The 144,179-nt window shown below is 39.6% G+C and overlaps 2 protein-coding genes across 2 annotated transcripts; one reads left to right on the top strand and one right to left on the bottom strand.

Moving 5' to 3' along the window:
• Positions 1-49,951: 49,951 nt before the first annotated feature.
• On the top strand, positions 49,952-120,555 carry ATP11B (ATPase phospholipid transporting 11B (putative)). The gene is made up of 30 exons (XM_086618634.1): positions 49,952-49,978; positions 65,727-65,843; positions 66,663-66,752; positions 69,902-69,982; positions 74,208-74,315; positions 74,487-74,615; positions 74,740-74,843; positions 76,147-76,194; positions 78,971-79,035; positions 79,601-79,682; positions 80,949-81,099; positions 83,828-84,025; positions 84,308-84,466; positions 84,742-84,914; positions 85,322-85,390; positions 86,376-86,449; positions 86,536-86,639; positions 86,785-86,966; positions 87,688-87,891; positions 88,163-88,316; positions 91,339-91,441; positions 93,090-93,235; positions 94,480-94,539; positions 94,849-94,976; positions 95,829-95,967; positions 98,575-98,640; positions 98,992-99,095; positions 99,759-99,924; positions 111,850-111,983; positions 115,748-120,555. Exons 1-30 carry the CDS (start codon positions 49,952-49,954, stop codon positions 115,827-115,829), a joined length of 3,447 nt encoding a protein of 1,148 aa, XP_086474760.1. The 3' UTR covers positions 115,830-120,555.
• A 3,238-nt stretch (positions 120,556-123,793) lies between these two features.
• Positions 123,794-143,759, bottom strand: DCUN1D1 (defective in cullin neddylation 1 domain containing 1). Its single transcript, XM_086618201.1, has 7 exons — positions 143,732-143,759; positions 134,008-134,224; positions 132,566-132,734; positions 131,833-131,963; positions 127,207-127,289; positions 126,867-126,963; positions 123,794-125,515 (listed from the first exon to the last, which is right to left on the bottom strand). Exons 1-7 carry the CDS (start codon positions 143,732-143,734, stop codon positions 125,436-125,438), a joined length of 780 nt encoding a protein of 259 aa, XP_086474327.1. The 5' UTR covers positions 143,735-143,759; the 3' UTR covers positions 123,794-125,435.
• Between the last annotated feature and the right edge of the window lie 420 nt (positions 143,760-144,179).

The following is a 144,179-nucleotide window of genomic DNA, read 5'->3' as shown; positions in this document are numbered from 1 at the left end:
TTCCAGGCTCAGTGATATTATGTGCTTGTCCAAGGCCCTTATTCCATGGAAATTATTCCTGTCCTGTAGTTCATTTACACGGCCTTTCCACAGTGTGCAGCATCGCGTTTGCGTATGCAGTGGCCACCCCAGCAGGTCTGGAGGAGCTGGGGGCAGAGGCATCCCAGCCAGCCATGGGTTCGCGTGGCTTGCGTTGCCCAGCGTAGCCAAGAAAGTGTCCTCTGCCCTTTCTGCAAAGGAAAGCCTGTGCTCTTAAGCCCAGCACCGTTCCCCAGTCCCGCACCCAGTCTCTTGAAGTGGCCGCCTTCTGCCCCGCCGGCACGTGGCCTCCTCGGGGCGTCGCGGCACGGGGAGCATTCCGGGGAAGCCCGTGCTGTGGCCATTAGTGCTGTGCCGACAGCAGCCTCTGCGGATAACAAGAAGCCCTTCTGCCTCGCTGCTATTAAATCGCTGCCTTTTCACGAGAGGAATCCTGAATTCTTCCTCAAACCTAAACAAAAAAGTGAGCCTTTTATTCGTTTCATCATTATCTAGGGCTGCCACATTCAAATGATTCTCCAGCAGTCCCTTCATTTCCGAGTGCACACGTCGAGAAGGGATTGGAAGCCTTTTGATTAAGAATAAGAGGTGATGACACTACAACCAGTGCAGGGTTGTCATCATTACCGTGTACCTGCACTTCCACAGAGCTCTCGCTCTGGGTTGCCTCTGATATAAAGCTGCTGTACTCTGTGCCCTAATTGAATGGAACTATTTTATAAACACGCATTCCCTGAATCCCAGAAAAGATCCTTTTAGAGGGGAAGATATGGGGAGGGTGGTGGGGAGGTGGGGAGCTAGATGGGCTCAGTTCCTGGCAGACCAATTTTGTCTGTGAGAGAGATTTCTTTGTTCCCTGCAAAACTGCTTGTCGTCTACGAGCAGATATCATGTGGTTTTTTTTTCCCTACAAGTCAAATGAATGATCTGACCACCCACTCTTAATCCTGTGATTTTCTCCTTTTGGCCTGGATTACAAGTCACCTATGGCCACCTTTAGCGTGCGTAGCAGGCTGCAAGTTTACACAAGGCACCTAAGGGAAAACCTCCGTTCCTCCCCGTCCCAGTTTGTTGACTGTTCACGTCCGATGATTTAACTGTCTGACTTGGTCACAGTAACAACCTTTTGGTAGCAACACAGGGAAGAAACCTGCTGTCTGCCCACCAGGATGCTCTCAGCTGCCTCATGAGATTGTATTCCTGTGCATATCCTAAATCCACACCTCTTATTGTGAGAGCGACACTCTGCAGATGGCTTGTTAAGCGGCGTCCCTCTTTTCAAGCGCTTTGTGCTCACACTTGGGAATCTCTACTGGTGATTTACTGTTTTCCAGGTTAACTTTTAAGTGTTGATTTTGACCTATATTCCTGTCCTGGCTATTTCTTGGTTCCCCTGTGATATAACTGTAGCTGTAGCAGAAAAATGTTGTGCCTGAGCCTCCAAGGGTGCAGGATCTGTGCTGGGCCAGTGCCTTCTTGGAAACTGGTCCCCCAGTTGCAGTTCAATAGTTAAACTAATCCTTTGCTATCTGTATGTTTAAAGGTGAAGGGCTTTTATTGTTAAACAAGCTTTCCCTGGTGCCTACATTTTAGTAAAAATGCTCTAAAACTGCTATATGAAATTGTATTAATAGACAACAAAATTACAGCCAATTCTTGGTACTATTTCAATAGCTATGTATGAAATTTACTGCATAAGGGCTGTTGAGTTAAAAGTGGTCAGAGGAGTTACTTTTATCTTGGCTTACATATAGCATTACATTTACACCTGAACACAGGGTGAATTATCATCCAGAGGAGTTGAGAAGGAATCTCTTTTCTCCAGGAATGGCAATTATATTTGATTAGGTACATGGGAGCTTTTTCCTCTCCTGGCCAAGGAGCTGAGGGCAGTGCTTTGAAGACACCCAGCCTCATGATCAAGGTGTAAAGCATAATGACAAATGTGAAGTTCCTGCAGGGTCAGAGTCAGCTACAATAGTTCAGGGGAGAGGGCATCGGACTGGGACTTAAGAGGCTTGACTTGACTGCCCTGTTCTTCCACTGGGCTGCAGGACAAATCACTTCCTTTCTGTGCCACAGTTTCCTTATCTCTGAAATGGTGGTAATGAGCCTTTCTTCTTCATTTCTCTTTGTAATCGCTCGAAGAGCTGCAGGTAAAACATGCTATACAAGCACTTGTTATTACTGTGTTTGATTTGTGGGATTTTTCTGTGTGATATCCTAACGCAAGGAGTTGTTTCAGATTTGCTCAAGGATCATGGTGTTTGTCATCCTGCTGTTAACAGCTCTTCCCTGAAATCATTTGGATGTATGGGCAGTACTCGGGTTTTGTTTTTGTTAAGATATCTGCAGCCTACAATCTTAGCGCAACAGGATTTGCTAGTCAAGCATAGCCCTCAAACAAAAGCACCCAGAGGATGTGCCTTTTTAGATGCTCTCCTTTGCACAAGGAACCCCCTGTCCTTTTGCTTCTAGTCTCTGCTGGTCCCCTGTTGAGAGGCCTCCATGCCTGTGATAGTCAACAGTTTGCCAACATGATGATGAGGGGGAGGAGGGAAAGAAAAAAAAACCTTGACATGTGTAGTAACTTAAGCCTCATTCCAAATGTGTTTGCTTAAGCATTGCTGAGAGTTCCCTCCTTCCCGTCTCTATCACTTCTCCCCTTGACCTGTCTTTGTTTCAAGATGGAAGGAGGCTGCCGGAGGGGCGAGGGAGTTTCTGTGGCCGTGCTTGCTGTGATCCGGGCACTCTTTGTTTGACAACGTGTACAGAGTCCTGGTCACCATCTCCTCTTGCCAATAAAATACATTGGGATGAAGAGTCCTAATTGTGAGGTGATACCCCACCCAGTGTCAGAGCAGGCGGGGTGTCCATGATGCTCTTTAGTCTGGGTCATTGGAAGTGATAAATTCAGGAGGATGGTAGATTAGTTCCTGCTGAAACCTAAGAAGCTGCCTGTGTTGGTGAGTGTCACCCAGTGCTCAGCAAATGCATTCAGATGAAGTCGCTGAAATCTTAGGTTTCAGGCCTAAGTGACCACTACAGGCACTAGTAGTTCCTGCCAGTGGAATAAACATTTGCTGAACACACTTCAACATAATAACACTGTGCAGCAAGCAATCTCTCACCACCGTCTCTGCCTCTTCTTGCTGTTACGACAATCCCAATGCTACTCAGACCACAACTATATCAGTCTCTCCTAGAAGTGCTTTACTAATAAATTGCTTAACTTCACTTCCCTTGCTCAGAAGTAAGGGTGCAATATTTGCTTCTTGAATGTATTTGAGTTTACTGTGCTGTTTTCCCCTATCTGTTCCCTGGAGCTGGAGAGCAGGGCGCTAGCGGGAGATGCAGGACATGCAGCCTTTCCACTAGCACCATATGCAGGTGGTGCTTGGTGGTATTGGTTATTTGAAATATAAAATGACTTGTCCAAGGCCATAAGTTTCCTCCCTTTCTTCACCTCTCCAGCTCATTTGCTGAACACCTTTAGCATTTTGGGGTAGGAGCTGTACAATGTTGATTGTTATCCAGTGCTATGGGATATGAAATCTCACTCTAATGCAATCAAGGTTTTTTAGTGGTAAATCGATTTTCAGGAGGTCCAATGGGTGTACCTTTTCTTGGCAGAAAACATTACTTGCAGAGGACTGGAGCTAAGTCTCTTGTTCTACAGCTGGAGCTCCATGATGCTACTATGCATTTACGCAAGGGTACTGTTCACAGTAAGAGATGAAGGGGTCTGCTTTGTAAAAACAAAACTGTACCTATAAAACCTTTATAACAAAGTGTGGACAATGGACAATATTATGACTTTGAGATTATGAAGATTATAAAAATAAAGAAGTGCTTCTCTTGCATTTCATCAGGCCTTTCTGCAGTATTTAACTCAGGAATCAAATTTCTCCTCCTGTTTTCAAAACTTATAGAGCCAACCATGAATTTAGGGATGTGTCAACTGGAAATAAGGAAGCATTTGACTTTGACACTAAAATTAATTAAACTGTTATTACATTGATCTCTGCAGCATCTGTTCCACTTGCATACAGAAATGCTAGTGTGCGCTGTGGGGCCATTTCATACTGGTGGAATTGGATGCTGTGATCAGCCATATGCTGATAAAATTATTCTTTTGTCGGCTTGTCTGCCTGGAATTGCTGTAGGAGCTGGAAACATTCAAAGCAACAATGCTCAGTGCTGAGTGCTTAAGATTGCTGATGTGAAAGGGCCTTTTGGTCTAGTTCCATACTCCACATACACTTCATACCTCACATACACAGAAACAGGCTTGCCAACCTGTAAGCACCTAAAAATGGACTTTTAGAGCGCTTGTGTTTTGAGACCAAACTTTGTTTACTGAATGGAGTATTACTTGTCCGTAAAGCTCCGTCCAACTCTAGTCCAGTTGAATGCAGTAGTTCTGTTGCAGCTTTGGGGGGATTGGGTCAGAACCCAGAAAAGTCAGGGTAGAAGAAAGCTGATGCAATAAACCCTGCTGACTGAGCAGGTCAGGTGCACATTCTTCTTTCGGGTCACTTGATAGAGAGGGCTTAAAATCTGGCTGTAATCTGGAATAGGCATTCTCTAGAAACCTGCAATGCTGAAGAAAGCTTGCGTTTCCTTTATGTTAGCTGCTGGAGGCATAGCCGTTATTTTATTAATCACATCCATTTGGATCTGACAACATCCGTCTTGCCATTTTATTTCTAAATAGGTTGGTTTGTTGGATGGTCCTTGGTAATGTGTCTGTATTATGCTTGTGCATCTTCTAGATACATCAGTCACAGGTACCAAATTCCATCAGAACATAAAAGGTTCACGTGGCCAACGACAGAGCTGCATTCACACTTTGCATTCCTTTATGGTTTGCATCCAGAATTTGCAATAAGTCCTTATTTTACTGTGTGTGAAGAATGCGAGATTTGTCAGGTGCTGGGAGAGAAACTGGAAAGAAGAAAAATGAACCATCCATTGCAGTACTTTGTAGAGTAGTGATAGAAGAACTGTCTCATTCTGGAGGTTATCTGCATTCCTCCCAGTGTGGTCAGCATTGCACATGGATCTAAAAAAGAAAAATGATGATGACATGGGCCAAATCCATCCATGGCTAAAGATGCGCTGATGATGAGCTGAGCCTCATCTGATTGTTTGGGTACTGTCCATATATGTAATTAGTCCCTAATATGCACCTGAAACACAGCTGTTACAAGCTTTTTTTAGGAAAAGTGGCCATTTAAAAGTGGATATTGTGTTGGAGAATTTTCTTTTCGTTGTTTCTGTTTACAGTGGAAAGCAATTCCCTTCAAGCCTTGAAAAGGATGTAATTATTTGCTTTTACAATTAAAGCCATAAAAGCGGCTAGCCATTGTTCCATACTCCTTGAAAACATGCTATCACTTTTGATGACTGTGGGTTATCCATCTGAACACTTCCGAGTTTGCGTGTGCGTTGTTGAGCGCTCGTTATGGCTGCGCGGTACCTCGACACGCAGCCGCCGCGCTCTCGCACGCAGGCACAGCCCGCGCCCCTGGCAGCGTGCAAGCCTCCGGAAGGCTGGTGCTTTGTAACAGCTCCATGAGATGTCACCACCAGGTACTTGTCTGTCAGCAGTGGCCAGCTAAGTGATTAGCTGACACAGCTACTTGCCGTACGGGTCACTGGCAAAACAGACAGGTTCAAAAATTTAAGACGCTTCTTCCAACTCCTCCCAAACGCCTTACGTGCTTCATTCAGCTCTCAGCTCAGTTGTCTTGTGCAGGTGAAATGACACATGCTGGCACTTAAAACAAGCTGTTTAAAAATAGCCAGTCAGCCCACAGTGGGCATAAATACTGAATTTTGTTTGTCTGGACGGGAATTTTTTTGGCCTTGCTAGGGCTGTGTTTTGCTGCCTCTGGTAGAGTGGAAAGGATAGGCAGCCCCATCTTCCGTGCCGAGCACTGTGTGTGCCCATGCTTGCACCAGTGCTGCCTGATAACTATTTTAAGTTTCTTAACCCTGGCATCAAATTTGTGTCCTGTTTTCACAGTTGTAGGAAAACTCAGATCAGCCCATGAAGCTGGTTTTAAGAGACAGATAAAGCTTTTCTGTCTCCAGAAGTGCAGCTATCTGAATCCACACTGAAATGGAAAATTTGTTTTCATCAAGCTGCGTTTCAGACTTGCCCCTACCATCTCCTTTACTCAAGCAGGATTTGTGTGAAATACAGCCAAGGGATAGTTTGGTGGTTTAAAAAAAAAAAAAAATTAGTGGTAGTGTTCTAGCCCTGTAGATAAAAAGTGTAAATGAGTGTTATGATTGTGAGCTATAACAACCCATAAAACCCAATGCCCAAAGTCAGTAATAAGCAAGTACCAAAGATCTATGGTGGAGCTGATAGCTTAAGAAATGGACAGCCCATTCTTTTTACAACACAGGGAAAAAGCTGATCTGCTTGTCTTAATTAAAACTGAATTTGGCACTGAGTTAGGAGGGTTAAAAGTTACTTTCCATTTAACATTTAATTTTTTTGAGAATTATCCTAATGATACGCTACATCAAAGTTTCATAAGGGCTTGGTTTCTTGAATTGCCTCCTCTGCATTCATGCATGTGATTCTCTCTTGAAGTGGTAATGGCTGGTGATGAAAGCTAAGGGATGGGTGCAGGGTGATCCTGCTGGCCAAAAAAGTTGCATAGATGGAGGAAGCTAAAAAGTAGTTTTCATGAAATATAAAAGAGGCAAGTGTGATTGAAAGTCAGGGGATATATTTAGACAGAACAGGATCATGTCCTGTGTCTAGTTTCCATGGTGTCAAAGTCTTAGCTAAATCCTCGTATCATAAAAATAAAAGTAGACAGAAACATACTCTTTAAAATTTCGATTATGTGTCAGAGGGGCAGTAGAATTTGAAGATCTTGTCAACAGACAAAGCAGAGAAGTATTATTCTTTTATAGGATTCAGCACATAAAATACACTACTCAGTTGACCACAAATACAAATGTTGAGAGATACAAGCCAAAGAACATTTTGTACCATGTGTGTAAAAGACTTTATGTAACTTACATTGGGCTTAAAGCACCCCGAAAAAGGCCCATGTTCTCCTAATATTAAGAGTTTGACTTCAGGCTGAGAGTGCAAAGCTATTCAGACTCTGAAAGCAAAATATTCTGCTGTGTCTGTTGTCTGAAAAAGACATGCAGCATCTCAATGAGAAGAATGGTGGAGGGAAACAAATCTACCACTCCTCCATCCATCCCTCCAGCTCTCAATTTAACCCTCCCCTTTTCACGAATCTTAGCGAAAATCAGTGGCTGTATTTCAACGTACCTATCTTTTTTTTCTTTTGATTAAAAAAAAAAAAGGGAAAACCAGGAAACCCATGAATACTTTCTCTCTTTTTTTTATAAACCTGAAGAGAGGAAAATTTATCAGAGGACACATCACTACTTACTTCCACGTGTTTGTGAGTACGGTTGAAAGCAAAGATGGCCTTATTTTGATAGAGCTCGTGTATGCTCCACTGCAGTATTTTAGCAGTCATGTCCTCGAGACTACTGAGACTCCTTGAAGTTACTCAAGTCTAGGGATGCCAGCAACTCTGCAATAACAAGCCGTGGCTCTGTGCTCAGGCTAATTACTGCTGAAGTCAAAAGGAGCCGGATTATTTCCTGCCAAAAAGTGCTTGAGCTGCAGCAGAATGAATTCTGCATGCAGAACTGCTTGCGTGAGTTTTACTGTTTTCCATCCTGAACGCTGAAATTGAGGCAGGGCAGAAATTAAGCCATTTGCCAGGGGCTGAACAGAGGCACAGACTACAAGGGGAAGGAGGTGGGGTTGGTGACTCTCACGATGCATTCATCAATTGGCAGGTTGCTCTGTCCTACCAGCATGCATTGCGAGGAAAATTAACTACCTAAATTAGATGATTTTGAAAGGACTTTTTTTTAGCATCTCCCCCAGCTGTTTTTTTGGTAGAGGAAAATACGGGATGTTAGCCAAAACTATGTATTCCTGTAATGGCCAAATGTTATTCAAGCACTGTCACTAAAAAGAGCAGGATTTGGTCCTGCATGTTTGTCCTGTGCTCTTCTTTCTGCTCTGTGCTACTCGATGCTGGATCAGGGGTTACTCTCCACTGTTCGGAAAACAGGAGAGGCATATTCACATGAGAAGCTCTAAAACTCATTGAATTCCTGGTTAATTAGGAAGAGGTAAAGGAGACAGCCCTGTGTCTAACTGTCTTGCTGAATTCTTGCAAGAAAAAGTCCAGCCTCAAGTATATTTAAATTTTTACTGCCAAGTTAAACCTTGCACAAAAAAAAAAAAAAAATCTTACAATGGAAATGCTGACAGGTCCTTAACTATAGTAGCAGTAGCAGTCTCTGCCATAATAAAGATATTGCATGTTATCGATAATCCTCTTTTTGCCTGAATCCCTGTCTTTCTAAAGAGAAAGGGCTTACTGACTGGGCAAATCTATTTATAAATTTTGTCTTGGCACAAGAGGAACATACTGACAATGCAGTGGAGATCTGGGAAGGCAGCTGGCCTGACGGCACGCAAGCAGCGAGCTGAGTGTCAAAGCAGGGCACTTAAATTTTCTCTCATTCCTCTAAAAGAGGGACTGGGGGGAATTAGGAAGGAAAAAAATACAAGCTTTCCTTTGAACAAGGCAGGGTCAGAGGAGTTACAAAAGATTGAGTAAACTGTCACACTTGGCTCGCTGAAGAGCTTTGAAGGGCTTTCACATACTGCTCACCATTGGGCAAAGTCACCTGAACTGGGAACGAGGGCGTGCATGTATTTATACCGTAGGGAGGCATGTATACCATGACAGCCCTCGCTGATAAGGATAACTTGTCCTGGGGCTTGGTGATACTTTGCTTTGAATAAAATGATGGAGGGGTAAAGCTGGAAGGAAAAGAGACAAGATCTCAAGGAGGACACTCACTTTTTTCCCTTCACGCCTTTTTTAAAAGATGTTTTTCTTTGAATGTGCTGTGGTGGGTTTCAGATCTGTTCACTTCTAAGGAAAGTCTTACAGAGAAGATGTTGGACTTCATCAACGGCATAAACTGGCAAAAAAGTTGAAGTTCTTTCATTTACCATCTTTTCACATTAGTAATATTCTAGCAGAAATTGGAATTTTTGCTTTCAAATGGATGGGAAATAGAGATGACAATGCTCTTAAATGTTCCTGTACACCTGCAGCTGAGCAGTACCAAATAATTGTCATATTTCCCCAAGTGCTTGGCTTGTTTCTAACCAGTGTGATAGAGAATAAAGCCACCTAGATATTTATCAAGTGACCATGTTCCTGTGAGCACCAGGGCTTTGTGAATTTTTGCATTCTCCTTTCTGTAGTTACTTTTCACAATTCATTGCGTGCTTAGCATCGATACTGCATACGTACAAACATTGAGCTGCTGCATGCGACAATTTGCCACCTTAACTCTGCCTGCAGACTTGCATTGCAATTCTTCACAACCCTTTCTGTACGTAGTCTCCTTCTGGAGACAGTGAGCAGTTGATAAGAGAAACATTTCCCTCTGATTGATGGAGTTGACAAAACGATGCAGTAATGGAGTGTGTGTAAAACAAAGAGTGCACTGACTCTGGTCAGAGTGTGCAGTCGGAGTGACACAGCTCTGGTGATGGTAAGATGGCTGTTTGGGTGGAGGTGACGAAGTGTGCTCTTAGCTTTGCTGCTTATTTTTTGGCACCTGTGTTGCTTTGCAAATCCTGTAAATGCTTCGCAACAAAGTACTTGATGTATTAGGATACCTTGGGCAGGATTTTTTTTTTTTAAAGAGCTCACTGTTGTCCTAGCAATGTTTGATTTCAGGCCAGGGATGAATGGTTTTGAAAATCCCACTCTGAACATATATGGCTGTCCTCTATTACATGGATGTCAAATTTTCCTCTTCTTATACCCAAAGGCTAAAGTTTACTCAAAGCAGAACAGCAAGGATCATGTTGCTCGCGTCGAAATTGCTTACAATGTGAAACCAATAAGTAGGTCACTTATCTGAATGGGATACTGTATAAGCAGCATGTTTGCCACAAGAGACTTACGAGAGAGTCCCCTATGGTGTATATATAATAGTCTGTCGGTCTGATTCAATTTCCACAGATGTTTAAACTAGGCCTTGGTTTAAATGGAGATGGATCAAGGGGTATGCATCATGTATGAACTATGGATGTGTCTTTTTCCACAAGGGCTTACTGAAGTAACTGGGGATGTCACAAAAGGCCAAAATTGATTGTATAAGTTCACTTTCAATCTTCACAAGCTATTTGAATGATCCAGACATATTCCTCCAGAAAATGCAGGGTATGCAGGGGAGGAGAATAATGCATGTGGCAGCGTTAGCCTGGGACATTGATGACCTGTTCAAATCTTGCAGGTGACCTGACTCTGACCCTTTTAGTGACTAAAGAGACACAAGTGTTTCTTTTACGTTTCCATCTTCTTTCTCAGCTGGCTTTGGCAGAGTGGCTCAAAGTTATGGGGAAGATGATAAAGACAAAATTCCCAACTAAAGCAAAGAAATACTGAAAATCTTGCTGGAGAGGCCATAATTTGTGCGATTGTCTGCTGCTTTTGCTAATGAAGCACATTACATCCGACAGCCCTAGCTTGGGAAAGGAATCACAATTCGAGATCCGGGAGCTGTCAAGTGTCTCTTCCAGTGCTGTGTGTTTCGGCAGCAGTAGAGAAAATCTCCCTCCCTTGGCAGTGAAATTCCATCTAGGGAAGAGCATGATTCATGTTTGAGTTTAAACTTTGGCATGGTTTATGTGAAAGATAACCTTTGACTGCAAGGATCCAGGAAAGCACTCACCACAGCAGTTGTCCAGCCGAAATCCCAGCGCCGAGTTCGCTTCCCTCTGAGTTTTGAAGACTGAGACTATAATTAGGAGGTGACTTTGATGGATTCCACCAACAGCTCTTCTCCCAGGGGACAGAAGTCAGGCTAGTGGCTAGTGGGAGATCAACTGTGAAAGCTGAGACTCCAACGGTATTGCACTGGAAAACCAAAAAGAAGGGGACAGCGCCGTCATTAATTTAAAACTATTTACGGTGCTGATAACATGACACAGAGGAAGGATTGACACTGAGAAAGGATTCTTCTGCAGGGACAAGTTAGTTCTTCTACAGTTCTCATTCCAGGAATTGCCTTGCTCTGGAGAACTGTTATTCAACAGTGAAGTACAATCTTTTCAAGTGATTTAAAAAAAAAAAAAACCCAAACACCAGAAAAACCAGCCCTCTTTGCCCTTTGTATAATTGCATATGTTCCAAGTCTGGTTGATCAAGCAAGAGTAGAAGAGTTGAGCACCGAACAGAACTGAACAAGACCAGACTGCCCTGCTGTACACTCTCTGTAACTTTCCTTTTATTTTAAGGGACAGGAGACACCTGCAGACTTATTCCTCTTTTAACCAGGCATACTGGGTGTCCAGAGTTAACTGATTTCAGCCAACACAAATAGGAAGAAAAATAATGTTCCTTTTTAAATGCTCTGTATATACCTTCCTGACTGGGTCCTCACTCCTCGCTTTGTTGTAGCTCTCCCTACTAGCAGCACAGGTTTTATACAGGTCTACCTTTTGCCCTTGGTCTTTGCACAAAATTTCAGTGCTGAAAAAATGTGCTTAAACCAGCTCTTCTGGTTAAGGTGTAAAATTAATTGTGATTTTCTTTCTCTTGCCTGGACTAAGATACTTCACTTCAAGGAGCACCCTTTAAATCTGTGTACAGGAACCCTGGGTGCCATCACCACAAATACTGTGTATGTGGTGTGTTACAGAGCAGGAACGGGTGAGCAGGACCTTCATTAGATGGCAGATTTCCACATTAAAATGAACATTAGCAATTTCAGCCTCAAAAATGCTTCTGAAAACAGTTAAAAGACACTGAGAGCAATAAAATATTAATCATTGGCAGTTTTAAGAAAGTAAAAGCATTTCCCAAGGGGCATCTTGTGGTGCTACAGCTTTGCCTTATGCACAGTTTCCTACCTCTCACTTCCTTCCTCATTAGGTTGGCATTGGGATAAAAGAGCAGAATGGGTCAGGAGGTCCCGTTCCAAGTAATTAGAGAGTTGCTTCTTTTATCTAAGTGTACCTTGTTAAAGTATATCAGTGTCAGCCAGGTTAATTGGAACTTTAATACATAATTGATGCTAATTTATGGCCCTTTTTGTTCCAGGATGCTCATGCAGACCCCAAAGTCAGGATACAGTTTTCTTATTATTAATTATATACTGAAAACCAATATCCCGTTGGGAGGAGACCTACAACTTATTACAGTTGCATAGCTTTTCTGCCCCTAAACCCCTTGGTTCACTAGTTTCATGTTTTTTTAAAAAGCTCCCACTTAGCCTCAGCATAAAATAAATGTAAATGTTTATTTCTGCTTTCACCAGTCAACTTGCTTAGCTCAATGGAAATGTTCCTCCATTGTGCTACTGTGAGAAGGGTAGGTCTCCAACTCTGTGGCTGACACCATTGTTCCCACAAAATGCTTTTCTTACCCAAACTGATGAAAAAAGCCATGGAGAGAACTAAACGCTGTCACTGTCTTTTAATGAATTTAAAGGGTGAAGTCAGGGCTGCACATTGCTTTTCCAGGTGGATACTGCTGAGAAGGAAACACCTAGAAAAGGCAAATGAGGGCTGAGTACTGTGCACTTTTGAGACAAGTTGTTTTCACTGTCTGAGGTTTGGACTGCCCTGGGGGGTAGGAGCTTTCCCTGAACAGCAATATTTAGCGTAGTCGGAGAATTGAGCTTCTCAGTGACATTTCATCTGCTGCGCCTGGGAGCCTGAAACCTTTTCCTTCATCCCACAGCAGCCAGGAAGGGCAGCAGAGGAAGTATGAGTCAGTCTGCGGTTCCCATATAAGATAAGGAGCTGCTTAAAACAATCATGGGAGGTATAGGATGGCCAGTTCATTCCTTTTCCTTATGGTCTGCACGTCTCTGAATCGGTATCTATGGGCTGTCAGAGCTTGTACAGGCGAAAATGTGAGGAATACTTTTCCCTCTTGTCAGTTTAGCTGAGATTTGAGTCAGATTTTCTCTTAAAAGGGTTCTTCTAGCAGCCAGGTACAGCAAGGTTTGCACAGATAATGTCTTATCAGATACCCCTGCTTAGACACATCAAAAATAATGCCATTTCTTGGCTTAATGATGGTCCCACAAGTACACTGAAAATTCACCTGCTCCTGTACATTGCCAGATATTTGAACTGGCTAGATCTGATACGTGTACAACTGGTTCCTCCTTTAATTTGCTCCTCAGTTCACTTTGTTCTCTGGAAACCAGATGTGGCATAACATGATAACATACCTGTAGTGGGTTGTGCTGGAACATGACACAACATGTGTCAAGTTTCTTTTGAACCTTTCTGAGATCAGGTAGCAGTCAAAAGGAGGTCATTTTAATTATCAATGATTAATTAATTAGATGATTGTTGGACAGATGAATCCAAAGATTATATAGCACTCGATCAGTGTCTGTAACGTAGAAGAAAAAATAAGATTTTTTTAAGTTGAATGGATGGAAAGAGTGGTGCTCAAAATTTCAGCTACTCGTGTGACATTTGTGTAGCATTTCAGAGGGCTGCAAGTGATGAGGTGAAGTCGCACCTCAGTGCAACCTCATGAACAGTGGCAAATAATTAGGGATCACGCTGCATTTTAGAAATTACTTCTTGATTTAAATATATTCCTACACCTTTTGCGTTTTGGCTTCTAGATGTCCAAACTGAACTATTTTTATTCATTCTGCTATTTAGGGATGTGAGTGCTGTGCAAAGCTGGTCTGTGCCAGCAGCGCTTGCCCAGTTATCCCATGTGGATTCTCCTGCTGATGCTGCTGGATGGTTTGGCTGAGGACCTGTAGGACAGAGTGATCCTGATCAAATCGAAGGCAGCACTGATCACAGGAGGCAAGGCACAGACATTGGGATGGCGATGTTTTGGCAGCAGAAAAATCCTTTTTTTTCAGATCTGTTGGTTTTAATGATGCCTCGTGCATTGTGCAGCTCCATACATGCCAAGGACCTGAAGGCACCAGTGGCTTTTGCTGGCCCTGAGCAGGCCAGTGGCCCCATTTCATGCCAATAGTGTGGACGCGACTCAAGTGTTCATGTGTCCAGTGTTGTACACAACCTAAAGCATGATCAAACTTTGATATAAGATCAGTACCTTTGATAGGACAGCCTTTTGGAGACCAGTTTACCTAGGGGGGAGCTAAAGGTTTGCTTTCTTTAGGATTTCAGCTGGTGCAGTGTTTGCTTTTGCATCATGTGGAATGTTACTGTTAGATGAAGGTCCACCACTGCCCCAAGTGTGGTGCAGGTCACGGTGAGAGGGTGCGTGGGGAACACCTGGAGGTCAGTCCATGGCTCCTGTGAGGAACAGAGAAATACAGAGGTACCGGTGAGCTCCAGCTGCTGCAAAGCAATGAGGAGTTCGGCCCTTTCAGTACCAAAACTGCATTTGTGAGTGCCCACTCAAGAGAAATTGTGTTGGCAAACAGGAAAGAGGGTTCGGTAAGTTGATTAGGCTCATTGTTGTCTGGATGACTCGATAGGTCAGTCTCCACGTGACTACAACCACTTGAACTAGCTTCCTGGCGCTAGATGCTTTTTTTTAGGTGCCAGGCTACACAAGGTAAATCTCTTCACAAAGTTTGGGGAGCTCTAGGTGAGACAGCATCTCAAGCACTTCTGATAACTGACATGATGTTGCACTGTACCTTGTTATATAGTGTTTCACATGTGGCACAGACTGGGTGCTCTTGGCAAATAAAGGTGCAGCTCAGTATTCAGTGTTTTTTTTATTGAAGGAATAATTAGGAATAGCTAGAAGCATACTTTCCAACGAGGGTGAGACAAATACCACTAAAAATTGAAGCAATCTTGAGGCTATAAGGATTGCATGAAAATCTCTCTTGGTTTTTTCTCTCCTTATTCTTTCCTGTATGAGGATTTCATGAGAGAGGACTGAGTGGAATCGATTAACCTCACAGAAACTCCAGCAAGACTTAATATTCTCAAAGGAAGGTCACCAGGTTTCAGTTTGTGCCAGCACTCGCTGTCCTGAGGTATTGAAGGCTGGGGAGCTGGAAGTGAACCTTGGTCTCCAGCAAAGGAACTAGAGAAATCTGCCAAGCAATTTGAATAGAAATTGATGTGGCAGTAATTTTTTCTTTTTTTTTGGAAGTCATTCCTGTTTTCAGGACCGTGCTCACCTCAGAAAGGAGGCTGGGGAATAACGCTTCACATGGCTGATTGTTACTGCTTTGGTGGCACAAAATAAACAGAATGGGGAAGGCAGCGAGTGCATTAGGGCAGGGAAAATAAAGAAGCGTCTCTAACCTCTCGCAGCAATAGGCAGCAGGGCACATAATGAGCTCTGCTGCACTAGTGTGAACTAAGGGAGTTTTCTTCTTTCCCCACCTCCCTCCTGATGCTGCATCTACCCATGCCCCATGGAGAGCAGTCAGCCAGGGTTAGCAGCAGATAACACAGTCTTATTAGGCACAAGGTCTGATTTTTGGGGGAGGTTTATTGGATTTGATTGGAGGAATTTATTCTCCCTAAAGGATGGCTGAGAAACCTGCAAGTCAGCAAATTGGGTGCAGCTGGCTGGGTTTTTTTCGAAGTTGGTCCAGAAACTGTCCCTTATCTCCATTGTAGCTGCAGCAACGCTCCTCAAGTGAGGAGCCAGTGGTGGAGTAAATAGCCCTTAAGAAAAACAAAGCCCCTGTTTTCCTGTAAATGTCTGCAGCAATTAAAAATAAGTGAATCATGAGTTGTCTGGCATACCCACAGCTTTGCTCCTATATGGGCATGGGCTTGGCATGACAGGCTGGTGGGGGAAATTTCCTTCCTCTCAGACATTTCTCAGCTCTTGCTGAGACTGTCTGCTTGTCCCTACTGCTTTCTGCATATGTACTGCTTTGCAGTAAATGAATAATGAGAATACTAGCGACTCATAAGTCTCTTTAAGACAAAGAACGTGCAAAAAATACCTCAAAGTCGCCTGTTTCTAACCAGCCCCAAAAAGAAACCCAAGGATTTTTTTATTATTTTTTTTTTTAGGAATAGAATGTGGAAATCAGGGGATTTCACTTTATTAATAAACAGTTGACTCCAGCAGTGACTGAACAAAACTGGCTAATCAGAACTCCCTCAGGAGGGCTGGCAAAATTGGGAAGGGCACCACTGCTCATACCAGGAGAGTTACTCCTTCTATAGCTTCATCACTTGCTAGAAACACTTAAACAAAACGAGAAATACTCTCCCGCTTGGTCCCCAGCCCCGGAAGCAGCCCTTCCCAACCATCACTCTGCCTATGGAGGTCCTTTCTGGCTGTTATATGTGTTTTGATTTTTTTTTTACCTCAGGGACACTTAAATTATGAGGCTGTACTTGCCACGCATAGGGGAAGCTGCTCCCTGGGGTTTTTAGCTGCTTGTTTTTTAAATCACACTGCTGTTGCAAACCAATTAGGTCTGGATTTTTTTGGTGGTGTTTTCCTGGTTACAAGAGTCTGGTGGATGGTCCTGCTTGAACTGTTCTGCTTACCTGTTGCAATGTATTTGCATTAATGGGCACTGATTGCACTGAGGATGCTACAGGCATCCAAAACTGCCCTGTGCTTTAGCACGAAAGAGTAATGGACTCGGCAGACACTGGCTTTGTAACTCTAAAATATTTAGGTGTTAAACATCACCCCTTCCAAGCCGTTCAGATTACATCAGTGGAGATGTACTTTATTTCAGACTCGCACGCCTCTGTTGTAAACATCGCTGTTATGTGTTGCATAGCAGTGCTTTTGAAATCTTAGCCTTCAAAATGAGATGAATGAGATTGGGGCTTTATTGAGTCTATGTTGACAAGCTTTGGCTGTAAGTATTTCCTAACAACCATAGCTGCGTTCGGCTCCAAAATAAAACGTATCTTGAAGTCATTCCCAGGAAATACATGGTGAAACGCTGTATAAGCCTCACGCTTCCTCAAGGCGTGCCAAGTTCCCCAAAGAGTTTGTAGGTGCTGTATTGCAAACCCAAAGCGAAGAAGCAGATTTACGTTTCACGAATGTCGCTGTAAACGCACCGTTTATCCTATGTACCGAGTTACGGCAAGAGGAAAGAAATCGGGTCCGGGGAGCCAGTGCCGAGCTCTGAGCCTGGAGCTCCCTTTAGCGGACCGAGGTGTGTAGTGCACTGCATCGTGTGGTTCGGCTCCTGGTGACTTCAAATCACAGCACCTTAGAGAATGGGAAATGCCGTTCTCCAGCCCATTCCCCTATCAGTGCAGAACTGTTAACATAAATGCTGTTTTTCAGCAGTGTTGACACAAATCTTAAAACGAAGTCTCTGCTAAAGAAGGGGACAGATGCCAGCTCTCCCGACTTCCTCCTGGGTACCCAAAAGACCAACCTTTCCTTCATTCGAAATAGTCTGCAGAACAAAAGGCTGGACTCCTTTGTTGGTTGCAAGTCTGGACTTGAAAGCCCCCAGCTGAGCTGGTTCTCCTGCTTCATTTGAAAAGCAAGTCCCTCTTTAATGCTAAGCTCATAGGGCTGGGACTGCTGGAACTTGAAACAGCTCTTTCCTTCCTTGGTCAAGTGGGTTACAAAACCAAATGTGCTCTGTTACTGTGTGCCTCCAGCCCAGGATAACAGAAGACCTCAAGACCCAAGTATTTATCTGAGGGGAGTAAAAGAGCCCACCCGAGGAGGTGCTGGAGCGTGTCCAAAGAAGGGCAACAAAGCTAGTGAAGGGTCTAGAGCCCAAGTCTTATGAGGAGCCGCTAAAGGACCTGGGGTTGTTTACCCTGGATAAAAGGAGGCTCAGGGGAGACCTTATTGCTCTCTACAACTATCTGAAAGGAGGTTGTAGCGAAGTGGATATTGATCTCTTCTCCCAAGTAGCAAGTGATAGGATAAGAGGAAACGGCCTCAAGTTGTGCCAGGGAAGGTTTAAATTGGAAATTAGGAAAAAATTTTTCACTGAAAGGGTTGTCAAGCATTGGAATAGGCTGCCCGGGACTGAATCACCATCCCTGGAGGTATTTGAAAGATGTGTAGGTGTGGTGCTTAGGGACATGGTTTAGTGGTGGACTTGGCAGTGCTAGGTTAACAGTTGGACTTGATGATCTTAGAGGTCTTTTCCAATCTAAACAATTCTATGAAGGGAAGGTATTGTCTCCTCTCTCCACTGGGTGTGAATTACCCTGTCACTACAAGGACATGCCATGAGCCTCTTACATCTCAAGTGCTAAGCATGTGACTTGCTTGTTTCACCTTCCCTCTCCACTTACTGCAGCGGCTGTCTCTCGGGCATTTGGAGCACTGTATCATATGGTCTCTCTCCTCCTTCTTGACCCCATGAGCAGACTGTGCTGACTTCTCTGGAAAAGCAGGACAGGATGTAGGACAGTAATGTCAATGACAAGTCCTTGGAAATAGATGGGATATCTCTGGCATATGACCTCTGCTTACCTGAGCCTGTGCTTTGGGAGTGGATGCTAACTCAAGTCTCTCCTGCATGCCATGGCTGTCTTATGCGGTGAGGTGAGGTGGGGCAAATAGCAAGTTTGTACTCCAGCCTAGTCCCAGCAACTTGTGTACATCGTCAGCGAGTCTTTGAGTTGATGATGTAGAATCCTTTTGCTTATACATCTGAATATTGGGGGGAAATTGCTACAAGTGTGATCTTGTAACTTATGTTGACTACTGAGGGCACTTAGAGGCTCCCAAGGAGTTACGTGTTGCTGCAAAGCCTTGACATACAACTTGCAAACCATTATACAATTATGGAATTAGAAGTGCTCTTTAAGAGCTATGTGAATGACCATAGAAACTGTGAATGGAAATATGACAATGAAAACCCGATTGAGTTATGCTTCTGCAGATAAAAAGCTTGAATTTCAAAATCTTTTATTGACTTTTTCAGGTAATGACAAAAAATGTCCTTCTAAGATTTATTTTCCCCCTTAGATCCCATGCAAATTTTAGATTTGCATTCATTATTTATGGGAACTGTTTTATTTTTGTTGGTTTTTATGCTCTTTGAGTGAAGTCATCTTTATATATATAAAAAGCTAGTATTTGACCTGAACTGACAAGTGATGAGTATTACTTACGTGTCTTTCTTGCATTTGTTTCTTTGACAAATAGTTTAGTTGTATTTTTACACAACCCTGAGTCTAGCATGCCAAAAGAGCTCGCCTTGCTGAAGTTCAGACTTCCCATTAACCACTAAAAGTCACACTGCAATGTACGGCATCACAGATTTTTAAGGAAGTACTCTATATCACTGATAATAAATATTCAAAGGGCACCGATAAGTGTCTCTTCCCTGAAAGTATGTCTTGATAAGTAGAATGTAAGTCTAGTTTCCGTATCTGTTCAGTATAGATAAATGAAAGCCAGGAGTCTGAGTCGCTGGCAGCCTATACTGAGTTTGGACTGATGGCCTGCATGCAAAATGTTCGATTTCAGTATCAACTGCTTTGGCTGTCTGGTTCCCCAAAGTTTTTCTTTGCCATCCTTCACTGTGATGTGATGAAGAAATACTGATAACATGCTGGCATATTAGACTAAATATGTGAATTTGAACACCTCATATTATAGAATTTGTTGTGTTTTAGAAGAAGATAAAGAGTGAATGGCTTCCCTGGGAGCAGGAGCCAGTGCCTGGCTTTGGAAGAGTATCTAAATTTCCTAAATCCAGGAGTGGTCAGGTCTCACGTCGGAGCTCTCAGCTTCCAGCATGCTTCAGGGAAGACTAGTTGTGTGTAGTAGCACGTTCAACAAACATGCAGAAAATCAGTAGCAAGTCTAATGGGTGAGTCTGAAGGATGGGGGAGCTGGCAGGAGAGAGCAGGGGATAAGATCTTGACAACATTGCAACTTTCCATAAACTTGTTTTGTTTAATTCCATGATTTTGAACATATGGTCTATCGACTCATCCCAAGCATTTAAATTACATTTCCTAGTGATACTGAGGGACATGTTATTAATGCAGGATGGTGGGAGGTGTGTTCACAAATCCATTTATCAGATAATGGGATTAACATGCATACCTTCCGAGTGCTGCTTTAAAAAACTTACTTCTAAATCTACATATTCAGCGACTACAGCAGCCACATTAGAGCATAAGAAATGAAAGTGCTGGACAAGCATTTTGAAGGCCTTCTCTCATGGTTTTGACAATACAGCAGCAGCCCGAAACGGGGGACAAGCTGTCATGTTACTGAGTCGGTTGGAGGATGTGAGCTCCTGAGCTCCTGATAAAGTGAAACAATAGCAGAGGAGATGGCAGCTGTGTTTGAAATGGAAAAGAGCAACACCAAAACACTGAAAGACACTGTCCTGGCTGTTTCAGCATCTCCTTTGTTTTCAGTTTCAACAGGAGACAGAATGGGCCCAGTCAGAGAAGGGGAAAGATGCAGATGATTTAAAGATAGGATCAAACCTAAACCTCACACTTAACTTCTGCAGTGTCCTATATAGGTTCAGCCATGCCACAGGCTATGTCTGTTTGCGTGCACCAGTGTATTATGACTTTTTGTGGTTTCATTTCTTATCCCACCCAAATTCTATGTTTTTTCTACTTTCTCCAGTGTTCTTTATCATAAACTGGTTTTTTACTATGTAAACCACTATGTGTAGTGGAGGATTTCCCTGCCCATGGCAGGGGGGTTGGAACTAAGTGATCTTTGAGGTCCCTTCCAACCCAAACCATTCTATGATTCTATAATCCTTTTCTGAAAAGTCTCGTCTCTAGAAGCAGTTCTTTGAGTCTAGATTATGACCAACCCTGCGTTTTTACTATTATGAGCATTTTACTTTTATTTTACAATAAAAGTACAAGAAAATGCATCAGGGACTGGTTCTCTATGAGAATTAGCAGAACAATATTCTATTTGTACAGGGACATGTACCTTACTTAGCATGAACTTCTGTCTTGTAGGTAGCCAACCACAACGTTTATTGAAAAATTATTTGCATAAGCAAATGCACTTTAATCCAAACTTTATCATTTTTCTCTCTCTTTAAAAAATCCTCGAAGGGGAAGAGAGCATGTTTTTGGTTTTTTTTTTCAAGAAAAGAATTGCAAGTTTCTCTTTGTCTTTGTTGGAAGAGACAGGAAAAAACTCAAGCTGACACCGCTGAACCTGTAAGTGTTGTAAACACAACCTGTGGCTTTGTAGCACCAGCCTTTATAGTTCTCTCTTTGCTTGTTTCATTCTTCCAAAGCAGAGATGAAGGAGCTGTTGCAATATGTGAAGAACTTCCCACTGTTTGCAGAATGAGCTGATTTCTGAGAGACGCTGGTTTCTCTATCTGTAACACCCTGGCTTTGGCAGGAAAGCACTGCTAAAAATTCCCCTCCCCTATACAACCTGCTGCTGCTTCTCACTCCCCTGCTGCAGCTTCTATCCCACCCTTGTGGTGCTGACAGTGCTGGTGGGCATGGGTAGGGGAGATATTTCTTACCCTGACTTTGCTGCTGAAGCCAACACATCCAGCATACTCAAAGTTTAATACTCTCACAGTTCATGTGTTAATGTCCACCTACTGAAGAACATGCAGAAATTTAAAGATTAGCAATAACACAGCAAAGTATATTGTCAGATAGGATATGGAGTTTTATGGAGAAAAAGGATTAGTAGATATTGCAAAAAGCCGCTGCAGTAAAAGAAGTGCTGAGATTTTAATGACCTAAGGTATTAAGTTTTTATCTCCATTTTTCTAAAGCTCTGTATCAAGGTTTTTTTGAGCCATAGGGAGGATTTACACACATGCATCATCTTTTAATGGAATCTGGAAGCTGTGCAGAACCTCCAGGTATCTTGGAGCCAGCCCCCAACTTAGTGGTTCTTCTCATCATACAAGTCCAGGGTGCAGCCTGGGCCATGGCTGTATTAGGAGTCGCTGTTCTGTCTTGGCTCCTAACCTTCAAATGTCAAGATAGACTGGATCTATGTGAGTCCTGCACAAACATTTCTCCCTTTGGACCAAGTAGAACATGGAAGAGTCCACACTGTTCACTCTTCTTTTGCTGCTGCAAGTCCAAAATTGGAAGGAATCAGCCTGGCATCAATATGGGATCCAGGAGAAAACATCTTTATCGCAAGCGCTCACCTTAGCTGTGGCATTTGCAGTGTGTGACTGTGTTTCCCTTCCATAATGCTTCAGGGATCTCTACCTTTAAAAGAATTTCTGACAATGGCACTAAAAAGATGTAACTACTAGAGTACAGCAAGCTGCTGCTGTCCATATTCTGGCAATGGCACTAAAAAGATGTAACTATGAGGGTACACCGAGCTGCTGCTGTCCATGTTTATGATGAGACTTACCTCACTGACTTGTCCTCAGGAAAAACCTGTATGCAAAGTGAGAAAAACGTCTTAAAAGACTCTACAGTTTCATGACCCAATGCTGGAGAGAACTGCTCTGACTTCAGGAGTAAAGGATACGTAGTATATTTGTGAAGTTAAAATACTAATCCTACAGTTTAATCTTGTATTAATCATTGGTTTATATCCTGGAACACATGTATTCTGTGTCCAAAGAAACCAATACGGAAAATTTCTGGGGAAAAATCCTTGTTTGGTTGGATTTTTTTGACTGAAGGTAGACTTTTTGAAGTATGATATGTAACTGAAGTTCTTAGCTGGGTGTCTGGGCCCAGTGAGATAAATAGCACAGCAGTAAGTAGAGGCGACAATAGATGAATAACAGGGACAGGAGTATTGGCTGTGACTCTGCTGAGTTGGCTCTCCGCATTCCCCCAGCACGGCATAGACGAGTGCTCCTAACGCCATCTGGCAGCAGCCTCAGAGATCTCCAAGACCTCTCTGTTGTGCCAACTGAGCAAGGTGCTAGCTGCCATCATGACTGTGTCTACTGGAAAAGGCAACCACTGCTTATAGACCTTTGTGCCACCCTTAGAGGAGAAGGACTGCTCAATTCATGTTGTCCTTACTAGGAGAGCCCTGGCTATAAAGGAATATGTTCAAAGAGCCAGCAGGAGCCCAGTGCTGTTGGACCTCGCGTGTGCTGGGAGAACAAGGCCTGGAGACACTGCGTCACTGCATGTGAAAGGGCGGGTTACCACCCTGTTCTGGTGTGGTAGCATGGAGCCAAATGAACAAAAGCTTTTCCTTAAACTCCCTTGGTCCTGCTTGCATGGTCTGCCCGTGCCAGCCGGCACATGGCCTCTGACTGGAGAGGACTGCAAACAACAGTGAGAGCACATGAGAAGCTCAAGGTGAATGTGTCAGGAGCAATGGAGAGTAAAATATACGTGCAGGGAGCCTAAATCCTTAAAACTCAGTAGGTAGTCACCTTTTTCTTTTTTTCCTAGCCCTTCAGTTATGATTATACCCTGACCCCCTCTCAAAGAGAAAAAAAAGAGCATTTCCTCCCGGGGAACCAAGCCCACACCCGGGTTTGTTTCTTTTTCCTTAGCGCATATCGCTCCCAAACAATCCGTGTGCCCGGGTAAGAACGACCTTACCCAGGTTTTTTCCCACTAGATGGTGCTTGAAGCTCTCCCACCGCCCGGCCCCGCGGCCGCGGCTCCTCGGCCCCGGCCCGCCGCGCCGCGCAGCTGCGGGCTCTGGCAGCAGCAGCATCCCGCGGCGCAGCTCTGGCTCCCGGCCTGCTCGTCGGCACCGAGTTTGCCGAGCCGTACCATTAATAATGACACGTTTCTTTTCCTCGGCTGAAGACAACAGCAGCAACAAAGTCTCGCTCAGCTGAAAGCCAGAGACCCCGCGAGCTAATTCCTTCTCAGAGGATTCCTGAGGTCACACACTTGTTTGCAGAGCACCGTCGTTTCATATCTATATAACGAGGCAATTTGCATGTCTTTGAGTATTTTTATTTTGCAAGTCTGCAGTGTAGCTGTATTCCAGCATCAGCTTTGGGCTGTGTGGTTTGGGAAAGTAACTTCCAAAATATGGCTGGACTGTTGTGGTACAAAGCCGTTAGACGGCAAATTGGCTGAATCCACAGACCTCTAGTGATAATTGCACTGGGAGAAGGAGCAAGGCCGGCTAGGCAGGCTGTGGTGCGTGGTAGCTCTGAAGCTGTTACAGTATGGGTCATGTCTGTACTAAAATTCCCTGCAAATGGTTTTAGCCGGGTACAGAAACTGCTCTGTGAGGGTCTTTGTGAAGACCAAACTGATAGTCATTGATATTTTGCTGGAGCCTGATGGGAATGAGAAGTTTAACTGCATTTCCTGAAAAAAAAAAATCTAATTTTACCGTTCATAAAGAAAAAAAAAATCCTTTCCTTGTATCTTCTGAAAATCAGCAATAAGGCTACTGGGTATTTTTCTGAATTTTTAAAACTGTGTCTGTGTCCTCAACTTTGGCTTATTATAATTTCAACTGGTTTTGTGCTGTGTATTTGTACTTCCATGAGTGAAATCTTAAAGCTCCCTGAAAGGGAAAGGAGTTTCTGTTAGAGAGGGAAGAGGGAATTCCCAGCTGCAGAAGGAAAGGGAAGTAAAGCTTAAAGTGGAACTACTGATTTTCCCACACTTGGGCCTCCCTCGCTGAGGGAATAATAAATCGATTTTTTTAAACAAGTTCATGCAAGTGAAAAAATGTGACTGTTTCCTTCCATACAGGTAAGAAACAAGCACTTGTTTATTTAACTGAAATGGTTCTCTTCTAAGAATTGTTTCCTCTATATGGTTAGAGAAAACTATGTTATTAATCTGTATTAATAATTAAATTAAAACTGTGTCTATGTTAGATCTGTGATATAAAACTATGAGGAAGTGATGCTTCTGTAATTTAAACAATTCTGACTATAGGATTGAACACCCTCAGTGCGACTGAGTCCCCCTAGCTGGTTCCTGTGAGTCTGTACAGCACCTAGCTCAGCCTGAACAGACTGAAACATCTTGTAAATCACAGTAATACCAATGTGAAGTGTGCAGAACTGGAGCGTGCACTGAGCAAATGCGATTCCTTAGGGAAACATCAGATAGTAAATATTATTTCCAGGCTATTTTTTTCTAAATCAAAGCTTTAGATGCTAGGTAATTTATCAGCCTTAAAATTCAAGATGCTCCTCAAGCTAAATTTTACTGATCATCATTAAACTTTGTACAAGAGTTTTCCCTTCTCCTGAGCAGGAGATTTGGAAACTCGCTGTTGACATAGCAGTCATTCTGCTGCAAATGAACATTTTTGCCCAAACTGCATCAGACATCCTTGAAAGCCCAGGCATGTCTGCGAGCTTGACACGGGACTCACTTCTGGCCTTCCGTAGGCACTGGCGTAGCTCAACGCGGTGTCAGTTTTCTGACTCCACTTGCAAAGTCCTTAATTGCGACTGAGCCCAAAATGATCAGCATGTTGCACGCTGTCCTCCCAGCGAAGGGTGTCCTCGTGAATGGCTCCTGTTACAGTAGCTCCCCCAATGTACTGACTGCAGGGATAACTAACATAGGCTGGGAACTCCCCAAAGTGATGGGTGAGCTTTTTAGAGCCTGCCTGTGCCTCAGGCTTCAGTCATAAAAGGCATTGCCTTTTTTTCTCCCCTTGTTCTCTGGTTATTTTGAAAGCCTGTTTGGTTTCCAAAGCTAATGGTGATATTGTGTGCTTGCCAGTCAGCTGATGGGCTATTGTTCTTTTAAATAGGAGGGATTTAAACTAATGCTTTTTAACTGTTCTGGAAAAAATATAACTTTACAACTGGGCTCAAATAGATAATGGCAGTGAGAAATGCCAGTCAGTGTTGCAGGAGGGCTGCTTTTAAAATGGCCTGCAGTTGCAGTGGAAAAAAAGGATGACAGGCAGCTGGTAATGTAATGATCCACCTGATGTTTTGATTATGCTGTTATAGCTGGTTTGTCAAGGGCACCTGGAGAGTCAGCTAGTGCACTGGAAAAGCAAGGGAAAAGTTATCCTGCGAATGTTCAGAAACAAACGTATCACTGTTTCATGTCCCCAGTGCTGCTTTGCATTTCCAAGACTCATTTCTGAAGGGAAAAGTACTTGGACAACACTGCTCAGCTTTGGTGTTTTCAAAGGTGTCTCCGTGGGCTGGATGCCAGATCAACAAGACTGGGGCTGGATGTATGGCCTGAGCATCTGAAAGCTGGGAAGGTAAGCATCTTTAGGACTGAAATCAGAAAAAGTCCAAGATTTGTTCAAAAGGAGGCAAGAAGTCTATCACATACCCAGAACACATCCTCCCCACGGAGCTGTCAGACATCTCCGATCTGAGTATTTAAAGCATTCTCATACTCTTGTTTTTTTCCTATTCGTATGCACAGAGTGGGACAGAGAAGGGTGCTTCAGTTTTCAAATGAGGCTGGAACAAGAGAGTAGAACAGCGTGCCTAGTGCTCCCAAACCCTTTTTATCTTGCATCTTTCCATCTGCCTGCCTGCAGTAATGATAATACACACAGGGATTTGCACTTCTCAGCTGGAGCAGGGGAAGTCCTCCAAGCACGGCAGGGATAGACACAGAGTTTCAGAGCGTACCATGAATTTAACTGCCAGGCTCAGGGGAGCACAGATCGACGATGTTGATTTGGAGAATTAGAAGGTGCGGAGCAATTCACCTTTGGGAATAAGGATCCAGCTACAGGGCAACAGCAATGCTAAGGATGAACATGAAAGTCAGAGAGAGTCAGTGCAAAACTCGTCGCCAAAGCCATGTAGCAAGTTCTTGGGTGCTGGACTGTGTTTCTTCAAAGACTGCCATCTCCTCCGGAGAGGAGCGCTTCACCTCGCCATCAGTCCATTAGTTTGTCACCCATCTTCACACCCTGCCCTCCCACACTCAGCGGTGACTTTCTGAACCCTCTAATGCTCCTATTTTCAAATGTATTTCCTTATTATTTTCCCTAGAGATGAATCTCTCTTGTCATTTCACTTCAGGCTATGCTGTAAGTTGGTTTGTTTTTTTTTTTTTGTTCTGTTATTCTCTGCAAGTGCTGGTATGTAACTGAGCTGTCACAAGAACAAATCAGCAAAATAATTGTCTCTGAAGGGGTATTCACATCATGTAACCTCCAGCGTCTGCCACAGATATTTAAACTAGCCAGAAATACTGCTCTGAATCACAGAAATGCTTTGATTTTTGAATGTGTCATAGGTCTGAGTGTTACCTCTCTGTCTTATCTCACCCTTAAGGGTGAGATACCCCTCCTACCCCTCCCCAGTTGGGAGGCAGCCTTTGCATCACCACTATGTCCAACCTGGAATATTAATTGAATCTGTGAAAGATGGAGAAGTCATGACAACTCTCAAAACAAGCCTCCCCCTGCTCACTACCCATGGCCCTGCTTAGTGGCTTCAATTCAGGCCCAGGGATGGGGCTAAAGATCTGATTTACAGGTGGGGCTGGCTTAGCCCAGGAGGGCTGGTGAGGCTACCTGCCTGTGCTGCTTGGAATCTGGGATGGGTTGTGGGCAAGCTCCAGCCCAGCTGTGGTCTCCAGCTCAGCACTGCAAAGCCAGGCAGGACTGGTAATACTGGGGAAGATGTGAGAAACTGTACTTCTCACCTGGACAACTTATTTAGGCACACAAAATTAGGCTCTGATTACATGCTTGTAATTTGTCCTGTTCTCCCCTCGCTTTGATCTTAGAAGGAATAAAGACTAAATTTTATGAAGTGTGTTCAAGTATTTAACTATGCAATTAGGAAATGCAATTTGAAAGTCCCACTAATTGCCTGTCTGCACCATTAGCCATTTAAATAGTTTAAAAATCTATCCCCTCAGTGCTTGACCATGTTTCACAGAGCAACTTCCTTCCACTTGGGCACCCAGCCAGTATGCTGGGTGTGAAGGCAAGTGAGTAACATGGCGCAGGGCTTTCTGCCTTTAAGAAAACAGAGCTTCTCCTGCAGCCATGGGGCTTCTTTCTCTTCCCATTTCATCTGCAGCCACTGCATTCTCACTGTTCCCGTGGCAGACAGACTGACTCTAGCCATGAGCAAGGGAAACTCGTGGCAGTAACACAAGGACTATACCTGTACTGGAAGAGATGGTTAAGAAATACAAACAAAGCCCTGAGGTTCCTTTTCCTCCCACCTAGCCAAGGTCAGTTTCAAAACTGATTCTGCCCTGCAGAATACCCAAGATTTACAATGACTACCATGTCCAAATATAGTAGGGGGTTGGAACTAGATGATCTTTGCGGTCCCTTCCAACCCTAACCATTCTATGATTCTGTAATTCTATATAGTTCCTAAAACTGCCGTCAGATTACATGGAGGGCTTCCTCAGTGTGTCCCTTGTTCTTAGTCTCCTTCCCTCATCTGCTGCTGACTATTTTGGAAGACTGATTCAGGCCAGCTGTTCAAATGTATGTATTTAAACACATAAGTATTTTCATATGTGATCGCTTTATGGCTATCCCTGATAGATTCAAGAAAGCCATCAACCTCAGATAAGGTTTATTAAAGGTTTTAAATTAGCAATTTTGTTTAGATAACATAATTGTTGTTCATAGTGTATACTGATGATAAGAGAATTGTACCCAAGATTTATGTATGAAGATAAGTAATTTCAGAGTAGGTCAAAACTTGTGGTTAATATCATGTATAGAAAGAAGTAAAGATTTGTGAAGTTCTTAAGTAGACTTTAGTACTAGAAAACTGCAAGCTACTAGCTAATTATCACTCTTATTAAATGTCTGTCTTCGTGCAGAATACAGCTTATGAGCTTTAAAGCTTACACTAATCAAGAAGCAAGATCAACCACTGATGTAGGTCACAGCTCAGCTGATATGCTGCTGCTCCTCATGGATGTTACCATTTAATCATTTATATTGATGAAATGAAAAGTTACAATTCTATGATCTGAAGTAGGGCGATAATTACATTTTGATTATTAGGAAGTCAGTCGCCAGTCCCATTTGCACAAACTCAAGCAGATAAAAGGACAGAAAATTAAATGGATTCATTGATACATCATCTGAATTGTATTGCTTATAAGAGTATTGGAGGGTCCAGGTGAAAGTCTTAATTGCAGTAATACTGTTTTAACCACAATTATTGATTTACATTGCAGAAGTACTTTGAAGCACGTAGTCACTGGGCTGTGGGCTATTGAGAGGGAATCTTTCTAAGTCTCTCCTTTGCTTATGCAATGCAGAGATGGTCCAAGACTTTTATGGAACAAGGACCTGGACATCTCAAGTGAGTGTCCTAACCACTATGTGAAGTAAACCAGCCTCTCTCTCTCTGTTCCAGTAATTTTTTTTCATTCACTGAAAAACTGTTTCAGCAAGCAGGCTGCATCTCACAGGACACTGCTGCTTGGTAGTCAAAAGTTCCTCCTGTAAGAGAAGTAATGCAGATTTGGGTCTGCATTTCGCTCCTGCCTTAGGTTGCTCTCTTCACTTGTTTCTAAGGATATCCCCTGTTAAATGCTTAACATGTTTAAAAGAGAAACCTTGGACTGAGGCACAGAAATAAGCAAGAAAGAAATTGGAGTATGTCAAGCAACTCTAAAGTAACTGTGCATCTTTCTGTCAGCTACTGAGCTGCTAATTCCTACTTATGTTGTTCTCAGGGAATGCAACTGCATTATTTTTATGTGTTCTTCATATTATGAAAACTGTTGCCTTAGAAGTTTACGAACTTTTGTGCGTGTTAGTCATCACTAGTAGCCGATATTTATATCTTGGTTCTCCTTTCACTTGTGCTGGTGTAACTGGGGAGCGATTTGGTGAGAGCAGATCCTGAGCGGATGTAGATCAGCATAGCACTACTGATTTTTAACAGTGCCCAGTAGAGTTAAATCAAAGTAAAGCATTACAATTCATTTTTTTTAATTCAATACCATAATTGACATCTAAAAACTTAAAAATGGAGGCAAGTACTCCATAGCTGTGAGGTCTAGGGCTATTTAGACCAAGTATAGAAAGAGAATATTGCAAGAAGAATATAAAAGGATTGAGAGTATATTAAAGCTAAGAAAGTAATTCACACTCTCTCCTTGGATTACTTGGACGTGTATTTTAATACTCTCTCCTTTCTAGTGTAAGTAACATTGAGGTCATGAACCAAAGTAGCAAAAGCAAGAAAGTTCACAGCTAATGGTGACATTGTCCTTAACTTGCCTTGAGCTGGACAGGTGCCTTCATGACACAGCAAAGTACTCTAAGGACACAGCAGCAAACTAAACTCATGTTTCACCTTTGGCAGTGTACAGCACAAGTGTAAAATAACTTAAATATCTTGGTTTCAGTTGAGAAGTAGGACCGGTGAACAAATGTCTGAAATGGGCTACTAGAGAGAGATCCAGTTTCTGATCCTCAGTTCTTTACTTACTGGTGCTATCCTGGATTTGCATTCATGTAATAATTTGGCCGGGGTTAAAGAATCTTGCGAAGGCTTGGTCTGCCATTCCTTGCGCTTACCAGTGGTGGTTTTCCATGGAGTGCAGTGAGTACTGGGTTAGACCCAAAATTAATTAATTTTCCAATAGCTTGTTCTAGAAGTTATTTTTAGTTTATCCTGACCTAGCTGCATTGTCATTTTGTTAAGAGCACTTTGATAAAGTAACTCAATGGGATGTACTACTACACAGCAGAATCCATAAAGCAACATCTTGTGTAACAAGAGTAATCAGGTAGGAGCTGGCATTTCCATCTGCAGTGTTCGTCTCATTACACAGATTCTGGGTAACATTAAACAATCATTTTTCATGAGCTGTAACTAAACAGTTGCCAAGAATGATAAACCTTAATTCTTGCTTTTAGCTATCTCTGGTGTAAGGGCCCATCTCTCTCTTGCAGAACCCCATCCCATTTTCCAAGCTCCTGCACCAGGAGGTTTGCAAAGCAGTGACTGTCTGAAGTTCTTACTATGTGGCAAATAACCTTTTCTTTTTCCCCACCTTCATTCTTGGAACTGGTTGCAGTTGTTTCAAGACAGCAGGTTTTTTTCAACAGAACTTGGCCTGTTGCTGATCCCGGTATGGAAAGTCATAGCACAAGTTTTAAGGTGGAAAATTTGGTCTTACTCCTTTTAACAATTTGTTTAGGACACAATTTTCAAATCAAACTGCCTAGACATAGCTCCCTAACATTTTCGAATCCACATGCAAGGATTTAAGAAGTAATTGCCATGTATTGATGTGGCCTTTCCAACAGGAGATACCACACGTCAAGGAGGGCACGAGCCCCTAATTCAGGGATTCCAGTTCATGCTGTGGTACCAACGTAGACAATCTAAATTGATGATTTCTGTTGGATCAGCACTGGGAATAAGAGAGCCTGAAGTTAAGCATCAGCTTGAAGGTAAGCATGGTACCAAATTGGCACCTTAAATCTGCACTGAGGCCTCTTAACAGAAAGCTGAGTGCCTTGGCAAGCTTGTGTCCACATTAATAATAAATCCTGGTGACACAACCCCTTTAAGAAGAGCAGTAAGAGCTGAAGCCTCCTTAGTGGATGCAATCTGCTTTGTTTTGTTTCAGTACAGCCAGAATACTTGGAAAATCTTTCTGTTTCATTCTGTGCTTTCTCTGATTATCAGAGTTTCTAAAAACAGTATGGTTCAGTCAATATTTTTTTAACTAGCTTGATACTTTATCTGGTTAGTCATTTTACGAGCTATCCACTTGCCTAGGGAAGTCTGTGTGTTTTGATTTTATTTTTATTCTGAACAACTGCAGTCATCTGGCTGTTTATGTGAATGATTAAAGTCTTTAAAAGCCCTGATGGATATTTTTACTCCCTCTCTCCCATTACATTCCAGATTTCTGCAAATGCAGACAAACATACATCACTTTGTTAAAACAAAGGCTATTATTAAAGAGTAAATAAACTAAACTCAACTGGACTTCTATTCTAATGACAGACTAATGAGCCAAGTAATTTGAGTGGCATAAATAAGGAATAGCCAGAAAGTGAGGAGGACTGTAACAAAGTCCGTTGTAATAAGAGACTGAGTTTACCAAAGCCTTTTAGCAGAGCGACTATTATAAAGAGCCTTATAAGCAAAGGTCCTGGGCTTGAGCCTGCTCGTACCTCTGTATTGCTCATAAGAGGAGAACCCTGTGTTAGTGGGATCTGGTTCTCCTGAGTGCCCGTAGAACCAGAGGGGAATCCAGTCTTATGGCTGATGCCACTCATTGGTGGTGCCTTTCGACCTGGAGCAAAAAACCAGGCTGGATTTCGTATGAAAGAACCATTTCCATAAGTTATGCAGCTCAGGCATGGCTCTGGCAGGGGAGGTAGCATGGGAAAGGGCCCCCCAGCTTGAGGCTGCACAGTATGGCAGAAGTACGCTCTCTTGCATGGGAGGGGATAATACCGGGATCAGGGGAGTGGCAAGAAGTGATTTAAAGTGGGAGGCTTGGTGGAAAGGATGGTATTAAACTACCTTGCCTCTGAGACTAGGCAGTATGATGCATTTATGAAATCTGTATATGCATCAGTTTTACAGAGCTTGTTAATAGATTTTAGAGCATCAGTGTATGGGAAATAAATGGATATAGGCACTGGAAATGACCCTGAGGGTTTAGCACCAGGTGAGCAGGGCACTTTAGGGATTATCATCTATTATTTGAAGAAATGAGTGGATCTCATTCCACAGCACCAAGCTCTTTACAAACATATTCCAGGACAGAGAAACACTTCTATTACTTCGGCTTTCATAACAGCTAGAATTGGTTTATGAATATCTTTAAGGCAGTGTCTTCCTTGCAGAATAGTATGACGTGGTATGAGACACAGGACCAGCCCAGGAAAAGGAAATTCTGCCATGGTGTGGATATATCCAGGATGTCTATTCATATTGGCTGAGTTGAAGTTATGCTGATAAAGAGTAGTCCCTGCCTTCCCCGCATGAGCTCTTCCTTATCCAACGTTAAACATTTTTCCTAGTGTATTGGCTGCCAACAAGTGGCACAGGGTACTGATAACTACTTTTCACTCCTGTCTCATACTTCCCTGATGATGATTTTTGACTGTGCTTACTTGTGTCTGTGTTGACAGAAGCTGGTGTAAATCAGGTAGTTTTAGCTGTTCTGTTGTTCAGTTCTGTATTCAGGTTTTAAATTATTATAAACTCACGCCTATAACAAGTGTCCTTGTTTCTGTCACCTGTGTTTGGCTTCCAAGCTGCATACCATCACTGAAATTTATAGATATTTTGCAGCTTATAGATGCTTTGCAGAGATTTTTGAGGAACTATGTTCTCCAAAGGCTTTGAAACTGAGGCTGTATTTGAGTGTAAATGGTGTTCAGGGCCCCCAAACAAAGAACAGGCAGAGTAAAAGCAGTTTCTTGTGAGCCTAATGGCTGGAAGTTTAAAGCCATTTAAAGATGGCTGGAAGAGTCTCATGAATTATTTCAGCCACTGCAGAGTAAACTCATGCCCCGTTTGTACAGCCTATGACATGATAAGAACAGAAATTTATCACCCCAGTCCTAAGGTGTCCTTGAGCAGGTTGATGCCATTAAGATTCATATTAGCTCTTCTGTGTGCCACTAAGTGCCACAAACCATGCAGTGTCAGTGAGAACGGTCCACAGAGAAGGACCAGTGAATGTCAAACAGAGTCAATGTCTCTCTGGGTTTTCCTTTCCCCCAAAGCTGAATATTGTGTCATCCTTTTCTGTTTAGATGCTGAATTGCCACCAAGCATCGGTCTCTGCTGCACACAGAAAGTCCTCTCATGACACTTCTGAGTTTTCAGAAATGACCAGAGAGCTCTTGGGGACCTTGCTGGGGCAAGCAAATAGACATCAATGCTTTTGCAAAAATACATATGACTGGTATTTTGTATTGCCTGATTCTGCACTGTGCTTTAAACAGAAAAAAAAAAAAAAATCTATTGTAGCAAGTATCTGACAATGTAGCTTGAGAAATGCTCATAATGCTGACTGGTCCAGCTTATTGTACAGGAGTATTTGTGCTTTACAAATACTGACCAGTCTTCTCTGGAATGGTTCAGCTTGCTTTTGATTATATTTTCCAGCCACACTGAATTTTTCCCTGTAGCAGGTGCAGAAAAGTTCTAGAACTGAAACAGGGAGCAGCCGTGTGCTTCTTGGGGAAATGGCAAGTGATTGTATAATTTACTCAGTAGTGCATTTCTACTTATCATTATTGCTAATTCAAAGAAATTCAGTGCAAATTGCATGACAGCACTGTGTAAGATGGGTGTCGAGATAAAGCATGAATACAACCCATATCTTGTAGGCTGACAAATGAAGTGTAAAACGCTATTGTTTGTTTATTGACTGCCTAAGCATGTGATGAACAATTATCTCTGCCTCAAGAGGTAGCCCAAGGCTTCCAGCGGTATCAATCTTCCTGTTTGTGATTCCTTTGTACAAACAGTGAAAAGCTGAGCACGTAACCATGAAGGCAATCACCCAATTACTTCTCTGCCCCTTAAAAACTGTTGCTTCTCCATGACTTTTCGAAACTCAGGGTTGCACAGAGTGAGCCCCCCTCCAGCCTGAACGCGACGGGGCAGGTCCGGAGCCGCAGCCGGTAAACCTCTCGGCTGCGAACCGCTGCTTCCCGGCAGCGATGCTTCCCTGAGGAGCTCACTGGGAGCGGGAGGAGAAGGCGGATTCGCCGAGGTGCGTCCAGGGCTGCCGAGGGGCAGGAGCAACTTGTCGTCCTCCCCGGCGGAGGCTGCATTTACGTCCGCGTCGTAAAAAAAAAAAAAAAAAAAAAAAAAAAAAGACTGTTGGACAGGGTTGTTTTTTGGGGTGCGACATCCTTTTTCTGCTGCCTGCGCGGAGGGGTGAGGAAGCCGCAGCGCTTGAGGCTTCGCCCCAGCTCGCACCACAGCTGCTGGTCTGGGCAGCAAAAAGTAAATAAATAAGAAAGATGTGAGCCTGATGGGTGTCTTGAGTTCTCTTCCACCCCCCTGTGCAAGGTGAGAGCGGAGCAGCAGCGGGTCGGGGAGGACCGAGTGCCCGGGGCAACTCCTGCCATCTTAACCCGGCTGCCAAACTGCCATGTTGCGCGCATCCCCAGGGGCTGAGCTCCCAGCACCTCGACCGGGCGCTCTGGGAAGAGCCCCTCTCTCCGTGTACCATGCAGCACGCTGAAGAGTATTTCACCTCTGAAGGGCCGTGGTGGGTGGTCTCTGCAAAGACCCCTCGGCAGCTGGGTCTCGGTGGTGTGAAATCCCGCTTTTGCCAGGACGTGCCAGGTAGCATCACCATCTTCCCACACCAAACAATTGCGCTCAAGCATTGTTTTGCCTTTGCAGGTGCTTCTTTCTTTCTGATTTTGATCCGTAATATGTTATTCATTCCGCTTCTGGCCATCCGATTCCCCACAAAGCACTGTCGGTCTGCAGACAAGCTGGAGGAGTAAACTGAGCTCTGGAAAATAAACAAAGCTCCCAGTGAAAATCTCTGAAAGCTTAATCCGTTTAGTGGATTAACATGAAGGTGGAGCGGTGATTAGAGAGTAGTTTGTAAATATTTACATAAATATGTGATAGTATTGGACTCTCTAGACTTTAAAGTACAAGGGACTCTTAAATCCAGCGGGTACCTTAAATCAGATTCAAGGTAAAGTCTTGCCTCCATTTTTAACAAAGAAGTGATCAGACACTGCAACAGTTTCACACGGGAGGGCTGGGCTCCTCCTTGTTTGAAGTCATTAAGTCATTAACTGGTGGTTCTTCTCTATTAAGGAATGAAAATACCTAGTTTCACCAAAAAGTAAGGTCTGCATATGGGAGGTACTGAGTGAAACTGCCTGGCCGGTGGCAGGAAGCAGGTTAGACTAAAAGGTCTGACTGGCCCGTGAATCTGAAGTACCATTAACTACTGAAATAAATGCTTTTAAATTAACTTAGCCATTCCCCAGCAGTTCTTGAAGAGAGCGTTACAATGCGAACTGTGGAAACGTAATGAAAACAACATTACGACAAGACAGGAAGCCCTAATCTCCCAACTCACCGGGCCCTTGAGGACCCTGATGAGAAGACTGGAACAGATAATTTTCCTACAATCTGCAAAATGACCTGTCACTTCTTGGTCTGTGAGAAGCACCTCAAAAGATCACTTCTGTGTGGCAGATCTGCCCACTGGGGTAAATGAAACACCAATAAGTTAAAATTGTGTTCTGGATGGCCTATGTCAAGTGTTAATTTTTGTCAGAACCAGAGAAGTTAAATCTCACCTGGTGTTTGATCAAAATGGAAAGCCGTGAGCAAACAGGATAACAATATTTTGAAGCCATGTTGTGATATTTATAAGAACATCTTGCCTTTCCTTTAATCGCAGCATTGGGTGGATGGAGACTGCTTTTCCCTCAGGAAACACACTGTTGGTGCAGCCACCTCACAGCCCTGTGGACTAAATATGAACAAAAAATGCAAACAAATGCAAATCATTATTTGACCATACTACCCTTCTTCTGGAACTCAGTTTGGGTGCTTAAATGATGTGCACCCCATTAAGTTTGGTCATAAATGCTCCTGGTTTGCCCCATCCTTGCTTGTGTAGCCAAATTGCTGCAGGAGCATCATGGGAGCCCAAGGATGATGGAAAAAGGTTTGTTTCCATGGACCTGTTAGAACTGATATCCCAGGAGATTGAGTCTTCCTATCCACACATTACTTCCTTCTTTTTCTCTCTCCAATTCGAACACACTTGTTCAGCCTCTGTTAAAACTGAAAAAAAAAGAAAGATGAATTATTTTCCAGGAAAGAGGGATCTCTTGCAGGACTTTTTTTTTTTTTTAAATATTACTCTTAAACTAGCAGCATCATTACATTGCTACCAGAGTGGAAATGTATACAGGACAGGCTGTGGCCTCAGCTATCTGATCTTATATAGTACAGTATATCCGTGTACCAATTTGTAACATGTCCAAAGCCTTGTGAAAGCATCTCCACGTGTAGAATTACATTTGTGTCATATTTATTTAATGAAAGATTTGCTAATACAGCACCCACTGTACAGAATTGCAGACTACATTGAAATCAATCACCGTATGCAAACTGCTTCGAGCAAATGGGATAGGATATCTGCCCAGCTTATTTCTAGTCAGACAGTCGAGAATAGTTTTAACTAGGCATATCTCTGTGTGTTTAGTAATCTTTTTTAACATAGCTGATAATCCTGACTGTAGGACTTTCTGGACACATATTAAATGTTTTTTCTGTTTCTACTGTGTTTAACTAAATGAAAGCGGGTGCCGTCTCCAGACTTGGAACCAAACTACTGGGAAGTCAGTGGGTGTCAGAAGTCAGGGCTGCTACGCAATTAGGGAGAAAAATCAGTTTCCAGCTAAAGCTAGAGTTTCTTCTAATTCTTTATGTGTATGTCCTTGGAGATGGATTTAGACAGGTTTGAGCTTGAAAAGGTTGTGTTGTGGTTACCACTTTCTGGCGATGCTTGTGGCTGCAATGAAGTACCATGGGCTCTGACGTGCCATCAGACCAGAGTGCGTTCTGCTCGCCCTCTGCATCAGAGACGCCTTTGGACACGTGCCTAAGAGAGGAAAATCCTTTTCCTCAGCAGTGTGTTGACCTAAAACAGCTCTCAAGGAGGGAAGCATGTCTGGGAACCCAAGGGCCTTATTCTCATCCCATTTACATCCCTGTTTCAATTCCACTGACTTAACTAGACTTCTTCCTGGATTACTACTATTCCTAAATTCCTTCAAAATACATAGATAAATATTTGTCTCTGTAAACTTCAACAGAGTTTCCTTGCTTTGGAAAATGGTTTTATTTAATTTGTAGTTTTAATACTTACTTGGAAACTAGAAATACTTGAGCGATAAAAGGAGTTTTGTGCGCTTGATGCAGCTGACTTGATTTCCATCATGAAAACTGTATTAATCATCAGTTGCAGGAGTATGTCTTGAATGTTTCTGATTAAAGTGTCCCCCAGAAAGATGTTCTGAACGTTGAGGTAACCAAAAGAATTCGGGTATTTTTAAAGGCTGGTATGAATTATAGCATAAATAATATGCTACATTAAATAAATACAATATTAATATTAATATTATAATGGTGGTAATTAATAATTAATTATTAGTTCAGTAAATAAATTAATTATTCTGTATACTATCAAAGACTAACATGAGGTTAACTCTGGCCATCACTGGAGGGAGAGCCAGAATCCATCCATGATTAATATTAATGTCTTTTCTTCATGGTTCTGGATGAAAAATAAAGTGAGTATAAAACCTGACAGTGTTTCTTTAGCTTTACAGGTAACTTTCATATTGGTGTTACAGGCCCCTGCTGTCATGAATCAAACAAGATGGTACATGGGTTCCTTTCTGTACACACTTCTTGCTTTTTGGTTAAAAGACTATTTTTTCAGATCTGCCAAGATAGAAAGCTTTAGCTACTGAAATACTGGAGAGCTTTTCCGTAACAAGGAGATACCAGCAGAAAAACTGTTGCTCAGCTGTATGCCATCATTGTCACTATAAAGGGCACTGGCAACTGAAAAATATCTGACAAATTGACAACTTGACAGGGACGCGAGATGGTGAATTAATCTACCTTGGCAGAAGGCTGTTGCTGAATATTTAAATAGGTTAATAGTCAACATTAGAACCCTGAAACCAAATACAGGCTGGCAGCAGAAGAGAACAGGTAAATCTGATACCTAAATTATACTGTTAATCATGTGCTTCAATCTCAGAATGCAAATCAGATTCTCAAATCTGAAATAAAGAGTTAATAATCTTTCCTTACAGATTCTTTTCTGAGCAACAGCCTTTTCTATCAAAAGAAGGATTTTTTTTCCTTTATGTGTGCTTTTACACAGGCAAAGCCCCAGTTCCTTATTCAGCTCAGATACATGTGTTCAAATAGAAAGACAGGTCTAAGTTCAAGAAAGAAAAATCCCTTAAGAATAAATAAAACCTACATAGACGGGTTTTGATAAGTTTTAAACATGTCCATGAATCCCTCAATTTCTCTAGTCTTTCTCCCAAAATGCCTGCTGATCTGACCACGTATGACGGACAGACAAGAACACATCTCTTTGAGGTGGCTTTCATGGTGGTTTTACAGCCAAGATTTGTATTCCTGAGGGTAGCAACACCAGAGCTGGAAACACAATAAAATGAGAAGACATGAAAAAGGAACATAAGGGAGCTTAGCAATTGTGTAGATGATGTAACCTCAGCTGTTAACTGCTGTACTTTTGGGTCGCCTGCAGTATCTTTTTGGCAACATGCAGAAGGGCTAACTCAGCTGGGACCACATACACTTACCTTGCAGAACACCATTAAAAATGTACAAGTTGGACAATGCACTTTGTCCATATCACTTTCAGTATTTTCAGGTGGCACTTCTCCAAAGGGCTAACACAGTTCAATAACAATTGTTTTAGCCATCTGTGTGCTCTGTAATGAATTATTTGACTAACCCTATTTATCTCAAGAAAGGGTCCAGGGTAGCCATGCATGTCGAGTGCACTGGAAACTGTCTGTTTTCTAAGGATAACTCAAATCCAGGTTAATAATAAGTGCTAGAGCTGGTGAAATCCATTTTCATTGTGAAAAAGGAAGGACAGTTCTTGTGGGAATCTGTTCTGGGTCCAACGCTAACCAGTATTTTCATTCAGCTTTCAGATTAGGGAATACCATGTTGTTATATTTGCAGATGATACCAAGCTGGGAGGCACTTTGAAGGAGAGGAGCCAAATTCAGAATAATCTTGGTAAACCAGATAAGTAGTCTGAGTGGTGTTAAAAAAAGATCATCAAAAAAATAGGAATTACTTAAGAATTGTAAGTTGCATGAATACTAGATATAAAGTGACTGATTTGGCCTGCAGGAAAAAAAAGTTTAAAATATAATAGCGGAGTATACATTGACCAGTAGTCAACAGTGTAAATAGCTATGGGCGAAAAAAACACCGTATCTCGTTATGGGTTATACAAAGATTAAATGATTTTTCCACTCTGAGCAGCACAGATAAGGCCTCATTCAAAGTACTAGCCCTGTTTGGTACTTGGCAATTTGGAAAGGAGGTGGCCAACTAGTGAAAGTCCAGATAAGAACAACAAAAATAACCACAGATTTTATGAGCAAAACTGGAGTAAATTGGATGTTCTTCAGGTTAAGGAAGAAGGACTATTTTCACATAGTACAAAGCTATCGCTCACTATTATTCCTCATATTTGGGCCAGGATAAGAGGAAAAAAATTACCTTCTAGTGAAGAAGATCTAGGTTAGAGGTTCAGAAAAACTTAATGCTTTGGCGGATGTTGAGCTTTTGTCATTGATTTTTAAGGAGCAGCTGGATGACCAGGATTGGCTGGTACAGCAAGTCCTGCTTTAGGCAGGAGGAGTGTGGGGCTGGCAGACCACTGCCCATGTTATTATCTAGAAAACAGTTGCTCGACTCATAGAATCATAGAATGGTTTGGGTTGGAAGGGACCTCAAAGATCGTCTAGTTCCAACCCCCTGCCATGGGCAGAGACACCCTCCACTACACCAGGTTGCCCAAAGCCTCATCCAACCTGATGTCAGTGCTATTGAAGTATCTGAATACATTTTTGTGGAATGAGCAAAACTGGGGATGAGCAAACCAAAAGGAAATACAGTTACTTAAAAAACATGAAAATGCTATCGTTTTGCTTGCTCTTTCTCGTCGTCTATAACATACGCTTGAGTACTATATGCTGAGCTGTTGCCTTCCATTTTAGCACGGGATTGTAGTACCTGCCGTGAAATCTGTAATTTATCAAGTGACTAGTAAATTCATTATTCAAGAAGTTCTACTGTTAACTATAATCTCATATTAGATTTGAAGTCTTCATATAATTAGTACAAGTAATTGTGTCACCATCATTATCATTGTGATGCTATGGTCCTAGTTGTGAAAGAATCACGATTTGCATGGAAGTGCAACAGCAGTGATTAAATCAATCGATAGAACTGGAAAAGAAGACAGACATCTGAGCTCTTATTTCAATTGCCAGGCACTAAGTTTTTGACTGCATGTGTTCTTTTAGCTTCTGACCAGATAATATTATATATCACGTCAGCAAAGGTTAAGTTATACAAGGCAAAACTTAGTTAATCTGTGTGGATTTCACAGAAAGAATTATTATAAGTCTCAATTTGTAAATTTACAGTGATTGTGTTGGGTTTCTTCCACATATATTTCAGCAAACAGATTCATGGGCAGGCATGATAGGGAAAAAAATATTGGATAATATTTGCAGGACTCACTCACCAATTTATAAATGTGTGTTTTCTCTGCTTAAGAATGATTTCTGTTTTAGCAAGCAAGAAATAGAAGGAATACAATGTCAAATGTGAAACAGCTCATTTTTTCAGTACTTCCAAAGAAAAACTTTGGTAACATTTACAGAGTAGAGATAAACCTCCAGTGGTCTAATACTGTTCCCACTCAAGTCAATGAAAAGCCTGCTATTTATTTCAGCTGGATGATCTCACAGCTATTTTGGCAATTGGGTTCATGTAATGAATTAATTACATAAAATTATAAGCAATTTGTAGACAAATACAAAAAAATTAAACTAACTGGATAAATTATATGCTGTGAACCACTCAGCTGTAATACTTCTCTTTTGCTATTGTGCACCCTTCAAAATATTCCAAATAAAAAATACAGTTCAATAAAAGGGACATTTTCAGAAAAATTAAGAATAATAGTTGTCACAAGAGGATTTAATTGATGCATGGATTATTTGATAAAGTTTTTGGCGAATTTTATGAAGCTGGTAAATTCTAAAACATCTCCTGGAAATACATCACAAAATACAATAACTATCTCTCTCTCCCCCCCTTATTTTTCTGAGTCCAGCATTTAAATCTGTACAGGATCCTGTCCCTCCTGGCCATTTTTCACTGAGCCAGTGAAAGAATTTCTTATTATACCAGTAGCACAAATCCTAGGGTAAAAGCAGAAACAGGGTCAGATTGCCCACAGACAATTTCGTGCCCCAAAGCTGGAACTGATTTATTACCAACTAGTTTGTTTATAGCTATCTTGGATATCTTCTGGCGACTTTGAGTTATGCGTTATTGACATACCCTCAGACAATGTCTACTTATATTAATAAAACATTGAAAACAATAGATATTCAACTAAGGACAGAGTAAAATGTGTTTAAAGATCTCTAGATTTGTTCCAGTAGGTGCTTCAACAGGGTGGAGCTTACTATCTTACAGGACTGGGCATCAGTATAGCAATAGTATCAGTAAAGTACCTTTGCTGTGATCAAACTTACGGTACCATAAGGAAGCTGGCAGAAGGCTAAAAACCAGACCTCTCATTCCATTAGAACCACTATCAACTGAAAAATTATGCTTTCAGAAAAAGACAGGAGATTGGGAAACAAAAATAAAATATGCAGGGAAATCATGAAATATGGGAGATTTATAGGTTTACAGCTGCAGCAGGCCTAGATGGAGAAAGTGAGACAGCAGAAAAGGGATTAGGATTAGGATTGCTTATGCACTTATATAACGTTTGTTCTAAATTTGATTACAGTACTCAGTAAAATGAGAACTCAGTATTCATCATGCACAGCAAAAAACTCTTCACGTGTCAGCACCATCATTTACACTCGCAAAAATAATTAGGAATCATTTGTAAAATGCTTTAATTATGTTAATCAGCCAATGTTTTGCTGCACTTTGAAGACATAAAGCATTGTAGGAACTTCAGACAGAGCAGCCATATGTTTCTTTGCCTCATATGCCTACAGAAACATCATCTATCACATTCACAGCTATTTTTTTTTGTTTGCTGAGACCACAGACATCCCCGCATGGTAGATTATTGCACCCTAATTCTAGAATAGTAGGTGACAAATTGATTTTTTAAAAAATAAATAAATAAATAAGTACATATGCGTGTATATATATGCATACACTCAAATTTTGAGTATCTCGTTTCAGATTTATAAAGCTTGAGTTTAAGAAGAGCTAAACACTTCCTGTTATTTTATTCATTACTGTAGTTAGTTCCGAAGTTTGACTTGGAAATTAAAGACAGTTTGAAACTCTGAGCCTATGTGACTTTTCTTGAAGCTTAGCCATAAGTGAAATGCAGAGGTGTTGTGGTATCAGTAGTACCATGATTTGTAGACTATACAAATACTCTTGTATGTACATACACTTTTGTTATATGAACTACAACTTGTGCTAAAAATCATCTTTTAATTATCATACTCCATCCTAGAGGCCAGTAAACTCTCATTCCCCAAGAGTAGTACATATAACTCCACTTCTACTATGTTTACTCCAAAACAAAGAGGGGAAAAAACCCAACCAAAACCCTTTCTGAGATCGCTATTCAAAACCGTCAGCGTACATCAGTGCTAAACTAAACTAAACTATAACGTGCCGTGTCTAGGGATGAGGAAAGCATGACTGATGCGCACAAAGCAGCACAGGGCACAGCAAGGGACACGGGCTCCCGGGGGCCAGATCCCCAGACTGACAGGCCAAGATCTATCCCACCACCCTAGCAAGGGAGCAGAGCTAGCCTGCAGATGGTGGTCACAATCAATCACAAGACCAGATCATCAATTTCTGGTGACAGAGCTGGAATGAGGTCAGGGTCTGGATCAACAGGTCCACAGCTGGGCAGGGCTGGAGATTGGCATCCCATGTTGTTGGGGCAGGATGGGCAGCCCCAGGCTGCTGATACGGAGCCCCCAGGCCCATGAGCAGGATAGGAGAAGGGTCTAGGGGACGCTGCTGAGGTCCACAAAGGTTCATTAGCACCCTCAGGGCCCTGATGGGTTTGGAGGGAGGTGAGCAGCTGTTTGGAGACAGCATGGCATTGCTGGTGGACACACCTATGCTTCTGGGGAGATCAGCCTGGAGATATGGAGCATGCTATTAGCATGCATTAGCACTTGGTTTAGGTAGGAAGGATGGTGGTGCTTAAGAGACTGCAGATACTCATTCTGAGATGCAGGTAGGTCTCATAGCAAATATCAGCTGGAGGTGTGATTAATTTACAATTTTTAAAGTGCCAAAAACTTTACTGTAAACACTATATTGGAAGGAAGAAGTGTTTTTACCAGCTTATTCTGTTTGGCAAATGCTTTTGCTAAACCCTTTTGCTGTATAAAATGCATCCCTGTTAGAAAAAATTTGCTTTTACAGCTGTACTAATGAACAACCTCAACAATATTGAGTAACTGCAAGCTAGTGATTTTGTCTTGATCTATGAGACCTCATACCCACTGATGTACCTGAAACCTGCGTTCATGGCCAACGTTGGCAAAGATCTTTTCTTTTGTCCTTTAGAGCCCAGGGTGGCTGTATCAGTTTTAGATGAGGCACTGAGATTTTCTTTACTGCTCCAAGGTGTCTGTCTTGCTGCTCCAGGCTGTCTCTGCCTTCTTTGCTGAGGTATTTGTGTAACCCAGACACACTGGAGCCCTGGGGTTTGTCATGGACATGCCTGAGCGAGGGAGTAACCTGAGCGAGGGAGTAATGAGTAATTACTCCTTAAGACACCTGTATAAAGCAGGTACAGAGTTAGAGTCACTCTTGTCCACCAGTTTCGTCTCTCACAGTCTTGAGAAAGGGACAAACTTATGGATACTGGGTAATATGCTGTCACTTACCACCGAAGGCACTCCTAAATAGTTTTGCCTTCATCCTTGGATGAGTTGAGAGAAGGGAAGAGCCTTGAAGGGGAGCCTGTGTAATCGCAGCTCATTGCTGCAGGAAGTGGTAAGATCTGTAGGCATCCAAGTTAGGTTTTCAGTGTTTGAGCTGGCTACAACCCAGCCAACAGCATAGAAAACACCTTGAAGAATATCTACTTTGTAATTTGACTGTAGCATAGGGACACCTAAGCTAGCTTTATATGAGCTAGCTCAAATACTAGAAAAGCTGAGCCCTGGAAACATAAAAAAATATATATAGTATAGATATACCCTTAGTTATGACAAGCTTATTTCATATCTAAATCCCACTAAGATTTAGTAACAAAGTTTTTCCTGCTTACATGACTTGTAGGGTCTGAACCAGAAGGTGCTCTCAGAAAACCTCTGTCAAATTCAGTAGTTTGAACAGTCCTCCAAGATTCAGGAAACAGAGATCCAACCTCTGCGTGAGGGTTTCTGAAATTCTACCTCCCACTAACTGGAGAACGTCCCATTTAGTACGTTACCTTATTTCGAAATAGCCTCTTAGGCCAAGAGAGAGTGTCTACAGTCATGACAGAATTCCTATGTTCCTTTCCCACAAAGATCTCAAACTGCTTTCCAAAGTAACGCACCTAGGTTACAGGTGTGTGTTTATTACAGTCGTCATGGTCATGTCCTAGGAGACTAGTGTCAAGAGACCTAGATACTAGTTCCCATGTTTATTCTCCAGAATTCAATCTCCCATTATCCACTCTGGTCTTAACTGAGATGCTACAAAGCAGAAGATATTATGAGATGGGTGTTTATTAAAAAATTCCCAACATTGAGATGCATCCTTTTCTGCCTGGCAATTTTTCACAAGGGCTAACCATGAGGTGATGTATGAATGTGTCCAATAATCACTTGAGCACATGAGTTACAAAAGTAAATTGTTATAACGGGGCGAGTATAAGAATAAGATAATTGGAAAAGTGTTTTTTTATAAATCATTAAATAAAGAGTCTGGAGAAAAATTCACATTTTATAAGGATATCCATGTTTATAATATAGAATAGCAAAATTATGTCACTGTCTAGGACATAATAGCAATTAATTGACTAATCTTAACACATTTCCTCATAAAACTCGGTTTTGCAAGATTATGAGTCCTCCGGTTTCCATCACGACAGGGCCACTGGAGATGTTCCAAACCTTACACGCCTTGGGTTTAAAATACAGCTCTTCCTATAAAAAAAAAAAAGAAAGAAAAAAAGGGGATGAATGATCAGAATTTTATTCTTCATCCTGGTTATATTCAGCTTCATGAAGATGAGGGATGGCTTTTAAACATTTCCTATTTCCTCTAATCTTGGACTGCTTCCCTAGGGAAAAAAAGGAGTTCTAGTGAAAGCTGCAAGTCAAACATTACGGTTTACAGGCAACACATAATTAAAAAGTTAACGGTGAGGCTGAAAGGAAGGATGAACTATAATGTTTTCCACAGCTTGCTGTTATCCTAGGGCCTTGCAAACTGCAGAGCACTGACCCTAAACTCTGACTTGCATTCTGCAGGCCACTCTGTATTCCACACAGCCAGGAGATCATGTAAGTGCGGAGCATCTTTTTGTGGAGCGCAGTACAGAGCAAAGCCCTCTGTGTGTGTGCAGGGGACCTGACAGGTTTGACCTTCTTCTGCATGCTGCTTGGATCCCCTAACCTGCCACTCTAGGATCTGGCTCTCTGGAGCTTAATGTGTTGGGTAGAAGTCAAAGCTCGACAATGTAAACAAAGCTTTCAAGTGAAAAGAAAAAAACAGTAGTAGGAAGGTAAGGTTTTACATCAGAATCCAGATTTTAACAGTTGAGAGAATGGGTAAGAAGAAATAACAAAATAACGCACTACCGTGTAGATCCAGTGCGTGCCTTGGAAATGTCACCCTGTGCATCCTGTAATTTAATCTGATCTTATTTCTTGCAGAGCACAAAAAAGGAATAACAAACTACACACAAGGTTTTCCTTTAAAAAGCTCAGTTCATTTTCTAACTCTCTCACTTTTTCTCTGAAGACTGGTTGCTCTAGGCAAGAATCCACATGTGTGTTTAGACGAAGGGCCTTGTGACTGAAAATCAGCCACTGATTATCTATATATAATTGGTGCTTCAGCCAGTAATTGAATGCCTGTGGAATAAAGATGCCTTGAAGAAACCCTGCGTCTCTCAGGCAGCTCTTCCTCTCTACGGATTAGAAACAAAACAGGCATTTTTATAGTTAGTGTACATTTTTAATTAGTACTGTAGTTACCTAAGTAAATAATGCATAGATTAAAATACTCATGTAAAGAAATGACAAAATACTTAATTAAAAATAAAATAATGAGTGAGAGGAATTATCCACCAGGAAAACCGTGTATTGTAAGGAGCTATTACTAGTCCTTTGCTACACAAACTTACACCCCTGCTCCACTTCTCTTAGGCTTTGATGTTTTTCTGTTTGGCCCCAAAGGACACTGGTGCTCACTAGCAGCAGCACAACACCTGGGCTGCCTCCCTGCCAGGAAGCTGAGTGCTCCAGGGTGCCGCGGCCCCCTGTGCTATCGCGTGCCTTGTTTGCACTGTAGCCGCAACCTGGGACGTGGCTGGTGCACCAGAGATGTGGGCAGGAGAAAGGGTTCGGCTACCAAGCATTTCAAAGGAGGCAGGAACGCTGCAGGCAGCTCACCCCCTGGCATCAGTGCCATACTTCCATCTCGTCTCATCTCATTATAGACTAGACGTGGCCATACAGCCATACAATATGCCAGTGCTTCACCAGTTCCTGCTGAGGAACGGCCCCAAAACACCATTCAAGAATAATAGAAAGGTATGAACATCTGGCTCGAGAGCAAGCCCAGGGAGCCATATCAGCAGCCCTGGTGTCAATTTTATGCTTGCATGTTCAGGCAGTGATTCTGTGGTTACCAATGTTTAATTTTATAAGCCTAAAAGTAGTACCATTGATTGCATAAGAATTACTCACGCACGTGTAATTAGAAGCTTGCTGGACCCAACATTTAAGTGTGTGCTTTTATGTTTGTGTACACATTTTTATATCAGACAACATTTGTGCCCTCATCTTACTAAACAAACATCTGAAATCATTGCTCTCATAGCTACTTTACTGGAAAGCTTGCCGTGTCATCAAGAAAGCCTAGGCGATGGGTTAAACTTAATCTTCGTATCAGAAGGTGACTTTTTTTCTTCAGCAGTTTCTTTTTTCTGTACAAGCCATCTGTGCAAATTCAGGTGAGGCTTCAGGGCCGTATTTTAAAGTGGGATCTCTGATGTGGGAATCGTAATTCTTAACACAGTTGACCTTTGATTTCAGAAGTTCTGGAGTGTTATTGGCTAATCAATATCTGGCTTGGCTGCTCTGCTTCTGTTTTTCTCTTCTGAAAACTATTTACCTCTCAAGGGTGAGATGAAACTTCATAAATGTCTAGTGTGGGCTTTTGAACAACTTAAGAGGTGCAAAGATTTACTAGCCAGAATGCTAGGCAAGGGTAATATTCTGGTGGAATTTTGCTGTATATTGGAAAAGGAATGCGGTCAGATCCTTCTGCCACACACAGCAAAAGAACTTCATCCTATCAACATACTTTGATCCATTAAAATACATACTTTTTAAAGTGAAAAACATAAACTGCAGGGTTCAAATCACTTCTAAATTGCTTCCAAGTGTTGTCTGGTGAAATAACATCATTACGGCAATGTGGAAGAGGAAGCTTAAAGTAGCTTTATGTAACATAACTGCAAGCCGTGGAAACAGAGGCTTGCAGAAAGTGCAACTCATACTTGAACTTGGCAGAGACACTGCAACAAATACGCTTGCACTTCAGAGAAATGGCATACGATTTTTAACATGTAGTGGTCAAGGCCCTGTTCTACATCTGATGATAAAGGAGGAGCACAAGAATATTGAGTGTATCAGTTAAGCTTCTGGCTTAAGGCCACTCTCCAGGCAGCGTGCCACAGCTATGAAATCACTCTGTTATTTTAGACTTCACATTAGATGAATAGGATAGTGCAAGCTGTTTGAAACTCAGCTTTGATGTATTTAAATGTTTTGAAATAATGCCTAGCATTTAATACAGAGTTTTGCTAACATTAGCTTTCCTAAGTGCCTGATAAAAATAGTCTTATTCCCCACTGTTTTAAGGTTATTTTTCTAATTAAATGTAGACGCTGAACCATCAGTATTCACCACAAGATTCAGTTGTTCAGACATTATATCATCTATCTTGAGTCCTGCATTATGTTCTAAATTTCTAACTGAACACTAAAAACTCCAGTAGCTCTATGGCAGATATGATTATGATTCGTTGCTATATATCATAATTACCTGGAAAGAAATGAGAACATCAGGAATAGTGCTTTGATCTTCACACGCAAAAAGACTCCTCTTTAAGTCAGTGTCAAAGTTGTCATCACCTTCACTAACAACGGCATTCGGTCACAAACACCCAGATATTTCCTACTGAAAATAATCTCTTTTAGTTCTTAGCCACACAGGCCCAGAAGCTGCAGACTTGTATTGGTGTGTGTGTTTGAAGCTGAATATTGCTTTGTTCTCGTGAGTAGCAGCTGTTTTCAGAGCAAAACGGTACATTTCGAAGAGATCATTGCCTGACACCGACACATTTCGACACCCCATTTTAACCGAAAAGCAGTTCAGCACGATGCTGCCAGCAGCAGGAAAAGGCGCCAGATCCGCCCAGCACGTGCACCTCGCTCGGAGACACCAACACCCTGCGCGCTTGCTTTTTAAGTTTAAATCAGTGGTTATCAGGCCTCTTTTCAAAGTCTTTATTCCGACGTGTTCATGTTTTGCATTTTTTCACATGAAAACTAAGATAAAAACAATGAACTTGTCAAGTAGCTTCGCTTCACTAGAAAAGGGGCGCCCCCGAGACGACCCACCCCTCCCAGACGCCGCCGGGCCGCCGCCGAGCGATGCTCACCCGCATCTCCGCACCCCCCTCCTTCATCCCCACCCCGCCCACCACCTTCCTCCCCCCTTCCCGTCCTCAGACGTCACTTCCTGGGGGCGGGCCGCAGCGCCGCGGGGTGTCAGCGGCGGCCCTGTGATGGCGGCGGCGGGGCGCCGGCAGCCGCGGCGGCTGGGGGCGCCGGGGGAGCTGTGCCGCTCCTAACTCGGCGTCGGACCCCCGCGCCATGGGGAGGAGCCGCGGCGGGCGCCTGGCCTGAGGCGGCGGCGGCGACAGCGGAGGGCGCGGCACTGCCGAGGGGGCCCCGCCGCGGGGGCCGCGACCCGCGCCGCCGGGGATGTTGCGGTGGGTCCGGCAGCAGCTGGTAGGTTCCTCCCGCCTGCGCGGGGTGGGGAGGGCGCGGCGCCGGCCGCGGCCGGGGGCTCCCCACGCACCCCCGGGCAGGGCGGCCCCTCGGCTCGGCCCAGCCTTCCAGGACGGCCCCCCGCGTCGGGACGATGCCTCTTCCCGGGCCGCCGCCGCCGCGGGGTGCCCGGAGGAGGCGGCGGTGCGGGCGGCCGGGCTGAGGGGGCAGCGGGGCGGGAGCGTGTGAGGGGGGAGAGTCCGTCCTCGCGCGCTGGAGCGGGAAGGCGCAGGGGCTGCGGAGACCTGCGGGCTTCACTTTGATCGGTGTTCTCATTTCTTTAAATTTTATTTTTAACACGCATCGGAGGGATCGAAGCGTTTCGATTTTTTTTTGTTGTCGTTGTGCTTTGTTGATTTATTTTTTTTCTCGAAACCGCGTTGACACAGAGGAAGGCGCGTGCCCGTAGCTGTGGCCCCCTTCGGGAAGGGCTCCCCAAACTTCTTTTCCCGGGTGAATGGCGGTGCCTTTTTCTGTGGGCTGACACTTCAGGGATCCTCCGGCCTCTCTTCCTCCTGCACGTTGCGAAACCTTCCCCGGCTTTTTGACCGGGTTGTGCGGCTGTCTCGTTGCTGCCCTGCGCCCGCCAGCCTCGCAGCCGTTGCCGCTGCGCGGGTGTTGAGGCTTTGAAAGTGACGAGGAACGGAAGAAGAACGTCCGTGAAACGCTTTTCGCGGGGGAAACCACTGGGAAAAGGCTGCAGTGACAGGGTGTCTCCCTCCAAACAGGCGCTGCTCGCTGTGCTTGTTTATGGCGCGCAAGGGAGATAAGGCGGCGGTGACTGTAGCGTCTGTGGTGCTGTAGCAGGGAAGTACATGGAGTTTGACTATTTCGATTTGAAGTGTTGGCCGGCTTCCTGTCCCCTCCAGCATTATTTCTCTTGTATTTTCTCAAAGGGATACATTCCTTCTAAATCGTGTATTTACAAACTTACTTTTTCCCTTCATTGAAGTTACCTTGCATCACAGATGTTGCCCAGGTTAGTATGAGAACATACATTAGTTAGATTTTTATATTTTGATGGTTAAAGCTTCTGTCGCAGTAATGATTTGTTTAGTTTGTTACATCACTTTTTACAAAGAAAGATAAGTTTTGTTGTTTTTTTTTTTCTTCCTTTTCTCCCGTACCTCCTTTCCCATGGCCCATAGATTTTCCCAGATCCGTGTCTGAAGCACAGAGCTTGTGGTGATGGTGTCAATGCCAGCTTGACAGTGCTCACTGGTTTGATCTGACACCAAGAGTTATTGACCTGGAAATTCGTTGCTATGTCTGAGCTCTGGCTGCACTCTTCTGTTCTGTTAGTCATACACATGTTTTTGGATAAAGCCTGTTTGGTGTAACACAGCTATGATATTTTCCTCTTGAAGGCGCCTTGAGGTTGCTGTATGTGGCTTTTAAAGCAGCATTATGTTGTCTTCTGTGGAGTTTAGATTAGGACTGTATCAGTGCTAGGAATTCATGTATCAAATATGATTGCTTTTCTCCCTGTGAGTACAGTGACCAGCTTTCCAGAGATATGTTTGCCCTTTATAGAATGTAAAAGCTTAGTGTAACAGGATGAATAATAAACCTAGGACTAAGAGGTTTTTGTTCTTCTGAGGGAAACTGTTTGATGGGAAAATAACTGTTTAACACTTGCACTAGTTTTGACAGGGAAGGATTAGTGTAGTAGAAGAATGAGATAATAAAAAGTCAAGATGCTTGAAGAGACGTTTAAATATGATATGAAGGAAAAAAATTATTGCAACAATACATGTTTTGTATTTTATTTTCTATAAGACTCACTGTTTGGTGTTAACGGCCTGGTTGTTCGACAGCTCATAAAGATTAAAAACGGCCTAAGATAAGTATCACACTGCATGTTTCTTCTGAGAGACATTCAGACAACTCATCCGTATGTGTGATCATTCGTTTAATGTAGATCTTGCTATACGTTTGCTTCTTAGTATGTCCGTGATGTTTAGGTTCTGAAAGAATGTCAAAGGGCTGAGAACCTGTGCAAAGATGCTGAGAAAACAATCAGAGGGAGTGGAAAGAGTGGAGTGACAGAAATGCTTGAATCCAAGGGTGGCAAAATCTGTCTCTGATTTATTTCTGTTAGGAGAAGAGAAGAATGTGTGGGTTTGGATGCCTTTAGAGCGTGTTTTTGTACCTGTGCTTGATGTGGCAACAGGTTTTGACAAAAGTATTCTCTTCCATACAGGAGGGTTGGAACCAGGCAAATACGTGGGAGTGATTTAAGTGGAATGTTGTAGTAGTACAAAAGAAAAATGTTGGTGTGCAGGAGTATTGGAAAGTAGTAAGGGACTGGGGAAAGGGGGTGGGACTGGTACTTTGCTGAAGGTGCTTTTAGGTAGTTATTAAGTACTCTCTGTACGAAACCAGCAAATGTTTTGCAACTTTTTGTTTGTTTAAGAGGACATTGTTTCATACACTAATTAATGATATTGTCTTGAGTGTATGAGGACTTGTAGAAAGGTCAGGGAAAATGAAGCAGGTGGTCTTAAAGTAAGTAAAGAGAGGACCTGGTATGGAATTCAAATTATTTCAGCCAAGCTTTTGAGGTGACGACTTTGCTGTGCATTAATCTGTGAAGATCTATGCATGCCTGTATTACGTAAAGGGATGACTAGTCCTCTGAGAACAGGAGACATACTGAGAATGTAAGACTTTCTTTGTCTTTATTATGGTTTTACAAGTCCAAAACAGTGTTCTAACTGATGTGTTGTTTGTCTTTTCAGTGATTTGTTGTGTAACAGAAATTGATCAGAGTAAGGCTTTTGCTCAGTCTTCAGTGCCTTTGTGGGACTCTGACAAATCCTCAGTTTGTTTTGGTATCTTGGCTTCAGTCTGCTTTATTTGCTCAGAAACAATTAGCATCACCCTACACAGACAGTTTATCAGTTTTTCTTTATCTAATGCTGTCCCATACTAAATAAACTGCACAGTAAGTCATTAACAGCATGCAACTTTCTCGTTAATATTATTACCTTATAATATCATTATCTTGTTGTTAGTTGGAAATACTTAAGTTTTAGTAATAAAAAAAGGTAAAGACAGATGGAGTTATGGTTCATTGCCTTGAGTAGGATGCCCAGATGTATTTCAAAGACAATCTTTGAGCAGGAAAGATGCCCGAGTTCCAGCTCTGTTACCTTGAGATCTCAGGAAGACAGTAGGCATGTGGATTTGCTGAGGGTTGCGTAACACCACAGGCACAGCCAACTCTGCTTGAAAAAAGCGACCGGGTAAACAACAATTGATAGGAAGCATCATTAATATTCAGCAGTAATACAGTACATTTTATTTGCGTTTCTAAATATGATGGGTTAGGCCACATAGCTGGTCCGTGGACAGCAGAGCGCTATTGTGGCTCTCCTGGTCAAGTTTGTGCAGTACCAACACAAATACAAAGTGGCATTTGTAATGCTCAGTGACTTTCTGTACCATTTCTGGTTTCATAGATTTATGAACAGTGTTTGGACTGTGCTAATGCCCTGATGGTGTACATGGAGCGTGGGAGCTGTTGCAGTGTTGATAACAGAAAGTAATGACAACTTCAGTTGTCTGGCAAGGAGGTCTCCAAAAATTGTTGTAGGATACTTGTGTATGGATGATCTTATCTGCATAATTTTGAACTATTAGTCCTATCAAGTGAAGAAGAGTGTCTGATTTCCCAGCTAGTTGCTGTTACATGAAGTTTGAGCCTTTTGGTCTGTTACCTAACAGGGCAATGATGTACAAAAGATACTGTGTGGACAAGACCTAAAAGCTACCTGCCTGGTCACTCTTTTATACATGACAGTTCAAGAGAAGCGGAATTATGTTGTATTTGGGCAGAGTATCTTCTTTCTACAGTTTAAGAACCTGAATGCTCTTGTGCACTGACAACAACTTTTTGCATTATGTGGAGCAAGGTGTTCAGGTGAATGCGGCTTTGATATTTAACAGGAAGGCAAAGACAAAACGCATAGATTAATTCCTTTGGATTGGTGTCTTTTAACTGGAAAACCTAGTTACCAGACTATTTTATTTCATGGTTAGAGGAAGGTTCAGATTGGGAGGGACATCAGGAGTTCATCCAGTCCAGAAGTTCTATATAACATGCATTGAGAAGTGATCACAGGGAATGTTTTTGCCTGGTTTTGTGAGTTGTCCCTGTCACACCCCATGGCCCCCTCCACACAATATCTGTTGAGGTGTTCTTGTGCATCTTTTGGATGAATTCTAATGAAAAGTTTCTTCTACTAATAAGGGAAATGCCCTTGAAAAGATTAGCACTAGAGAACTCTATATTTGGGATGTTTTTTCCTTTCCTTCCAGGTGTTGGTATCTGTTAAGATGTTCTGAGAGAACAGATGATGTTCTGTGATAACTTGCAGTTACTGATATTCTAAGCAAAGTGGACAGTATTTGATCTCATTGTTTGCACTGATATGTGTGTATTATTTTCACTTAATTATTTTATAGAATTGAACCGATGCAGTTACTTCTTCTTCTTTTCCACCCAAAGAATTCACTGTATTTTTTTTGAATGCTGAAAGTTCTTTGAACTAATCCATTCACTGAGAATCCTAGTTTCTGAAATCACATTTCTCTGGAGTACAGTTTCCTCCTTTCTTACTTGTCATTGGAGCCTGTTCCTGTGTTGTGGTTTAGGCCCAGCCAACAGCTAAGCATCATGCAGCCACTCGCTCACTCCTGCCCCTGAGCGGGAGGAGAAAATATAACGAAAGGCTCTTGGGCTGAGACAAGAGCAGGGAAGGATCATTCACCAGTTACTGTCATGGGCAAAACAGGCTCGACTTGAGGAAAAATCAATTTACTTTGTTGCCAGTCAAATCAGAGTAGGATAAGGAGAAATAAAACTAAATCTTAAAAACACCTTTCCCCACCCCTCTTTTCTTCCTGGGCTCAACTTTACTCCCAATTTTCTTTACCTCCCCCCTCCAGCGTCGCAGAGGGACGGGGAATGGGAGTTGCAGTCAGTTCGTCACGCCTTGTTTCCGCTGCTCCCTCCTCCTCAGGAGGAGGACTCCTCACAGTCTTTCCCTGCTCTAGTGTGGGGTCCCTCCCATGGGAGACAGCTGTCTATGAACTTTTCCAACATGAGTCCTTCCCACAGGCTGGAGTTCTTCATGAACTGCTACAGCATGGGTCTCTCCCGTGGGGTGCAGTCCTTCAGGAACAAACTGTTCCAGCCTGGGCTTCCCACAGAGTCATGACCTTCTTTGGGTGCAGACACCTGCTCCAGTGTGGGGTCCTCCACAGGCTGCAAGTGGATCTCTGCTCCACCGTAGACCTCCATGGGCTGCAGAGGGGCAGCCTGCTGTCTCACCATGTGCCGCAGGGGAATCTCTGCTCTGGCACACCTCCTCCCCTTCCTTCTTCACTGACCTTGGTGTCTGCAGAGTTGTTTCTCTCACCTCCTACTCCTCTCTTCCCCACTGCTGGGCCTGGCCCGACGAAGCCTGGCAGCCACAGCAGACAGCTGCCCATGCAGGAGTCTGAGGGTGAGGCCTGTGCCTCCTACCTCTCCGCTGCAGGTTCCCCCCAGCAGTTTGTTTTCTCCCTTCTTAAATATGTTATTCACAGCTGATTCACTCGGCCTTGGCCAGAGGTGGGACTGACTTGGAGCCAGGGAAGCCTCTAGCAGCTTCTCACAGGAACCACCCATCTTGCTCCTCCGTCACTACCAAAACCCTGCCACACAAACCCGATGCATCCCCTTTTTGACTAAAATTAAGTGGATGTTTGTTATAGTATACTAGAAAAATAAATGCATATTTGCTCAAAAGAGTTCCTCTGGTTCTGACTGCCCAGCTGATACCTTCTGTGTTGTCCCTGCAGGATCCACGAGATGTGTGTTGGAATAGCCCGAAGGTTGCATTGCTTTGGTTAGAGTGGTATGAGAACTGGGTGTCAATGACTCCCCTCATGTAACTTCACACAGGAGAAAACGTGGCCTTGTTTTTTTGCTAGTGATGTTCTGTGATCTGCTGGACTAGTCCTGCCATTACGTTTGGGTCTTTTAACCTTCTTTTCTTTTTCTGTTCTGTGACTGCTGAAGGCTGATAGGTTTGCAGCACAGTGTGTTCCAAAGCGTGCAGAACCTGGCCCTGTCTTCAGCCAGCTGTCTGCTCCAAACGGAGACATCCGTTGTGTCCTGCGTGTGATTTTTAAATCTTATCTCAGAAAAATTAAACTCTAGATTTGAAAATTGCCTACCAAAACCTAATCAAACCAGTCTTGATACTGTTTATTTCAAAGATTGTTTTAAAGATGGGAAGATGAGGGTTGCCTTGCTGTGAGACTTCGATGTTTGACCTGTATCTTGTCCCATCCCTTTTTTCTTTTTTTTTCCCCAAGCCCTGAGCCTTTTAAGCAGCAAATTTTTATTGTGCCAAACTTTTGCTTGTCACACAATAATATGACCATTTAATTGACTGTATGATATTCCTGCACTAACGAAGTCCTGCTGCCTTCATAGCTACTGTCTATTTATGTTTTATGTGGCTGAGGGAGAAAAATATTTGTTTGACAAAGAGCAAAAGTTTTTTGTGTTCTGGTCAGTAGGTGGTATCTGGTGGAATGGGAGGATGGTCAGGGTGGATGCCTTATTTATTGCTAAGAGGTTGCCTCTGAACTCACAGCAAAAGGCAAAATTCATAATGTTAGGCAAGTAAATACGTGCTGAATTTAATAACATTCAACATGTGTTTTGGATATCATTGGTATTCAGTTTTCTAGTTTTAGATGGGTTTGCTGAATTCATTGAAACTTTTGTTTGCTTTCTTCTGGGGCGGAGAGGTTATAAGAGAAAAATACAATAGTGTGTTTAAATTTCATTAAAAGCATCATGACTTGTGCCTTTTGCTAGTGATCTGACATCTTTTTCTTTATTGTATTATGGTGTCCTCAGTAGTTATGACTGTTTTTGTAACTGTTTCACCAGGAAAAGGTATCTACGGTATACCTCTTAAAAAAAACCCCTGTAATTTCTAGCACGAAATCTGTTTGTAAGCCAGCAGATAAGAACTGCAGCAAAACAGATCTGACAAAGTGCGTCTGTAAACGCAAGGTCGTATCTCCCAGCAAAACACAGGTGACATATTTGCAGCTAGAATTTTTTTTGAAGAAACCCCTTTTCAACTGCTGTTGAAAAAACCCACTTATCAGTAGTACAGACCGTGGCAGAAAAGACAGAAAATAGGACAAACAGCTACACCGTGATTTGAAAAACAAAACTCTGCAATTCCTTGGCCTCCCACATGCTGTGACTTAAGAGGATTTTTTTTTTGCTTGTTTACTTTGAATAAAAATAAGCATGGGAAAGGAGAACTTTCCTGTAAATGGGAAGGCAAGATAATGATGTAGACAAAAGGCAAGCTATTTGTTTTCATCCTGAAATATTTTACCAGGGAAAGCAGTTTTATATGGTTTATACCAAAAAGTATGTTTTGTTATATGTTGTTACTCCTTTACTATCCCCTTTGCACATTTTTATGCTAGTTTTATGGGTGGCTATGCTAGTTTTTGCAGATATTTATATATCTGTTTGGAAAAAGAATTGGAACAAAATAGAAAGGAAGCTTAAGATTTAGCAAACTTTATCCTTAAAGTAGTTTGTAGACATGTCTGAAAGCAAGACATCATACTGATACTTAGGTCATAAATCATGTTTGAAATGGAATTAAAACTGAAAGTGATATTCGATGAATGGAGTAGACTCAAAACTGTAATGTTAATTTTTACAGAGCAGGCTTTATCAAAGCGTGTTAAAAGGAAAATCTAGACAGTTCCAGCTAGGGACTAAATTCTCTTCCTGAGAAATTTGTTGAGCGACAACTGTCAGAGCAATTGTCAGTATAATTTTGGCGCATGTTTTGAAAAAGCCCTAAGATTTATTATCTAGGGATGGTTTTAGGGGAAGAATTTTTTTAAAACTTCTTTTTCCATGTTGAAGGAAAATGTGAATTAGACTTGCAGTGCAGGAGCTGATTGGAATAAGTAGCTATTGCCTACTATAACCAATACAAATATTGAAAATGGTGGTTTTCAATATTCATATGGGATAATGGTCATATGAGTAGCCCAGAACAGGAGCCCTCCATGCTTGTGTAAAACAGTTTTATAAATGACTCTTCAAAGCAGTGGGTAAACAGCATTTCATTTTAAGATGATAGTGCACGTAGTTTGCAAGCCTGTGAAGGAATGATTCTTCTGTATTTGTCCTGTCATGGACTTGACAAATGTTATTTTTGTATATGGTGAAATTGCTAGCTACAATTTTGGAACTGGTTTCTAATTTTAAGTGAAAGTTCATAACCTGTCACAGATTTGAATGTCTTATTAAATATTGAAAATCAAAGAAAAATATTTTTGCTATAGAATGACTTAAATCCAGGGACCATGCAGAAAGAATACAATTAGATTTGTTTATTTTTTCTTGAGATACTATGGTTGTTCCAGGTATATGAAGGATTTGTGTGTTGAATGTTTCATTTGCTGTACTGGTTCTATATTTCTTAGTGTGACTTTGTTTAGTAACTGCTATTTCTGTGTGATTGATAATTGCAGAATTGTAGTGCTTTCCGTGTTCAAAATACTTTATAGCAGTGTTCTTAAAAGTGACTATTGATTTTTGAGATCTCAGTTTCTTATTTTATAGAATATGATGCCCTATAGTTGCCTCCTGATAGGTGTCTAAAGTCACTCTTATTCTGTAAAAGTCTTGCCTACTTTCCATTTGTACTTGTCTGAGAGGAAGATGATACTGCAGATAAGGATGACTAATTGCTGGAGCCCCCAGAGGGGAAACTGTTAGTTCTGAAATTAAAACTGTGTAGTTGGAGCTTCAAAGGCATCTTCATTCCTACTTCCTTAGAGCAATGGACTGCTTTGGAAATCATGGCAAAAGACCAAACATCTTGGACCACAGGTCCTGTCAAGCTTCACCTTCTCTTAGACCTCTTGGACTTGATCATAATGCATTATTTTTTTTTAAGGAAAAAATTTAGAGAGCACTGAATGGCCTTGCCAAAGTAGTTTGGGAGCCACTAGCCACTTCTTTGAGATTGAGGTTTGCTTCTTAGAATCTGAATGTTAACTAAATTGCTTTCTTTATTCAAGTTGAAGACACATTTATTGTAAAGTCTGTTTTCTGTCAAAAAGTGTCTGAGCAAAAGTCTCACTGGATCTGTTCATTATTGATGATTTTCATATCTGTGTGCCTGGGTGTGAAAGAGAGCATCCTAAAATAAAGCAACAAATGGGGAGTATATTATAGACATTTGATTAATTAAGTACATTAAAGGCAAGAGGATAAGAATACTAGTATTCTTGTAGAAAAAATGGGAAGCTTGGAATTCTGTTGAATTCAGTCACAAAAGAGTAGCTGTTATAAAGCATCAGGTTTGTTATATCATATGAAGTCCAAAATGGATTATGCTTTGTAAATACTGTGATTTGATTGTAGGGAGGATAAGAAAGGTGATTCCTTAATTGATGCAAAGTTGGGCTGTTTTAAAATTAAGCAGTTTACCTAAATCTCTGTTAAAATTCTTTGGTACTAATGGAAACCCTGGACATGTCATAAAAGTCTTTGAGAGCACTATGTCAGAAAGCCTGACTTGCCTGCTCGGCTCACTTTTCCTTTCTGATTTTATTGATGTTAACAAGACCAGTATGTTTGGCATCACTCACCCGAATACAGAAACTGGCACAGGGAAGTACATTAGCAGTGGACGAGGCCAGTTTAGCTTGCTGCTTATTTTTGCGGATAAACAAGGAGAAGACAGGTGATAGAGTGGTTTGGGATGGAAGGGACCTTAAAGATCATCTCGTTCCAGCTCCCTCATCTAGTTTTAACCTCCTATAGATGGCTTTTAAAATTTTAAGTAGGGATTTTTCCAAGTTATTTTTGTGGGCATTTTGACAAAATAAGGTAAAATAAGAACAAGTTGAGCTGTGTGTAACTAGGACTTTGTTCCACATACCAGTATGACTTTTCTAAACACAGTACTGGGCCTTTTTTAACTTTGTGAAAGGAAGGATGATTGCTTCATGGTTTCTCAGACCTTGTTTCCTAGAGTGGTTTTTTTTCCACGAAATAACATAGTCTGGTTATAGGTCTTTTAGGAGGTTACAATATTATTTGTTGTGAGATATTTTAAACAACTGTAGATCCAGTAAGCAGGAAGAGGAAGTTGGATGAATAGTGCATGACTTCTAATACTGTTTTATTTCTTTACTGCAGTGATATTTAAAAGAGGAGGAATGAATTGCATGATGCTATGTAAACCTAAGCATGCTTCAGCTGATTCACTACTTCAGTTGTTAAAGCAGTGTTTAAAATTGCTGTGAGAGGCTGTTTCTTCCTTCACGCTAACCTTTGATATGACAAATTCAGTTTGGCTACTGCCCAGTTATATGACTGAAAGAATTATTGGCTGAGTGTTTTGAGCACAGATTCACACAGACTTCTGAAAATGTGCATGAAGTGTGAATAGATCATCTTATCTGACAAAGGGAAAAGTATTGCATGTCTATTTAGAAAAAAAATCCAAAGCAAGAAAATCCATTTCCTCAAAACACCTTTAATCAAAATATATCTCGGCAGCAGTGTTAATAGCATGCTTTTGGGCTATTTGCCAAGAACTGTGGTGTTCTGTTTCTGTGGCCACGGTCAGTCAGTCACCTCCCTAGGAAGAAGGCTTCCTGAGACACAAGTTTCTTCTGTTTATTAGTTTATTAACTAGTATATGGTGTCTGAAGGGCTTTTGGGGGAACTACTACTTTGCTTAGCAGTGTTCAGTGTGGTTTCTGAAAGGAGGAAGAGGCTCTAATTGAGACTTCCTTCTTTCAAGCCCCTTTCACTGAAAACTGGTCACATAGCAGAAGTTCTTTTAGCAAGCGTAATTTTGCTTTTTTTCCTGTAAAAGCTGTGGATGATTAATAAGAAACACTCAGAGGTCATGTTAAAGTATACTGGCTTTATGCAAATCATAAGCAGAAATTGCATGTCAGGTGATTTGCAATTATCAGTGCACGTATGGCAAAGCTTGAAGCAGCAATTGATTATTTGGGTGCTGGTCTCGTGTGGCTAATCCCAGCTGAAAGATCTGTGGATTTCTGCTGTCTCGCTTACTAACAGTGCTGTAGAGCGTGTGGGGAGGGCGTACGTGTGTGCTGCCATAAATTGATAGTGGTATTGAAGAAATAAGAGTCTACAGTAGATAGGGCTTATAATAATATAATAATTATATCAACAAGTTGACTCAGAAAGCTTGTGGTTTTGTGGTTTTGTTTGGTGGTTTTGTGTTTGGTTTTTTTTTTTTACTTTGTTTAGGCTTGCATGTATTGGGAGGGCAGTATCCTCCTTTGCACAGTTCTTTTTCGTAGTGCTTCTTCTCGTTTGCTTACTCTGCCTGGTTCTCCAGTTGCCTAATTTGTTGTTCATGCTAACGATGCTTCCTCAGCAGCAATATAAAACTCCTCTTCCACACTGTACCCTTTTTTTTTATACCAACAAGCTGTTGGAGTGACCACACAATTGTTTTAGGGAATGATATATTAAAAAAAAAAAAAGAACAACTGAGAAAATGTTGGAGTTTTGGTTGGATCAGTTTTCCAGTCCACTTTGCGGAATGGCTGCATGGGCAGTTCTTCTAGCACAATGGTGGAGATGGGGACAAAATTTAGGAAGGGATTACTTGGAGGAGAGGTGGGCGTTGAAGCCCATATCTTTCATGAAAGAAACAGCATAAAATCACAAGACAGAAATTTCTCCTCAGTTCCTCAGGATATGTTTTCTATGCTGTTTTAAAGAAGCCTAATTATTGCACAGAGGACGTCTTTGGCTTCAGAACACTAAAAAAATCACTGCTGAAGAGGCTTAGTAAAAATGATTTTGACATTACTTAGAGTTGTTACAGACTCACGAAAAAGGAAGACTAGGAATCACTTGTTTCTTGCTTTCTTGCTTGCTTACTTGCTTTCTTTGTTTTACTTCTCCCAGAAAGTTATGTTGGTTTGTGTTTTATAAATCAGCTTGACTCAAACATCTGTGTGTTGTGTGTAAATGGCATTCAATTAGACTATTTTCAAACACAAACCATGTCAAGTTTATCTGGGTGCAAGATTTCTATTGGTGAGGCAGGTATCAAAGATTAAATGTGAGAGCTGTATTGTAGGCTAGATAATGCCTGGTTTGTGTTAATAACATCAGCTGAATGGCTGAACTTCAACCAATATATTTTATTTACAGTTAATTCATGTAATACACCTGACTAAGAAGCCTTAAATATCAGGTTTTGTAATAAACTCTGCTTTATTCTTTGTGAAGTCAATGATCTGTGCACTTAGGTGGAAGTCATTTATCTATATAACTGCAGGAAAACTAGCTTTTATTGAAAGGTACTGTTGACAACTGAATCTTTTTGCAAGACTCAAAATTTAATTTAGGGGTTCTCCGCTTATGAAATTTGACCGCCGAAATCCTTTGACAAGGGCATGTTACCCTAGTTTTGCAGCTGAGTTTGATGATGACATTAGAAAGAACTGTCCAATAAGTGAAATTAGGAAACAATGTGCTTTTGGCACCTCTTTGCTGGCTTGCATATAGATACAATGCAGAATCCCTTTGTGGGCAGAAATTTGGACTACAGCTCAGTTTTGTATCAGGAAGAGGATCTGTGACCAGCCACATAGTTACAGAAAAGTTTAAGGCATTTCAGTTCTTGAACACTGTGCAGAATTTTCCTTGAAGAGATGTGTAATTAAAATTTCTCTGGAATATCTGTTTGTTTGTGGTCTCATCATCTAATTACATGATGATGGGATTGCTGAGTAATTTCAAATGATGTTTCATAGTTTTAGACATGAAACTTAGGAAATCTGCTTTCTGTTCCCAGTGCTGACACTTATTTCCTGCTATGACTACAGTCAGGTCACTAAGGCTGTCACGGATGTGTCGTTTTCCAGCCATAGCTCTGACTACTGAAGAGGTTCTTGTCCCCAACCTGCCTTGCTTGTGCGTTTCCATCTCCATAGATCTGATCGTTGCACAGCTTCTGCACTTTCTCTATGATAAATTTAAACAAAACAGAGTTAAATGTGCAACTAGATTAGACTGCAGTTTCAAACTGTTGTAGCTGCACAACTGCAGCTGTAAACTTGCATGGCCTGAGATTCTGATTTGGAAAATACATTCGTTGCTTTTGATCAGTTGAGTCTACCTCAGCGGAGCTGTTCTCCTCTGATAGAGTTACCCATGCAGTTGGGCTTGACTTGTTTTGAGGTCTTTACTCTTCATAATAAAAATGCAGTTCCTTTCAGGTGCTCAGATAGTGGCCTAAAAGGGGCATATAAATACTTCGGAAAAAATTCAGTGATACCCTAGTCACTCTGAAGTTTTTCATGTATCTTTTAATAACTTTCAGCAAGCAGCATGGTGATCAGCGTTTATCACCATCAGAAGACTGCCGGTCGCTTTCTTTGCTTTTTGTGCTTTTTTCCTGCTTTACATCTGCTTGATTTAGAGTGGAATTTTTTCAGGCTGTAGAATATGACTTTCCAAAGTGAGGATGTCTGGCATTTTGTGAGTGCCAGGCATTTTCCAAGGTAGAAGAAAGATGTGTACCTAGTCTTACTAATTAAGCACATTTTTTCTTTCTTGCAAAACACTTCTATTGTGGCATCTTGTGGATTGATTTAGAAATTATGTGTCACTAATGTCAGATATCCAAAATGCTTCTGCTACAAACATTGTTCTCTTTTTAAATTCTGTGTCAGCATTCAACAGGTACCTTTTTTTTTTCATCTTACTTCCATGCTTGCATTTCTTTTCCTAAAGTTTTGAACAGTTCCTTTCTTTTTTTGCTTTTGGCATTCTATGTATTTTTTCTAGTCCTTTCCCCTATCTACTTTTTGTCCCCCTGCTCCACTCTTATCTTTAAACAAGTTTTCACACTGGAGCATGTGACTAGAGCAGCCTTCCACTGCTTGTCATCTAAAGTTTATTCTCCTTCAAATCTCTTTGAAAAATCCCCCTTCCTTGCTTTCTCCCTCCTTTCTTCTGGACTTTTTTTTTTTTTCCCTGAAGCAGAATGTTTCTGTAGTAATGATGCCAAATACAAAAATTTGTATGTTTGAGGGGATTTTTTAATTATTCCTTTACTTTAAATGACACCATCCTGAATGTGAACGTAACTAATGCCCTGTGTTAGAGAACTTTTGTCGATCAAAGAAAATTCTTGGCTTGTCATACCAGCCCATTTTTTATGTAGCTCGTTGTGCTCGCTGTTCATCATCCTCTGTAGTTAACTGGCACAGAAGTATCTTCCGTTGGAGTTCTGTGAAGTGTCAGGTTTTATTGGACATGAATCAAGGTCTGAGCCTGGTTTCACAAGTGGAGGAATACAACTGCAAAGGTCGTTTCCTCACCTCTAGTAGTGGAATTGGTAATGCCCTTTCTACCTGTTTCATCAGTTGTCCTTTCACTTGGTGTCATAGAATAAGGAGGCTTCGTGTATACTTAACAGTTCCAAATTTAGTTTCACTAGTTTGTTTCATGTCTTAAAGGTTTTTCTTTCTTATTTTAGTAATTTTCTTGGCCTGTTACTGGAATTATTACTGTTTTACTGTCTTTCTTGCTTGTCTTTTGCCGTCACCTGCTTCTTCAGGTCAGAATGTTGGACCTAGGAAGGGTTCTGGTGAGTCACGTAGCCCCAGGAAAGGCTTAATTAAAGATAGACTTGAATGACCTACATATAAGCCCTTGTGTTACAGAGACATTGCAACTTTCCCACATGACTTATTTTGGTTTTTAATTGTTCCTTTCCATAAGAAAAGAATTTTTGTTTGTTTTCCGATATCCACACTAAGTTTTCCTGGCTGCAACTTAAGTCTACTTTTTTTTGTTCTTTGTCCTTCAGATTACCCTTTTTCTCGGTGGAACAGTCTTATGTATCGGAAGATGTGCTAGTATATCCCAGGTTTCCTCTCCTCTAGGCTAAATGACCCTAATTTGTTTGCTCTTTGCTTTTTTAGATTGTTTTTTTTTTTTTTTTTTTGTGATGAGTTTTCTTTCAGTGTTGCTACCAGTCATGTATGAATTGGTGGTAATGGCAGGAATTTAGAGTTGAATTTGACAAAACGTTTATTCTTGGAATTAGAACATGTTTGGAAAAATACTGTTGTCTAGTCAGATGTGTATGGTTTTGTTTTTAAGCTGGTGAGAATCTTTTCAAAATCAAAACAAACAAACCATACTACTATGCAGTGATAATTGAACTTCTACTTTTCTCATAATCTGTTTTATTAGGGTTATCACGAACGTGGCTGGTTTTGTAGTTTATATATGTGTTCATCTCCATTCTATTCTTTTTTAAAGTTTAACAGGGCTTCAGGTTTGCATGGTAGCAAGTATTCTCTGTCCTTTTTAAGGATTTTTTTAATTTAATTTTTCAGAAGGAGTACACAGCCTCAAAATTGAGCTGGATTTTTTTTTTCTCCTCAGTTTTTGAAAATTCTCTGGACACTGCAAACTTTTATTTACAGGTTAATTTTGTTTCCCATTCAAAACCCATGATTCTAAAACTTCCGTTTGATATCTAGATATCATTTTTCAGCACAGAAATGACAATTTTACAAAACTACAGTTAATAAAATAGTCTTTCGTGATCATCTTTTTTATTTTGTGTTTTAGGGTTTTGACCCGCCGCATCAAAGCGATACAAGAACTATTTATATAGCAAATCGTTTTCCCCAGCATGGCCATTATATTCCTCAGAAGTTTGCAGACAACAGAATCATATCATCCAAGGTAAGGAATCAATTTAAAACCATGTGATATGTTACTTACAAAGTCGAGTACCAAATATGCATGTGTGTATTATGTCTGATGGTGCGTATACAACATTCAAAAAGAGATAAGCTCTGAACTTTTTTGAGGAAAAAGCTACATTACTTCCTATGTAGTTTTCTTCTGTACTTATCCCTCTTTCCTTAGAACCTGACTGAGTACAGAACAATTAAGCATGTTGGTCAGAATTTCTGAACAAAAGTAGGTTTTAAACTGGTATTGCCTATATCTAGATGCAATGCAGAGAACCACTTAAAATGAACAATGAAGCTGATTGTGAGGATTTATAAAATAGCCAAATTATAAGCTAGTACTCTGCATAAAATAAATCAGCAGTGGACTGCAATTGCAGAATCCCTCCTAGTGTGACCTTGGATTGGAATCAATAGAACTGATGGTGAGGATGTGTCTTGTCGGTGTAGTACAGGAGAGAAAGTTACAGCTGCAAGAATTAATTTCTTCTCTGCTACATAGGATGCAAGCAGCCAAATGTCTCCAGCTGCTCCTATCCCAGTTGGTAGGAGGACATTTAAAACCTTGACTGTAAAGGCAATGCGGTTGCTACCTGTGCTTCCCTGCTAGCTGTACTTAAAAAAAAAAAAAAAAAAAAAAATTGGATACAGCTTTCTGTGTGGGAGTAAGGCAAGACTAGAATAAGGTTTGGAGAAGGGTGGATGGAAAATTAAAAGATTTAGGTTAATGGGAGTGGAACTGAATTTCACTGAAAAATTGTTCAGTATGTTGTAACTGTTCTTCTTTCTCTCCCTTTTTTCCCTTCAGTATACAGTGTGGAATTTTGTTCCAAAAAACTTATTTGAGCAGTTCAGAAGAGTAGCCAACTTTTATTTTCTGATTATATTTTTGGTTCAGGTAAGTTGAATAATACTCAGGAAATTGCGATTTATGCTGTAAATTCTGCCACTGATTTCCTGTTCTATGAATTTATCTTCTCTACTTACATATTCTGTCTACGAAAACAACACATTTCCAACTTCTCTGGGAAAATAACATAACTTTAAAAAGAATTATATCCAAATTTAAGTACTGTCCTTAGGTTTCATCTTCATGAATGCTAGTGTATTTAAGTGCGCAGCTTCAGAGTCCCATTGTACTGCCAGTATGGGGACACAATTGTCTGCCTAAAATGACAATTTCAAATCTGTGAAGTTAGTAATAAAATTCCAAATACGCTTTTTGATTTTTGTGGTCATTGGTGGTGTTCGAATAAACCAGGAGTTTACGCTGTGTGTTTTCAAGTCCTTCTTGGACATTAGCGTGCAGAATGCAGACATTCAAGTTGACTTGTGTCAAGTTGGACAGTATGCTTGCTCTTGAACCAAGCATAGATTATTGTGTGTTCTCATTGTAGGTGAAATCTTGGTTTTGTAAAGCAGCATGCTATTGTTGCACAGTTCTGAGATCCTCGTATTCAATTTGTTCAGATAAAATGGACACACAACAATTTACAGCTAGGATTGGCAGTTTGTCAGTTTTGAACACATCACAGTTGGTACAGTGCAAGTCAGAAATATTACTGTGGCTTTTGTAGCAGAGTGTATTTCTTCTAATTAAGAACATCCACAAGTATATTGAAAGCATGAAAGTCTGTAAATTTTCTGTGATCTTTGCATCTCCAGCTCTGTAATTATGCTCAAATTCTGTTGAGCTATTGCAGACTTAGTAGATGAAGGATAAGTGAGTGAAAAGTTCTAAAGAGAGAGAATAACTTTTGAAAGACTAATTGATATCTGAGACAGAGGCAAGATTTTGGGGTACACAAACTTTTCTTTTATTATAAAATAGAATGCTTTGAACATGTACAGCCCTCCACAGTGATTAACCAACATTTACGATATGCTTCTGAAAAAGATGGTACTTCGTGACAAAAATAGGAATAATAAAGAGCTCATAAGGTTTGTCTGTGATTGTACAAGATGTCAGTAGCAGGCCAGTTCTGCAATTTTTAATCCATTGCCTCCTGTGTCCCTTGTTCTTGTTCTTTCACACTTAAAAAGAATCAGCTTTCTAATAGGCTGAAAATTCCTGTCTTGGGAGTTAAGTCATGTAGTTCTAACTTGGCCTAACAGAATGCATTGACCATCTAATCTTCCTAGTTAGGAATATTGACTTTGTCATTCCTGTTATGATACTTCTTGCTTTTTAACATATTGTAGCATGAGGAAGACAGGGGCATGCTGGAGATGGAACATAAATTTTTACTTACAGGAACCACAGACAGTGTTGCATTTTTAAAGCTTTTGTTTCCTTTTAGTGCAGATGTACCTCTTTAGTTCAATTTTGAGTCACGTTCCTTTTCAAACTGTTAGGTTTCCGTAATATCTAAATGTGATGTCCATGAACAAACACAAATCTAAAGGCAGAACTTCTATTCAGGGTGCAATCCTGTTCTTCTCTCACTTCATGACTCAAATGAATGCCCTGATTAGTATGAGAAATGTCTATACATCTGTATTCTTGGAAAGTGAACAGGAGAAAACCTGCAGTCGTTTTTGTTCATTTGTTAGAATGGAATTCTGTTTTTATTCAAATTCCATTTGGAAGTTCATTGATATCCAATATTTTTTTGTAAGGCAAAGATGCCTTTAAAAGTTGATCGCTATGGTATCTTCTCTGTTGTAAAGAATCTCATGTGACCAAGATGCAGTGTCTGTCATTACCACCTTATACCCCTGGGGTTGACAGAGCTGGGGCAAGTTCTTATTGTGTGATTTGAACATGCGGCACAATCCGGTCCACGTTGTTCCCCTCACATGTGCATGCCAGAAACATGGTGACTGACTGCATTTTGGTCGCATGAGGCTCCATACTAGTTGTGTGACGGGTGCGTGTCAAGCTATGTACTAGGCAAAGGGACGTGGTGTTCTGGTGAAAGAGGCAAAAGGAGCAAGCTGCCATGACAATTCCACCAGCAGAAAACTTGCTTCGTTTTCACATGTGAGCCAGAAAGAAGGAGAAAGTGTAGATGACAGGAATGTCATGGTTAACCCCATCCAGCCAAAAATCAGGTGCTTTTGGCATGGGTTTTCTTGGACAACATGCTGCCAAGCTGAAATTGCAATGCTACCGTTGAAGAACAAACAATATTGTAGGCTATATCTGTTTTTTGTCATGTTCTATCAATTATCTGTGTTTCAGTGGGAAAAAAAAAAAGTGATGCCTGTGTTGTAAGGTGGCATAATCTGTTTTCTCTCTGAGATTCTTGGCTCTTAACAGAGTAAACTTCATGTATGATTTTTTTTTTTCCCCTTCTTCTTTAATGGTCCCAAAGCAATGCCATAAGTCTCAGGTAAAGTGGATCAAATCAATGTCTGTGGTTTTGAATAGTTCTTGTGTATATTTTCTTTATAGCACTTGACTATGTTGTTTTTTTTTTACTGCAGCAGAGGAGAACCACTAACATCTCCCCCCACATACAGAATTTTAATGTATACACTGCACTTTTGGCATGCCAGCAATGATAGCACAAATTGTAAAAACTGCATGTTAACTTGGGGGAACCAGAAAGGAACCATCTAAAAAGGTGTTCTCTAGTATATGAACTGTTGGAAATTACTATTTTTAACTTTATTTTTACTTCTGAAGTGGATGATGTTATACTATACATTGCTGTTAAGCAGTAGATTGTATAGAGTATTGAAACAACTTCACAAAATGTTGATCTCCTTTCTTTGTAGTATACTTTGAATTCATCTTTGTAGGATGAAAACATATCTTGCTTTTACTAAGGACTCTTCAAATTGGCACATGCATTACAAATGTGATTAAGTCTGTCCTGTGCCCTGGAACCTTTGTTTGCATCATTACTGACATGTGTTATTTAAGTGTCAGGAGCTGAGTTTTGCTCCAGAGATACTGTAGAAAGGACAGTAAAAGTACTCACAAATTATAATGAGGAGTTTGGAAAATAGTTGTCATCCTGCTTTTTTTTTTTTTTTTTTTGAAAGTACAATTGTAAAAGTAAAATTTGGGCTAATTTTTCTATTTTGTTCTCTTTTTAGCTCATGATAGATACCCCTACCAGTCCTATTACCAGTGGATTGCCATTATTCTTTGTCATAACTGTGACAGCCATAAAACAGGTAAAGGGGAAAAAAATCTTGTAGCATGAAGTCTTTCTAAGGTAATTTAACAAAGTCTGACCAAGATAATGTTTAGATACTAAGAATAAATTACAAAGGTGTCTTTTTTAGAAAGGATTTTGTATTTAATGCTCCTTGTTAGATACTTGAGCGTTTTGTTTAGTTATCAAGTGCTCAGTGACTCACTGGGGTGCCCTTAAATGGACAGTGAATGACTGTCAGACAGCATTTTTGTCTGAACATTACATGTCACTTCTTATAAGGCCTTTTCTGAAAGCTCCTCATCTATTCCTTTGGCACACCTCGCTGCATATTAAAACCAGTCTTCCCATATGACACACTGAGAAAGGTGTTTGGTTAGATGAAGCAATGGTGCAATCCATGTAGTTAAAAAGCAAATATTGCCCCAAGGAGTATGTTTAATGGCGTAAAATATATATTAACTGTAATCTTGTACCAGGTAAAAGGTCTGGTTTAGAACGCTTCTGGTTTTGTTCTCTTTCTCTTTAGTTGCATGAAACATTATGGAGTGCTTTATAGCACTTGAAATAAGAAAAATCTTCTGAATTTAACAAAAAACTTGTTGAAGCACCATACTACATCCTAATAAGACCTAGAGCCCCTGGAAGGAGAATGTTTAAAAAAAAAAAAAAAGGAAGAAACCAAAAATGTTCTGTTCTCTTTCAATCCTCAAAGTGCGAGGAGAAAGAAGCAAGCATACAAATAAGAGGTGATGTGGATAGAAACTGCTGTCTGTTCTGCAGGGAGGTAATTTTCAGGAGCTATCCCCTTCAAAGGGTTTGACAGTGCTGTCTGGGGAAGAGATGCAGTCATAGCAACCGAAAAGTAAGCAGGAGACTGTTAGGGAGCTACAACTGGAATTTCAATTTGCCTTCTGTGCCAGTAAGACCCAAAGCCACCCTGAAATAGGGCAAAAGTAAAAATAGCTCTAGCTTTCAAGCAGATAGAGTGGTGTTTGGGACAGAGGGCATCTTAATGCTGGCGTAATATTTGAACTAGCATTTCATCTTGCTGCTGTGCAGTTTGTATGTGTAGAGTGCCCTAATCCTGTTCAATTGCGGTTGTTATCATTACCCCAAAAAAATCTCATGTTTAAGAGCTGTAGTCATAAGTAGGCAGTGGAAAATATCCCTTAAAGCTGTGTGAACCAAAAGAAATTGTGCAACTCAGTTATAAATATTAGATACTTTTTTTTCCAGAAAGAAGTTGGACTTGCATAAGTCTAAAATAGTCACAAATAATCCATTACTGCCTTGTTTCCAGATGCCCAGTCTTATATTGGGAAATTTAAGTATCTTACCATCAATTGCAAAGAATAGAAATTCTGACATTCCTTCCAGAAGTTTCAAATCATTCATGACTTGCCAAGCATCAAGAGTTTTTCTGACTGTCTCAGTATCTCTGCAAGGACTATTGGAACCACCAAAACTGATCTAATGGACTCTCATGTTTATCCTACTTGCCGCAAAGTAGATGAACAGCATTCACAAGCTGTTATCTTGGAAGGACAACTCAGTGTGCTATTTCCAACAGGCTGCCCTTGGACAAGGAGCAAAGATAAATCTTCTGTTGGAATGCAGAGGAGAGAATACCCAGTATGGTCTTGAAACCAGCTCCCGTTTTCTCTCAAAGTAGAAGTGGAACACGAAGCAGATTTTAGGGGAAGAAACCACTTCTGAAAGCTGGGAGGCACTGGTTCTGTACAAAGTTACATCAAGATAAATGTTAAACTGTGACTTAGTAGCCTCTCAAAAGATGAAGGGGAAAAATAAAAGAAATAACCGTGTGTGGGTTTGAGAAGCTTAGCAGTGGAAATACTCTGCCCTGCTTCCAGAAGGCCAGTTAAGGTGCCACCTCTAGCAAACCTCAAAACTCAAACTTATTTTAATCTCAGCCAAGAAGATAGAACTTTTTCTTCTTAGAAGTGTAATTGCACCTAGGTCAGAAGAAGGACATACAAGACTGCAAAGTGATGCAACTCATGCTGTGTCATTTTGTCTGTCTTGTTAGCCAGAGCTCTTTTCTCCTTAGGCCTGCGAAGATAAATTTGCAGTCCTCAGAGGAGTCCAAAATTAGAAAATAAAATAAACAAAAATAAAACATAAATTAAAGCTAAAAAAAACCAAACCAAAATGCAACCAAATAAAGGTATTTCCTAAGGAATTTTAGGGCACTTAGTCCATTTCAATAAGTTCATAGGTATTTAGCTGATTGGACACAGATGTTTACACGACTGTCAGGTAAATTAGAAACAAGTACTTTGCAGATTTTGATTAAATGTAGACCTAAACTGAGAATGAAAAGCCCGGTAACGTAATATGGAGGCCTGTTTTAATTTTGTTCCTTTTCTCAAGTACATTGATGCAGTTATTTAAGCAGGATGTTAGAATGTAATTTAATTACGGGATTTTAATCTTTACTTTCTGTTCATGCAGTTAAGCAACATTCTCTGTATAGCTGTTGCATCTTTCTTTTTAACAGTATTTTTGCAATATTTGCAAGTGAGGATAAGGAACTCTCTAAATAATGCCGCAATAGGTAAATTTGGGGGGAATTTAAACTGACCACAATAAGTTGTCTCTGAAGAATTCCCTGATGTGAGGTGTCACCCTTGTGTTGTAGGCAATAGGTGTCAGATGGAGAAAGCGCTGAAATCTGTACTTTCTAAAGAAGGTAAATTTCAGTTCTTTGCCAAATGCCCATATTGCTCAGCTGTGCAGGTTTATGAGACAAGCGCCCCAAGGTTACTGGATGTTAGTTAAATCCTTGTTTTCTTCTGTCAGTCACCTTTAACAAGGAGCTTGTAGGGACTGACTGTCACTTTTTCAAATTAGGAAGAACTCTTTAAGAGTCCTACTTGGGAGTTCTAGGATTCTGATTTCCCAGAATTTCTGTATGGCTGCTATATCTACATGCTTCTTAATTACTTATTTTTAAGCAGTTGGCATATAAAGCTTCCTTCTTTTCTGTCCTTTTTTTTTTTTTTTCTAAACCTAAGTAGTGCAGTTGTGCTGTCCTTACTAATTTGTGCCAGTAACAGTGGAGGTGCATGAAGGTAGAACTGCAAAACTATACTTCTGACATGCTAAATTCATCATATAACTTTTCTCCAAACTCCAGTCAACCGCAGAATTCTCCATACTGCATCTGCATTAGTGCTCTTTGTATTATGACATTCGTATATAATGTTTGCAGCATCTAGGATGAGTTGGGATTATGCCTGCTGTTTCAGAGGGCCCCCTTCTACTGTCTGCAAACTTGTGAGGAAGTGGTTTTAACTCTTTCACATTCTTTTCTACTTACAGAAAAGCATTTTAGGAAATGTCTCTATTTTTGCAAATCAGTTGTAGAAGTCTTGCCAGGGTGTAAGAGGCAGTTGAAATTCCTGCATAGACTGATCCTTTTCTTGTGCTTGCTTATGGGGCTTTCCAAACAGTACCTAGACTTGGAGATCAAGGATCGTGCTGTTAGATTAAATAAGCAATAGATTAATAGCTTAGGAAGATAGGAGGGGACTAATATACTTGAATTCACTCTCATTAATATTTGCTCATGTGTGTGCATGGGATACAGGGAGCTTAAAAGGATGCTGAGTATCGGGTAAAGGAAAACTGCTTAATTCTCAGTTGCTGTGAACTGTTGCATTAGAACTCACAAAGCACTAAAACTTTCTCAGTCATCTTTTCTTGCTACTCAAGCATGTCATACAAAATCAAGAAATGTTAAGATTTCATGCATAGGCTATGGCAGGAACTATAAGCAGTGCTATATGGTATGACATAAGGAAGTAATTTCAGTTTATTACTTCTCTTAAAATTAAAAAAAAAAAAAAATCTATAAGGGAGGCTGGGAGTGACTGTGCCCAGTTTTGTGGTATATTAATCCATATAGATAAAAGATTGAATGAGTGCTTATTCTTCTTGTCTGTAGAAAATGTCACTGCCTGTTTGTTTTAACAGAGCATGGGACTGTTAATTTTTACTCACTTTACACAAATAAGTAAAGGCAAATAAAGTGGCAAAAGTGGTGAAGAAACTGAAGAGATGTCCCATGATCTTGAGTAATAGCTGCAGTAGAAACTCAAGGGAAGTTTGAAACTGTATTCAGGCTATGCAGCAAGTAATTTGAAGCACATTTGCTAAGAAATTTGTTACACTTTATAGGTTTCTTGCTTAAAAAGTAAATTTGTGTGTGTTTTCCACAGGGTTATGAAGACTGGCTACGACATAAAGCAGACAATGAAGTAAACGGTGCTCCTGTTTATGTTGTTCGAAGCGGTGGCCTTGTAAAAACCAGATCTAAAAACATTCGAGTATGTGCCTAAGGACAAATTGAAAGTTGTGTTTCTGTTGCATAACTAAAGCTCTCGTTTGATTACTAATCATTGTGGCCTATTTCATCATGAATTTGTAACAATACTGAAACAAATTCTTTTATTTTAAAACTCTACTTGTATACTTCTCGTTTGTTATCACTTCGTTAGGTGGGGGACATTGTCAGAGTAGCCAAAGATGAGACTTTTCCTGTTGATCTGGTGCTTCTGTCATCTGATCGAGTCGACGGTTCATGCCATGTTACTACCGCAAGTTTGGACGGAGAGACAAATCTTAAGGTCTGTGTCACTGCTGTGCAATAGAATGTAGTTAATTTACGGTGCCATTGTTATTTCAGCCTGTTGGAATCCCCTCGCTGCCTGGTAGTCCTGTGTCATTAACCTCATGGACGCTGTTTTACAGACGCATGTTGCAGTCCCAGAAACAGCAGTGTTACAGTCCGTTGCGAACCTGGACAAACTTGTAGCTGTGATAGAATGTCAGCAGCCAGAAGCAGATCTATACAGGTATCACTTTATTAGTAAATGTTTTGAAATTAAATAGGCATGAAGTGTTTAATATTAGGAATGTTATGGGTCTTGCTGGGATTAAAATAGCTCAGACACCTGCTTAAATTTTAGGTTTTTAATAAGTATTTGTAGGTTTAGCATAAGTATTTATACATACGTACTTACTGAAAGTTGCAAGTGACAAGTTAAATTTGAGTATTTCAGTAGTAAATCAGAAATTATAGGATAATATTTAGTTTTTGTATTTTAATCATGACACGCACATTTCTCTTCTAACCAGTAATATTTTTTCCAGATTTAAAAAAAAATTAGATGATCTATAAGTCTGGGCAGGTTGAAGAAAGAGCTGTGTAAGATTCTGCTGGTAGATTTCAGTACTGCATAGCATTTTTTTTTAATTGGATTAACTCAAACCATAGCAAATTATTGTAAGCTTATGTTTATTCTAATTGGTCACATTTATTTTGCTTAAGCTCAAGGGAAGATTTGAACTCCATTCTTCAGCAGCAAAAGTTTGTATTAAAAACAGTTGCATCTGAGTGTGCTACACTTCAGCTTTTAACATCAGCGAGCAGTGCCCTAGACTCTTATGTAAAACAGTATCATAGGTAACAGAAGTTATGTTCCCATCCAAGTTTCCTCTGAATCGTGTAATGGAAAATGGTAACTATCAAGTAGTAGTTTTCAAAATGCAAGTATATCACAGCAGCTATTTGTAAGTAAGCTTTGGGATCTTTGAGAAGTATTACAGTCTTAAAAACAAAGATACTTAGTTTCAACTGCTGTTCAAATATTTGCTCTTTAGTTCAGTTTGTAGAGAACATCAAATTAAGATACAATTACTATAGAAGTTTATATCCCTATTTGTAGCTGGAGTCATGCTAAATATGCAGATGTCAGATTTTAAAAGCAGAGTAGATTGGCTTTATTAAATGAAAAATTACTATTTCTGATGGATAATGTGCTAACCTGTATTTGTTGAGGAATTATTTCTCACTGAAATATCAAGAAGTCACGATCTGTTTTAACTGAGTAAGAAATACAATCTTTGTCATTTTTGTTAATAAAACCTAATAGGCTTTCTCAAATGACTATTCTTTTGAAGGATAAATGTTTCTGTTGTTAAATATCTCTTGTAAAATTATTGCCAGTGTTGCCATATTGGTTTAGTCTGATTGTTAATAAAAGCTGATTATTTTGTACTTGTGAACCATTAATGACTTTTTTGTAAATTCAGAGGAATTTTTTACGTATTTGAGATTTTATGTAGATATTTCTAACACATGGTCATCTTTCATAGATTTGTTGGACGAATAACTGTAAGTCAACAAACTGAAGAAATCGTACGGTAAGTAAAGTTTTATAAGATTCATATTTAGAGCTGACGGAATGGGGTGGTTAAAATCATGACCATCACAAAAAAGAATTACTGTTGAATATATGAAAGGGAATGATACTTTTACTGAAAGTATCAATTGTAGCTGCATACTTCAGATGGAGATGAGAAAAAATTAGTGAAAGTAAGTGCGTTACTACCCAATTTTTCAGATTTAATACGACAGTTCTGGAGAGCTTGGCTGTTCTGAAGGGATAATTTTTAGGCACTAGTAGTCAGCTGGTAATTTTATTGCTCTTTGTTATTTAAAACATTTATTGATCTTAAACTTTTTCCAGGATATATTATGTACACTACAACAGATCCCCGTCATCAGAGACACTGAGCAGGTGTTTTTGCAGTTGAAATTCCTAGAAATTATTTCTCTTTTTTAACAAAGCCTCTGCTACATATTTGTAGCTTTTAGTATATATTTCAAACTGCTGTACTACCTGGACTGTAAAGATAAGTGCTTACATCTGGAACAGTCAACACGTAATTGTGTGCATATGAAGCTACGTGCACATAATCATGTGCTCACAGCCTTTTCCTGTGCACTCATAGCAGGTAACATACACCTAGACACATGTGAAAGTATAAAAATAAAGATGTGAAGTCACTTACAGACCTACATGTGGACTTCCTCAGAAGATTGCTGATTTCCATGGGTTGGCCCTAGCTGGCAGCCAGGCATCCACACAGCTACACATTCACTCCTCCCCACTACAACAGGACAGGAGAGAAATAGGAAGAACAAGAGTGAGAAAGATCATGGTTTGAGATAAAGACAGGGAATCCACTTGCAAGAAATGGCCAGATTTTCAGGAATATTTAGCTTGCAAGTTATTTAAATATTTTCTCTTGTGAGTTGTTGGTAATAAAGCTTTCAAAAAACTTGATCACCTTTTCTCAAATCATGAAGTGCTGTGTTATGATGTATAAATGTATCACAAACAGGTAAAAATCTGTTATGGTTCTTTCACTCTTCTAATGTCCAAAATGTTATCCTTTACACATTTTTTTTTTAGTGAAATTTCTACCTGAATCAAATATTAAAGCAGTATTATTTTCCGTGTAATATGTGCCTTTGGTCTGAAGAACTGAAAGTCTGTCAATCTGAGAGCCTCCTATGAGGCTCACAAACATCTATTTTAGATGAGAGTAACACGGAGTTCAGAGTGAATCAGTGATTTGTCAGTGGTTTTGCAAGATATATGGGAATGTAGAAGGCAGATCACTTGGCCCCAAGTCCAATGACTTGGCCACCTCCCACCCCCTCCAACTCCACTCAGCTGTTTTCTAAGGTCGCTTTGTGTGCTACTTCACTTAGAGCTTTTCAGAACTCATTACTGCCAAGCTTGACAGGCTCACCTTTGAGATAATCTATCAAAATAATTTAGTTGACAACATATAACAGCCATTTTAAAGGGAGTGTGAAAAGTAATTGCAAGTTCTGACTACTGGTGGAGCTGTATGTTCTGACTGTTAGAGATAAATTTGTCTAGTCTGTATGGCACTGGTTCAGGTTAAAGAAAAGGTTAAATGTGTGAGCATTTAGTCCCTTTTTTGTTCAATTTTTCAGTTAAAGTTTGAGTCTAGCCTAAAATACTAATTTATGTATGTGTAATTTAAATAACCTGTCATAATCCGCATCTGTAATTGGTGCACACGGTATTTGTGATGCTAACAGTCACATTTGCAGTAACATTTAAATTAAATGTTCAGCTGTGGGAGGTGGGGTTGTGTGGGTTTGGAGGGGTTTTTTTAGTAACGCCGGGTTATGCTTTCAAAGGAACTTCAAGTACAAGAGCTTTGTTTATAGAATAGTGATCATGGACTGCTAGTGGTACAGCTAATGGAAAAGAAAGACAAACCCAAGGGCTTGTATGCCATAGCACTTAGTATATGATCTTTAATTCTTTTACTTATGCCCTGTATGTCAGCCTGGCCACTGCAGTTGCTCAATTTCTGCTTTCATTTGAAACAGTGGCAAAAATAGTGAATATGTCTTTTTTAAAAAAAAAAAAATTCAAACCAACTGTGCTGGTGATTTCTAAAGATGATACAGCTGTTGGAGTAGAACATACGGCTCTAACCTTAAATGAACCTTGATTCTAACTGGACCTTTATTTTCACAGCACTGTTTGCAGTTAACTTAGCCAATGAAATGAATGTATTATTGTGTGATAGATATGAGGAAGAAACATTTATGAAACTTTAGTCTTGTGTTAGGAAGCAGAACTTGCACTGTTGTGGTGGTGGTGGTGTGTCTGTTTAGTTGTTTGTCTTTGTTTCTCTGGTATGAAGAGATTTTGAACTTGCTAGGTCATTTCAGTTTGACAGAGGGTAGAAGTAAGACAGGTTAAATAGCCAAACCTAAAATAGTGCTCCTGTTGCCCTGTGAGCTCGACAGGTTTTTTGCTTGCTGGCTTCTCAAGTAACTTGCAAGTCTCTTTGAACGAGCCATTTGGTATATTTAGCTCAATCACTAATTATGGGATATTGAAAAGTGATGGGAGAGTATGGCAGTGACCAAAGGAGACTGAGAGCTCTGTGGAGACTTGTGAGTGAAGCGTGGTAGAAGGGATAAGAGAATTGATGATGGACCTAAATGATGGTGGGGTTGTAGTAGTCGTGCTGGGAGTTCATAGGGGATGTAGAACAAATTTGCGTAGGAAACTGGATTTTGCGAGTCCTACAGAATACAGAGCAACTGATTTTTAAATGCTGTATGTCTGTTTCTTTTTAGACCTCTTGGGCCTGAAAGTCTCTTACTTCGTGGGGCAAGATTAAAAAACACTAAAGAAATATTTGGTTTGTAGACTTCTAAATATTTAAATAGTATTCTCTTTTTAAAACATGTTGATGAACTGTGATTTAATTCTACTTGCACTGAAGAAATTGTAATAATCTTGCTGACTGTTAACTGGGGGGATGTGATTATAGATGAAGGTAATGATATTACGCTGAAGAATCTCTAAGGATATAAAGTGCCAACTCCACTTCATGAAAATATTTGAAGTGGTTTGATAAAGGAATAACAACTTCAATAGATAAATGACTATTGTTACTGTTACCCGTTGTTCAGGTCTTTCTCCTGAGATTTACTGTTCTGATTTCCATAAAATACATATTGAAGAGCAGTACAGTCATAATAACAAACAGAGTTTTGGTAGGTGTTAAATTACTTCAGAAGTACTGTTTTATTATAGCAGAATATTGCAAATACTTACAAAATACTGTCTCAACATTGTACTGAAGTAAGCACAACAGTAATGTCACCTGTTGATTTTATCCTGTGTCTCTTAAAATGAAAAATTCTGCAAATTGTATATATGCAGAAAATAAAATATAACTTTCCTCCCCGCTTCCTTCCCAGGTGTTGCAGTGTATACAGGTATGGAGACAAAGATGGCATTAAATTACAAGAGTAAATCTCAGAAACGGTCAGCAGTAGAAAAGTATGTTTATTTTCTAATATCTTTCTTATTTGTAGAGTTTTATCGTAGTTTTTGCTTAGTAACTTTAAAACCCCGATGATTTCGTCATTGAGTTTTAGGCAATGGAAGAGAGTGTAATTGCTGTGCCTTCAGTAGGAAACTATAGAGATAAAATCAATTTCTTGATATTTTGTCCTTTACTGGTTCTTTTGGTAGTGTACAAAGCTGAAATACCCAAGGTTAAAAAGGACTAAAGCAGAAAAAATTTGTTTGGCAGGTTTGTTTTTCTGAGGTGTGGAGATCACATAATGATAGGTGAAATGCTGCTTGAACCAGATGCTCGGGGATAGTTTTCACACCAGACCCAGCCTCTGCTGTTCTGTGCATCCTTTACTGTAAAACTGCATCATGTCTTTAAAGAGGATGGGTTGAAATGAAGTCTTAATTGCTTACAAATCTTTGTCGTGGGTCACAGTATTTCATATAATGGAAAATAGCTTTGTTTCACGTAGTCTGAAGAATATAGCCTATCCAGATACGTTTTGCAATGAATCTTGCTTCTAGCACAAGCCACAGGCTCAGTTTTAAAAATTTAGCTCATAGCTGCAGGATAGGTGTTACTGTAATAGAGATTTATGTGTTGAACTTTGTGAATTATTTTAGAAAGGAAAGGAATTCTGATGAGTTGCCTTTTTCCAGTTACTAAAAATCTGAGAGAGCCTCCTGGCATTCTTTTGCAAACTTGGGGTTGATTATTCTGCTGTAGCCAGGTACAAACAAAAGTGTGGAGTGCACAAGAAAACTTCAGTCCTCAAAACAAAGAGTGGAAAGATGATCTGGCTAGCGTTACAGAATATAGAGGCAAGTTTGGTATATCATGGCCTGAGTTAAATAATCAGATGCACACGGTAGTGCTCTTCAGAAAAAGGTACAGCCTTGGATTTCCACCGTGGTGGTTTGTACTGCCTTCACAGCCTTGCTAGATACTCAAGGAAGAAGGGAAGGATAAGTCAGCCCCCAAAATCTTGGACAACAGGTGTGACACGTATCAGCTGTTGGAGTATTTTTACACCTTAATCTAGTTTTCGTATTGATATCTTAGATGTAGTGTTTCTTTTCACTTTTGTTCCTTGCTTGTCACATAAGAACTTTTTATCTATATCAAACACAGGATACGTTTAAAAAAAAAATTGTCCAACAAGTTTTTGATCAAGTCATGTAACCACACTGTGTCAACAGATAAGGAAAATAAGCTGAAGTTGCCTTTTTTTTTTTGCCTCTTTGTAGGTCCATGAATTCCTTTCTGATTATTTATCTAATAATCCTTCTCTTCGAAGCCATTCTGAGTACTATTTTAAAGTATGCATGGCAGGCTGAAGAAAAATGGGATGAGCCTTGGTATAATGGAAAAACAGAGCATGAAAGAAACAGCAGTAAGGTAATGTAGTTCTACTGAGTAGCATATCTGAGGAGCCCTCAAGCACTAGATACTGAATGTGATACTTATTTTCTCTCTGTTCTTGGATGTAAGTGTAACTACCACATGATCTGCTTGCAAGTCTGTGCTGTTGTCTCAGTATTTTTGAGAGAGTTAATCCTGTGTAGCCTCATATTCCTTGTATGGAAATATCTTACCTCTGTTATTGGTTGGACTTTTTCTTCTTTTATGAAAAGACTGAAGTTTCTGAAAGTTTTGGGGTTTGTTAGGACATATTTATGATGTTCTGTGTTCTTTCTGTAGTTACTGTTCTTTTGGGTGTCTCTTGTCATTCCTTAAGTGAAAAGAGGAGGAAGATAGCTGGTTTTGTGTACCTTCCATTGCAGTGATTTCACAGCTCAGGCATTTTGGACATTCTGTGATACTGAGATTGTTCAAACAATTTTATAAGGCTGTAATTTTCCTCAAGCTCCTGCTTGCCTTTTCACTTTTCTGTAGAGATTGGAGGGATACTTTGAAGTGTGCCTTAGGTCTACAGTTCTGAGAAGCATCTTTTTTTAATCATTCTACGTTTTTCTGTGTTCTGTTTAATTTTTGATTTCTGTATGAGTCTGCCATCTTCCAAAGCAGTTCAGGAGCTGGCTGGACCTGATTATAAGAAGTAGATGGGATTTTCAAAGCATAGAAAAATTGGAAATATAGTTTTCATGTGTGATATCTTGTCAGATGTTTAACACCCACACACTCACCCCTACCCTCCCCATCTCCCAGATGCTTGAGAATTGGATGTGCTCGCTAGGTGCCATGTGTGCAAAAAGGCCTAAATCCCAAGTCAGGGGAGTTCTGTTCTGCTTCACAAATAGAGCGAAATTCATGGTTAGTACATAGTGGTTCAGGAAGGAAAAAGAAGTAGTTTGAGAATGTCTTTGATTCAATGAGAGTTCAGAGTTTACTGTGATTCCAGTAGAACATGCAGCTTTGTCAGAAGCTTGTTGTCCAAAGTGTTTTTGTGCTTTAACTGGAAAAATATCTTTATCTCAGTGCTGTGTTTTATTTAAAACTGTTAATTCAAGTTATCACTACAGTTAACAAAAGCTTTTCAGTGTATTCTAAAGCAATCTAAAAGTATCACTTTGAAAACTACTAAATGAATTTAAAAGTTTCCAAAATTAGAAGTTTTCAAATTGTTAATGACTTTTTATTTTTGGTACCTGCACCAACTTAACACACTTTCTGCTGTTTGAAGTGGTCAGTCAAGTAAATTCTTGGCTTCTCTTGATTTGAAGTAGTTGCTGTGTAAGTTAGACTAACCTGTGGAGCCTTTTCAGTTCGGAATAGAATTGGGAGAAGTGTTTACTCAATCTTTCCATTCCTTTACCTTTGCCTTCAGGAGCATACAGAGCCATCTGTGTTTCTGCAGTGTCACTCTCCTTCTGTCATGTCTTTGTTTTTCTGTCTCCCTTGTTTATTTCCACATTCTGCTTTGCATTTCTCAATATGCTGACTCACTCACTTTGAGTGCTTTTTCTGTTCATCTGTCCTGTGTTGTGCAGGTTGTTTTTTAATAGACAGTGCTTGAGGAAACTTGCTAACCTCAGTAATTGTCACTTCTTCTCAGTATGTGCTCTCTTACATGAATTACTGCTCTCAGTCTTTATCTATCTTTTTCGATTTAATTTGGAAGATATCTTAAGGCACAGAACTTCCAGAGTTTGTAAGACACCTTAATCGGTGGTACTGATTTACTAAGTAATTATAGCAACACTCCCTAATTAGGAAGAACAGACATTATTTAGCTTTGCAAAAACTGTTCACTACTTTTACATTCCCGTTCTTCAAAATATTCTCCTACACCGATATCTGGTAGAGCTGAAAGTGATGTCCCAGTGTTTCTTATCTCTAATCTCCCTTGCTCAATATTCATGTGTTGGTAAGAGCCTTCCCAAAGTGCAATTTAGACACTGAGTTTGTTGTGCAAATGAAAAAGACCCCAAAGAGTCTGTAATGTTGCATTTCAGAGTGTGTTAAAATTGTCATACCTAACAAAGAGAAATTTCTATCCTATTACATAGCTGTTTACCTGAAATGTATGTGTCAAACACAAGTGTTTGAAGAGGCATGGAAGAAGTCTGTGGTGTTGAAATAGACTCGATTTCCTTCTTGTCATGTAGTCTGGAGCACTCATGTCACTGGGGAATGCCAATAGACAGGGACCCTCTTGTCACTCTGCTGTCTTAAACCAATACAGAATATTTGCAGATTCCTCTGACAACACAGAATGACAGATCAGTTGTTTGCCTTCACCATTTATACTTCCTTAGAAAAGCCTGTGAGCGGTGCCGTTTGATGGAACGGGGAATGCATTAGTCTTTTCAGACCTAGGTCTTTCAAGAGACCTGTTTGATAACAGAAACACCACAAGACTTAATATTAATTGGCAGCCCTCCTGACAGATTCAGTAGAAAGAACAAAAATTAATAACTCGAGAATTGAAACATCCAGTCATAGCTTAAGGCAGTCTTTTTGCATCAGTCTGAAAATGCATCACTGGGGCAACCTGGAAACATCTGCACTGTCACTGTGTGTGTTGTCTCTCTCATATGTACGTGGAACTTGGTCTCCTCTGTCTCTGTCAATTTGTCATTTTTCATACATACTGAAACATAAATTGACGATGTTTGACCTGATCACTGCAGTAATCTTTACGTTTTCCTTTTTTCTCTTGTAGATTCTGAGATTTATTTCAGATTTTCTAGCTTTTCTTGTACTTTACAATTTTATCATACCTATTTCACTTTATGTGACTGTTGAGATGCAGAAATTTCTTGGATCTTTTTTTATTGGCTGGGATCTTGACCTCTATCATGAAGAAACAAACCAGAGAGCACAAGTAAATACTTCAGACCTCAATGAGGAATTGGGACAGGTAAAAAATACATTGTCTCTTCTTTTTATTATATTTTTATCTTCTACTTTGTACTTCTTTTTGAATATTAAAATTCATTACTGCAGACTTTTTATTCATTGTGCTTTGATTTCTGATTAATTTGAAAATAAGATATTTCTATCTGGTGATGGAAATTAAAAATTTTACATGATGAAAAAAAGGTGTATAGTGGAGAGTGTGAGTTGAGATTTTTCTTTTTTTTTTTTTCTTCTAACAAATACATGAAACTCCAAGTCTGTTTTTTGTTTTATTTTGCAAAAGGTAGAGTATGTGTTTACAGACAAAACTGGTACATTAACTGAAAATGAGATGCAATTTCGGGAGTGCTCCATTAATGGCATAAAGTACCAAGAGGTCAATGGTAAACTAACTCCAGAGGGATTTTCTGAAGATTCTCCAGATGGGAACAGGCATAGTTTGGTAAGACTTCTACCCTCATTAAGCATCCTAGATAGAAAGTGGTTTATTCCACAGAAATATTATTCTAGGATTAGCATTTTTTAAAAAAAAATCAGAATTTCTGAGTAGTTTGAAGCTGTTAAGTGTTACTGAACACATAATATTTATTAAACATGGTGAGATATAGTTATTTAACAATGGAATACTTGGCAGATTTTTAGTTAAAAACATGTTAAGTATGTTCAATACTGCATTGATATCTGAATGTTACAAATAAAGTTTTTTCTTTCTTACAGATGAAAGAGGAAGAACTCTTCTTGAAAGCAGTTTGTCTTTGTCATACAGTGCAGATCAATGCAGACCAAACAGATGGTGCTGATGGTCCCTGGCAAGCCAATGGAATAGCATCCCCATTGGAATATTACGCTTCCTCACCAGATGAGAAAGCTTTAGTTGAAGCAGCAAGCCGGTGAGTTGTGCTGCCAAAACTATCTAACGTAGAAATTGCCTACTAGGGCAGGTAGTTCGTGGTAAAAGCAACATTAAAAATTACTCAAGGCATTGTAAAGCCCAGGGCCTGGCACTGTCAGTTTACTGTGAAAACATGCAAAAATACACAAAAACCTAGGGATATTATGAAGTGATATTTAAATATTTAAAAATATATATGGAAATCCTTGACAAATTATAATGGATAGAATATATTGCTATTAAAATATTGTAGAAAGCAAGTATTCTTCGTTTTCTCTAGAAATAGAGAACAGTAATGGCGTGTAAGAATCTCTCTTTTCTTTTCTTTTATTTCTCCCGACCCCAGTAATCAGTAGGCATTATGTCTCAAGTGATGATTAAATGTATATTTTCTTTTCATTTTAGAGTTGGAGTAGTATTTACTGGAACTAGTGGGGACATTATGGAAGTAAAAAGTCTTGGAATACCAGAGAGGTATTCATTTATATTCTTTGTTTTTTTGAATGACAGAACGGTAGTGAAGATTAATATAACATTCTCCTCTTAATCCTCTCTGTTCTTAAGAAAACCTCGCCTTTTCACAACATGCACTTTTTAATGCTTTTCCCTTGATGTCTTCAAGACAGTTTGCATCTTAGTCCTTACAAATTGAAACCGAGGTGCAAGAGTTTCGTGTGAGTTACTCTGTGTAGGTGTGTATTATAACACTTTGTGTCTTTGACCATTCCTCAAAGTTTGAGACTGTAGTAGAGTCGGAAAACTGTATTGTTTATTCAAGTCTTAAAATTTCTGCTTTCAGCTCTAGAAGTCCAGAATCTGTCTCATGTATGCTTAATCTAATTACATGTTTTAAACTTTCCCTAAATGAATAGAAATATTGATAATTATGTATCTGTGATATCTCATAACACCTTTTATCCATTTGATCTGTGTCAGTTAGTTGGCAGTACTTTAAACTTAAATGTCTAAAATTAATTTTCTAAACTAATGGTAACATAACAAAGGATAATCCATTTATCAGGGAACATACACTCTTTTTTGAATGTGTAGATTGTTTACAAGTGTTAGAAATAAAATGCAGTTTTCAAAGTTACACTTGAAGTGATGATAGAAGGATGAAGGAATAGATGGGATAGATGATGATTGTAATAGATGACTGTAATCTCCAGATATAAAGCTAGTGTTCAGGAAGCTATTCCTATTGGTAGAAGAATCTTTTATTGCTACAGAATGGAATTAAATGTATATAAAGTGATGAAAAGTAATCAATTGTACAAACCCTGATAACAGTGATTGTTGCTCAACAATGGTAGCATTACTTTCAGAGTTCCTGTATAAAAATGACACTTTGGGGAAAGCTCTGTGGGGTAAGTGTATATTTATAAGTAATTGTCTTTGGAAATCTATTTCTAAAAATGTTTTCTTCTCCTTCCTCCTTCTCTTAAAACATAAAATACAGGTATAAATTGCTTCATGTTTTGGAGTTTGATCCAAATCGCAGACGAATGAGTGTCATTGTTGAGAGTCCCTCAGGTAAGCGATCAGAAGTTGCACAAGCTCCAGTTGAGAACTTCATAAATAGTATATATTTTTAATTTCTGTTCTATTTTACTTTTTAGGGGAAAAGCTTTTATTCACAAAGGGAGCAGAATCTTCCATTCTTCCTCGTAGTAAGAGTGGAGAAATAGACAAAACAAGGATACATGTGGATGAATTTGCTTTGGTAAGTGTATATGTTTGCCCAGCTGATGAGAAGAAAATTCTTCTCGTACAAATTCTGTGACTTGAAATGAACAAATTGCAGGTGACACCTTCTTGTTAGATGAGAATCTTGTCTACTCTGAATGTAGTCTTTTATTTTCTTACAGAAAGGACTGAGAACTTTGTGCGTAGCCTACAGAAGATTCACAGCTGAGGAGTATCAAGAAATTGGCAAACGCCTTCATGAGGCCAGGACTGCCTTACAGCAACGGGAAGAAAGATTAGCAGATGTATTCAACTTCATAGAAAGGGATCTGGAATTACTTGGGGCTACAGGAGTAGAAGACAAGTATGTAATGGAGTTTCTGTTAACTACACTCAAAAACATAGCGAGTTTAGGATTTAAAACTGAAATATGATGTGTGCCGTGAAAAACTCTCCTGTCACCCCCAAAAGTTCTGTGCTATCCTTGTTCAGTATGTTTATCACTCTTTGGATTGAGGAGCATTCAGAACACGTGTTGTACCAACTGATTTTGGCTTAAAAACGATGACATGCAGTGTGCTTCATCAGGAGAGATTTAATGCATGTGAAACAGAGTAATTGCAGTAAATATTTAGGGTAATGGCTAATTCCTTGGGAAAACTTCTACACATAGCTACTTTACAAAGTATTCTGCTTGCGTAGTGTGTATTCTGTAAGTCAGATGGTGTATTGTACGCTGGAGTGTACAGATGGAGCACTTAGAAGCTTTTCATGCACCACAGCAGATAGTAATTGTGGGTTTTTTTAAAGCTTCTCAAATGCAGCAATGGTGTCTAATTTGTGTTAAGATATACTTACAACAAATATGGATCACTTAGCAGGACTGAAGTTCAGTTTTTGTTTCATCAAGGCTGGTAACAGAATGTTGTCTGTCATACTATGCTTCTCTGGAAAGGTATGTTAACATTTGAAATGCAGTCCTAAATCGTCGTGATAGTGGGGTTACAGGAGTAACGTGGAATTACAGTGTGAGCTTTTGTTTCTAAAGCATTCGATTGGTTATTTAAGATTTCTCTTGTTTCTAGGCTGCAGGAGAAAGTCCAAGAAACTATAGAAGCACTCAGGTTGGCTGGTATCAAAGTGTGGGTACTCACTGGAGATAAGCACGAAACGGCTGTTAGTGTCAGTTTATCATGTGGACACTTCCACAGAACCATGAACATCCTGGAGCTCGTGCAGCACAAGTCAGACAGTACATGCGCAGAGCAACTGAGGCAGCTAGCCAAGAGGTAAAATACCTGAGATGTCCTTATCTCAGTGATGATCTTAGCTTGGTTTTCTTTCATTTTTAAATTTTACGACAATCTCTTTGATGTATGTGCCAAACACGTGAAGGTGCCTTTTAAAAAACTTATTTATTTATATAATAACAGACTTGAAGAAGCAGTCTGTGTAACAGGCTCGCTTCTTTGTTTATTGTATGGGCAACCACATAGTTGATAACAAAATTTAATTTTTCCGTCACACCAATACAAAGCTAACATTTTTGTCCCTGATTAGAATAAAGGAAGACCATGTTATCCAGCATGGACTGGTTGTGGATGGGACCAGCCTCTCTCTTGCACTCAGGGAACATGAAAAACTGTTCATGGAAGTTTGCAAAAACTGTTCTGCAGTGTTGTGCTGCCGCATGGCACCCCTTCAGAAAGCAAAGGTAAGTGAGAATATAATCAGGTTTGTCTTGTAGATATTTTTATCATGCTTTGAGGAGGCAAGGTTTTCTGGAACTGCTTTGTTTGCTTGCCTGACATTTCATGTGACTTTCGAGTCCTTGTTAAATTGGGTTGATCTGGAGTAGTTTGCTCGCAAGTTTCTACATGCGTTTGTGAAAATTTGCAAGTGGATGGAGGAGGGAGTCGAAATATGACCACCGTGGAAGAAAAAGGCTTAATCTTCAATCACTCTCTTGAGTGTTCTGTAAGGGAGTAGCTATCCTGATCACCTGCATGCCGGTTCCATCACTCTCCAAACCAAAAAAGCTAAATGGGAAATTCATGAAGATGTAGGGAAAAATTGTGCTTGTCCAAAGATACCCACATTTCAGGAGGGAAGTAGAAGGGAAGGGAAGCTGAGGCCTAGTCTCCAGGGGAGGTTTGCCTCAATGCTCTCTTCTAGGACTGTGTTTCCTTCACATGTACTTAATTTTACTCAAATATAGATCAGATAAAATCAAATTCAGATTTTATGTGGGTTTGTGTGTGGTTTTTTTTTTTTTTAACTCTAGAAAGCTAAGCTCTGAAGAGCTATAATATTTATTCTTTGCTTTTAAAATTTTCTTTTTCATTCATTTTATGCTTCTCTTCCTTTTTTTGGACTAATATTTAGTTGTAGACTTTTATTGGATCCATGTTTGAATTTATTATACTTTTAGCTTATTGGTATGCTTTAACAGCTTTTTGCATGAATTTCCAGTAATATTAAACCTCGGAAAGGACACTGTTGGCTGCTCCGTTTTTACACGTTGTCAAAAAGAAGAGGAAAAAAGACATCTTTTTACCTTAAAGCACTAGAAACCTCTTATATGAGGTACTAGATGTGCAAGGGAGAGCAGGCTGTTTTTCTGTAGCATGAGTGACCTGTTCTGAGGTCGCTATTCCTGCTTCCAACATTTAGCCAGACTTTTAGTGCAGTCTTTAGAATCGCTTCGTTATAAAACCGTTCAGCTGTGTACAAACTTGGTACAATACTAGTGTCAATAAAACGCTAAAAGGAAATTGTTTGTGACTACTATGAGAAAAGCAATTTGTTAGATGTGTCGACTTTATGTACGCTCTTTTAGATGAAATTTTTGCCATCCTCTCTCTTTAAGGTGTAGTCATTTGCCTGTGTTGTGCCCTTGTCCTTATTTTGTTGTTTAACTTGATCTATGATGTGTTTTGTACTGCCAAGTTTGGCAGATAGCAGCCAATAATGCTTTCCTGAATTCTTATCCTGTCCAGCAGATAATCTCCCCTGTGTCCTGTGTTTTGTAATGAGGTACAGTAAAACCCAATTTTGATGACAATGACTTCTTAATTTTAACTGCTGAAGTATATAAATCACAGACAAATGCCATATAACATGGGAGGGAAGGGTGAGGAAGGAAGTCTATGGCAATTTATTTTAGCCTTGTGTTTGATTTTCTGCTGTAGACACACTTGTGAGATTTATTTCAAGGTTAAGCTGGAACTTAATATTTTAATTAATATTAATTAAATAATATTTAATTAATATTAATAATATTTTAATATTTTCCTGGTCTTTTCCTTTAATTTTAATGCTTGTTAATATATGGCTAGTGGCTTCACTGCTTATTTTTGTGCATTTTATGGCTCAGAAACCTTTTTGAACATCTTTCATGTCAGTCATTCAGAGTTGCTGCTGATTGCTGTTGGTAAAATTTGCCAGAGGTCTTGTCGTGACCTGTTGGCATAGGTGTTTGTCTGTTTTACCAGAGTCTTCAGTATCTCGTGAGGACTGATTAGGTGACGTACTGCAGCTTTGCCACCTCTTTAAGGCTGCTCACTCAGATCTAATGCTAAATGTACTTGAAATAATTACCCCCTAGGAATGGGGAACCTTTAAACTCGACTATTAATACTCGCAATTGGGGAACGTATTATCACAATCAGGTGGGTTTCTCTGGGCTGTGGACTGTATGTAGTCACTGTTGTGTTCCTCCTATGAAGTGAGTTACTGCTCCTGTGAATCAGTGCACTGACACCGCCAGCTAGAACTCAGTTGTTTGAATACAATTCTTTGTGTCTGCTTACCTCATGCAATTGTTGCTCTGTTAATATTTCTGCTTCGGGTTTTCTGGAACTTTGTGGGGAAAATGCAGTGTTTTTTCATAGATAAATATTTTTTCTTCTGAGAAAGCCTTCTGGATCTGTATTCACACCTTTACCTCTGCAGCCTGTTTATGACTGAATTAGTGAAGCTTCTACCTTTAGTTAGGGCTCTCTGGGAAGTTAGTGAATTACTAATTCTCCTTAACCAAAAGCCATGTCTGTTTCACTCCTCTCTAAATTTAGAATATGGTTGGCACTTACATTAAAGATCTATTTCCTTTTTGGAAGAGGATTTTAGAGCCTTGTACGTAAACATTTTTTTCCCCTCTTTCTGTCATATCTTCTTCTGTGACTCTTGCTACTGAGAGTACCCATTTGGTGATAATGAAGTTGCTTTAAAAAGAAACTGTTTTCCTTAATAACTGCGTGTATTGATCTTTGAGCTAACACATTGTTTTTTCAGGTTCCTCTTTTGCGCTGATTAGTTCCATTAATTGATAATGTGAAGAATCTAGGCACATCTAGTAAAGGGCATTAAATCTGGATTACTCCCTAAGTAAATTTCAAGTACCAACTTTTACTTGACTATTTTGTATGATAAAACACCAACTTAAGAGTTGTAAAAGAAAATCTAAATAAGAACAACAAAATAAGCTCAAGGCAGGCATAATATTTAAATAAGGCTTGTGCCCCAAAGCAAGCAGCTCTTCTAAAGGAGCAATGAATTTGTGCATGTGATAAGCCAAAGATGTTTTTTACTCAGGAATGCACATTCATAAAACATAATTATATTTACAGGTAGATAACTAACTAAGATACCTGGAAATTAGTGGCATTTTTTTGCAGATAGTCTTGTCTAATCTGAAAAATTTCTGATTTCTGCCTTGTTTTCTTTTTTTTTTCCAGGTAGTGCGACTGTTAAAAACATCTCCAGAGAAACCTATAACATTAGCAATCGGTGATGGTGCTAATGATGTGAGCATGATACAAGAAGCACATGTTGGCATAGGTAACTTCCTTTTGTCAGAAAAGATAAAGGCAAATAAGATTAGAGGATTAGATCATGAATAGTGTTTATAAACAGATAAACTTCTAACTTTTTTGCTCCTGTGAATGACAGAGTGTTAATCTGAGTCATCTGTTGTAGTAGAGTTTTAGTGCAATTTAAAATTGAAGGCTGATGCTTTCAGAAGTCTTACGTTTCTCGTGTAGTCTACCAATAATCAGAGGTCCTGCTTAATGCTGCCTTAAGAACAGCAAAGGTTCTCTGTAACTAGAATCTCAGAAGTACTCTGCTTCAGATATTGGAAGTGGATTTCTGTAACTTCAGACACTGTCAGGTTCTCAGTTTCTGTGTAAACTTGACCTTTCTTTGTGCTAAACTGCCACTGTTTACACCACTTCTGTATCACTGTAGAAATGCCATTTGTGTCTAGTTTGTCTTTGAGGAGAAGGCTTTCGTTATATCTCTTGAGAGACTGTTACTGATTCTCAGCTAAGCTTGGTAGTTTTCTCTGTTTATATTGTTTTCTGTTATCTGGCCAGGACCTTATTTAAACTTCTTTTTCTGCTGTGTTATATAACTGAGTACAAAACAAAACATACATATAACTGCATTTGTACCCATCACATGGCGTTTTGGTATTTCCTTTACTGACTGTGGATGATGTTTGTTACGACAGTAAATGCTAAAGGTTCTTAAATAAGGTATTGGTACATCAAGGTAGTCAGTCTGTCCCTCTTTGTGATTAAGAAGGTGTATGTAATGTTTATCATGTAAATCATGTGGCCATGATTTTTAAGACCATGGGTATAGCCTGCTTGAGAAGGTTACAGGCCAATAGCAAATGATACTTTATTCTACAGCTAGTTTGTCAACTAACTGAAGCTTATTAAAAATAAAATTATCCAAGTTTTTATTGTAGTTTGTAGCATACTAGACATTACATGTATGTTGGACAGAACTACCAAGTCTTCCATGGAAGGTGACAAGACCTTTAGACTATTTTTTTCAAAAGCAACCAGCACTTTTAAGCATCTGGTTTTCAGGAATCCTGGTCCACTTTTTGTCTACAAAAGAGCATTTTGTGTTCTCTGTGTATGCTTATCCTAATCTTAATAATAGTTTTTAGAAATGAGTTTGTGCTCAGCTGTGACAAGTGACAAGCATTGTCAGCCCATCAGATTAAGTAAACTGCTATTGTAAGAACAGCATTTCTTTCATTCTGCTGTTGAGTATAAGTCATTTTATTCCCAGGAAGTACTGTAAGAAAAACCTCTCTGAAGTAAAACATACTAAGTAAAGTGATAATAGATTGATGGATTGATACTGGTTTGCTTGGTTTGGGAATTATGGTTTTGTATGAGTTTATTATTTCTATGTCTTCCCATAAATCTTTTCTTAAGCATAGCTTATGGAAATAGTCGTCTTTTTTTTTTTTTTCCCCCCAGTTGAGTCAGTGTCAAATGGGCAGTTTCCCTTAGTTCTAAGTGTCAGGAATAATGCCTTCTTTTGGAACTGAGAGTTGTTGAAATCTTTATAATGTTGAAGTGCAGGAAAACAGGACTGTACATTCAGATGTATGTTGTTGGGTTTTTTAAACTTTAATTTTTGTAATGTTTAAGCTGTTTTCTGTTTTGTTTCCCAAATATTACAGGAATCATGGGCAAAGAAGGAAGACAAGCTGTAAGAAACAGTGACTATGCAATAGCACGGTTTAAATTCCTCTCCAAGTTGCTTTTTGTTCATGGGCACTTTTACTATATTAGAATAGCAACCCTTGTACAGTACTTTTTTTATAAGGTAAGTCTTCAAAGAATGCCAGTGAAATTCACGGAAAAATGTGTAACTTTTTCCCAGCAAGAAATTTATTCTGAATCTAAGACTTTTGTTGGGAACAGATTTAATATCTCTATTCAGACATGTTTTCTGGGCTTTTTTTTTTTAATATTTTACGACCAAATGCTGTAGTTTAACTGTGAAATTGTTTTGTACTTCCACCTAGAAATGGGTTTTAAATACCACAATGAATTTGCCTAGGCTGAGAGGCAGATGTGTTTGCTCTCTGAAAGCAGTATTACTAGCTTGAATTTAATGCATTCTTTAGCAATTTTTTTGTGTGTTGATTTAATATGAACCAAATTCATTCATCTTTCTTAAAAGGAAAAAGGGGACCACAAGAGATAGTTGAGGGAGGGAAAGGCCTGCAGAAAGCACGTGGGAGAGATCATACTCTTTGCTGGCAGGCTCACAGTAAGAAAACTTAACAGTCCCAGCCTTGATTTCAGAAATCCTGGAGTGAAACACTGCAAGGGAAGTAAGCACAGGGACTGAGTTATCTCTGGGTGCCTCTTGGGGAGCTGTGGGCATGGAGCAGCAGGGTGAGCTTGTCGAAGCGTACGCAAAATACTAGAGAGGAGAGTCGAGGACTGGCCTGCGTGCTCAATCCTGGGCTGAGGTGCTTGAAACTCAAGGCTAGTAACTTCTGTCTTTTTGTTTGTTTTTGTTTTTACTTGATCATCAGTTTTGATAAGAAGTCGAAATTCACTATCTTAATTGAAATTTTTCTGAGATGGCCACCCAGCCACTTCTTATATTCTATTGTTTCCTTTAATTTAAAGATAACAACCTGGTGTTAGGTTTTGGGTTCTGTTTTGTCTCCTCCCATGCAGAAAGCTTATAGGAGAAGGGCACAGATTTTCTTGAATAAAATGACAAAACTATTTTGCAAATAAATTCTTAAAGAGATACTGAGGAGAAAATGGATTTATTTCTCCTCCTTTTAGTACTACTTGTAGTCCTATAATGAGATGTGTTTATCAAGCACATATGATTAAATTTATATTTTTCAGGTTTGTTGTCCCAAAGGACAAACAAAATAGGCTCTCGAGCAGAGTATATTGCTTCACATTGCCAACTAAAATGCTGAAATGCTTTATGCTCTCACTGTGTGTTTTTACCAGCTTGTAAGACTTAGCAATTTCTTTAAGGGTTGTGAGGTATATACTGAGGATTAACCATTTCCTTCACTTTTTCTTTTTTTTCAGAATGTGTGCTTTATTACACCACAATTTTTATATCAGTTCTTCTGTTTGTTTTCACAACAAGTAAGTATCTGATGACTTACATCTTGGTAAATGTGTATGAAACACTGAGGGTAAATAACTGGAAAAATGGGAAAGAACTGTACAGGAGCAGCAGAAATTTTACACTTAAATAATCCAGCTTCATTTTCTGTATTTGATAGCTTGATGTTACTGATGGTCATGTGAATGTAGCTTTTTTCTAGCTAGTAAATTTAGTGAATTCACTTAATGAATGATTTATTGCTGCTATTAGTGTGGTAATAGATTTTAATAAATATAAACAACTTTTTTCTTTACAAGACCCAGGATAACTTTTGTTTCTGTTTTCAGACGCTCTATGACAGTGTATACCTGACTTTGTACAATATTTGTTTCACTTCCTTGCCTGTCCTCATATACAGTCTCTTTGAACAGCATGTGCATCCGCATGTATTGCAGAGTAAACCTGTGCTCTATCGGTACGTATCTCTTTCGTATGTTGTCACAGTAGCACATAGTTTAGAACAACAGTGGCATCTGCAGAAATCTGAACTTGCTGTTATGTATTCCCACAGCATTTTTTCTGTTATTTATGCAATTTTTAGTAACTATCTTGGGGGAGGAAGAACTGCAGCTACATAGTTTACATCCTAAAAGTTAATTAACCTGAGTATTTTAAGAGAAGTGTCTTTTTATGTCGGTCATGCTGACTGAGCACTTGGTCAGGTTACATGATTGGCAACCCTTCTCCTTCGTTACGTGTAGGTGGTCAAAATCACTCAGACATGTAGCTGAAAAACGAGGACACTGTGGTTAGGGAAATCACCATGAAAATGTTTTACTAAGAGGGGAAGTGATTTCCTATAGAATTAGATGCCCTCCCAGTGGTTGCATGTTGCACTACATACTGCTTTTTTGAGGAAAAAAAGTGTATATTTTTGTGAAAAAGAGACGTCTCTTAGATGTTTCTCTTTTCCTAAAGGTCTTTAAAGCAGAACAAGAGGCAGGTTATCAGGAGATCTGGCTTTTTCTTCCGCTTGCAATTCAGCCTTCAGGGAGAAGAATTCTAGTTTTTGCTGTTCTGAATTTGACCCGTTGGAGACCCTTGCCATTGGTGATCTCTGAATAAAGCAGAGACAAATCATGAGAGCTCAGAGTTCTTTTTCTGCCCATGATTTATGTACTTTTTTCGTATGTCAGCATTTGTTACATGTATCTTGGTGCTGTTCAAAGTTACATTTATTCAAAGCAGTAGCAGTCATGCAATGTGTGAAGAGCTGATGGGTTATATAAAGACAATCTGAAATTCAAGATCTGTTTTATTTCTGCAGAGACATCAGTAAAAACGCCCATCTGGGGTTTAAACCATTTCTTTACTGGACCATCTTGGGCTTCTTTCATGCATTTGTTTTCTTTTATGGTTCATATCTTCTAATGGGAGAAGACACTTCTCTGTTGGGAAATGGCCAGGTACAATATCATGAGAATTTTCTACCATTGTATTTTTGGTGATATATCTTAATGTTTTTTTTTTTTTTAACAAATCCGCTTGTGTCAGAAAAATCTAAGATTTTTTTATTTTTATGAACTGCGTAATTACGAAAGATTCTTTGCCAATATTCGTATGTGCTCTCAAGAGTAACATTTCTTAGTGTGGAAACTGTAAGACATGTTGTCAGAAAGCATATGTCCATGAAAAAACATATCTTTCAAGATAGTGAATGTATTATAGTTGTCTTCAAACTAAAACGTCTCTTACGACTAAGGTATGATTGTGTCCTCTGTTGTCATTTGATACAAGCTGTGTGACTTCGAAGTTCTTGTGAATTAGTAAAAGACCTTCTAATGAAGTAGTTTCACACTATGAATCGATGTATTTCTGCGCATCTGTCTCACTTGTCAAAGCACCTCACTTCAAAATTGTGTAGTAAATGTCCACAGGCAGGAACAGACTTTTTTCATTACATTTAGTAGGAAATGTTTAGTTTGGGGAATGGATTATGCACTATAAATCTGGATCAGTGTGTTAATATAACTTTATGGAGAAGGTTCTTTTAATGGTTTCTCATATAAATTAGCCTCAAGATTTTTAAAAATATACTTAGCGAATAAGCATACTGGAAATAAAGCTTTCAGGTGCCCTTTGGCTTCTCATGTTTCTGTGATGTGACTTAAAAAAAAAAAGAGAAAAAGTCTTAGCATTTATTTGGAGCTACCCTCTACCTTCTCTGTGTTTGCTGAAAAATGGTTATTAGAACTGTTAGACCTATGTGTAGCAGTAAAATATCTGCAGTGCATAAAGTATGTCACAAATTTAATGTGTACCTGAAAAAAACAAAGTTAAGGGCAAGAGAAGCTCGTGTCTTGCCAAAGTGCTTTCTTGTAACAGTCCTCACCTTGTGTGAATGTGTCATACAGGGTAGTGTCAGTGCAAGGCCTCATTTCTTTCATTGTGAGTTCTCAACTTGTAAACTCAGATTGGGTTTTACAGTCTCAGAAGAGATTGTAAGTAATTTGTTAATGCTGGTGGTTTGTTAGGCTTACCTCAACACATTGTACAACAACTTGATCTTTTAGTTCTTTTTTCTCCCCCCTTTTTCATGCTGTGCATGTCGTCAGATATTGAAACCTAACAGGCAAATGGTAAGAGTTTAGAAGAGGAGGAGATACAAAATATTGTATCTGTTACAGGATTAAAGGATGCAGCATCCATAGTGTAAATGTGTTCAAAAATAAAATGGTGGCAAGAACCTGTTCACTTCTTGCATTCTAACTCTGTGACCATTGAGAGCAGTGTTAGCAAAGACACTTTCTTTCACAGGTCACTCAGAAGCAGTAGTCTAATTTTACTTCAAGATTGTTATTGCAGCAGTTAACAGCAAGCACGTTGCTTGTTAAACACTATCAGTGTGAAAAGTAAAAAGAAGCCTTCAGAAGACGTGTTATATCAAAGATCTTGAAAATTGTCAGTAAATCCAGACTCATGGCTGCCTCAGTTTTGTACCTTGTGTAAAGATGAGAAAAGCAGTTGTGAGATCTGTCATCAGGCAGTTGGGATGTTTTTTGTCAGAGCTCTGTAACAAGGACTACAACTGTGTGAATCCCAGTTCCGTGCCTCTGTGCTCTACTAACAAATCAACTCTAGGGTGACTTTGATTGCCTTGTCTGCATGTGGTACCTTTCTCCTTGCTTGCTTAGTTTGCTACCAGTAAATACCGAGTTGAGGGTTTGGTCATTGTTCAGGATGTCAGTGGCAAAAATAGCTGCAAAACAGCGTCCTCAGTTTCAGCACTCGGACTGCTTCCAGGAGCAGAGCAGTTGGAACTGTTGTAGAATGGCAGCGTGCGCCCAAGTAGCATGTGTGTAGATAGATGACAAACTCAGCATCCCTGCTTGGTTGTCAGAGCTGAGATTTTGTTGTTGTAGAACTTGTTCAGAGTTTTGATCCTTTAATTTACACAGGCACATGTAAGTGACAGATACAGTGTTTTAGAAGTGAAGAGTAATTTGTGTTTATTAGCCTTGAAACAAAGTGTCTTTTCCTTAGAATTTACTTTGAAAAATACAATGACACCATTATTTTTGAATTGTACAATTGTGCTTGGGGTAAAAAGTGAACTTTCAGGTGATGCTGCATGTTGAAATTGATCTGGAAATGTTTGAACTCAGTGTTTTGTGCTTATGTTGAGGTGACTACTTTCCACCCAGTATTTGCTTTCTATTGGATGCTTATACTTAATTGATCAAATTGGTATCTTCGTTTTCCTATCATTTCATATTACTGTTTTGAACTTTCTTCATATTTCATGTAGCCTTTGTGGTGATTGTTTCGAGCCAAGAGGAAAGATTACTTGTGGGTTGTTAATTTTTGCTCTTATCATAAGCTGTTTTTTCTAGTAGTTTGTGTTGTATCCTTCTTGCTTTTTCATGATATTTAGTTGTCACAAGCTTATGTCCACAGACTTTTTTCATTAGTGTAGCTGACTTGAGAAGAATCTAACTTACCGTGAATGCTCTTAACTGATTTTTTTGTTGTCGTTGTTTTCTTCCATGATTTTTGCCTTGCTGTTTTCTTAGATGTTTGGAAACTGGACATTTGGTACTTTGGTCTTCACCGTTATGGTTATAACTGTTACGATGAAGGTATGATATTATACTAATTACTCTCTCTGTTTGGATATGTAAGCAAATATGTAATAGAGCAATAATTTAAAAGTGATTCAAAAGATATCAGAAATATAAATTTAGAATTTAAAACTTAAAATTTAAAATTTATTCCAAAGATATCAGAAAGAATTGATTCTTGAGGATTCCAGATAAGTGATTTTTATCTTTGGTTTCAATGGTGGTTAAAATGTTTGTTTGTAGTTTTTGCGTGTTACAACAATGTTTAGTATTTGAGCTGGAAGTTTGTAAGTACGTTCAGACGAGTATTTATCATCCTCTGTGAAGTGGAAGGGAAAAGGAAGTTCATTGATGTTATCTTTGTTTTAGATGGCACTAGAAACTCACTTCTGGACATGGATAAACCATTTTGTTACTTGGGGATCCATTGTATTTTATTTCATATTCTCCTTGTTTTATGGGGGAATTATCTGGTGAGTGATTGTTTTTGGGTTTGTTTTTTTTCCTCTCCTTTCTATAGCACATATGATAGGTGAAGATATAAAGAAACGCTGAAGTATTACGTTCTACCATGTTGCTCTGAATTTTGTGACAGATGTTGGAAAATAAATTTTTAAAGCTAGAGCGGCCACTTGCTTTTGGTGATTCTTTTAGAAATTTGAGCAATCCTGCTAAGCTTCCCTGTGCTCAAGGACACAAATTACTTGTCCCTGACAGCCTGTGACTATAAAGGCATTTTTGTTTTTAAAAAGTAGATAAGTTCGCAAAGGTAACTGTAATAGGTAAATGCCTGCAACAGAAATGAAGATGCTGGGGTTTGAATCAGTGAAGTGGTGTATTTTCGCTTGTATTTTGAGATCTTGGAGGGATAGGATAGTGATTGATTTCCTGCAACACAGTTTAAAACTAAACCAGATTGTTTCCCTACAAAGTTTGGTACCCTCCTTCCCCAGAGTTCCTTTGCTGGTCAAGTCCAACAGATTGCTAGACTTCTTCATGGACACCATGCAGTTGTAACTCTGCATCCTGAGACACTTGCTACTTGACGTAAAATAAGATACACTAGAGCCTACCTGTGCTGTACTTTTGTTTCTAGAGCTTCCTTTTAGTAATTACCACTTATTTCAACTTTTCAGGCCATTTTTACATACCCAGGACATGTACTTTGTATTTGTTCAGCTGTTGTCAAGTGGTTCTGCTTGGTTTGCCATAATCCTCATAGTAGTTGCTTGTTTGTTTCTTGATGTTGTGAAGAAAGTGCTGTACAGACATCTACAACCGACGAGTACTGAAAAAGCTCAGGTAATGTTATGCTTTTGTATCCAACCTGATCAATAGCTAAAAGAACACTTTCGTTAAAATCTGTCCTGTAAACTAATTACTTTCCCGTGATATTTAATTATCCTCTTACATTGCTGTCATGTTTAATGCATAGAAGTGTTCTCATTTCAGAACATAATTAATTTAAAATTACGAAAATGAGGACACCATTTTGCAAGAAAATAATTTATGTTTGAGTAGTTGATATTAACAATAGTAGAATTATTTATAAAGGGGTCACTCAGTCTTTTGCATCTCAGCTTGCAACTGTATGAGAGGATCATATTGCGTGTTTTTGTACTGCTTTAAAGATGGAAACTTACTCGCATTTTTATCTAGATATTAGGAGCTCTCTCCTCAACTGAAATTGGCACTGAATAATTCTTAAAATGTAATGAAAACAATAATTTTTAAAATTACTTTAGTAGGACCTGTTTTAATTAGTATTTCTTAAATCTTGATCATATCATATGCCATGTATTTGGTTGTTGATGATGTAATTAAAGATAATTACCCAGGTGACATTTTCATAAATTCATAGAAGAGGTCTAAAGATATGCTGTGGTAATAGAATCTCCTTTTTGCATGACACAGGCTACAAAAACTTCTTGAAATCATTCTACTGAAATTAGGCTGTCTCTTAGGTAAATATCTCATCTGCGTTTGAGTGTTTTCTCTTTTGTGCCAGTTATGGAGAAGTCATCCTGACCCATTTTTCTGATAGTTAGTGTCTCTGGTGTTTTCAGCATTTTATCTTGTTGTACTTTTTCTGCTAAACTGAAAAGACTTTCTATTAACAATTTGTGTTTTATTCATGGTTAGGTTAGTGATCAAGTTGATTTTTCTCACTGATAAGTAGATTGAACTTACATCTTTTGTCAAAAAGGCTTTTTCCCAGTCTTTTAAAAAATCATCCTTTTGTTTCTCCTTTAATCTTCACCATTCCATAAGCTCATCTTGAATTTTGAGTTTTACCAATGGACACAATATTCCAGCACAGCGTACATCATTGCCAAGTATGGAAATAATGAATCCCCTAGCTGTATTCAGTTTACAAAATATTATACATCAGTAAGCTGTTACCTTCTGCACCTTTTTCTCATCCGCAAGTGATTATGTTTGTTTCTTCCAGGTCATTGATAAGAAGTCAAATAGCTTAGGGCCAAAAAAAAATGTTAAAGTGAAGGAAGAATCCAGTTGACAGAGATATTACATGTACAGTTATGTTATGTTCTGAAACCTTTCAGGAGTTTTTAGTCTGTTCATGTGCCACATTGGTTTTGTGGTGTCCTAGTTGCTTAATCCAAATTACACTGAGCTATGTGCTCTACAGAACTCTTAACTGCGTTACATCAATACTGTTACCTTTAGCAGCCAACCTTGTAATTACTGTGCTGTAAGTGCATGTCAGTTTACTTATATTATGCTTCTAATTTGTGTGTTTTTAAAAAAAAAAAAAAATTATGTCAGACATTCTTTTAATTTGCCCAGGATCAGCATCATGCTGACAAACGCTATTGCAAGCCAAAATATCCCATTAGTCTCTTTTCAGAACTGGAACATTAGGTGCTTTTTCCAGTCTTGGAGTTTAGTAGCTAAAAGCCAAGGTAAATAACCACTAGCTTTCAGAAAACTGTCCAGCTAGACCTGATAACACTCTTGGTTGCATTTTATCCTGCTTTTTGGATTAGAGTGTCTTGATTTAGGAGAAATTCTGTAGGTAATGATAGTTACTTATCTATTTCTTTTTCATTCAAAAACTAGTGGCAATATTTATCAAACACTTCCCTTTCCTTCCTTTCCTGGACATCAGCTGTTCTTTTGGCAGTGTATCAGAATGGTAATTGAGGTGTCTCATGTTCCTAAAGTTCTTGAATTAAAAACCAAAAAGCCCACATCTTTTTTTTCTCTAGCCTTATCTGTATACTTCTTGTTGCATTCTTTTGCTTTCTGAATCAATTTTAAAGAACTTCCTGGTTCAGTTTGCTTCCATTGCAGTTGTGTTGCCAAGGACACAATTGGGCTTCTTAACATCTTTGCTGTGGCTATAGCTTGATTTGTAGCCATGGAGACTTTGCTTCGTGCATCTCTATTAGTCATCTTCCCCTCCCCCTTGTTCCCATTTGATAGTGTCAGCATTAGAGTCTATTTTTACCAAAATACTGTCTTTTTCTGAAAGCACTGAATTCCTGATATTGCAAAGTTGAGGTATCTAAAATCTGATCTGACCAGAAATGCTTCAGCAGGCATTCAGTGTTTTCTCTGTGTGTGTCTGACAGTGAAATCATAGTTAAAAGTGTATTTGTAAAAAGAAGGCACCTGCGTGTTGCTTTCTTGAGGTTTATTCTGTTGAGGTTTTCCTGCTCGCTCTTTTAATGGGACAGTCAGCCCCACTGGATTTCAGCAGCTATTCTTGTAGTGGGGAAGTAAACGTAAGTGGAGATGAACAGATGTCCGACTTCGCAGATGAATTATCAAGAAGTGACAAAAAGCTTCTTTCATGGTTATACCTCATTAGATTTGTTTAAAATTTCTAGTAAATATTTTCTTTTTCAGTTTCAAAACAGAGGAAAAGACTCTTGACTTTCAGACAGAATGAGTTCGGAGAATGTCTTTGTCCTGAAAGCTAAGGAATTGTCTGTGGAAGTCTTTGAAAGAGTGAATATGGAACTTTGTATATTGCCCATTTAAATACATTTTTCTTGGTGTAGATGCACCCTCTATATCACTGAATATTTTTAATTATTCATTTTAATTGTAGGACTAAATTAGTATATTTCCGTGTTGGGTGAAAGAAGAAATTTACTTTACAGTTATAAGTTTTTATCAGGGCAAGATAAATTATTACATGAACTGGTCCCTAAGTTTTTTTAAAATCACAACTATTTAAGTTATTTGTTTTTGTCCCCAAACATTTAAGTTCTGAAATATTCCCAGGAGCAGTGAGCAAAACACAGGTTTCTCAACGGAAAGTGCTTGCCCCTATTGTTTTAATCATTCAGAAACTAAGAGCTCAATAGTTCTCCGAGTTACCCAACTTAGTGTTCTGAATTCACTGTATCTGTAGGCATCTGCCGTACTCTACTGAGTAGATAAGGAACTCGATTTGGTATATTTTATTTAGTATAAGGTCATAGTCTCAACAGTCAATCTGTCTCTCATCAGTTAGATGTTAGGTGTAGCAAAGTTACTCATAAGAGAGCAAAGAAATTTAACTAGTATGAGAGACAAACACTTGTGAAATTCTGCTAAAGATAAACTTTTAAATAAAATATTGTTCTGTGTCACACAACTCGGAAAAAAAAAAGTCTGTTCCATTTTGGGAAGTCAGTATACTAAAAATTTGACAGGCAGGTGTGAGTGGACTTCTATAAAGGGATGAGTTGGTTAACTACCTTCCTTAATGCACTCAGGGTGCATGTGTGTAATTTATTTTACTTTTTTTTTCTGTCTTTAAAGAAAATCCATCTTATTATGTCTGACTTTGGTCTGTTGCTCTGAAGTAGCTCCTGGGTAATTTCTGACTATAAGTCTGTTACAGAATGATATAGGAGGAAGTGAACATTAAGGTAAATCTGAATCAAAATATAAATCTTTGGGTAAATATAAATCACAGAACTATTGAGAGGAGAAGGTAATACTGAATAAAGATGTCTGGTAAAGTACGGCCGTGATCCCAGGAGCTGTCCTGAAGGTATTCTGTATATAATGTGTATTCCACTTAAATAACAATGTCTTGTCCTGTGTCTTTCTCTTAGAAAATTATTGCTGCTACTTACTGACATGTATGTTCCATCCCTTCTCTGTCCAATTGTAGATGTACTCCAACAGAGTTGCTTTAAGTGACGAGTTCATCGCACTGCAGCCATTGTCCAGGGCCAGGAATCAGCTGAGCAAAATTAGGTAGAGTAGGAGGGACAGTTCCTCATCAACTCTTTTGCATGCTGAAGGTGAACTAACCAGTGGTGAGAGAGATGGGAAGAGGCATGAATATTAGTGGGCTGAGAGGGAAATATCTGTAGTGCAGATACATTCAGTTTGATTATTTCTTGGCTTTGCTCTGTGTTTTTGAGCCAAATGCTTCTCCTAAGTAGCATGTGTTGGACGTGCTTTTTTTAGGAAAAAACATCCCTAGCATGATGCTCAACTTTCAGAATACAGATCTAGCTCTTCTTGCATCCATTTTTAAGTAATCACAATTTCTAGCATGGTTATAATGCTTTTAATTTCTTTATGATCAAAATTAACAGTGCTTTTTGCATGTTGGATAATTTCAGCTTCCTCAGGCCGTGTCAGGAAGGTCCATATGTTTCAGGCAGCTATTTCTTGTGAGTTGTTTGCCCATTTTAATTTGCTTTCACTTGTGTTGAAAGGGCAGAAAATGTTTTTTAAGTTTGGGTGCATACATACACTTGTGTGGCTAAGGCTTTTTGTGTTTCTTTTGTGCATCTATAAAGTGAGTGTTGTTTGTTTTCAATGTGTATGGATACATATTCCTAAAGGCATTTGGCTACAAAGTCCTAGAAAATTATTCGAAAAAAGATCAAAGTGTGCATTTGTCTGCATAGGTGAACCATTATGATTCTGAAACTCTTCAAATGCACTGAATTCAGTACATGAAATGCTATCGAATGCTGATTCTTGTTTGTAAGACTAAAACGTTTATATGCATCAATAATGTCTCAACCTGTTTGATGTTTTATCCCACCTGTATCTACTCCTATATTCTATAGCAAGAATTAATACAAAGAACTGATTCCTTTCAAATATTTTTTAAGGTGACTGTTGTTTAAAAACATGCAAATAGGTGCTAGGAGAACCAACCAACCTACGTTTTTGGGACTTCATTGCTGTTTGTTTAACTGAGGGGAAAGTAGGAGGCAGGAAGCTGACATTGTAAACGACTAGCACAGAATTTTTAGTGGTTAATTGAAACAGATGATACAAGTCCTTTTAAAGCAGAGAGGGAAGATGAAAGCTTTGTGTTTCCTCTGAGAGTGTGTTAAACCTTTGCAAACCAAAACTTGAAATGGCTTTTGTGGTTTTAAGCTGTTATTCGTCATGTGGTGGAACATGGCAGCTTAGGCAGCTTAGATTTCTAAACACCCCAGGGAGGTAGTGGTGAGATTTTTTTGGTTTGTTTTGTTTTTTTTTAAATTCAGCACTTACTAACTTTAAAGCAGGCAAACTGCAGTTTACCTTTTCAATTTTAGTAAACTTAGGAACATATTGGGGAGATTCCTCTGAAAAAGCTTTAACAAGTTAGCTTTTACAATTCTTGGTTTGTCAGTGTCAGGTAAATAAGTTACCTTTTCAAAAGTTTGGATAAATATATTTCCAGTAAACTTGTTTTCTCACTGAGCTGTTAAAGTGAATTATGTGGTGCGTCATATCTACACCAAAGTTTTTTAGAACAAAAGAGCCTGTTAAACTTTCTAAAACTCAACATGTTTTAAGGGTTATGCTTCTGGATGGTGGAAGAAAAATAAAGCCCTCTAGGAATGCAGCGCTGTAGTTATTAAAATACTAGAAATAGGAGAATGCTTGCTAACTTGAGGAGATTTTCTTCTTACTACACTTAGGGGAGGAGTTGAAAAAAATGAGAAATTTGTTTTGTCCATGAGTAACAAATGATTATGCAAATCCAATTCTTTCATATGTCAGAATTTTTACACTTGCGTATCTGATAGTAAGGTACCTGAAATACAAGCACTGAGTGCCTTATACTTCGCAGTTGAAGTTGTAAAGTGCAACAGGGAAGAATACAAGGATTGGAGTGTCTCTAGTTCTTTATTCGTAGTCTTCAGACGAAGTTCAGAAACCATCTTGTGGATCCTTACCTAAAACAGTAAAAAGGAAAATCAGTTAATAGATGGAAACTACTCACTTCACTGTACTAAATAAAAACTAATTTGGAGTGAAGACAATGTGTTAGTTTCTGTGGTGGCCAGGGCAGCTGTTTCAAAAGCAGTAGAGCAGAGAAAGCAAGGAAAACTGTAGGAAGGAGAAACAAAACCGCTGCTTGGTGAATGTAGCTGTAAGCAGCTAATTGTGCCACACCTCGTTTGTACCTGCCCGCCAGTAATTGCATCTTTTGTGACTGCACAATGCATGTGGATTGATGATCAGACTTTGGCAGTTTTTTGTTAAATATGTATTAAAAACCTCAAAAGGAGTATTGCACCAGGTTATGCCTTGTTCTGCAAATGTGCTTACTGTGCTGTTGATAGACAGAAGAACACCGTTATGAATGCAAACTAAAAGACAAGTATGATGCTATAATTTTTATAATTTGTATGTCTATAGGCTTCACAGTGTTTAAAAGATTTTCAAGTTTATATTAAGTACATCTGTGTTGCACAGTTAAGAGCTTTGCAGGGGTTCTTTTAAGTGACCATACGATTCCTGTCAGTCAGAAGTGCAGTCTTGTGTGTGCCTGTTAAACTCTTGTCACTTTTGTAATGTGGGATGAAGAGGAAATTGGGCAGCACCGGTTAAGTGCCGGCTTTGTGCTTAACAGGAGACTGATGACCGAGTACTACTTCTTTCCTCTGTAATTGTTTCTTGTTCTTAGAACGTGTGGAATATATATCTTAGGATACTGACTGGGCCCGATTATATCTCATTTCAGTTTTTTCTTGTAAAACAAAGTTTTGTGTGTGTATGTACGTATACGTGTCTCTGCTTTATAAGAACTGTCAGAGGTCATAAGCCACATGGGAGAAGTGTTGCTCAGACAGATGTTTTAATTCTACTTACTGATGGGATTAACTGTGTTTATATAGTTTTTACCTTTGGACAGTGTGTTACAACTGTACACAGTACTAGCGAAATGTAAAACAAAAAAAAAAGTTGTTATTTACAGGGAAGGCTGTCAGTGCATAATGTTATATCTGGGACTCTGGAACTGTGGCATTTGCCTTAGCACAGCCAAAACCCTCTTCTTTCCCCATCTGCAGGCCCATGAGTCTATTATTGCCTTGTTTTCCCTTCATCTCTGTACAGATCTGCTTTCTTAGCTGTCTCCAGAACTCCAGACACCTGGCCCTGGCTTTATGGCCTTCATTACTTGTCTCTGTTTTTTTTTTATTTCCTCTAGTTACTGTTTCATAGGATTCCCCTCCTAATAGCTTTCATATCTGATCCAGCCCATCTGTGTAGAAGTTGAGAACAGACAGGTTTCTGTTCCTTTTACAGCATATGTTTTCTGTAAGGAACGTATCATTTCCAAGAAGACATTTGCCCTAGTAAGCTATACCAGAACATCTTAATATGCCAAACTTTGAACAAGGGTACTCTTTTCCTTTACAGGTTTGTGTATTGTGTTGCCATAGTGTGGTGCTGATCTCTTAGCTAATCCACAGAATCTATCGCAGGAAGAAGGAATAACTGAGAGAAGAATAGACTGTTTTGTGTTTATCTTCAGTCACAAAAGCGCACATATGTGTTTACCTGATGATACTCTTGTCTAATGACTTTGAAATAACAAAACCATTTGGCATTTGTAGGTTTACTTGATTCAAAGAGATGAAGAGTAGAAAAACTAGAAAAATGTTGAAAACATTGTGAAGTTGTTAGATGTCCACATTCTTATATTTTCTTTTAAAATTTTAAATCTGATTGTTTGGGATTTTGGTATACAGTATATTAAGGGTTAAAGAAAGTGAGCTTTACAGTAGGGAGCAAGCTTTAACCTAATTGGGGAATTGTAATAGCCATCTCATATATATTTTCTGAAATGTCTGTGTGGCATCAGACATGTTGGCAGTCAGGATCTGGGCTCTGGAAAATATGCTGCAGTGCTCTTAACTTGATGTACGGGATTAAATACGTTTCCTGTTCAGCTAAATCCCAGCTGTGTATTTCAGTGTGATTAAACATTTAGTTGAAATGTCTGTCTTGTAGCGTATTGAATACCTTGTAGTAAGACAAACAAGCTTTCTATTAGAAGGGGAGAACGAGTAAAACTCCAAAACCTGAAAATCTGAAATAGATTTTAAAATGTGTTGTGCTTTCCCTTTTTGTAGTCTGTGGTGCACAGAAACACTGAACACTTCTGGTCCTTGTGCACTGATAAACCGTGTTTGATCCACCAGTTAACTTGTAAAACAATCGCGTCTTTACCTTATGAATATGCCTTGTTCCCTCAAGAACAGACATGTAAAATGAAAGTTCATATAAAAATGATAACTGTTTTAAAGCAATGCAAGCATGGTGCTTTATAAGATTTGTTGCTTTTCTGTCCTTCTAGATGGAAGAAGATAAGGGTTCAGTCAGCTCAGCATGTGACTTTGCTGAAAGCAGGCACAGAGGGGAGGACAATAGGCAACTGCTAGATCCATCTAGCCTACCCGACAGTTCTTACGTTCACTAGGTAGTACTCCCACTCTACCCTAATGTGTGTGTATATATACATTTATATATATCATATATAGACAGTCATGGAGCCATCTCCAAAATACCCATATTTTTGATATCTGCAAGAAAATTTGCATCATAGTTTGTGGGGTTTTATTTTTTCCTTTTCAAGCCGAATCATTCTTTAATTGTGCGCTTCAGTTGCTTTTTGATTTCTTACATGAAATGAGCCATTATCATATGAAGTATTATGTTTATTTGATCCTAGATCTTACCTAATGAAAATACTTTATTTGCAGCCCGAATATGAATAATATCCGATGTTTCTCTGTACTTAGTAATTTTTTTTAAAGCATTGTCTCTCCTGCCTTTGACTTCCTGAGGGTTTGTTTCAGGTCTTCAGAGACCGTTATGTTCTACTGCCTTACCATGCCACATTTTACTTTAATATAAAACTATGATCATAATTGTCTACCACAGAGAGAAAAGTGAGAAAAGGAACTATTTAGCATAATATAAATATCTTCCTTCCAGGTAGTGCATATAAATATAAAAATCCATGTTCACTAGGCAGTGATATACATACAATATATCTACACATAACATTGAATTTGTATTTATGTTGTCCTTAATGATCTCCCAATATTACTTTACATTTAACTGTGAGTTTGATAAAACATAAATGTTGTTTCATAAATCATGGTTCAAGTATGATCCTAGCTTTTTGTGTACCTAACTTGAAAAGAACAAAGGATTGTAGAGAAGAGGGAGACACCAGCCCTCCAAAATCCGAAGCTGAGAGTTCATTCCGTGAAAGCTAGTTTGGGTTACTCTTGGTTCCTCTTTCTGCCAGACTTTGAATAGTATCTAGGGCTGCTAGCTTGCAAAGTCAGCAGATTCTGGGGAAAAAAAAAAGTCTGGTCCATCTGACATCACTGTAATATGACCTTTTCCAGTAACTTTAAAGGTGTTGCTTGGTCCACTTCAAGAGAATGAATGGACTGAGTATTCTTTTTGAAATCCTAAGTGTAGGAATGGGCAACAAAACTAGCGAGGGGTTTAGAGAACTTGTCCTATGAGGAGCGGCTGAGGGAGCTGGGACTGTTTAGTCTGCGGAAGAGGAGGCTCAGGGGGGACCTTATCGCTCTCTACAGTTACCTGAAAGGAAGTTGTAGGGAGATGGGGGTCGGTCTCTTCTCCCACTTTATGAATGACAGGACGAGAGGGAATGGCCTCAAGTTGCGCCAGGGGAAATTTAGGTTAGATATCAGGAAAAATTTCTTTACAGAGGGTTGTGAAGTATTGGAACAGGCTGCCCAGGGAGGTGGTGGAGTCCCCATCCCTGGAGGTGTTTAAAAACTGTGTAGATTTGGTGTTGAGCAATATGGTTTAGGGACCCTGACAGTGTAGGGTGAATGGTTGGACTCCATGATCTTGAAGGTCTCTTCCAACCAGACGATTCTATGATTCTATGTGAGAGTTTTGTTTTGTGTTGCTGTGAACACGGCTGTGAAGTTGACTGCATATGCAGAAGGGATTTTGCTTTCTGACCTCCCAATAGGAATTCTTTCTGCTCTCTGTAATTTCTTATCTGGTACACTGTGAGCACAGTGTGAAGTTGCGGTGAAGGTCATATCTGCTAACAGTGCAGTGCTGCAGATTGCGCTGTTCCTCATTGGGATATCTTCTGTGACAGCACGATTCTGACCAGATGTGATGGCCATCAAATAAGGGCGTTCAGGGACTCAGGTTCTGAGGTGTGTTTTGTTTTGGGTTTGTTTTAACCAAAACCCCTTCTAGACCTGTCAGCTGCAATGCTTCTGCTCCTGCCTGTTGGATATTTATAGTTGTTCATTGTCACAGTAAATGTTCGTTTTGTGTCCAGAAGACCTGCCAAATGAGTGCGAGTTAGTCAGAAGTGTGTGTTCTGCCTGCGCTCCTTCATGGCCTCAGAGGTGCAGCGACTGAATCAAGGGTTGCAGTTTGTAATGCTTTCTGTAAGTTCCTAGGATTGCTAACTGACAGTCCTATAAGTGTCACACTAAGCGGTGCGACGGGAAGATCTGGAGGGTCCATGGGGAATGGGGAACAGAGCTGAGGAAGGGACCCAGGAAAAGATGGGAGGGAGCACCAGTTCTGCTTGTGTGCTCCTGCCTTGCCCTACCAGTTGGGATTTTTCTCTTGGATTTCCAAATGCCTCTTGTTTCTGTTGGCTGCCTCTTCTTGGTACTATAGGAATTGTTATGAAGCTGTAATCTGTCCAGTTGCCTGTTTTGGGGGATTAAGAAGGAATGTGTCCACTCATAGTAAACCATTCCCATAGGAAACTCTGAGGTTCTTTGCTTTATTTGCAGTGTTGGTCAAGTGTGGGTGACATGAAAGAAATTGGGGTTGGAAACCAAAGTCTCTAGACAACACCAGCTGTGGTCATGTGGTGAAAAGTTGGGGAAAGCTCTGAAGTGAACTGTTGTCCTGTCATAGACTAAGATGCCTCCTCCCAGATTTCCTCATTCACTGGTGTCTGAGAGTGAGCTGAGGATAATGGATGCTTAAATGTAGTCTGTGTGTTCGGCCTTTGTTTGACAGGATGCTCTCATAGAGAGTTTCAAATTAAATTAAAAAGCATCTCACTCCACATTTTTATTGCCTTTGGAAAGGATAGTGAAGAGAGTTCTGGATATTCTCTTTCCAGCAGTGCTAGATTTCGGTTAGATTTCAGTTATGCTGTGGTTGACTAGTGTGCGAAAATAATATAGAGGAGCACGCTGATAGATGGCACTTAACTTAAACCCATATATCTCTTTATTACTACTTTCATTTTGTTTGGGTCTTTTTCTCACCTGCTAAGAATGACCAGTAGAAAGTTTATTATCCTAACGTTGAATTATTCTTCATGCTGGCATGAATGTGACTGAACCTTTCTAACATCAGCCTTGTTTGCATTTAGAGAAAAGATATTCACAAAATCAGGAATGTGCTTTTGTTCCTTACCAAGCTAAGGGTATCTATGGTAGTGACATAATGGAAATTATTATAGGAAGTTGCATCCTACACTTCTTGAGGAAAAATTTTTACTTATGATCAGGTTGCTGCACTGTGTTCTGCAGCCGTGGTCTGAAGCTTTCTCTTGTTAGATTTCCCTTAAAACAGGGCAGACCTGCAGCTTGTGTAAATTGTAGTGCCTCCGCTGAGGTTAACCAAGGCATCACAGCTTAAACTTCATGACACTTTCCTCCGGAGATTCATTATAGCTGTAACACGGAATTGCTAGCCAGTTTGTTTCCAACGTTAAGCAGAGACAGTGCTAAACGATTTCCATATGCTCACCAAGGCTGTGCACAAACCTCGAAGATGAAATTTTAGTGAATACAGACCTTATGAAGGGAAATGGTGATGTTATTAATCATTGTAGTTCTCCTATAAAATTGAAAAATATTCAACACTCTAACTTTAAGAAAACCTGCTTTTCCTAAGTGTTTTCTGATAACTTCTTCATTGCTAGAATCTGTGAGTACTGATTATTTTTATTGTTTTATTTCCTTCTTCCAGCTTACTGAGGCAGGTTCAGGTATCAACTGCTTGGACTCCATGTGCTGCTTCTCAGATGGGGAAACAGCATGCACATCTGTTAGAAGAATGCTGGAACGACTAATGGGAAGATGTAGTCCAACCCGGGTCAACAGGTGTGGCATTTCTCTCAATAGCCTTTGCTGCAGACGATTCTCCTATAAACTGGAACCTGATGAGCCTGCAGCAATAGATGTCTAGCAAACCAGCTGCAGGTTTTGCTTATTTAAGTAGGAAATGCAACTCTTTAATGTACTTTTTTCCATCCTAAAAGATTAGTTTCTTGTTTCTTTTTGAGTGCTTTCTTTTGGGATGAGGAGGGGGAAAAAGTTTCCAAAAGATTTCTGTTAAAACTTTTAGTTTGGCTTACTACAAGTCCTTGTGTTGTATCTATCGTAATTTCTCTTGATTTGTACATACTTCTTTTTAGAAAATCAAGCCTTGCTGCTGATTTTGTTCTCCTTTTTATGAGTTTTTTTTTTTTTGTCTTCACAAATCAGGAGTTGTTTGTAAAGTCAAAAGACTTTTCCCTTTGGTTCTTGATGTACAACCTCCAAATATTTACCTTGGAGCTTACATTACTCCTGAAGATATACAAAAGGCTCACACTCCCCCCCTTAAAATGTAACTTTATTATTAGAAGGAGAGTCTTTAAATCTTTCAGCCATTGATTGATATGAAGATGAAATATTTTTGTAGTATAACTTTTATAATCTATTTCTAAAATCAGAGCAATTGACAGAACAGAGCCTTCAGTTCTAATAATTTTAAACGTTTTTTTTTTGGTTCTAGAAGGTAAATTGTCAAAATCATGTGTGCCATTCCAAAGTATGTGCTAAATAAATCTTTTTCCTTCACAAACCATGTGTGAAACAAACCTCAATGGAACAAAAGCACGTTAGAGTGATGGAATGCATCTAAGGAGCAATACTGCTTTTGCAGTCAGCATAACTGTGAGAAAAGCTCTTACTAAATCTGCTAATGTGCCATTTCCCCATTTCCAAATAAAGAGGGCTAGCTAACAAACATGGAAATATTTGGGGGTAGAAATACAAATAGTCTTTTGTACATCGTAATCTCTCCGTCCCTGAATGATATCATGGTCCTTCACTGGTCAAAAGGCAAAGCTGAAGAAGTTGCACTTCACACATTTTCAAAGAAACTCATTTTGTATTTGAAGAAAGTTGTCTCTTTCGGTTAAAGGTTGTGATATCATTCACTCGGTATGAAATCCTGCGTGGGTAACTTTCACTGACAAGCCTTGTCAGTTCTGATTCTGCCTTTAGGAATTGACTTGGTACGTAGTACATCTCTCTGTCCAACTCTTGTGTTGAACGCAGCGTCTGTGGTTTCAGTCAGTTTCTCTCTTCTGGCTTGCTTATGAAATTTATTCAACGTTTATACAAATCTAGGGTATGATTATGCAAAATGTATCATTCCATATGAAAAATGAACTGTTATGATTAAGTACATTTTAAATGCAAACTCTTGCTGTATAGAAGGCGGGCATGATGTATAAAATAAACAATTTAATAGAATTTTTAATCTACAAGGTGAGCATTTAATTGGTCTAAAAATCAGCATTTTGGTAGCAGTTGCTCTGAGTTTTTGTTTGTTTGTTTTTTTCCATTTCTCTGTAAAACTGTACTTTCCAGATGAGGATCTTCTCATGCTACTTTTTTCATTTGTTGTTATCTAAATAGGGCAGATTTTTAGTTAACATTTGCTTTAGTAACGTGTAGTCTTATAAGGTAGGTATTCTGTGTTTTATTTTCTGCGATGCGTTTGAATTTTTACAATTTCCTCTTTTTTCCTACTCAATTTTTCTTTCTTTAAGAACTTACAAATATTTATTGAAGATAACTCATATTTGACAGAATATTAAACACTTTTTGAAGTCTGCTTTTTCTCAGATTTCTTGTCTGCTTACCTCATGTAATTTTCAGATGAAGTTCCATCTAGCTGAATAATTTGAGTTGTTAGAACACAAATTAGTATTATGTTTAATAAATATGCAAAACTATCTTGGTGCTACACGAAGGGCTTGAAGCTGTGTAGTTTTTGCGTCTGCCTCTGGTTGAAATTACTCTGAACCATCTTCTAGTTTCACTTAAATTTATGTACAGTACAACTAGAAAATACATTCTTGTAATTTCCATCTTGTTTTCTTTGTTCAATGACTTCAGTTCCTTCCACTCAGCACTGACACTTAAAATGTAGTCTAAAAGTCAAGGTACTAAGACTGTTTTTCATCCTACACTTTCCTGCTAATCTGTGAAAGTCTTTGTTTATTTTTTTATGTACTAATTGCTTAAATCACTTCAGGCAGTTAGAAGCTGTGAAGTGCTGAAGGCACAGTTAAGAAATCCATTTGGTGATTTAAAAATGTAAAATTGTTTAGCCTTGTTCATGAGCTTGACCTGCTTTGATTTTTTTTTTACCTAAAGCTGGTATCTTCAGAAGGTTGCACAGTCCCAAACTGGATGGTCTTTTGAGTATTTGTGCTTTATAAAGCAGCTTCTTAATTGACCAGGAGGTAGCTGCAAATTACTTTTGTTGAGTGAAGTGATGCTTGTAAATACTGAGTGCTGTAGAATGAAGAGCACTATCATAAATGATGCTGCTGTAGCTACCTTGTGTTGTATGCTGTGCTCCTGATATTCTGTCAAATATGATAACTGAACATGAAATCAAATCGTATCAAATTTTGATAGAAACTTTGATGAATCAAAGTTGTACAAATGCTTGGAGTAGGGGGCTGCAGGAGTGTAGTCTCTTGTACTTAATTTCCTGCTTGTAAAATGTATTCAAGAAGTATTTTCTATAGCTTCGGTCACCAGTTAGAATATAAAATGTATGTTGTGGTATGATAAAATGCATTTTTGTCTGTCTGTTCCATTAAATTGTCTGTCAACTTGTCAGTCACTAAAACATGAAGAATGTTGGATCACATCCGTTCTTTTACAGTAGGATTCATCACTGAATTGTTCCGTCTCCCATTAGTGGTACTTGTGTCTAGACACCACATGTAAAAGTTCTAAAGAAACAGCAGATTTCTGACAGAGGCAAATTTAGAGGATAAGTTCGTTATATTTTGATTTCCCGCCTTCCAACTTTCTGTTTTTCAGCGTTTCACATATAGTCCTATAATATTTTTCAACCAAAACCAGTATTTCTTCATAAGTAGTAATCTGTTCTTAAGAGAAAGACATTACGAAATCCCATCCGAATCAAAAGCGATGACATGTTAGGTAGTTTTCCTGATGCCTTAAATTTTAACTTAAATTTAACAGTAAGGGATGAAATAGTGGATGCATGGCTGTAGATAAGTTTCGCCTGCCCACAGCTTTAGGCAGCATGGATTTTTGACATGAGATCACCAGTATATACTGGGTTACCACGGTTAGCTGTGCATGCCACAAGGCTTTACCAGGATGACCGTAGGCTGTATCAAATCGAAGCATTCGCAGTGCCTGAACTTACACGTGCAAGATGCAGATTTTCCTCGAGGCACAATTTTAAAATTTTAATTGTAAAACTGGCATAAAAACCTCTGGTCATCTTAGTTCATAGTGATGAAAATATCTGTTGCTGTGAGTAAACTTTGCCAGAAAGGTAAACGTAGAATTGTTAGTCACATAAGTGGCATGATTAATTGCAGTATATTTTCAGAGGTTTGGAGTGAATTGCAGGTGCCTACATAGAATCATAGAGTGGTTTGGGTTGGAAGGGACCTCAAAGATCATCTAGTTCCGATCTTCTAAAGAGTTACACTTGCCTAATCTCATAACACTTTATCTTTTGCTTTCATAGACTTTTCTCCTTACTTACAGATCATAAGTTGCCAGTCAGCCAAACTTTTCTTTTATTATTACTTTAGATCATGGAGTTCATCGGATCCCTTCTATGCCAACGACAGAAGCATCTTGACTCTCTCCACAATGGACTCACCTACTTGTTAACAGGGACAGTTGTAAATGCCTTGTGGAAGCCATGTGGTGCTCACACACCTATAGTAGGTTCTGAAGCGAGTCCAGTGCTACATCTCTGCCCTAGAAAAGACTAGCATGACTTCTAAATACAAACTGTGGCTTGTCTTATGGCCCAGCGTAAGTCATCTAGACAGTAATTGCTTCCAATATTTTTTCTAATTATATCCACAAATTGCTAAATTTTTTTGGTTTTTTTTGTAAGGAACGCTTTTACCTCTGACCATTTAATATTTTTTGTTACCATATGAGCAGATTGGAATCCTGCATTTGATACTTGAGACATCAGTGCAGCACAGTGACAAAATATTTCTCCTCCCAAATTCAGGTGATCCAGTAGAACTGAATTTGCACAACGAAGTGAAAACAAAAGTTGCATTTTTCATGATGACCCTTCACTTTAAACACACACAGTAATTTTGAGCTGTCTTACAGATGCTGTCGTAGCCGTTTGCAAATCAGTTTTGTTATTTCCATGGACTATATTCTATAAGCAATCAGTTTAGTAGTTTTTGAGAGTTCAAATATTTATGCTGGTGTATGAATGGCAATATGGTGGTCATTGCTTTGAAGAACACTCAACTTTTACAAATCAATAATTTGGAATAATAAGGGATATAACAGTTCACTGTTCTCTTAAAGCATAAATCGGAAGCCAGTCATCTTTTATTATGCCCTGTGTGTTTTGTTAACAGTTCTTGATCTTGACATGGAAAAATGGGTAAGAATTGGTGGATTGTGCAGAAGTCTCACTAGCATAAATATTTTGAATTATTAATCCTTTTGAAGTTGGGAATTTTTGCATGTTTTACTCTTTTTCATGTATTCATATTTGGTCATACTGTACTTTGAAGATACAATTAATACTTAATTATCTTCATATAGCTGAAAGGATCCAAGACATTGATGGCAATGTTTTGATACCCAAGTATGCCAATAAAAACAAATTGCACAGAAGGAGCTCGAATGGTACATCTTACCGGTACCTCTTGTCCCATGTGTCTCCGTGTTTGAGCCTGGGTAGCAACACTTGCCTGGTCATTGAGTGAGGGTGATGGAACATACTGGTTGGCTATAGATGTGGGAGGTGTTGCCACCAGGGACATCTGTAGAGCATTGCCTTAGGTATGGCAATTTTTATGGCTGCAGCCTGGCAAAAATGCTACTGCTGCTGGACTCTTGTTTGGGAATCTAATTGGAAGGCAGTCTCCGGCACTGAAGCCCCGTCAATAATTGGAAGAATCTTCCTGTCAGTAGATGTTAAGCTGCATATTAAAATTGCCTCTGGGTGGAATGAATGGTAAATCAAACACAGGCCATAAATAACACCTACAAGAACTTTAATAAAGATGTGGCTAACCACTGTTAGCTACTTTCACTCTGCCTGCACAGGTGTCCGCTCTTGGCCTAAGTGCCATCTCCCGAGAAAATTACATGGCAAATACTTTTTTTTTTAATTTCATCATTCAGGCAGACACATCTTCCCCTCCTGGTGTGACATCTCAGTGGCACCTGGGCCACTGCCAGAGGAGTATGTCCCTCTTGTTATGGTTATCCCAAATTCTCCTGAGTTCAGTGAGGTGCAGGAGAAGAAGTGTTCAAAAGAGTTCCAACTTTTCTTGTATCAAATGTTTCGGATGTTCCTCACCTATAAACAGTTCTGCTGCTCATGATTCTTGTTCATGGCTTTAACTGGTATTATTTCAGTTCTCCTCTTGGAACTTTATTTTTGCATTAATGCCTGGAAGCTTCACTCTAAACTGAAAGCTGCAGATACTGCTGGATTTTCAAGATCTCATTGCTCGAGGCAATGTTTGTGTAGTGAAGAAACTGTCATTGCAGCCTTGTTTTGAAACTCATTCTGACTTGAATATGCAGTATGTGAGGATTTTGTCCCACTGGCATAGATGAAGACCGGTTCACAAATTGATTAAGAAGCTCTCAAAACGAATTATGAAACAGAAGAAGCAAAATCAAAATATAGTAAATTTTCCTTTTTAGTAAGTACTTGATTCAGTGTTTGTAGTTCATATCCGTACCGTGCCTTCACGTGCTGAAGTGCAGTGGAGCTTAGGCTCCAAAGTTTCAGTTGTACACTGGTTCCCCACACTGAGTGTCCGGATGATTAAGGTACTGCTGAACTCTGATCTTGCATACTCCGAGTAATAGGAGTAATTAATATGCGACTCGTCTGACTGCATGTTGTTTGAAACCTGGTTCCTATGTGGAATGGTCATCTCTCCAAGTCCCCAGGAGAACTGTTATTCAGGTATGCAGTAGTAACAAAATACACTTGGATTTCATCTGCTCCTGTAGCTTACTTTATACATCATATATATAGCATTAAATCTGTTTCTAAAATAATAATTATCTTCTTAGTAGTTTCGCATTCTAAGTGTCTTCATACTGCCATGGATACGTAAGAAGTAAAGAATTTTTTAAAATATTCTGATCAGATATCTGCTATTTAGCTGTATCTTTTATATCTAAATCAGTGTTTCACTTCTCGGAAGTACGTGTTTGTCCATGTCAACCATAGCATCCTGATCATCCAGTCAGTTTGTGTGACTGTGTAACCGTGTTGGTCTGTGTGGTTAGTGTGTCATGTGTTGAAATATAAACCCTGGTTAATCTGCTATAGTAGAAGGCAGAGGCTTTGCACGACCCCGCTCCAAGCATTTAGATATTGGCTCAGCTCCATATGTATATGTATTTTTGGCTTTTACCACACAAATGTTAATTATATTTGCACAAAAGAAGCACAGTCCTATATTTGAAGAATAATTTACCTTCATTATATGTTTCTTAAAACCTTCCATCTCCTCCCTTTCCCTCCTGCTTTCCCTTTTCCCAGTGTTTGTAAGGTTACCGAAGAAACATGCATTTAAACAGTTCAGGAAGAGCTTAAGAATCCATCTGTCTGCCAAGGTATATTTTTCTATTTGCAGTAAATCTAAATCGGTCGTTTCTTGTTTAGTAAGAACGTAAAACGGTGTGCGTAAGACCGGATCTTTTGGTCTGACAAGTATTTTGGATGGAAGAAGTGACTGTGTTTTTGTACTGATGTCACAAATCTTTTAAAATTGCTTCTATTAAAGAAAGAAAGATTTTGTGTATTTGTTTGACAGCTAAAGTGTATGAAACCATTCACTGCACATTGGGTACAGTGTAGAATTCCTCATGAAGAAGACTGAGCAAAATATGGCTAATTCAGCGTAAAGCTGGCATTTATCTCCGACTTAGAGGGAATGGGTGAGGGGGGGTTTGCCAGAGAGAGGAGATGTTTTGGAATTACCTCTTAGCCTTGAAATCTGTAACATAGAGCAGAAAAGCCTATAGTAGATGTTCTTGGTTAAAAGCAAGAGTGGTGTGTAGTCACTTTACTATGCAGTGTCTCTGAAGAAGCACCTTCTCCATGGCCACCTTCAGAAGGGGACTGAGTTCTCAGCAGTTTATAGTTCTTGGTCTCTGAAAAATAGGGTTCATTTGTGTTACTTAGAAACGTAGTTTTAGTTGCCAAATTTAATGCTTTTTAAAGGGTGCAGGGGGAAGGATTAAGCGGGAAGATGCTCTGAATTGTTTCACAAACTAAAATGTACATACTCTGCTTAAAATGTTCTGTATCTTTTTTTAAGGTTATAGGGGGGAGGGGGAACAAATAAATGCAAAGAAACGAATGCTGAAAACTTTAGCTTTACGTTTTCAGAATGATTTCTTGTTTTCTAGTGAAAAAGATGATTTGAGAAAAGATTATGCAACTTAGAATGCGTATTAGGCAACTATAATTTCTTACTGGAAGCCTTTGGTAATACTTAAATCCGTGTGGTTTTTTATGACAGTATAACTAACCTATATTGGAAAAAAAAATCTCATTTTCTAGTGTTAAAAATGTCTCAAAGCTGTAGTCTACATTATTTTTAATAGTTTTGTCTGACACTTCTATACTTCTAAGTATTAGTGATTTTGGTGAAATTCAGTGTTCAAAAGTGCTCAATTGTAGTGTGCTTCTGAACCGTTTAGTTTGAGATTCTTGTTTTCTTGGTGTAGAATAGCCAATAACCCTCACGCCACCCTCGCTGCACGCGCCGCTGCCTTGTTACACAGACGCCGTTGGTTTAAAGGAGTTATTCCTAGAGCTGGGTGAACTGTTCACCATGGACCTATTTTAGCCTTTCTTCTGTTCCCAAATTACTTCCCAGTCAGACTTTCTTCTTTGCAGATCTGTTTTTTTCTGTGAATGTTTTTATTGTTGATAGTTCTGTACGTTGTTTGCTTCCAGTGGCATGATTTGTCTGGTTTCTGCTCTCTATGGGAATGACTCAGTTTATGAACAGGAGGAGGAAAGATTGGATGCTCATGGCTGTATCAGCTCTCGCCGTCAGTCGTCTTAGACGCGCACTCGCACCGGTATTTGCAAGGCTTCTGCTTTCCATAGATTTTGTTCCTTCAGCTAAATACTGCTCGTAGTGGCATCAGAAATAACTCAGTGGAGAGACTGTGTGCTGCCCGGGCTGCTGTGGCTTTCGTTAAACGGAACGTTCTCATCACTCCGACGTATTCGCCTTGCTCTAGCTGTCGCCCGGCTGTGGTGTTGTATTACAATAAGTACATGCAATTGTCATCACTGTAGATATGACTTTTTGTTGTTGTTTCCAGTTTGTATAAATGCACAGGCATGAATGAAACCCAAGGGGCCATGGGCTAAAGACCTCTGCATGTTACTGGAAGCAGAAAGCAATGAAATACACTGCTGTTCGTGACACAAAGTGTGACTTGCCTGGAAGAAACCCTCAAGTGCACCTGAATGGCCTGTAGCGTATAGTATTTTTTCCTCAGCAGTCTTAAAGGAAATTATTTCATACATCAGCAGGTTCTTAATCTTTTTATATTTTGGCAATGGGATAAAAGATAATTCATAGGGCATATAGTTTAGAAAAGGGAAAATAGTTGAGAGACTCACTTTCAGATGTAGATAAGAATGCAGCAAAGAATATATTTTTACAATTCCTAGTTACGCTCCCGTGAGAGATTTTTCTAGTCTTATGCACACAAAAATAACAAGACGTCATCTAGCCTCCTGTTTTTTCACTGAAGTGGGATCAAGTTCTGCTTCTTTTTTTGAAGAAAAATTTGAAGGATACTGTCTCTGCAAGAAGTACCCTTTTGAAGATGTTGATCCTTAATTTTAGGCAAATAAGGGGCATTGACAACTGGAAACTGTAGCAATAATTAGTACAAAGAATTTTGGACCTCTGACACTGTGGCTGCCTCATGTTATTTTTGATTCTTTGACAGCGAGTCTGTGTGCTTGCTCATTGTACAGCTTGGTCAGTAGAAGTTGTTTTAAAAGTGGTTTATGAAAATTATATTTATTAAATAAAATTTTCACTTCTAGCTGTGTGAGTGTTTTAATTTCTAAGTGTTAGAGGAAAACATGCCAGGGAAAAGTGAGGCTTGCTGCTCTGTGTACCCAGGCTGATTCTGTAGCAAGGCTGAAGACACACTAGACACATTCCCAGGGAGTGCGTGCGTGCGCGCGCGTGTGATGACAGATGCATTCACATGAGTGCAGAGAGCACTTAGGGCTTCACCTTGCTGCCTTGTCAGGCTGGAGAGAAGTCCACCAGTAAGGAATATAAAAACTTAACATTATACACAAAACACACACAGCTCTATCTATACACACCCATGTGTGTAAGGGAGTCCCTCCAGGAGCTGAAGCTCAGCATGGAGCCTACCATGAGATTTGGTCACTGATGAATTCCAGCATGGGCTTCATTCCTCTTTCTTCAATGGCAAACATGACTGAGAGGTCCCTTGGCTGCCCAGCCACAGCCTTGTCCTTTCCCCATGATCTTTACAGCTCCGTCATCTCACAGGCTTCCTGGACTCCTTCCAGTTCTCCTTGGAACTCCCCAAAGGAAGAGGGCTTGAAATTTTATACTCTGAAGACCGAATTGAGTTTGGAAAGGAAACAGTTGTAATTTCATGTAAAACATTCAAGTTACAGCTAGGCAGCTTTTGTTAAATTTAGAACCTGAAGACAAGTTAGTGGAAGAACTTTCAGAAGCAGGGAGTTGATTTTCGTAGCAGTGTGAATGTCCAGAGTTCCAGATGCCTGTTTAAACTGTCAGGAGCAAAACTCAGTGTTCCCTCATGCAGCTGCTCCTACGTGTTGGTGCTGAAGCAGTCAGCTAAGAGGTACAGAGCTCAGGCCTACTGCTTACAGCTGAGGTTGTAATTTCATCACGTGTTTAATGGCGCGGTCTCCTCCCTCAGACTCAAGAGGACTCATGGGCACCACAGCTTTAAAGCCCAAACACAGTCAAGGTATCAAATAAAATCTACAGAGACTTCTGGCAAGATTATTTAAATAAAGTGTGAATGACAAAAGTTTATTAAATACATTCTTAAAAATTGTATCTTTCTTAAATAAGGATTTCTCTGTAAGTGTTTCATTGTAAAACAGTTTTGAAGCAAGTCATAAATCACTTATTAACAGGTTGATCAATAAAAAGTCACATTACTTGTGTGCCATAGTCTTCAGCCATACCTGAACAACTGCCCTGCGCCTGGTGCCTTCCTTCACATGGCAGGTAACGCCAACGCAGCACCGCTGGAAAAGATCAGCTCCATTTTGTACTTCTCAGCATTTAGAACAAGCAGTAAGCAAGGTGTTGCAGCAGTTCTTCCTCCCACCTCCCCCCAAAAAGAGACTTACCCATAAAGTGTATTTTATGCAGAAGACAAGTATTCCACACTTTTTTCCTCCCTGCTTAAAAGCACATTCCAGAAGCAAGTCTACCAATAATACACTGAAACAATGCATGAGAAGACTTAGTCATGGCAATTTCACTGGAGCTTTATTGCCTCTGTTGGTAATGAGAGGGATTGTAAGACATTACATTTGAACTTACAGAGATATGTAAATGATGGGTTTTTTTACTAAATATACTCTCAAGATTAAGTGTTTTATATCAGGGCACTTCTAATTTTGTACATATTTAATGTATAAAAACAGGTTACAAACTTGATGTTCGCCGCCTTTTTGTTCTTGACATTTGGCAAAATTAAATTGATCCATTTAAGGGGAGATCATCAAATTGAAGAAGTAAGCACTTACGAATTAAAGCAATCCAAGTAAGCAACTGTCTGCATTCTTACAAAAAAAGAAAAAACACACACATATATAAAGGAAAAACACATGGCCACATCTGAGCACGTTTCAATACAAAATATTCCCTGTAACCAGGCATTTTGTCCTTGGAACAACACCCTGTTAAATCAATGTTTCTTTCCACTTCAGTCACTCATTTTGAAAAACTTTTTAAGATGCCATCATAGCACAAATAACCCCTTTCTGCAACATAATTAGTCAAAGTTTTATGCATTTCTTTATAATTACACAGTAATTATAAGCGTGTAGTACCAAACTGATGACAATACTATTTTGTTGGAAAGATCTTGCATTCAAAAGGAATATTCTTTAAAACACCACGGCATTACGCCACTACCCAATCTCCGACTTCTTTGAGAGACAAGTCTATATTGGGATAAAAAGCAAGTCAGTTCTCCTCTCCAAACACAGCATACTTGAACTAATCAATCTGGATCTGTACCAAAACCCTCACGACAGAAAACAGCACGCAGAGATACCGTGTAGAGCTTTTTTTCCACCCTCCCCCGTAAGTTCAAGTCCCCATTTATATTTACACAAAATTGAGAAAGGAAATACTGAAAGCAGCAAAACACACGTCGTTTTTTGGCATAGCCAATTCCAGTAGCTGGAGGAAGTTAGCAATGTTTTTGTGGAACTGTATTCTTGAAATAAACACACAACTGGTTTTTCTTAAAACGGCACTGCTGTAAGGGGAGCCAGCCTTATGGTCAACCTCAGCAAGTACAAATAAAAGGGGTTTTAGCAGTTTAAGAGTGATTATTTTTTTACTAAAATACTTTCAGCCTCTGCAAAGAAGTGTTCTGCTGTTTAGTGCAAGTACCAATTACTCATTTCAAAAATAATTCTGGCCTTATCATGGGACTATTCGAAGCATGGACTTAAACCTCCATCCTTATTTGTAACTACAGTCTGTCTTTTCTCCTGGAGCTTGGTATTTTCCAGCTTGTTTTACAGAGTAGTATTTATCAAATCTCTTCACAAGTAACTCAGTGAGGAGTAAAAGACCATGTTTAGCACAAAAGCAGCTCAAGAGCTCTTGTAGTATTAAAAATAAGAATTGCATCTGGTAAAACCTGTTTTGAACAAAACTAAATCGATTTAGTTAAACGCAATAAGACAATAAGAAGTAGTGATGGATCAATAAAATAATTTAAGCAAACAAAGCCAGTGTAGTAGTTTAGATCTATCTGACCTGTGCTTGTTTGGGAACGCTTTACTCTTAATTTCTGTATTTGGCAACCACAGTGATATGTCAATTGAAGGAAAACTCAACAAAATAATTAAAAAATGGGTGTCATCCATAATGGCAGTACCTCTGTGTTATAAAGCTTTAACTTACTTCTCAGGATAACGGTTTTGAAACCTTGATTCACGTCCAGCTCACCAGCTTCTTGTACAACAGGGCCATTTGTTTCACCATACCTCAACCATCAAAATTCTATCTCTCAATTTAAAATACTGTCTTGTGTAGCAAACGTTTAAGACACAAATTCAGTATATTCAAGTTTTAGATTTCCACAGAAATGAAAAACCTTTCTTTTACAGACATAAGCATTTCAAAACTGTAATGAAACCTGATTTCTTAGATCATAACCTAGAGAATATTAGATTCTATCGTGACGCACGCAGCTTATCTCGACGACGCTCGCTGAAGGCTGACTATAACATGAAACATGGGTGCTTTAAGTGCACAGTAGTTGTGTCGTACTCCAACTGTTCTCACAGTCAGCTGATGTACAATCAAACCATTCCGATAGGCACCTAGATACCCCAGTATCAACAACCTCAGGTTGTCTTGGTTAATTCTGTAATTGTTTTTACCAGATACTCAAACTCACTTAGACGATACCTGTACTTTTCCAGAAAAGAAAAAAAAAAATTAATCGGACCCAGTACACTTAAATATATCACTCTTACAGGAAGTGCTATCAATGCAGTCTTTGCAACTAGCCCCAAGTGTATATTTAAGGATTCTTTTAAAAATTGTTTTGATGTTGATCTGTATAATTCAGATGCCATACAACAGTTGTCTGATGATGATTAGCATTGTGCTTTATGTGAAACCAGAAACCTCAAAATAATTATAAAGCTTCTAGGACTGATGGGAGATGAAACTAGGGTGGTCCACCAAGAAAAAAAAGAAATAAATCCATGATGAAATCCACAATGTTGGAATTTTAAGGGGCAAGAGTGGTCCAGACTAGAAGAAAAGCCCAAACCACCAGTAGAAGAATGAAATATGATACGGTCCAAGATGTATCCTTAAAGGTTTGTCTCAACCCTCAGCCATATTGTGAGGATTGATCTTCAGTTCAGTCCAGCCAGCAGAAATTGACTGTGCAATTTTCCATTTCAGGTATTTGTACAGACTATGTACACTCTAGAAGGGTCCTTTAGTGCTACACTGTCGTACTTTTTGTCCCAGCAATTTGAGGGCGTGCAAATTCCACAAAGTCATCAATAAGAACTGGCCATGCACCTAAAAGGGAAAAAAGACCAGAACGTAAGAACTTGGTTCAACAAGGAATTATTTTTAAAGCTTCAGATCCAAACAAGTTATTTACTTTCCAGTCTTAAATAGACATAGTTTCAAGCCAAAAATTGTAATTTTATTTTCTAGGTTTTTAATTCCTTCAAACCCAGTTAATACACATCTCTTTCAAGGGTTATACTTCCTTCATCTTCCTGACAAAAAAAAAAAAAAGTAAAAGAAAAAAGCTGACAAGCATTCCAGCTTAAAACTGTGCTGGTTTCAGCACCAGAACTCAAACTTGACCTCCAAGATGGCAGTAGCTACTTCAAGAAATTGGATGAGGCAGTCTATGCTGTAAGCAGCAGCGTATTGTAACGTACTACAGTGTTTACTACTCACACTAGGATTTTGCATGAATGCAACACGCATCAGTTACAATCGGCATACTTGGCCATACCTGGAAACAGCAAAATGCACTCTGATAGCCAGCAATAATGGCCTGGAGGGCTGCTATTGCTCTATACATACTCGTCCGCATTCCTTATCAAAAGGCAGTTAAAATGCATATCACTATTTGGTGTATTATGGGCAGCCATATCCAAAGAGGTCCCCAGGCATGTGCATGATGGTCACATGAAGGTTAAAAGTAATTGTGGGTTAGGTTTGTGGGTTTTTTCCCATTAAAATATTTTAATTCCAACTCATTAAAACATGTTTTTTGCCGTTAATCTTTCTAAACTACGTTGATTTATTGTGGGCAGCAGCACATTGCTCAGTGATAAGGGGATGAGAACTGTCCGTAATTATTAGATGAAGTTGTACAAGTTTGCTCCCCTCTGCTCTGCAAGTGTCAGAATTTTACAGTTTCCTCCACTCACTGAAGTGCTCTGCCGCCAACGACTGAAGGTAATTAGCTGTTCTTGGCTACGGATGGACTGGAAGAGGAAAGATCAATACGAAAGTTTACGAGAAACACATTTGGTAGGAAATAACACGTTTAGCGATCCCTGTATGCTGCCAGCTTCGCTTTCATATTATTTCATGTCCAATCTTCACACCAACGGAAGCAACCAAACTTAAAAAATACTCTCAGCAAAGAAATGCAATAACCAGAGAATCCTACGAAGAAATGCACAGGCCATGAATCAGTTACTTAGCTGAAGATGCCACCAACTGCCCTGACAGAGAATCTGTAGTTTTTAAATGGACAAATATGAATGTAACCTTCAAATATGAAGCTGTAACCAATGACAGTCTAATTATGCTGTTATTAGGCAGTTGTGCAAAGCAGATACACAGTAATAAACGTAGCATAAAACACAGTTAGAAGTCAATGAAAGAAAATGGAAATGTTTACCTTCCTCATCATAGTTAGACATATCATCTGCTATCATTGTACTAAAGTCTAGAAGAAGGTTCCAGGTATCCTTAGGAATTGATCTTTTATGATGTTCCTGTTTGGAGGGGTGAAAAATTAATATTTTAAAAAAATAAATTAAAAACCCTTATACACATTCATTTTTACTATCTTGGACACATCCATATCCCCCAAACATATTTGTCTTTTACATGCTGTGAAGTGCAGTATCTGGGATCTGGGTCAAAACAGTCTATTTCATCTACTCAATAATTTAAACATATTTATCTTCCAGGTTTTGAAAATACTGCAGCCCAGTTTATGTAAAGATTTAACTTACCAACAAAAATTTGTTCCACAAGTCTAGAAATTTAAATCTTCCATTAAGTACTAAATTCCAGTAGGCAATGGCCATTTCTAAATCTGTAATATTAAAATATATTACTCTTAGAGATATACATTTCAAATATATCATCTCCACAGGAATCTAACGCTCAGATGAACCATATATTCACAAAGGTGAAAAGAGCAATCTAATGTAAATATACTTGTGAATCCTTTGCAAAAGGCAACCATAAAGCGTTACACAAGTTATTTTATAGATTGACACTATCACTTACATATAGAAGAACTGAAAATTTCCCATATTAATATATCTAACATATCCAAAACACACAAGGATATTTCATATGCCTTTTGCTATCTAACAAGACTTCAGCTACACTTCAGTGAAATACTTTTGCCTTATAAATATTGAAAGGAAAATTTGTACTATTCTGTTGTAAGATCTGCTTTCATATTTTTTTAGTATACAAAATACAATTTACATAAAACTACTTTTTTATTATTTCTTTTCTAGAGCAACCGTGTTACAGGTGCTGGCTTTGCAGCATGACTTTGGTCAAGTGTTCATTTCTGCAATTGGATTTCCTTTTGAAAAACTAAGTACTGTACAAGCAGATGGCTGATGGTTTGTTTGTGGTCTACTTTTTTTGGTTGGACAGAGGCTTTGGGGAGTTTTTTGTTGGTTTGGGTTTTTTTCCCCCCTAAAGACTCCTGATAACTTCTTGCCTGTTTGAATCTGTTTCTCAGGATGACTGAGAAACCTGACCTGACAGAGCTCGGGAACACGAACAGCCTAGTGCCTGTCAGACAACTGCGTGCTGCTGTCAGCAGTGGGTGCTGTTACCGTGTAGCAGTTAGAAAAAGAGACTGGTTAGTCCAGCACCTGAGGAAAGAAAAAGAAAACTCACCTCCTTGGTATTTGTCAAAGGCTAAACTGACATGCATTTCCTGTTTATTAGCAGCACAGAGTAACGTGTTAGCTGATAAAAGAAAGGTATTATCTGAGCTCTAAATCTCTACCTAGCGTGAGCTCCATTACCAGGATGAACAAGGACCTCTGGACTCGTAACAAAATGCTGCTACCTGTGATCTCACTGAACTCAGTGTCCATCACCAAGTACGTACAGTAACCCCAAAAGGCTACCTAGTTAAGTGGCCTCTTTTTTAACAAAAGCTCTTATATATTTTCCAGTCTAGCAAATCTCTTCTTCCATAAACAATCCTCCTGTGAGAGCAGAGAGAAGAGGTACATGATCAACTGCACCTCAGGAAAAAAAAAGAAAAAACCTGACACAACTTAAGAAAACCACTCCCTTCGCCCAGATGCCCAAACTATTTAAAAACGTAGGGAGGTGGATCTTAGAGGTGAAATCAATAGTAAACAAAACCAAAAAAAAGCATGGACTCTGCACTGATGGAGGGCAAATCCATGGTGATGGGGGGAGTTTATGAATTGCTTGGTATCTTTGATACTTAAAGTCCTTCTCGAAATAATGCTTCCTGACCAAAGTAAAGAACAAAATTTGTGGAGGGTTTTCCAGCACCTGCAAAGGGGTGTGATTTCAGACAAAAGTGTGTGTTCGAGTTTCAAGAAGCAGAGACTAACTAAACAGAAGTCACTACTCCACAGTAAATAAGCTATATGTGAAAATGATAACTGATTAAAATGAGCGTAGAGGCCAGATACCTCTCTTCAACAGAGGATTCAGCAACAAAAACATGCACTTCAGCTTTCAACTACAACTACTGTCTAAAAGTGAATAGATACAAACTTCAGATTAAGCTGATCAGTTCTTCAAGGAAACAGATTAAAATCAGTTTTAGTTACTCGTGATGCATTACTAGCAGGCATACCAAAAAATGCAAGGTCATCAAATCACTGCATATTTATAGCAGTTTATAAACAAACACTACAAACAAACTGTGCATTTTGACATGCTCATTCCAGGTTGAGATTATTCTTGCGGGTAAGCAAAGGCCTTTAAAAAACAAATCTCTGGATGCTGCAACCTCAAAGTCATTATGTGAGTCCAGACATGTAAAGCACGAAGACAAATTGCCTTAGGATATACCACGTTTTAAAAGAAATTTTATGAAATCACAAAATTTGAAAGTAAAGATAACAGTTTTAGGTTTTCATAAGAAAGCGTGCTCAGGAAAGACCTCATGGATCAAACATGGAAGTCTCAAAATATATGCTCCATTCTGAGTTTTAACCAGAGAGACGCAAGAGAAGCAATTAATGTTTGAGATGAACATCAGCTAAAAGGTATTCTCAAATGATATGCAAATATCACAAGAACTTTTAAGACATCCACAGTACTTACATGGCAGTAAGGAATTATGTAGAGGAAATGCGTTTCCAGAACTACTACACAATGTTTGGAAGATTAGAGACCAATATACATTAAAATCAATTTGCAAGTTCCTACAAGCAGTTATTTAGACACTCCAAAATTAACTGCCTAACTAGGAGCACTTACTTTTCAGTACTGTGATTCTCCCAATATTCTTTTGCTTCAAGGTTTCCAGAATTATTCTGCCCTATCATAAATTCATGCCTAGAACCGGGTAGTTATTGGCACCAAAAAGGTTGGTAAGCATCTAGATTTTAAGATTATCACTTCCAGACCCAGACTTGGGAAAAAAAAAAGCAAACCACACACACCAAAAAAAAAAAAAATCCCAAACCAAAAAACAAGAAACCACAAACCTACCTACATAAATGCTATATGAATCTGAGAAAACTATACTTTGTCACTGTTAGAGCTTACCCTGCATAAAGGAGCTTTAAGATGAATGAGAAATAAAGCAAGGGACTTAGTTTTCCCGGTAAATAATTTTTACTGAGGTCTGCTCCATGTAGGATACTCAAAAGATTCATTTCCATATAGGACTAGGGGAAAAAAAAATTCAGAAGAAGAATGCAAGTCTTCCTTATACCTTAGAAATACGGAGAAGAAAAGAAGAGGCAAGTACTACATCAAACAGTTTTGTTATTCTGAAGCTTTGAGAAAATATAATTAAAAATGATCATGTAATTAGGATATCATTGCGATTTGTCTTTTCACCTTTGCCACCTTACAGGGATTCTGCAAAGTACTCCTTGTTGTGTAAAGCTGCTCCAAGATTAAAAACAACGCACAAATGTTACAATGATAACCATAAAAACAACCCCAACAAAACCCTGCAACCATTCACACTGCAGACTGATTCTGCATTAACACTCACCATAACCTAACTTCAACCCTCTCACAATTCAACTACTGTCCACGTTCTCCTTGCTACAGCAGTTTAAAAAAAATAACATGACTTTCTACAAGAAATAAGAATCAACCCATTCATGTATTTCCAGGATTCAGATCCTACTACATGCATGCACAAGTTTAGCAGGGCTCTTTTAGCTTCTTCAAAGACAATGAAATTCACAATCCAATGGAAGTGAAAAACAGGATACAGAAAGATGTTCAAGAATGACACGGAGTGGAAACTAAGAGATGGAGCTTTTTCTTATTTACTTATTTTTTGATATTCACTTTAAGCCAGAAGTGGGTCCAACATATAAAAGACAACAAAACCAAAGCAGATTGCTCATCTTTTCACAGCGCATCAATGCAAAGCTGGTCAGTGGCAGTCGGTTTAAGGCGTTTTCATCACTAAGAAAAATAAATTCACAAGCTGCCAACGAAGAACCTACTGGCCTTTCAGTATTTTATTTCTTCTCAAAAGTAGAACAGTTAAGTTAACAGTTACAGAGTCATTAAATACTAGTTATGATCAATATCTCAGCTCCACTGTATATAAATGAATATGCATTCTGGTTGGTTAATATTACTGCTTGAAAGAAATTTTTGTTCCCTCTTTTTTGCTGTTTTGAATAGACAGATCTACAGTTTGTTCATTTAGTTCCACCCTAACTGTGGTGGTTTGTCACGTATTTGGTATTGATGTTTGTTTTCCAAAAAGAAATTATTTTTAGTAAGTGATTCTTCCATTTCACCTGTTACACTAATCAAAACCACAATCAGCACAAGAGCTCTGAAATAATGAAAACACGCATTCAGTGAGCTGAGAAGAAAAAAAAAAAAAGGGCAAAAGAAAAGGCTGTAGATAGGCACCTATTACCAACAGCACAACAACAGGCATTAAGCCCTGGACATAGAAATCTATTTGTACTATTCCAATTCTATTTTGCCAAGACATTTGCAGGCATTTTTGTTGTTACAGGAGACTGTACAAGTGTACTTACATGGAAATCAGTTTTACAGCTTCAATTTATCCTAAAAGTGAAAGTTCAATTAATCTGTTCAGTGCTGCAAATTCTAAGTGGTATAATTATGCCTTTAATGTAAGACCATAATCCACTGTGCGTACTGAGAACTGCACACTCTTAGTGAAAGGATAAACCCCCTCTCATAACGTTTTGCAGTCTACACTAATGATGCAGATATTTCTATCAATGTGAACACTTTCAATTGACAGCTATCTTTCACAACAGAGATATATTTTATCCCAAGGGTGGCTATCTTTCAGACTCATTGGATCAAAATATTTTCATTTTCTGCTTTAATCAGTCTTTTCTCATATTTACAAATAAATGTTTATGATTAAGAATACATACCTAAACCCTTCTGTCCTGGATTCTTTGCAAAGTTGAAAGTAAACTGATAAAAATCCTTAAATCTTCCTGGCTCTTTTAATTCTTGTTCCATTTTAGGAATCTGGGCCTTCAATTTTTCTATGCTGTCACATCTGCATTTTAAAAAGCAAGTTTATCTGTGTATTATTCATTTTGCCATAAAATATGAGTTATAACTTAAAACAAAAATTTATAATTTTTTGTGGAATACAATATGACTATCAAAACAAAATTCAGGAAGCCTTTCATTAGTTTGCACCTATAACAACAAAGAAATTAAATTTTTGTACCTCTTCACATTGCCATTTGCACATACTAGCTGATAAATCAGATTCTATAATCCACAAGATTTTTAGAAAAATGTGATGAAGACAACTACATTCTCTTAAGGCAGAGAAAAACGAGGTATGCTGGACTGCAGACCAGCATCCTTGCTTTACCTATTTCAGTAGCTCTATGGCAACTCACTGAAGCACACCATCAAGACAAGGAGCACTCAAAGCTGCCTCTCTTTTTTTGGTCTCTAAGCATCTAGCACACAGACAGCAGACGTACTGTTACAGAGGCAGACAAGTGATGCTGGACTCCAAAAAGTCTCTGAAGTCTGAAAGGACAATCTGATGGTGAATTCCTCAAAACAGGGCTGTTTTACCATACATTACAGTTTCTGATACTGGATTACACTGTCAGTGTTTAATACTTGCTGCGCACTTACCCTAGCTCAGTCATTCCATCCATGAATTCCAGCTTTGAAAATTCACACTGTGTTGCAGCTCGGAATTTCCATGCAATGATGAGTACAGTAATGCTGGCTGGGTCGAGAGCTAAATCATCACAAAACTGCTGTATACCATCTATACCAATTTTATTTTCATCTTGAGGATCTTTGGGATACAAAAGTAAGTATCAAGAAAAACAGATTTTTTGAAAAAGCTGAATATATTCGACACAAGTATTTAAAATAAGCAAACATTTTCAAGAAGTCCTTTTGGGATCAGCTCTTATAAGTGAACATTTCAAAAACAAAATTAAATTAGTATTTTCAATGGTTAAGCTTTAACAACTGAGGAAGTTATTACAATAAAGGCGTCCATACAATGAAGCTCATTGTTTTCAATGAGACACAAAAGCACCACAAACATTTGTTTTCTGCCTAATAATATGGCTGCTATTGTGACTCGTTCCATACAGAGGACAGCGGTCCTTTCCCACCAGCTCACTTCATTACTGGCATCTTTGGCAGGACTGCCGACTGCTTACCGTTATAAACAATTCCGCAGTGTCCTTCTGCAAGTGGTACTGATTCCATTATTAAATCTGCCTATAAACTACTAAGTCAACATTAGTTTTGTGCGTTTTCTGTTATCACCAGCATGCATGAGGTTGGACATGGTAACCTCCAAGAGGAAAGTCACATTGCCCCATTACCGTTTCCGACTCAGCCAGGCACACTCCTCTTTCCACGAGGAAACGAACATCTGGTCTGGAAGCGAGATGTTCAAGTGCGCTAACAAAGATCTACTAGCGTAAGCCAACAAAGACTTCAGGAAAATGGTATTTGGATTATGCATGCATATGGAAACTGACAGAAAAATGTAGCACTCGTTTTTAGATTTTTTTGAAGCGTTAAAACACAGAATTTGTTCTACTGTATTGAATCCACTTTACTATTTGTGGTAGGATATCATCAGTTAAACACTGACTATGTAACAGATAAAGAGACTTTTATTTTCTGCTCTGTTTGTAGCTATCTGACAATAAGCACAAGGTGAATAAAAATTAAGGTAGAATCTATCTTTGGTAGGCAACCTTTCACTTTGTCAAGAAGTGAGTCCTGAGTGATGTGCTTTCCCCAGAAGAATCACTTAAAATCCACATTAACCATTGCAGTTACTTACTGTACAAACAATTCCAGTTCCAGACCCGAATCTTCTATAAACATATATATATTTAGAGCACAAAGCAAGCACGTGCAATCCTTGTGAAGCAGAAGCCTACCTATACTCCCCTTCTAACTTGTGTTACTAGTAGTAGAAAAAGAAAGCTGAAAGAGCTGGTTAAGATTTCCAAGCACAAGAGCACAGCTGCAATGACACGTTGTATTTAAGAATATACACATCCAACTAGGAAGTAAGCCTGGAAACTCAGGGTACTCACCTTTGTATCTGTTATATAGTTGTTCTAACTTCTTTCTGTCCAATGATCCTTTAACACTCTCTCGTATATAAAGTTCAGGATTTTGAAAAAAGTTGTCTGTTGCAACATCTAATTTCCAGTCATTTTGAGACAGACAACTCACTGCTGTCTTTTCACTAGATTGTGTGAAGACCATAAACTGACGCACTTTATCCTTCTGTGATGATTTCAACTTGTTCTAGTAAAAACAGACAATATCGTAACTAGAAATGTTTTGCTGGACACACAAAAAAAACAACAGTACTGTTAATATTTTTACATCAGTATCTTTTAGAAATTTACCAAGCAATTAGACTTTCTCAAACTGCTGGGGCAGTTAGACACTCAAAACAACATTTCTTTCCTTTTTATTTTTTAAAAAGAAAAAAAATTTAAACTTACCTTCATTCTAAGTACTTTACATTGTTAAACTGAGTTAAATCATCACAAAAATCATGCTGGCAAAGCAATCAAAGAAATAAAAATGAGAAATCTTATTGCATATTTGGAGGAGAGATGAAGGGCAAATTCACATACAGCTGTAAGATGGGACACCTTTCTATTTAAACCAATTTTATTTTTTAAAAAGAAAAAAAAACAAAAGCATCCTCCTCAATAGAACGTTACACCTCCTGAAAAAGGGCAATTGAGATGCCTAAATAAAGCCCATGGCTATCAAAATATTTGACAGCATAAGTGCCTCAACAGATGTGGCAGAAGAGGCCGTTCAACAGCTACCCCACCGAACAAGAGGCTGGCATTCATTTAGTCCCACTGACCCAGCTAACCGAAACACCAGCTAGTGCAGGACCAGGCGCAAGAGCACGCTGCCAGGAACAGGATCTCTTGATGTGCCTCTTAACAGCAGCAAGGAACTAGGCTGGGTCATCCATTTCAGGGAGCTACACACAAAAATCACAGAATCATGGAATGGTTTGGCTTGGAAGGGACCTCAAAGACCATCCAGTTCCAATCCCCCTGCCATGGGCAGGGACACGTTCCACTACACCAGGTTGCCCAATGCCTCATCCAACCTGGCCTTGAACACTTCCAGGGATGGGGCATCTACAACTTCTCTGGGCAACCTGTTCCAGTGCCTCACTACCCTAAGAGTGAAAAATTTCTTATATCCAATCTAAATCTCCCCTCTTTCAGTTTAAGTCCATAGCCCCTTGTTCTATCACTACATGCCCTTGTAAAACTTTTTTCTTTTCCCCAGATATTTTTCACTTTGAAGGTGCTCAACTCCACCTACATAATTTGCAGAACATTCCTGTGAGGAGGCATTGTCTCCATTTCACAGGTGCAGCAACTGAAGCTAAAAAAAAAAAAAAAGTTCAGTAATTTTGCCAGAGGCAGCCAGGGGAGTGAGTAGAGAAGGTGAGAGCTCTGGAATTTCAGGCCTCCTGCCCAAACCAAGAGACATCCCCCTCTGCTCTAGTGCAAAACAGAATGGAGAACTTGCAGCCAGTAATTTATCAGTGTGGAGCAACTCCCAAGGATATTTTGATGAGGAAAAGCACACTCAGTATTTCAAGGGTATTAGTTACACAAAACTAGCTGCTGATCAGGAGAAAGCAATCATACAGCTCTTGCACTAAATCCAAATTCAGCTCTAAAGTTCAAAGCAAAAAGATTACTAATGTTACTATTAGGTAAATAAAAGTTCTGACTTTTAAGTCAGGATTGGATTTCTTACATGGCACTAATATTTCATTTGTAGTTTACCTTGCATCCTAACCAAAACTTGTATAATCTGTTCATTATTGTAATTTCCAAGTGTATGGCTCCTTCTCAGGGAGTATAGGGAAAAAAGGCCAAAAAATCTCTAGATGTGATAAACTATTCTCAGCCAAAGAACGAATGGTTTAGGAGCAGTATGATCTCAAGGTCTTCTTTCCAAAGGATAATTAGTGTCCAATCACGTTATCATTAGAAAAAACAACTAATGCTTCAGAACACAAATTCATCTGCCCCAAAAGTCAAAGTCAGTTTTCTGCTGCTTGATGAAAGTGAACATGATCACTATTATTCATACGAGTAGTTAAGTTACCAGCTTCACAGTTACACCTTTAAAAAAAACCACAAGAGCATCACATTTGGCATAAACTGATACCCACTCAATACACTAAACCAACCAACACCCTCTAATTTAAGATACTTTTTTAAAAAAAATCATCCTCAAACCAAAACTGTATCTATAATACTTGGCTGAAGCAAAAATTTTAGCATGCACTGCAGCCTTAAACACAGTGATATTAGTTAGGCTATACTACTTTCAAAGTTACAATCTGTTGTTGCTTTATTTCAGTCTCTTGACTAAGTTTCTCACATTGGACCTTTTGCAACAAACTTGTTTCTCAAACTGAGATTTTCAGAAGTTGTTCCAGGTAAAGGTCAAGCCATCAGAGCAGGTCCCACAAAGACCCACTGCTGACAACTTGTGCACACTTCGAGTTTCACTGCAGATATTCCTGACCTTACAACACTCAGCTCAGACTTTCACAAAAATCACTTACACTGAAAAAGCCGTGTGAAATGATTAATGCATTTTTAGTTCCAGTTTTTAAAATATATTGTAAACTCACACATATTAAAACAAACCATTGAATGAAATCCCAAATGAAAACGAAAGTCTCAAGGCTGATTTTCTGTATCAATTACCAACTTCCTCAAATCAGTTCCACACAGTCAGACTGCTGCATCACCACAGACTCAGCTGCACTAGAGTCAAATTCGGGACCTGGGCTTTCCTTTTCTTGACAAAGTGAGTGCCTTTAGTCACTAGTTGTTTGTTTGTTTAACATGTATGCCTAAGTATGCACAGCCCTTTTCACAGCGAGTATTCTGTAAAACCTCAAGAGGTTTGTTTTGCTCTGCCCTACTCTTACAAAGGTAAATTCTAAAAGCAATGACATACAACAAAAAGTCAAGGAACGGGTTTATAAGGGCTTCACCACAGATGCCCAAGACCACAAAAGACAGTGGCTTTTGCATTCTCCTTTTACGTGACAACATGCAATTTATTAGATCAAAAAATTGCAGCCTAAATCACTTTTATGATAAAATTTACATCCTATATATGCACATGAGATCTTCCTGTGCTTGGAGCTCCCTAAGTGATAGTAACAACATAAAACTTTTTTTAGAAGAACCTGAATTTGCCAAAAGTCAAGCAGCAGTGACACTGCTCGGTATAGCATTTATAAAGTAATATATAAAGATGCAATAAATCACACTGTTCAGACATGATCATCTTCTCAAATAAGTATATTTTTACTGGTCAAATACAAGTTTATTCTTAGTGAAGAAGTGCCAAAGCCCTTTCTTTATATTTCAAGAATGTTTCCGCAGAAGCTTGCCAATGTGGACGAGACACTCCACATCCTCAGTGACTGGACAACTCTTTGAAGGCCAACTACAGGACCACAAGAGATGAAATTACTGCTGAGTTTTTATTATCCTATTATCGCTCTTCTTTCATCACATTAAAAACCCACACTTGTAAACAAGAACATGTCCCAAGCCTTCTGCACGTTTAAGGGCTATTTCTAGAAGGGGAGCTCCAACAGCCTATGATTGTTTTAAGTGTGCAATACAGAAGCCAGAGCACCCTATAACCTTTAATCCTGTAGTCATCAGGCAACAAATACCTTACCCTGCCATGGTATGCGCTGTAAGGCAATGTAATTCATTTAAAATAGCTCAACTTTAGTTAAAAGGGAAGACAGAATTTTATTTATCTTTCTTGCTAAAATACAAAAGAGAAAACCAGTGGAAAACAAATGCAACAAACTTTCTAGTAAGTCTTACCCCTTGGGGTAAGAGGAAAAGGAACAATTCAAATCTGCAAGCCTTTGATCAAGTCTGTGTGGTATCCAAGCTACCTTTTATAATGAGGATGTCACAAGAGACGGGAGGTGAAAGTACTTCTAAAGCACAGAATAACTTCTCTAAGTGAAGAGCTACGTTGTGTAGATTCTTAGAACTAGAATAATTAAACCTTTCCAAAGAACATCTAATGATAGATTAATTTTAAAATGAAAATTTGCCTCACCCCATCAAGTACCAAATTTGATAATTCTAATTCAATAACCCATCCTTGACACTGACTGGTATCAGATACTGTGGTGAAAGATTAAAAATAAAAATTAAAAAAAATACTTGGGCTTTTTTTCCCCCGTCAAGTATTTTTTTTTCTGGCCTCAAACTGAAACTTTCCCAGTACAGGGGAATAAACTTTTCCAGTTTAGGGGAAAAAAAAAAGAAAAAAAAAAAGAAAAAAAAAGAGAACGCTAGAACTGACAGGCCAACTCTGACTATATGGTTGTTTTTTCCTTATCTTCTACACAATTTTTAGTCACCTCAGATTCAAAGATCAGCTCTGCACACTGGTCATCAGCATTTTATGGGTAGCTACAAGCCGTACGAGGGCTCCACTTGCCTGGGTAATGTCCATAGGAAACAATAACCTTCGTCCCACACTGCCTGGACTAGAAAGCTAAGGACTCCTACCAAAACCCGATTCTTGGACTTTGCTCAAAGGTTATATGCAGCTGCCAGCTAGACAAGCAGTGCACAATCAGTTTGAAGTACCCCTGCCCAAAATTCCTTATGGCCCCCAAAGAAGGCATTCACGCAGTTATTCCTTAACGAGCAACTGCTTTTCACCTTTCCCTTCCCAGCCACTGCTTACAGAGGATCTGATTTCTGCTAGTTTCACTGCCAACTAAAGGAATCTGAACGATGTGACATCTGTGCTTTTGTTTCAGTCAGGACTCGAAGAAAAGCCTGTTAAGTTCTCATGCATGTGACACGTAAAAGCCTTTTCTAAAATAGCATCAACCTCCACAAAGTCTAGGTTTTTACATGAACTGCATTTAAACTCTGGCAAGAGATCTGGCTGTGGGAAGCATCCTTGCGCTTCCAGAGGACCCCAGTGATGTCCGCTGACACACACAGTAACTTCAGCTCGCACGCAGAACGGGCTTGTGCATATAATAACCTTATAGATCACGACTGCCAGTTTTGTCACTTCTTTATGCACACACTAATGGTCAAGAGAGCATTGCTGCCTTACGGTGTCTGAATCATTCCACATTGGCCTGTATCCATTAAAGGAACATGCAAGACACCTGCAAATAATCTGGTTTATTGCTTGTATTCAACAAATACATGGCTAAAGCTTAAAAGGCAATCTCATGACTATTTTTCTTTGTTTAGTAGGAAAAGAAAAGTTAATCACAACAACAGAAGTCTATGAATACACTGAATTACATTTTAATCCACCAACTGTGATGACATACACGTATATTACCAAAAAAACCCCAAACCCATAAAATCCAAGTTATAGACAAAAACAATTAAAGTAACTAACTGTATAACGTAATAAGGTTTCTGCATAACGTAAACAAATATGTCCTTCAACTAGATTTTGTTTTCTAGAGCAGTTTTTCCAAACAGAGGGCACACAAAGTAAGATCGTAAGGACATTTTTAAGCTTCTATTTCAACCTGATGTGAAATCCATTTGTCTGCAGTGGTACAGAACAAAACTTAAAAATTACAAGGTCTGTTCAGATATAAAATCCAAGGGAAAATCACAAGCGACATAAAATCAAAGTTGCTTTTTACACCCTCTAATGTTCTTTTTAGTGGATAAAATCATTTTAGTACTTGCATATGGTCAGAAGTCTTTCGTAGAAGACCGCTATATAGCTACCCAGAAGAATGCAGTCATTGTAACAGTGTTTTAGGGTAATTCATGTTAACCTGAGAGGGGAGGGAAACACCAAAAATCAGGGCTTTTTCAATTAATAAAGGACAAAATAAAGCTGCTGGGTTTTTAGCATTCTTAACTCTGGACCAAGGCACAAGCTCTGTTCAAGGAATCATAGAATGGTTTGGGCTGGAAGCGACCTTAAAGACCACCTAGTCCCAACTCGCCTGCTGTGGGCAGGGACACCTTCCACTACATCAGGTTGCTCAAAGCTCCATCCAACCTGGCCTCGAAATCTTCCAGGGATGGAGCATCCACAGCTTTTTCGGGCAACCTGTTCCAGTGCCTCACCACCCTCAGAACGAAGAACGTCCTCCTTAGATCTAATCTAAATGTCCCCTCTTTCAGTTTAAAGCCACTGCCCCCTGTCCTATCACTATATGCCCTTGTAAAAAGTCCCTCTCCAGCTTTCTTGTAGCCCCCCTTTAGGTACTGGAAGGCTGCTAGAAGGTCTCTGTGGAGCCTTCTCTTCTCCAGGCTGAACAGCCCCAACTCTCTCAGCCTGTCTTCATAGGAGAGGTGCTCCAGCCCTCGGATCATCTTCGTGGCCCTCCTCTGGACCCATTCAAACAGGTCCATGTCCTTCTTATGTTGGGGGCAACATACTCAGCCATTAGAAGCTGCATTCATACCTTATATTTGCATTGGCACCATAAAATATGAGTAAAATATCAAGAGCTACATAATAAATTTCCCACCTTGTTCTCAGAGTAGTCATATTCCTGAATAATTTTTTCATGGCTCTAGTTAAAAGTGATTTTACAGTGTAAGTTCAAAGGGTTCTCTGGTAAGCTGGGAGAGGAAACAAGATCATGCACCGTCTTGTCTAGCACTCAGACTACTCTGTCCATAATGCCAAGAATGTACAAGTTTTACTATGGGAGAACCAAAACCAAAACCATTTAATATCAACAAACCACTACAGACATGAATATGCACCACACTAAACAGCCTCACAGAATAGTTTGCGGAATTAAACACTACATAACAATGTCATGAAGCACACTAACATTACAGGAGATGGCGTCAGACATGAAATTCTTGTAATACTAAATTTTTACAACTTCCTGTCACCTGAGGTTTGCAATAAGAAATTATGTATTTATCAGCATGGAAAATTCTTCAGAGAACACAAATTGGAAAACATAACAGAGAACGTAAATTGAGATAAAGCTAGCATTTGGCTCCAGATAAAGATATGGATACTCACACACTTGTCTTGATTATCACACATAGTCCTAAATCATTCAGAATAGTACAGGTAGTAGCTCTTCTCAGAGAAGATGGCTTAGAGTATAATGAACCTGTTTGCTGCTCTGTCTTGCTTCGCAGGCATGTTACTTATCCTCATGACGAGATGAAGCAGTCACATCTCAACAGATAAGGTGAAGGAGACCACTTCTACAGATGCTGCTCAGCTCAAATGAAAACATGGGTAAGAGAGGCAGGTTGCTATCAGCAATTCAAGGAACACTGCCAAGGTCCTGTACCTGAGCACCAGGCAGAAAACACTTTTCAAGTTACCTAAAGGGCCAGAGCAAGCCTAAAAGGCTGCTGTAACGATCTCTCTTCCAGATACTGGACAAAGACGGTTCAAAGCCAGGAAACCTTTGTCCGGAAAACACTGGCAGTATGAACACTGGTGAGACTAAGTCAGAGCTGTAAGTGTTCTAACTGGCAGTGCTGCGTGGGTGAGTAGGACCCGGGCTGCAGCTGCAGGAGCCTCTGCCACAGCATTTGCTGTGCTAGAACAAGCAACCCAGTCCTAGAAACCTGCCATTGCCACTGGAAGAACTAGCCAGAGCAGTAGTACATACAGGCAGAAAAAGGGGACACTGTATCTCGCGTTTCTGGATGGACATCTTCAGATTTCTGTGAAGAAGTCTCCCTATTCCTTCCCCTAACTAAAGGGGAGGATTCTCACATACCACAAGTATAGGTGCAGAATCCTATACCTGGGCACTAGAAACAATTCATTCTTGTATTTACTACTTATAAAAGTTGCAGCCTGTCATTTAGTTCCGCTTCAGTCTATGTCATCCTTTCACCTGGGTGCTGGAGTCAACAAGCTCAGCTTGGGAAACAGTTGTTTGCATAGTGCCTAACAACTATGCTTGGGGCCACGACTCGAGCGTTCAGATACTCCCTCCAATCTGATAAATACAAATCTATAGTCTCGAGCATTCAGATATTCCCTCCAATCTGATTAATACAAATCTATAGTATAGTATTGTTTCACAGAACGTATCTACTTGTTTTTCAGTTAAGTAATTCCAAGACGACTAAGCAGATAGGATTTTGCTGTTTCTCGTAAAAAGCTATTATCAGAATAATGTGTATCACTATTTCAGTTATATTGCCACTTACTACAGTGTTGTTCCAATTTAAATTTCTAACTACACAGCCAGCCAACAATATACGTAGGTATAAGACATCAACTGTGCATTTTGCGTACCTACACTGGATACATTGAGAGACGGCTCTAGGTGATTTTTATGGAAAAAAGCCTTCATAAAAAGTTATGTAGGATTACTGTCTGATTGCTATTTGAGACAGTCCCAGAACGGCAGAATTACAGTAAGACACCCCTACCATCAGAACTTTAGTTTTAAGCTCCCATAAAATACTCAAGTGAAGATCTACATCAAACTATTCAAATAAAAATTATACTAGTAACATAGCGACAAGTTTATTAGAGGGCTACATACTACACCACTAATTTCAGTCCTGGCTAACCGAATTTTTATAACTCCATCAGTTAAAGGGCATGTTTTTATTTTTTAATATGCTTTTAACACTGCTTGCCAGAATAATATTAACTGGAGGTATAAGATATCTTTATAGCAATAAGTGTGTACCAGCAGATCTAAGATTCCCTCCTGCACCTTTCCTAAAACAATACAGTCACTATAGAAAAGTACTACTTTAAACTGCACAGGTGTAGCTAAAGCTGTACAACTTTCATATTCAGGGAAGGCCTAGAAATATGACTATAAACATGTTTCCTGGGGTGCATAAGGCGCTGTGCAAGAGACCAAGAAGGTCACCCCTTATTTAAAGCTAAGAAACGTCTTTTGCTTTAGTTTAGGCAAACAAAAAAAATAGCAAATTTTGTTCCAACGACTCAGTTTCCCTCTAGAAGAGGGAAAGGAGAAAGTCAGTCAATTTGAGTCCACAGCAAAACCTCAGATATAAGGAAAAAACATATTATGGAGAAATGTAAGATAGGTCCTCCTTTACAACACTCATATGAACAGGAGCCTTACCAAAACCACAAAATAATTATCCAGAAATTCTACAACATAATCCCAGTTCAAGCAGGATCAACACATCCAAGTTTCCCAGTGAACCGACAGTGTTTAACGGCCCCTGAGCCGCCTGAAATCCTGAGGAAAAACTCCAGGTAGCCCCTGGTTTCTGGAAGCCCCCTGCCCTCTCTCCAGTCGCTGCTCTCACCACCTCACACCCGGCACAAAGCACCCCTCCTGCCCTGCCCCGCACGAAGGTGCCCGAACCCCCATGCGGAGAGCAAAAGAGCACCTCCTCGCCGTGAGGAGGTCCGGCAGAGTCCCGGGAATCCCGGCGCCCCTCACCCAGGCCCCGGCGCTCGCCCCTGCCCAGGAGCAGCCTCCTGCCTGCCCGCCCGCCCGCCCCGCCGCCAGCGGCCCCGGCCCACCGCGCCGTCCTTCCCGGGCCCCGCACGCCCTCCCTGCCCTGCCCGACGGGCAGACCGAGGAGCCCGCGGTCCCAGGGCATCACGCCGCGGCCGCAGGGCCCCCGGGACCGGCCCCCTCTCCGCTCCCGTCGCGCCGCTCCCCGACACCCCGGCCCGCCACGACTAGGCCCCAGCTGCCCCAGCGGCGCCGCCGCGACTGGCCAGCCCCGAGGCGCCACGCCGCGCCGAGAGGCGACCCGCGAGGACGCTCACCATGTTGAGGGCTGTGCGGGCCTCTTCCCTCCCGGCTCAAGCGGAGACTGAGGGCGGCGGCGGCAACGGCTTCCTCCGGCGGCAGCGGCGGCGGCAGCAGCTCCCGGCTCCTCACGGGCCCTTCCGCCGCCTCTCGCTCATGCGCAGTGCGGCGCGTCCCCCGCGCCAGGAGCCGGTGCTGCGCGGTTGCGGCGCAGCGGGCGGGAGCCTTCCCCGGGGGGCGGCCCGGCAGCCTCCCTCGCCCGCGGGAGGCGGCCCCGTCCCGCTCCCGGCCCCATCTGCGTTTCTCGGGGAGCGGCCGGCGCCCGCAGCGCGGCGGCTGGGGCTGCGGCGCGAATGGCGGCTGGTCGTCGTACGCAGCTGAGGTGGGGGGCGCCGCACCGGGGAGGCCTCGGGCCGAGGAAGGGAAGGGAGGGGGAAACCTTCTGTTCTCCTCGGTGTTATAGCG

The sequence above is a fragment of the Tauraco erythrolophus genome, chromosome 11 (assembly GCF_009769465.1).
Source record: "Tauraco erythrolophus isolate bTauEry1 chromosome 11, bTauEry1.pri, whole genome shotgun sequence".
Lineage (NCBI taxonomy): Eukaryota > Metazoa > Chordata > Aves > Musophagiformes > Musophagidae > Tauraco > Tauraco erythrolophus.
The sequence above is the reverse complement of the archived record's forward strand: the minus strand, read 5'-3'. Positions and strand labels throughout refer to the sequence as shown.

Bases quoted from the DNA above. Each gene is read 5' to 3' on its own strand.
- ATP11B (XM_086618634.1), top strand. From the start codon at position 49,952: ATGTTGCGGTGGGTCCGGCAGCAGCTG. The intron at 88,317-91,338 runs GTAAGTGAGAAT...TTTTTTTTCCAG, and splicing joins CACCCCTTCAGAAAGCAAAG to GTAGTGCGACTGTTAAAAAC. The intron at 93,236-94,479 runs GTAAGTCTTCAA...CTTTTTTTTCAG, and splicing joins TACAGTACTTTTTTTATAAG to AATGTGTGCTTTATTACACC.
- DCUN1D1 (XM_086618201.1), bottom strand. The intron at 131,964-132,565 runs GTAAGTGCGCAG...TTTAAAATGCAG, and splicing joins GATGGAATGACTGAGCTAGG to ATGTGACAGCATAGAAAAAT. The intron at 126,964-127,206 runs GTAAGTTAAATC...CCCTCCAAACAG, and splicing joins TGTGGAACAAATTTTTGTTG to GAACATCATAAAAGATCAAT.